At 40.5% G+C, this 144,179-nt stretch overlaps 1 protein-coding gene and 2 pseudogenes across 1 annotated transcript; 2 read left to right on the forward strand and 1 right to left on the reverse strand.

Annotated features, from left to right (window-relative positions):
* Nucleotides 1-10,169: 10,169 nt before the first annotated feature.
* Trim44 (tripartite motif containing 44) lies at nt 10,170-117,250 on the reverse strand. Its single transcript, XM_041678806.1, has 5 exons — nt 116,063-117,250; nt 98,613-98,690; nt 79,405-79,644; nt 69,699-69,718; nt 10,170-14,626 (listed from the first exon to the last, which is right to left on the reverse strand). The coding sequence occupies exons 1-5, from the start codon at nt 116,732-116,734 to the stop codon at nt 14,599-14,601; spliced, it is 1,038 nt and encodes a 345-aa protein (XP_041534740.1). The 5' UTR covers nt 116,735-117,250; the 3' UTR covers nt 10,170-14,598.
* Nucleotides 100,231-100,351, forward strand: LOC121465892 (annotated as a pseudogene).
* A 22,447-nt stretch (nt 117,251-139,697) lies between the features above and the next one.
* Nucleotides 139,698-140,582, forward strand: LOC121465817 (annotated as a pseudogene).
* Nucleotides 140,583-144,179: the final 3,597 nt, after the last annotated feature.

Genomic DNA, 144,179 nt, shown 5'->3' on the forward strand with positions numbered 1-144,179 from the left:
ATAAATATAAAAACTAGATTAAAACAAGCACTTCATTGTGGATAAAAAAACCAATCCAATGTCCTGTGAGCTGGACAGAGCTATTCATAATCTGACAAATATGGATTCATTATTTATATCTAGGAGTTTGGCTCTCTCGAGCTATGCCCATTAGCTCCCCATTCAAATTCATTTTTGGCTAAAAGCAAACAATGGCAGACCCCTGCTGGCCTAGACTGGTACTGTACATCAAATCCCATTAATGCTGGAGATATAGGCTAGAGACAGAAGCTCAGAGGTGCCAGATGTTTAGTTTTGTCTCTGCTTGTATGTGCACCTGTAGAAAACATTGGGCATCTTCCCCAATTGTTCTTTATTTTAAAGAAAATATTTATTTTATGTGTATGTGTGTGTATGCACGTGCACTGGATGCACGTACGAGCCTGTGTTCAGAAGAGGGAGTTGGATCCCCGAAGTTACAGGCAGTTATGCGGTGCTGGGAACTGAACCTGGGTCCTCCCATAGGAGGTGTAAGTGCTCTTACCTACACGTAGCCATTTCTCCAGACGTCCATCTTCCTTTCTGATGCTGAGTCTTTGTAATGAACCTGAAGCTTGCTGTATTAGCCAGACTGATGGGTCAAAGAGCTCTAGGTCCCCTCCTCTGCTCTCTCCCAGTGCTGGGGTGACAGGTGAGTGGGCTCCTTGACATTTATGTGGGTGCTAGGGATGCCCACGTAGGAACTCAGCCTTGAATGACAAGCACTTTATCCACTGGGCCGTCTCCCCAGTCCTACCCCCCTTGATTTCCAACTGCCAAGATTTGTCAAAAGTGTACTAATGCAGGGGTAAGATGAAGGCTTTTTTTGTTTTCCTACAATGGGGGATCACTCTTGAAGGAGATTCCTAGATCACAATCTCCCTTTAGGGTAGTTTGGGCTTAGATCTCTGTCCTCACAGCTAACCTCTGTTGCTAAGCACAGCTTGTAGGACACTCGGGTTTCCAATGTGTTCATACTCATTGCTCAGCGCACGTTCCAAGTCTATCAAGCAAGTGTCATCTCTTAAAGGCAAGGAAGAGGACTATGGAGGGTCAGGGGCCAAAGGAGTGTTCAAGGACACATGTGGAGGGATCACGATAGGAAGGAGTCTGCAGCACGAGGGAAACCCCAAGACTACAATTCTTTCTCTTCTTGTGATCACTATTTCCTCTTCTTTAATGAAACGGGCATAAATTGAGGTCCGCTCCTACAAGATAAAATAGGATCCCAGGAAAGGAAGCACAGGACAGGCCAAGGACAAGAAGAAGAACCCAAGCACTCCTGCAGAAGAGCACAGCTCTTGTTTGGGGACAGGGGTGTTGGATGGCTGGAGGTGACAGTCATGAGGTTAGACAGAACAGGCAGAGTGCCTGTTTCCGTGTCTCACCTCGGTGTTGGCGGCAGTAGACAGCACACAAACCCGAAGAGCAGAGCAAAGGATGAGGAGAGCTGGAGGGAAGGGGCAGCTCATTCCACATCCGTTTGAGGCCTCACAGATGACCTTTTCTTCTTCCCCTCACAGGAGAACAGGCTAAGGTTTGCCAATGGCCAGAACTCAGGGTTTCCACCCACTTGGCCCATTCAAACCCATGTGTGACATGAGCCGGGGTATCTTTTGCTTAAGCCCCTCACTCTTTTCTTCTGCAGGGCTCAGATCTCTTCAGTTTGGCTTGAGTGACACAAATCCACTCTTCAGAGTAAACAAAATCATCGCTTCATTAGAACCCCAGAGAGGCTGTCACTGCAAGGAGAGCTGCGACTGCCAACCCAGACGGGAGATTCCAGAATACTACTGGCTAGGCCAGTGGGCAGAGAGAGGGCCACTCGTGGCTTTCTGCTCTGCTTCTCCGAGAGTCACAGCCGGTCCCTTCCGCATAGATATTTTGGTCATTACGGTATTTTTTGTCATTAGAAACATATTACATAAATATTACTATGTAAAAGCGCCTGCATGTGTCAAAGTTTTTTAAAGAGGTGTCTTTTAAATATTTGTTTTTAAAATTATTTTTAATTATGTTTGTTTTTCTATGGGTTCCCCTCAGAGTCCTCAGTGTTGGTGTCCTGGCCCTGGTATTGCACACAGCTCACAGTTGTCTGGCAGTACAGGAATAAACTCTGCAGGAGCAGAATGTGCTCCTAACCACTGAGCCATTGCTCTAGGCCAGGTAAAGAGATTTTGGGAAATACAATTGGCTATCACCGAGTTTCTCTTCCAAAATACCCGCTTGACACGTCACTAATGAATTTCTATAATAAGGTTATTATCCATAACTATCCGATCAACCTACTAGTTCATTTAACCTCTGCAGCACTGTGCTTGAAGTGTCGTCTCCCTCCTCTCACAGCCTTGAAGCACCAGGAAACGAAATGGTGAGCTCATTCAATTTCAGGTCACACGTGGTGCTGTCTATTCCTAAAATCAAATCCCCATATGCACAGGCACAAACATTAATACAAAGATAAACACATACATTCACACATGTGCACACATACACACAAGTGACAACCCCAAGTCCCTTGAGAAGTGTGCAGCAGCGCAGCTGAACTCCACACTATCAACAGCTCTGCCCATGTATACTACGATGGGTAAACTTCCCTTGTCCCTGGTGAAAAGGGAGGAGGAGGCCAAGGATAAGGGTGAGAGAGAGGGAATCAGCAAAGACAGCTGTCCTTGCAGGCCGGGCTATTTATTCCTCACCATTGCTAAATCTCCTGTGACATTCCACAGGGTCTGACAATCTCTAAAGAAAATACCACCCATGTGTCTCCTTTTACACGGAAGGACATGAACTCTGCACCAGACAGCCTACGGCTGCATGCGGGGGAGTTGTGATCTGGGGCCACGGACGTTTCTGTGAGAGGAATGGCGTCCTGACTGAATTACCATACCAGCCACACACACACACACACACACACACACACACACTGTATATATATAGTCTCTTGGGGTAAGGGAATGGTGGCACGAAACTTCACATAAAAACGAGGTGGCAAAAATGACTCCCAAGAACACCTCTTAGGGAAACAACCGTATGCGGTTGCAAGATAGACTTTGAAAGCCATTTGGAAGTGGGTGGGGCGAGACCCCAGGATAAGCTGGACTGACAACAGATGGTGGCTAAAAGGTCTTCTAAAAAGGGGTTAGAGCTTTTGATTCTGGGTGTGGTGTGCAGGTGGGGCATAGCTCCAGTGACAAACTCCTCACGCTGCCTCCATCCTTTCCTTTAAATAAATGTTGATCTAATATGGCAAGAACAGCAGTTTGGAGGGGCGCACAGTCACTTGTCTTCCCGATGTGCACATATTTCCTCTGGACTTGAACACACACTCTCCAGCGCCTCCCACCCACATGCTGCTGCCTGTCACACCGAAACTGTGTCTGAAGGTTCTCCCACGGCTTTAAGGATAACAATGCTAATGAAGACATGGGAAGAGTTAATGGCCAGTGTTGTTAGAAGCCAGATGACAACACCCCTTCCTCTTTTTTTTTTTTCCTTCTTCTTTGTGGTGTTGAGCACATGCTGGGCAAATACTCTACCATGCAGCCCCAAACTCTCATCTTTATAACTGTGCAATCAGGCTCCTGGTCCAGAAAACAGATGTAAACTCAAACTGGGGTAAAGGGGCCTGCCACCACCCTCAGCTTGCTTGGGATATTGGTAGAACCCTTAAACAGACCAGTGCTGTACTTTCTTGATACAAAATAAAACCCTAGACTGAAGCCTGAGAAAGAGTTTACCTGGGAGAGAATGGAAGATCCTCATCTTAGAAGACTCTACCTTATTTTAGGGGTATGGAGAAAGGCAAGGCTGCTGGAGACCACACAGTCCCTTGGAGGGAGAGTAAGGATGGGAGTTAGTTTTCTCAACTCTCTTCCTTGGTTTGCTAGGAGAAACAGGTGTCTGCTGGGGGTAGCACCTGATTCAGACATTCAGCATCATGAGATAGTATCTGGAGAAAGAGTGCATTTGAATGCTAGTCAGTCTATCCACAAAATGTCTGAATAGCTATTTGTGTGAGGCAATTTTGTTAGCCCTGGTAACACAGCAGCCAACAATCCAACCTTCACAGGCCTCAAAAGAATAAACGAATATATGATAATCTGAAGTACTTACAATAGATGTAACTGGATCCATGAAAGAGCCTGGAGGATCTCACGGCTGGACTGAGAAGTTGTGTGTGAGCTAACGTTAACGATCCGTTCCACCTATGTTTGTAAAGGGACTCCAGCGATAAGTGACTGTCAGTCCCGTGAGTAGTTATCAAAAGCTACCACTTCTAAAGGCTCACTGTGTGTTCCAGCACTGTACTAGTCCCTGTGCATCAACTACTTGTTTACTCCCTAAGTGAGGAAAGAACAAAGTCAGTACTAGACCCAAGACTGCATCGGAAACCCAGGCTCAGGAGCAAGCTTCACTTATTTCACGTTCCAAAGGCAAAAGACACACTTTGTTTTGTTTTTCTTAGCAATGCCACAGTAGTGTTATAAACAGCACTTCGTGTTAACAGGCCTCCCCCCACCATCCCCAAAACTCCAGGTCTAAATTTTGTTTTTCCTGTCACTCCATCACTCTTCATTCCACTCCCTGGAGACTCTTCCCCACTCACACACAAAGCCAATTACGCCACATTAGCCAAGGCTAGCTGTGTTTACAGAGAAGGGGAAGAGCATGTTTTTATGAGTAGAGATTCTGTTTTGCTATTGTTACCTCCGAGGGGAAATAGAAATACCTTTTCTGGGGCTAGGCAGTGTGTGTGGTTTGGGAGCCGAATTGACAAAGGGTGGGTCCACACCACACCTTATTTTCTCTTCTGTGAAAGGATCTTACCTAGTTTTTTTCTTCCAAACCAAATCCTCTTACTCTTGAACAATGACTCAAGCTGAAAAATTTCCCAAACATTTGAAACCTGAGAATTTGTGCCTGGAATCCTTGAAGTTCATGGCTTCCAGATGGAGAGACTGGAAGAAGGGGCAGAGCAGCGGAAGGAGGTGGGTGGATGACTGAACTCTGGATCACTTCTGACTTCCTTCTGCCATCTGACAGTGTGCCAGGCCTGAGGAGAGGCAGCCGTTGTCCCTCTGAGACTGTGCCAGGGATCATTAGGAAGTAAGTCATCGTGAAACTGTCTTCCGAGGGCAGTGATGGGCTTCGGCAGCACAGTATGAAAGAATGCCTATGGCTGGACCATCACTAAACACTCCACATGGATTTTTGTCATCAGCCCACAGGTGGTGTATCTGTAGCCACAAGTGGTAGACCCAAGGGCCTTCATTCTTTCCCCAGGTCTTGTCCTCTTGCCAGAGCTGGGGGAGGGCTTAGCAGACAGCGTTGAATAAATAACAGGCAAGTATAGCTTCAACAACCGTGGCTAGGTATGATTTTAATGGGAAGTTTTTCTTGGATCAGACAGGCCCTATCTTCCAGGGTAAATGGGTTCTAATTTACCTGTTAACACATAGAATTGGTTTAAGTGTTGAGAAAGTAACGTTTTTCTTTCATTTTTCCTCTTTTCTTGTTGATATTTTGTTTTTTGGAGGTGGGGTTCAGCTTATGTGAGCCCAGCCTGGACATGATCTCCTCTCTCCTCCTGTCATGAGTGGAACTGAGAGACAAGATGTGAAGTGACACAGAAAGACAAATACTGCCTTCTCATTCATAGGCAGGAACTAAAGAAATGACTCTCAGAGAAAGAGTGGAGCAGAGGAACTAGAGGCTGAAAGGACAGGGGATACAGACAGCTTGGGCACTGGGGACCAAAACACAGTTATTTAGGAGCAGTAAGTTTTGGTCTTTTGCATCACATAGGGGACGGTAGGTTAAACAATCTGCTGCCTATGTAACAGGAGAGAATGTCCACTTCTGTTGCTGTCAGGCTCATCTCTACCCCAAACCACTCTCCTCACGCTCCCACCACGACCACTTCTTAGGTGCACGCTTCTACTCTGGTTCTGGCCTCTTGGAACAGGCTGATTTTAATTCAAGGATATAGTCTTTACCTGGGTCCAAAAGGTCATTTAATGGTGGTTTGGGGGAAAATAGTAAGAAAAGTTACTTTCAGTTAACACTCCTCACCTCCAGATGTTGTAATAAAGTAGCAAGTAGCCAATAGGTTTATTTTTGGACTCAACATTGTCAAGACCAAGCAGAACAGTTGGCCCCTTCTGAACCTGATCTCTGTGTGGGGCACAGAAGTGCTTTAAGCGTCCATCCAGGCTTAGAGAATCAAGCAAGCAGAGAATTTTCTGCAGTGGCATGGCTGCAGACCTGTCTTACCCTGAGGTCTGAAGATATCACCTCTACAAGTTGAATGGTGCCCAGAATTTGCAGGCTTTTTTGGAGTATGATATGAATCTGGGACCTGGGCCAGATATTTTCATTGGGAAAATGTGGACAATTCCCACCTCCGTCCTTTTCTATTGCTGGCTATATGCTTCTAAAGTGAACTGGTATTTAATTTTTTCTGCTAAAAGTATACAAAATGCTGGTTGCAAAGAAATAATGAAAACCATTTATGTAAAAGGAAGATGGTGGATTAATATTACAGTGAAAGATAAAATTCTGATCACAAACACAGCAAAAATCTATAGAAAAATCCTTGCCTGTGTGCCAAATGCAATGAAACCGATTAACACACCACTTCTATACACAATCAGTACAGTGTGTGCCTTTATAGTCATGTGGGATTCACTGGACAGAAAGACAGTTCCACCTGAACGCTCCTGGAAGTTTTAAGAAAATCTTTGGGTCACCAGATCAGGAACAGGTTACCCCAAAGTCCTTAATGAGCCACGAGAAATGAATTGAATTTTCATTCCAGGTCTTAGTATATGTACTCCATCAGAATTAGAAGTCAAATACCCTTTGGCTCATGGCTCCAACATAGATAAAGTTCTCTAGGGAGGCAATGGCATCCAACTCCATGATCACTTTGCTTCTCAATTCTTTCTTCTCCTAGAACAACTAACCAACAGCATTCTAGGCTGGGATTGTGTTGACATTCGGGTTTATTCTTCTTGCAGCACAGATTGGAGAAGAATTGAAACTCTGCTATTACAGGTTAAATTGTGTTACACTCAATTTGCAGAGTGTCTAGTTCCTTTTTTTTTTTCTGGTACTTCTGATTTTGTTGTAATGACTATTGCCTAAAATAAATGGGCAATCGACAGAGGCTTAGGGATGCCTAAGTGATTTTTATAATAGCAATATTTGTTGTTGCAGAATTTGACCTGTATTCTGGTTATTGGTTTTATTCTTCACATTGAAAACTTGGCACTACTATTGTTCATGCCATTCTATGCAAAGCACTGCAGCGTGAAAGTCACTTACAAAGCTTGGGGAGAGCTCACGGCACAATGAAGCCTCAGCTAAGTGAATGCACATTTTGTTTAGTTAAATGTTCTGGATTGTCAATGGTTTATTCCTTTTAATCCCAAGGAGGTTTCTCTCCACCCCCATCTGTCATAAGCATTTAAAAACAGCTACTGTATAAATACTGACCATCTTTGGCATCTTTTGTGTACATGTGATGCTTAGTTATTATTTTGAATATGATACAATGAGATTCTTTTGATACTAAGTGTCCTCTATACAGTGAGTTTTGGAGTCCACTTGACATTTTATCTTCTCTATTGCTGTCACTCTCTTCCTTCCTTGAATTTGATTCCTCTGGAAGTCTGTTTCCCTTCCTTAAATTCAATCTTCTGCAGGCAGACTTGGAAACTAATCAAATATTTAGGATTGTGTGCCGAGTGAGAACAGAAGCTCTGGGCAGGTGCCTGATGTTTGGATGTATGGCCTCCCTTGCACATTTGCTTTCTGGTATTTATTTCCACTGGTAGAAGGCTTGGCTGCCTATTTCTTAGTTTTTAGTCATTTTTCAGTGGGTCGCACTTCTGCTAGGGTTTTCCCAGTTGTCTCAATTACTCATTCTCAAGTCATTTGTTTGGATTTTATGTTCAGGAACCACAAATAAATGAAGTTATCAGATGGCTGAAACTAGATGAATGAGCAGCAACTGAAACCTCAAATGGCATGAAGATTGTGGTCCTTTTTTATATGGCATATGCAGCCATCTCAGACACAGAACAGTAAAACAGCTTCTCTTGCCACCCTTTTCCAAGAACAGAAAGCAGGACTTCATCAAGCTGCTGGAGACATCCTCATGATGCTTCATTAGACTACAGGCTTTGTGTCAGAGCTGGCTGACACTGGAGAATCTAAGGTCGCAGTCAAAGCAGCCCTGATGCTGTCTTCTGGTGATTCCATTATTTATGGCCTTGAAATGAAGGAGGTAAGGCTAGTCTAATAGTATCCCTCCTTCCTAAAGCACAGCTCTTGGTCTGAAGAGGACTGCAGTATCTTTAGTCTTTTTCTCACTTGTTCTGTTTCTTAGCTGTATAAAGAAAGAGCTAAAAAAGGCTCAAGTTATTTGTCCAAGACTGACCTGCATGGAAGGTGTGCCAGGGGCAACATGATGTCTTTATCAATACCAGGTGGAGTCAGCAGAGCTAGGAGTGAAGAGTGGACACCATAGTCCGACAGCCTGGTTACTTAAATCCTGGCTCTCTGTTTATTAAAATAAACTTTGGTTATAGTACTTAAATCTCTAAATATGATCTCTGAGCAATAAAATGAGACCATAGTGTTAGTGCTTTGAGCATTAAATAAGGCAATGTGAAAAGCAACGAGGAGAGTCCCTGGCCCAGACAAAGAGATCACTAAATGGTAGCTATTACTGTTAACAAAATAAATGTTTAAACACTGGAAATTGCAATATTTAACAGACACTCAGTGTAGCCACTGAATGACTTCAGTCTTGTTTCTCATGGATTTGCTGCATCGTTGTTCTCTCTTGCTGAAAGGCTGGTAGCCTGACTTTCTGTTGAGCATATCTCACTCTGGCGCCTTGTGAAGAGCAGGAGAAAGTCCAGACAAGGTGCAATTTCACTTTTTTATGAGCCTAAAGGAAATGAGGCTACATGTAAGTGGAATCAAGAAACGATCAATTAAGAAAAAGGAGCGGTGTAAAGGAAAGATAATAAAATAAAGAAGGACCAGGGCAACGGGATGCGGTATTGAGGAGAAAGATAAAGTGAGCAGCAGGGCAGCGGGATGCGGTATTGAGGTACTGGCACCAGGATGCAAGGGTGAAGACCTTCCAATACACTGTGGTTTGAAATGCTGGAGACTACCAAGTGCTCTGGCGCCTGGCAATGCTACCCACTCAACCCCCAGCAGAGGAGGTGCCCTCAGCAACTGGGGAGGAAGTGGGACATAATGATTGCTCCAGGAGACAATCTTCTGCTCTGGGGCTTTAATCCAGCTCGGCTTATTGGGTGACCTTGTGAAGACCAGGAGATATTACAGACAAGATGCAGTTTCACTTTTTTTATGAATCTAAAGGAAATGAGACTACACATATGCAGAATCAAGAAATGATCAATTAATCAAAGTTCTCATAGTACCAGGTAGAATGACTTAATGAAGACACACTTGAGAAAAGGAAATTAGAGCAGGATTCACAAGTATCAGGTGGCTTTCAGGATTTTGAAACTTTAAGTTTTATGCTTTTGGGAAGGCTTGCATTTTCAGATCCGCATAGTTCTAGCATCTCTGATCTTCACATTTGGCTACTGAAGGCCTGAGCGCACGACTCCAGATTTCAGTACATCAGTTGGCCCAATGTGCAAAGCCAGCCTGAAATGAGTTTACTTACAATTTAATTCTCTCATCAATTATATTCAAATAGGTACCTTCAACGTTCCACGGGATGGCTCTGCTAGCTTAGCTATAATTTGCTCAAGGGTGCTGCTTAGTTTTTATTTCTAAAGAACATTTGTCACAGACTAAATTTTGATCTTACTTCTAGTTAATCAAAGTTGTAAAGTTGTAAGTGGTGTTTGAAAAGATCACAGGAGTAAATACCTTATAATCTATCCACATATCTAATTTAATCCAATCTAGGCACTGTTATAAATAATAAAATGCTCTGCCACCTTCCAGAAGTCTCCTAAGGAAGGCACTTTAGGAAGTCAGGAGTAAATTAGGTCCCCAAATCTAATAACACAAACACTATAGCTAAGCATGCATATCGTCATGAATATTTACACCTAGCAAGGGCCTTTGTGCACCACTCTGAGAGACAAATGGTATTTCCAGTAATAGTTTATTGATTTCCAAATGCACAGGGGCGCCAAGTCCGAACATCCTGGGATAGCAGTAAATCTCTCTTACAAAATAATTTACAGTATGAAAATGATATACTGAAACATTAACTGAGATATGTGATTCCCTTGAAAGATTGAGTGTTCCCTTGTTTAGTGTACAGGGAGGAAGGGGAAGATGACTAAGGAGGGAATGTGACTGTACACGAAAACAGGCAGAAGACAATGGATTCGTTGGTTCTACCCACTCACGCATTGTGGCCTGTCACTGTAAGAAGACTGGTCAGGTTTAACTTCCACAAAGTATAAATCACTGGTCCCCTCAAAGTCACATCAAGTCCAGTATGGACTCTGGCTGCTTCTCTGCACCTTCAAATGTCTTCATTTATTTTCACTTTCTTGTTCTGGCCCAAGTTCTGGTGTTTCTGATGAGTTCTCAGCCTCACATGGTAATGTGAGACCAAGTGATCCAAATGATCTGTTTTCTTGGCAAACAAACAGTTCCTATGGCTCTTGGAATTCCATAGGGTGAAGGCTTCAGAAACACTGCTACGTGAAGGCAGTGTCAGTAAGATCTGCAATCTCCCTTGTAGGCCTGTTCCCTTAGAGTAGGGCTGCACTTGATTTATAATGGGATTTCTGTCTTTAAAAACACAAACAAAAAAATCTAGATGACAGCCCACAGTAAACATGCAACCAATTATTTCCTGAAAAGCATGTACTGAACAGCTATTACACAAGAGTATTGTATCAGGAACAGCAGGACATTTTCTCTGTGGGGAGATAGGACTCCCTAGACCTCTGACTACTACAAGGTTATAAATTATACAGCTGTACACTCAGGCCCAAATGAAGTGACCAAAATGATCCAAGTCACCAAAATGACAGGGCATCTAAATTTTACATGTTATTAGACATGGTGGAAGGGGGCTGGGGTGCAATTTCCTTCCTGGCTGTCACCTTGGATCTGTTTTAAAAGTTGACACCTACCACTAAGGGCTCTTCTGGAAAGCCAGCACTCACTCCAATGATCTGGTATGGAGCTACAAGAAATCTTTGTGGTGGTATATAAGATCACCAGGGGCAGTTGTGAGTATCACTTAACCATTAAATAATAGTATGTGCATGTGTGTATAAATCTCTCTCTCATTTACACCCCCCCTCCACACACACACCAGGTAGGGAGTCCAAAGTCAGTGATTTGAATTGGCACCTTCTCACAGAGTACAGAATATGGTAGCTAAGTTTACTAAAATATGAGGATTTGCTTTTCTATAGCAATGAAGCAGGAGATATTGAAGACTATTGTCACCTTCACTATGTCTGAAAACTTTACCCTCTTGAAGGCCAAATCCCCTTTTGTTTCTTTTGTGGGGATGACACTGAAAGAAAATACTACTCAGCTTCTAGAAGGAAGCTCAAGTTAATAATGAGTACTTACAATGTCTCCTAACAAAGAGGAGTAAGGTTATCTTGATGTCTTTGAAAAATGGTTTATAATGTGAACGGGCATAACTGCACTGGGGAACTGAAATCTTTTCCTCTCTCTGGATTTGTAGGTGAGACATGGAATGGGGGCAGAGAGCTGATTGCAGAGAGGGGAGAGAATTCTGTGTTCAGAATGGTTCCAGCATTTCCTAGCAACTACAGACAAGAGACGAGTCCTCAGCACATTTACAGAGAGCCTGCCTCATAGCCTGTCCTCAGGTTACTTCCTTTTCCTGGCTGTCAGAGCTGAGAAGTCAAACATTTCTTGGAACTGTTCTCAAAAACTCAACATTCAGAAGGTTGCCAGGACTTGCTGTGGGTACCCAACTCATTTTTGGAGACATCCTTTACCTGAATCACTTAATGATTTCTCCTAGGGATCCGGGTCAACTCTGCTTTCCACAGTCAACCAGGACACACACAAATCTAACTCACACTGACCTGGAAGGCAAGAAGCTTCCTCATGAGGGGCACAAGGCCAAGCAGCAGGTCCTAGCTCTGAGGATGAAGCTGGCACCACTGCAGAAAGTATCCTAGTTCTTACACTGATAAATGCTGCCACGGAAACTTAGGGATCTGGGCAGGCAGAAGCTGCTGTGCTGTGTTTAATTTCCTGGTTAAAATCTTACCAGATGCTGGAGACAGCAGGAGCCCATAAGCAAATCTGAAACCCTTTCTAAAGAAACGGGAAAGCTTTCCTTGAGGATTCCAGACAGACGATAATTCATAGGAACAGGTTGGCAAATATTTTTATAGTTCTGTTTATAACCACTACATAAATGCTTGGATTTCCCAAATACTGATATAATAATAGCATGATTAGGTGTGAAAAGCCAATGATCTGTCCATTGGCAATACAAGGTCAACATGTAAAGATCAAACAATGATTACTGGGGAAAGACAACACAAGCTTCCAAAATCTGAAGTATTTTCAATCTTATGATTTTCTACATTTTTTCTAGAGTAGTTTTGGTCCTTTGTAAAGAATTTTTAAAACAGGATATCAATGGAGGTTGTTAACTCAGGGTGTATTAAATTCTTCAGTCTTTGCAGACAGATGGTAAAGGATCAAAATTGTCTAAGTTATTATCTACTAGCCACCAGTTTGTGAATGAATATATATACTAATTTTAAACTCCTCCCTCCCGACACCCTTATATGTGTAGTAAGCTAGGGTAATCCTAACCTAGAGCATACAGGCCTAGCAGTTTCCTGGCCTCAAAGGAATAAATCATTTTACAGCATGCACAGGATTGAACAATGATATAAATAGGACCCTACAGTAAGCATGTGCTGATTCTGCCTCAGAACTATCCTGTACACACATTAGCTGCCCCTTAAGCTTTGTGATAAGTATACAGGTTATAGGCAGGCAAGCAGGCAGGCAAGAAAAGGGGGATATCCCCCAAGGCAGACTCCTTGGATCTACCTCAGAGACACTGAAAGTCTAGAGCTTGATCAACAGCAACCGCAAGGTTGCTTGAATACAATTCAAACAGAATCTCAGTGTTCACATGGAAATACCACACAAGCAGAGGGAGGGAACACACTGTCCACCTGTAAACGAGCATTACCTTCCAAGTCTCCTACCTTGTATCTCTACAGTGTAAGTGTATGAACAGTCTCTTCTCTAACAACTGTTTGTTCTATTACAACACAATGTCATCCCCTGGCTTTAAATCATTTGGTAAGAAAAACTCATGTCTCGAGAAGATGTGTGTGTGTGTGTGTGTGTGTGTGTGTGTGAGCTTGCAGTTGGGTATCTCTCAATACACCACTGCTTCCTTGACCCTGAAAAGTGTGGTTGTAAGAACTGTGACCTGGAAATTGGAGAAGGCCAAGAAATGCAGCTCTGGGGCATGCCTGCTCATGCTACATGGGAGGGGAGAGCTGGGGTGCGGGAGGTGAACTGAAGGCCTGCTGCAGGGAGAAGGAGGATTCCAATTGTAGGAAAGAGAGGGAATGTTTGCTGGCAGATGGATCTGAATCCAAGCCAGCCAGCAAGTGGCATGGATTCTCATCACAGTGCACTGAAGCCACCTTAGGCTAACCTGGGGGTGGAACTGGTAAATTTTACAGTGACAATTCCCACCTGGCGATATACATGCTAGTCTTCTATTTTGTGACAGACATAGTAGTCCATACAGCTAGCCCAAGAATTCAGGTTCTATCAGACACTTTAGTGACAATTTGGAAAATTTGGGCAATCTGAATTCTGAAACACTGATTTCAACTTTTAATCAGATTTCTTTGTTCTTTTCCCATCACACTCCTTAAAGTCATTTTCTTACTACCTCTTCAATCACTTTTCCCATTTCCTCAGCACTGAATTATGAATCTGAAGTCCTAGATAATACCATATACTAAAAATATCTTCTTTCTAGCTCTGGACTCTTTTTTCAACCCCATGTTCCACCCAGTTGCTCTAATGCCTTTCACAAAGGCAGGACTGCACTATGAGAAACTGTCTAAGGAGCCAGTGCGGCCCTGCTTGGCCACATTTGCTGTAAGCTTCAGTACAAACCAAGTGGGTTTTCTGTTTGCAGGTACGGAAAAAACTTATTTCCTTTCAAGATATTCTAGAACCTTCCTTAGAAAGTGATACTGTTGACTTGCACAATATTCCAGGGGCTGGCTTTCCTGAGTAAGTAAGTTCAAAAGCAGCCTTTGGGGAGTTGCCTGAAGAGCCTCCAAGTTGATCAAAGGGGCTCTTCCCATGACCTACCACAAGAGAACAAGAAGCCCACAGTCAGTACTCATAAAACTTGTTGTCTCTTGGCGACGTGTGTGCCTGCTGTGGATCTGGGGACATATCCAGTGGAAGAAGTTTGTTGCCAGGCAGCTTTCACAGATATCAGAAGCCATTACATACACGCTGTCACATACACACGGGGAAGGGGTGTTTTCCACGAGGAATGGTTCGTCTTCATGTGTCCTCTTCTTCACTGGCACCACTAAGAAAGAAAGGGAGAGGCAGGTGAGTTCAGACATCAACCACAGGAAGGGAGGCAAGACAATATACAGGCTGATGATCTCGTGCTACTGGTCAGTAGAGCAATAGGAAGTGCCTTAGTTTTTTTGATTTCTGATTTCTAAATTTAACTATAGTGATCATGAAAATTAAAAACTTACTATCTTAGGTTGTGAAAGGATCAAATTAGAACATGTGTAAAATATACAGTACCCAGTATACTGTGATTAAGTAAAGAAGAGGCATCACGAGACTTAGAATTTTAATGAGCAAAATAAACTGCTGGCAGAAATCAGGAGTTTGATTTCCTTTAGGTGTTAGGCCACCTATTATTAGGTCAGAAAAATAAGAAGCAGCAATTAATGGCATTCTGCCCTGGTGGAGCCAATGTCTTGCCCATGCCACAAAGTTAAGTCTCCAGAAAGTACTCTACCTCATCAGGACACCGGATCATTCTCTGTGTACCCTCTCTCCTTCCCTCCTATCACATTCTATAGTTTGGTATTTATTCTCATCCCCCTTCTACTTAAGTAAATAAGGGCAGCATTAATACTATTTTACCAATGACTACACATCTAGAAGTTGTACAATGAACACAAAAAAGTGCTCAATAAAATGACTTTGGAAGTCACAACAGAAAGGGTGGGAGGAACTGATGCAACCAGAAGATTCCAGGGTCAGTGTTTCAGTGCCAAAACCAAGTGCACAGTTCCAAAGGTACAGCTACTACTTCAGTTGCTCGGATGTAAGCACTACTGGTTCTGGGAAAAGGCAGCAGGGGTGAGCACCTTTACAGAAAGGCAAAAGCAGCAGACCTGCCTTGGCACTCTTCATTCACTTCTAGAGGTCACTGATTCAAACACGGACAAGAGACAACTTGATCTTCTGCTACTGAACCTGAACACAGAAATATCATGACCCAGAACTTGGCTGTTCACCCAGTCTTTCTATTATTCCTCACTACAATCCCAGGATATTGGAATTATTATTTTCTATATTGCCCAGAAAGTGAAGCTTGGTGAGATTAAGAACCTAGAGTTCTTTGAGATCAAGGTTTAATTTTGGCTGGAAGTCCAAAGTTTCAAGCTGGTAGAGACAGAAATGGTTTATAATGTATTAGCTTCCAGCTATGACCTAGAAAGTTCTCAGAAAGGATTACCTTTGTCTACATAAATCTGTGCTCTTTGTTTCCATCTGGAGAAAGAGTTGAGAGAAAATATTCTAGCAGTGGGGTTCTAGTACTTCCAAGGTACAAACATTTAAGACATGGGCCTACATATTAAGGGGAGTGTGCTCTAGAAGCCGGAAGAGTCAAGGCAGTAACACGCCACACCAGAATTCTGTCCTACTTGTTTCCTATTGGCTGTCCAGTCATGAGATAAAGGGTGCGTGTAGGCAGGGCTGACCAGAGGACTGCCATTAGAGCAGTATTTGGTGGCATCTGTCCCAAAGGGAACAAAGGGTCTTTTATGAAAAGACTGTAGCCAGAATCAAAGCACAGATAAAACTGGCCCCATATTTTCCCCCTTGTATTGAGAGCAAGCTCTTTTTGTTTCTCTGCCAGCCTTCCTTCTAATATGAGAGGACTGATGGTGACTGTGCCCTTTCCTTAAGCTGCAGTTCACTTTCCAGCATTCTTGAGATAAAGCACTCATGAACCTACTGAAATTCATTCAAGAGTTTTGTCTATGTGTCCCTTTGTCTGAGAAAGGCCATAATTTTCATCATAGTTTCAAAGACGTCAACAACCCCAACCTCAAACTAAGAATATCAAATCATACGCAATTTCTTTTCAGTTTGATACAGGGTTTCTCTGTGTAGCCCTGGCTATCCTGAAACATCTAGACCAGGCTGGCCTTGAACTCCGAGATCCACCTGCCTCTGCCTCTCAAGTGCCGGGATAAAAGGTGTGCACCACCGCCTAGATCAGTGTTCAGGTTTTTACTATAAAACTGTATAAAACTTGGAGTAGTTCAGGGAAAAGGTCTTTGCTGACAAAATCTATTCTCATTACCCCAAGAGAGATCTGTTCCTGGGCCTGAAAGATAAGATTCTCTCACTGTTTAGAGCAGGAGACCCTGTGATTCTGATATACCATTTATTGATTTCTTCAACTGCTAAATATTTACTGATTGTCTACTGTGTGTTAGGCTGGATGTCACAGTAGTCCCCCACACAGATGCCACAGCTCTGGTGTGATGGGGGCTCAGGAGATATTTTGTTTTTAAAGAAAAAAAAAGCATATTTTCATAAAACAACCTGTTTCTCATGATAATAATAAAAAGAAATGTGTAGCACAGGTACCCAGTTGGTATATGAGGTCTCTTCTGGTGGGTTACTCATCGTGAGAGGCATCTCCTTTCTTTTCCATTCTGCTTTCACTTATTACATGAGCATATGTTCAAACGACCTTATCTGAAATGCCTTAAAATCTCCATGGTTCCTCTCCAGGTACCCATCTGCTTCCACAGAAACACCTACTTGTCATACAGAGATCTACAACTGGACTGGGGATTGCAGGTTACAGAGATCTTTTAAGGGGTCTGTTTAATGTATCAATTTCTAATGAATGAGGGGCATCAGGCAGACAGCCATTCTCTTCATTCTACTGAGGTCTTTAAGAAGTGGGTACCATTAAACAATGTCCCAAGGTCATGGAACTGTTGAGGGTTAAATTCTTAGTGAATCTCACTTTCACAGGCTAGTGCTACATATCTTGCAGTGTTTACAGACATACTTTTTATATACACATGATTAAAGGAGTTGTACCCTTCTTTTAAAAATGAAAATTCAAAATTTGTCTTCTAACGTTCCCTCAATACCTTTGTTTTGGCACCTGAAAACAATTATATTTTAGATTAAACATGTTATTTCTAAATTTCCTTCAGATAGTTGAGATGAAAACAGTTTTTAAAAATGTGTATGTGGGGTGTGTGTATGCCTCTGTGTGTGTTTCTGTGTAATCATGGAGGCCAGAGGTTGATGTCGGGTGTCTACCTCTATAAATCTCCACTTTATTTTTGAGACAGTTTTACACGGAACCCAAAGCTTACCATTTCAACTAGAATAAATGTCAGCAAGCCTATGACATCTGCCTGTCACCACTCATCCCCCAATACTTGGGCGATAGACATGAAATGTCAACACAGTTTTTATGTGAGCTCTGAGTGTCCGAATTTAGGTCCCCCTGCATTTGCTGGTCCTCATGCATTGAACTATCTTCCTGGATAGGTTTACATATCTTTTTACTGAATGACAACTTCAAAGCTAAGGAAATACAGGGATTGAACATAAAGTTTCATGGCTCTGACCATTCTAAGCAGGTTTCTAGAAAAATTGTTCCTTGTCAATGCTGGTAATAGTAGGGCACTGAGTACCGTGGATTAGTTAGGAGGCTTCTGCTCATTGACTGGTCTGGATTGAAGGTAGCTGATTTAGAAATAGTAGTCTTAAAGCTGTAGTGAACATTCCCTGGTGTATATAACGACTTTCCAGGGATGACTTGCGTATGGATAAGCATTAGAACAATTTGCAAGTCTTTAATTTCTATGTATCTTCTTTCCTAAAAGTGATAATCTCAAGAACATGGGGTACAGGTTTTCTTTGTAGCCAGGTCCATTTTCAAAATCTCACTCCCACTTGAGGAAAGATATACACACCTGTCTACACACTGCATTGCAGAGGTTTTAAAGAGATCCCATGAAAGCAGGGTAAGAAATAGTAAGACATTATTCTCTATTACATCTATATAAGGCAATAGCTTATCTCTATGTTTTACTAAGATTTAAACTCAGAAGACCGCTGTCACAAAGTACTAGTATGTTTATTTGAATTGGATATAAATGAAATCAAATCTAACAGAAAGTGAGTGTGATTTGGCTGGCTAATTTGAGTGTAAGAAATGGATCTGTCAATTAGATTATACAGTGAATATTGTCTGTAAATTTAATAAGTTTGTGATGCCAGTTTTGGCAAAAGCATACATAAAATGAGATGGACACTACATGATAACGAGCAGTCATATCCTTTCTAATTAGCTATACTTGACCCAAAACTTAAGGAATTAACTTAAAGGAGGGCAAGGAGGCACACATTTTTTCCTATATTTAAGGGATGCAAAACCAGAACATTTAACTACAGGAACTAGGAGCACCTAAATTCCAAATGGGATGGTGGTGTGAGATTTAGCAGCTCTCTGTCTAGGGTCAGGGTCTGTGGGAACAGAATGGGGCCAAGGAGTCCCAGGTAGTGTAATGAATGCTGTGTCCTCTTCTAAGACTTGGGCATACTGAGATAGCCCTGCTATTTGCTGTGGCACCTATAGATGTAAGCTGGGAGAAGATACAAGGCCCAGTCACACTCAACCCCAACCACCTACTGAAAGAAGATTGCCATGCAGGAGATAATCCTGACAAATCCATACAGACAGGTGGCTCAGCTTTGCAGCTTGTCCTCAGAGTTGAAGGGGTTTGAGAGGAAGTTAGTATGTGTATGGTAGGCACTCTGAGATCACAAACGTCATAGTTTCTGTCCCTATGCAGATAATGCACTTATTGTGATTGGTACTGCTTGTTCATCACCACTGAGTTCACGGCCACTTACTAATTAACCATTGCTCTAAAAGAATTATTCAACTCAAGAGAATAGAGAAATTAAGAGATATTAACACTGAGGAGGGAAAAGGAAGGAAGAAGGCTAGATTTAGTATTTTTTTTTTTAAATTAGACCACATAGGCACTGCACAAAAATCTAACTGGGAAGCCCTGAGCTTTCAGTATTTCAGTAGTTCTAGTAAGTATGTCAGCTGTGTGTGGGGGCAGGCGTGGGGCGGGATGGACCACACACTCTGATCCAGGAGCTTTCCTCCATGCCTCACTTGCCCCTACAGCCTGGGCAGAAAGGAACCGGAGCTGTTGTGCTGTTAAGTATGGGAACTTACTAGTCTTAACCTGGGGAGCAGGTTAGGTATAAATATAAAAGAAAGCAAAATGTTCTTAGATGTCATGGGTCTAAAAAGTGTACGAGAAGACTGACATTCAAGTTCAGGTTCTGCTATGTGATTCTGGAACATTTTCTCATTTGAGAGAGTGGAATAGCCTGAGTGATAAATATAATTTAGGAAAACTCCAAAACAGATAAAGCTAAGCTCCTCTCCAAATTAAGCCCTTTTGAGTTAATTAACTGGCTCTTATTTGTAGGGCTTTTCTACTCTCATGCCCCTCCCCTTTCCACCTTTTCTATCCATCCTGAAGGCTGGTCAAGTTCTACCATCTGTTTTCCTAGCTGGGCCCAAACACTGGGTTAATCAGTACCTAGAACAGCCTGAAGAATAAGCTCTGATCTCAGCAAAAGCTTCATGATTTCTACTTCTCTGGTGGTTCTTTAGAAAGGAAGGCTTTTGACTGCCAACATCAAACTAAATGGAGAGAAACTGACAGTGATCCCACTGAAATCTGGAACAAGACAAGGTTGTCCACTCTCTCCGTATCTATTTAATATAGTTCTTGTGGTCCTAGCTAGAGCTATAAGACAACAAAAAGATATCAAAGGGATACAAATCGGAAAAGTAATCAAACTCTCACTATCTGCTGATACGATAGTTTACATAAGCAACCCAAAAAATTCTACCAAGGAACTTCTAACTCATAAATACTTTCAGTAATGTATCAGGATACAAGATTAACTAAAAAAAAAAAAATCAGTAGCCCTCCTGTACACAGATGATAAATGGGCTGAGAAAGAAATCAGAGAAACATCACCCTTCACAATAGCCACAAATAACATAAAATATCTTGGAGTAACTCTAACCAAACAAGTGGAAGACTTGTATGACAAGAACTTTAAATCTTTGAAGAAAGAAACTAAAGAAGACACCAGAAAGTGGAAAGATGTCCCATGCTCTTGGGTAGGTAGAATTAACATACTAAAAATGGCAATCTTACCAAAAGCAATCTACATATTCAATACAATGTCTATCAAAATCCCAGCAAAATTCTTCACAGACCTCAAAAGAACAGCACTCAAGTTCATATGGAAAAGCAAAAAAGTCCAATAAAGGAACTTCTGGAAGCATCACAATCCCTGACTTCAAACTCTACTACAGAGCTACTGTACTGAAAACAGCCTGGTATTGGCATAAAAACAGACAGGAGGACCAATGGAACCAAATAGAAGATCCAGATATTAATCCATACACTTTCAAACGCCTGATTTTTGACAAGCAACAAATATCAAATGGAAAAAAGAAAGCATATTTAACAAATGGTGCTGGCATAACTGGATGTCAACATGAAGAATGAAAATAGACCCATAACTATCACCATGCACAAAACTCAAGTCCAAATGGATCAAAGACCTCAACATAAAGCCAGCCACACTGAACCTCATAAAAGAGAATGTAGGAAATACACTTGAACACATTGGCACTAAAGACCACTTCCTAAATATAACCCCAGTAGCATAGACACTGAGAGAAACAATTAATAAATGGGGTCTCCTGAAACTGAAAAGCTTCTGTAAAGCCAAGGACACAGCCAGCAAGACAAAAAGACAGCCTACAGAATGGGAAAAGATCTTCACCAACCCCACCTCAGACAGAGGTCTGATCTCCAAAATATACAAAGAACTCAAGAAACCGGTCATCAAAAGAACACATAATCCAATAAAAAAAATAGAGTACAGACCTAAACAGAGAACTCTCAACAGAAAATCTAAAATGGCTGAAAGACACTTATGGAAATGTTCAACATCCTTAGTCATCAGAGAAATGCAAATCAAAACAACTCTGAGATTCCATCTTACACCTGTAAGAATGGCCAAGATCCAAAACACTGATGACAGCTTATTTTGGAGAGGATATGGGGTAAGAGGACCACTCCTGCATCGCTGGTGAGAGTGCGAGCTGGTACGCCCCTTTGGATATTAGTGTGGTGATTTCTTAGAAAATTAGGAAACAACCTTCCTCAAGACCCAGCAACCACTTTTGAGTATATATCCAAAGGATGCTCAACCGGGTCACAAGGACATGTGCTCAACTATGTTCATAGCAGCATTGTTTGTCATAGCCAGAACCTGGAAACAATCTAAATGCCCCTCAACCAAAAAATGGATAAGGAAAATGTGGTACATTTACACAAGGGAGTACTACTCAGCAGAAAAAATAATGGCATCTTGAAATTTGCAAGCAAATGAATGGAGCCAGAAAACATCATTTTGAGTGAGGTAACCCAGAAAGACATGTATGTACTCACTCATAAGTGGTTTTTAAACATAAAGCAAAGAAAACCAGCCCACAAATCACAATCCCAGAGAACCAAACAACAATGAGGACCCTAAGAGAGATATATATGGATGTAATCTACATTGGAAATAGAAAAAGACAAGATCTCCTGAGTAAATTGGGAACATGGGGACCTTGGGAGGGGGTTGAAGGGGAGGGGAAAGGCAGGGAGGGGAGCAGAGAAAAATGTAGAACTCAATAAAAAAATCAATAAAAAATACATATGTGTGTGTGTATATATATATATATGTATATATATATATATATATATATTAAAAAAGAAAGTAAGGCTTTGCTTCAGCCTCACTCACCTTCCTTTGCAAGTCATGGTAAAGACAAGGAAAAGGGCTCTTCTTTCTCTAGATTACATCATGATTTATATTTTAAGTCTTCTCTCCTTTGATAACTTTGATTTACAAAAGCCTGACTTAATGGCCCATAAGCAATTTATATTCATAGCATTTATAACAGTAACTTCTAGTACTGGATCTCCATTCTGCAGGTAAGAATTGATGTGCTGTGGCTGGAGAGATGGCTCAGTAGTTAAGAGCATTGGCTGCTCCTCCAGGACTCAATAATCCACATGGTGGCTCATAACAATTTATAATTTCAGTTCCAAGGGTCCAATACGCTTTCCTGGCCTCTGAAACTACCAGGCAGTACACAGAAAAACATGCAGGCAAAACATGCACACAAAGAAAATAAAAGGCAATAAATCTTTTTTTTTTTTTTTTTTTTTTTGGTTTTTCGAGACAGGGTTTCTCTGTGGTTTTGGAGCCTGTCCTGGAACTAGCTCTTGTAGACCAGGCTGGTCTCGAACTCACAGAGATCCACCTGACTCTGCCTCCCAAGTGCTGGGATTAAAGGCGTGTGCCACCACCGCCCGGCAAGGCAATAAATCTTTAAAAAAAAAGAATTGGTGCCAGGCAGTAGTAGTACAAGCTTTTAACCTTAGCACTCGGGAGGCAGAGACAAGTGGATCTCTTAAAGTTTGAGGCGAGCTTTGTCTGCGGAGCAAGTTCCAGGACCGGCTCCAAAAAGCTACAGAGAAACCCTGTCTCGAAAAACAAACCAAGCTAGCCAACCAACCAACCAACCAACCAACCAAAAGAATTGATATTCTATTATAGATTCTGGTAGGTATCGTCTCTATTTTACAGAAGAGAAAACTGAGGTTCAAGGATGTTACATAATTTATTTGTACAAGGTTCACAGCTTGTAAATGAGAGATCTAGGTGAAATAATCAACTTCAGGAATCACATCAAACTCAGTAAAGAGGCGAGTTTAACTCCTTGTTTCCCAGCCTTAAAACAAGTAGTGGTGATTTAAGATTTTTTAGATATTTTTAACATTTAAAAAATGGGACAATAATGCCCACCATCAAGTTTTGTGGTGGAATAAAAGTGTGCATTGCTTTTCTAATATATAAAAGAAAAGCCAGGTAAGGAGGCCTATAGAAATATAGACCCCCCCCCAAAAAAAAAAGAAAAAAAAGAAATATAGACCCAGTTTGTCTCGCAGCCCCACAGCTGCCATTTGGTCTCAGATCTATTTAGAGTCCGAGTGTAGCTTCTGAGCAAGTGTCAAGTTTGATCACTATGAACATAGAAGGTGATGTTCCTCACACTTACAAGTGTGCACAAAGTCCTGCTTCTCTGGAAGAATACAAGCCTTTCAGCCAGTGTCCTGCTACAGGGAGGTAAATGAATGGAAGTAACAGACAGGCTCCTTAGCCTGCCAATACCACATCTGCTTTAAAACTCCCTTCTTAAGAGCTGAATCCTTGGGGGGCTGGAGAGATGGCTCAGAGGTTAAGAGTACTGCCTGCTCTTCCAAAGGTCCTGAGTTCAATTCCCAGCAACCACATGGTGGCTCACAACCATCTGTAATGAGTTCTGGTGCCCTCTTCTGGTCTGCAGGCATACACACAGACAGAATAATATATACATAATAAATATATAAATAAATATTAAAAAAAAAAAGAACTGAATCCTTTGTTGTTGCCAGATTAAGAACTGGTTACTTCTAGCCACCCCCCCCAGAAAAAAAAAGAAAAAAGTAATAAGAAATAAAAATCAAAATATAATTTTTGAATATCTTTTACTTTCTATACTAAATGGGTACTACTTCTATGAAAAAGAAAACTTTCTATAGAACCATACACCAGGGATAATCCCCACGAATACACTGAAATGTATTTGCACCTATCTTTTCTATGCATGTACAAAATACATACCTAGCTTTCATAAAATTGGCTTATACTTTCTAAGCTCATTTGTAACCTACTTTTTCCATTCAAGTCAGTCACGAACATTTTTCCTCATCAAGAAATGTATTTCTTTAAGATTATGAGTCATGATTGAATCACATATAATTAGAATACCAAATATTGGATACTTGAAGGATTTCTACCTTTTCACTATTTCCCATATTTCTGTGACATACATCAATGCAGATGAATCATCCTTAATAATTTCCAAAGAAAAATGTCAGAAGGGAAACTCCTGGATCAAAAGGTATTATTTGTACTCTTAAAATAACTTTAAATTTTAGAAAACTCTAGATTAACAAAAGAAATTATGCTTGGTTCTCCCTATTGTCAACAAGAAATGATTCTTCACTTGTTGTCATTTACTGTGCTAGGGAACCACATTTAATGGTCTCCATTCCCGGGGTTTCTGGTTATTGCTATAGCTACTCTTGATGATATAGTACTGCTTAGATATTTTGTAAGACATTCTTAAGTTGGGATTTGTTAAATGTCTTGCTCATGGTTACAGGGTTTGGAAGGAAGATCACAGAGCTAAAGTGCAACCATGTGCTATCAAGGGTTTAAGTTCAATATAACTTCACACTGTTAATTGTCAAATTTTTCAGAGTACTTACTCTTTTCCCATTTCACATAGTGTACTGTTTCGAAGAAAGTTATGATAAATAGCCCAAACTTGCTTCCTTTCTCCTTGAAGAGTATATACATAAATCATCTGAAATATTTTTGAACATAAGATTTGTTTCTTCTTCCTTTACTCACCTATTCAGTCATTTAACCAGTATAGACTCCTGGGCATTAATTTTATACTTGGGGTTATAATCTAAAATTATTCTGCTGTTCAGCTTTGGCCTTTGGAGTACTTTTAGTTAGTTCCCTTGACATTTCTTCACCAATGTGAATTTTTTTGGCTTGCTTTTGAGCTCTTTCTCTCTTTAAGGTATTACAAGGTCCTCCAGGCTTGTCTTATGTTTTCCCCACATCTTAGAATCAGTCATTTCTTCAACAAGACAAGGATATATGTTTCTAAAGGCTCTTGATACCTTATTGTTAAAATGTATGGAAAAAATCGTTGTGTGCTGATTTATAATCATTACTTATACAGAGATGAGATGCCCATTTTCCCTACACCTCTGCCACAAACAGGATGGTTTCAAAGTGTATGCAGGAAACTGAACTAGCGCAGAAATAAGAGTGTCGCCTGTGTGTGCATGTGTCTCTAAGAGGCAAATGCCAGGAGAGCAGTTAGGTTTTCCTTTTTGCTGCCATTATATTGGCTGTTTGCAACCTTCCTTCCTTCCCAACACTTCCCATCTCACATCCCTACTGATCTCCTGCAGAGAGAACTGAAAGGAACCTTTCATACCCTGTATTAGGGCCCATGCAACTCTAGGGGGAGGAGAAGGAGAATGAGAAGGAGGAGAAGGAGAAGGAGAAAATAGCCTAAAGGTTTGCCTTCCCTGTTTCCCATACCTTCAGGAAATCACCTGACCTAGTTTCCTCATCTTCTCTTGGCATATGAATAATAGAAACCAAATCTCTCAAGCAGTTTCCTTAAAAAAAAAAACATCTTAGACATAAAATTAAATAATATCTGGGGCTTCAAATCTGTTGCCCCAAGCTGCAAGATCTTGCAAGTAACCAAGAGAGAGGGGAAAAGGATCAATAAATAAATGTACTTGACACTAATCTCATCTCTATATGAAAAGGTATATGTGTGTGTTCACATTATTTCAATAGCTAGAGTCTCATGATGACTGTGGGATAAGGTGTGAAATATGAAGACCATTATAAGTTAGAAGAACTACAACTCTTAAAAAACTAATGCTACTTCTCTTGTGGCTAAGAATTATGAATGCTGACTTAGGAGTTAAAATGAAGAACCATCCTGCCCCCATCTTAAACTTAAAGCCATCTTATAGTAAAGACAAACCATGCTCATCCCTATTTATGATTAAACGTCTGTTTTTCAAGGATTGGGCTATGTCTTACCTGTAACCTAACTACAAATGGTTCTGCACTGCATGCTCATGACAGTCATTGTTTCAAAGAATTGTTTATAACAACCTTGTAAACCTTTATTTCAAAGGATTATATGACCAACCAGTGACTACCTGTTATGCCCACCTTGTAATCATGTCTTTGTTTCAGGAGGTTGTTAGGACTAATTGTTATGCTTATGTTCCTGTAACCCTGCCTGTTTTGCCCACCAAATCATCCATTTGGAAACCCCGTATGTCTAAGCCTTGTCTTCCTCACATCCAATGCTGACCTCTTGAACCCTGCCTTAGAAAGAGGCAGCCCATGTACATGAATAAAAACCTTACTATAATTAATTGCTTTCTTTAATTAATTTGGCCATGATGATTTGGGTAAGTGGTCTTTCTCCTTCCATCTTTGTTTGGAATTAACAAAACATCTGGTTTTGAGTCACATTTCTACCATTTAGCACAAAAGGCTTTTGAATTCTGTGCTTTTAATTGAAAAAGGAGAACAAATTAGTAACTAGTTTCTTTAAAGAGTTGCTAAAAGGAGTTATATATGTGTGTGTGTATAGATATATATGTATATATCACATTAATATATATATTCTTTCTCTAGACTATATCACTATAGATACAGTACATGCACATACACAAAGAGTATACATTCACTCACATGGTATAATATATGGCACACACATATTTTGGAGTTACAAATGAATACATAATGATCAAAATGACCCTATAAAGTATGAATGTTCTGAGAAACTCCCTAGCAGACTATGGGTCACTTGTCGGTCCTAGAGACATTGTCCAAGAATCTCACATGTTGTTAATAGTTTGTCGCTACAGGTAAACAAAGAGCCCGTTTTCTTTTCTAATTGTCACTCGAATAATGAGGTGTATATAACCACTCCAACATCAAATGTGGATCAGAACGCTGTATGATAAACAATGATTGCTTTTATAAAACACAGTTTTGCTGGTAAAGGGCAGGTCTGGACAATGGATTGGTAAAACTGTTATCACTGAGGACTGTCTTAGTTACTTTTCTACTGCTGTGATAAAACAGCATGACCAAGGCAACTTACAGAAGAAAGCATTTAGGGGGCTTACAATTATGGAGGGTTAAAGTTTATGACCACCATGGTGAGAATCATGGCCAGCAGGCAGACAGGCAAGCATAGTACTGAAGCACTACCTATAAGCAGAACTAAACGGGAATGGCATGAACTTCTGAAACCTACATGCACTGGAACTGTGGCTGTGACTAAGTAGTAGAAAAAACACACGCTGATCTTCAAGATCCTCATCTCGCACACATTGGTTTAAGAAGACATATAAAAAGCACTCACTATAGGAATGATGTGATTATTTGTTAGATTCTGAAATAATCACTTTGCCAACATTTTGATGTTAGGTTTTCAAAATAACTGTGTAACAGCACTGACAATCCATTTTACAGATGAAGAAAATGAAGAGCAGAGTAAGAAAGTGTCATCCCAAGTCCCAGAGCTAGACAGAGCTGCAACTACAATCAAGGCCTGTCCCTTGTTTTTCACCCTGTGCAGGAAACTCAATGACGGCAAGGCAATCTACTAGGAGGCTTGTGAAGTCGATCTCCCAGCATCTACCCAACTAGTTTCCAGCTAAAGATTTTCCCAGGCTTTGGAAGACTAAAACTCCACTGTGATTACAATTGCTAGAAAAGTTCTTCATGTCATGGAGCATCTCCAATAGCCTTGTCAAAAGCAGGAGGGAGGGCAGCGAGATTTTTTTCCCCTTTTAGTTTTTACAACTATAGTTTGTCTCTCAGCTTTCTTGTTATAACCTTGCTGATAGACAGCCTTTCCTGTCAGCTTCCAGCAGTCATGCCAAATCCCCACCACCACCACAACCAAGACAGCTGAGCAGCAGAAACACACAGGATACTTAGAGCAGAGTCCCTCCAGGTCAATTTCAGTTCTGTCCGGCCAGGTCAGAAGCACCAGGCTTGCTTTTTATTCAGTTCCACAGTAGTACATTAAGGCTTTCAGCTCATTTCTTTTTCTTCCTCTCTGGAAAATGGAATCTAAATTAAGTTCAGACCAGCGTGTGCCCTGGCCTACCTCAAGGAACCAGTGAAGGTAGTCTGGAAAAAGTCCTGCTTTGTCCTGCAGCCTCTAGGGTGCTTACGGGTTCAACACGTCCTAACCACACTGTAAATGCTTCTCAGAGAATGTCTGTGGTCTCCATTCCCCAGTGTTCACTAGCACGGCTGGCACTTAGGACACATGATCCTTGTAGCACACCTGCATTAGCTGCTGAGGTGAAGGGTGGAGAAGGTGGACCTTCAAGGCAGAAAACTACATCCAATAGAAAGTAAGACTTTCTCCTATTGCTATAAACTATTTATCTGGAGAACCCTTAAGGAAGGTAGTACAAGATGCTAACATTACCTGTGTAAGAATATGACCAAGACTCCTGACCAGGATTGTCACCTGAACTGTGTGCCTTTAACAAAGCTATTTAATATTATTATCCATTGTTTTAGTGATCTGTAGGATAAAGCATCATCAAATAATTCACTCTATTTTTTATTTTTTCAAATCACGTACTCTTTCAGTAAAAATATTTATTGAACATTTGCAATATATTAAGCCCTTTAATAGGTGCTTGAACAGCATTAAGAAAGACAGACAAGGTTTTGGCTTTCTTGGGTATCATGTCCAATGAGGCGACAATAAGCAAACTAATTAAGCTGATAGAAAGTGCTATGAAGGAAATGAAGCAAGATTATAGGATAAATATGATGGGTGCTGTGTCAGGGCCATGCAGGAAAGTAAAAACATGAGGACACCCCTTAAAACTGAGTATTAAACAAAAAACAGATGAAAATGATTAACATACTTCCTAATTAGTACTCAGCCACAGCCAAATATTTTTAAATCACTACTACATTTGTCTTTTTCATCTTACAGTAGCTGAACCACTACTATGTGCAAATAAATGACCAAGAGAAGGAATATAGTTAAGGACCTCTGTGCAAAAATGTATGTAGTCTGCACACTGAGAGAAAACGAAGAACAAAGTTAGCTGACTCACATATAACAAATAAGAAATGGTTTTATCACTCATCATTGACAGATGGATTAGTATTTCCAGGAAGACAATGGGGTCAGCAGGAAGGCATGCCAGGTGGAGGCAACAGCTTGAATAAACTCTGGAAGATGTGAAGCAGCTTAGCGTGGTCAGAGGTCTGTGAACAGTCCAGAAAAGCCAGACTAAAGCATGGGAGAGCAGGCTGAAAGTGACTCATTAGCAGCTTCCAGTGCTTCTCTCCATTGGTCATGCCCGAAAAGTCTCCTAAGAAGACCGGGCGGGGGGGGGGGGGGGGGTTATAGATGGGAAAGAATAGAAGATGAGGAGGTGTCAGAGCTCCATATGGCGTCTACCACACTGCCAGCACTTCTAACTGTGAACAAGAGCAATGTTTAAAATATTCAGGCTGTATTCTGTGCAACATTCCCCCAAGAAAGCACAAAAAGCTGTTTCAGGGGAGAAAAACAAACAAACAATGGCAACTCAATATAGTCTGTGTGGAGGAAGTAGGCACGCATCATGCTGCTGAAATTCGACTATACAATCAGTACAGGTCTGAGCCTCACAATGAAAGAAGTGTCAGGAGCTACTGTTGGGGTCTCAAGTAAAGTGCACTGGCTTCTAAGTAGAGCCTGGGGTTCCCTTTTTGCCAATGCCAAACTAACTTGTCTGTTCTAAGGTACATTCCAGGGGCAACAAGAAAACTCTCTTTATGGGGAAAAGGAGAAACTGTGAAAACAAAAGTGTTTTCTGTCAGTAAGCCAGAGGTCTCTGTGGAATATCTTCCTCAGGATTCTGAGTAGATGTTTTTGTAAGATAAGAGAGGATCTCTATCCTACTGCCTGATCCCTACTTACCTACTTCTTGCATCTTGCATAGGCATGTTTATTATACATTTCCCAGGAAATGGAAAAGATGGTATGAAAGCGCTCCACCTGTATCCTACTCCACTATTCAAGAAGCTGAGGAGACAGACAATAGGCATAAACTCAGTAGGATCTGCCCCTACCAGAAGGCAGTTTCCTAAGAAGGGTTCCTGTAGTCATCTTAAAAGATAAATATAACATTTATTTTCAGTCCTTCTTACCAGAGGCCCTTTCCGGATTGTACTTCGGTGTCATCAGATGAGAGATAGCACTAGTCTGGTCATTACTAGAAGACCCTAACCCCATGACAACATCAAACAGGAGAGAGGGAGGAGTGCGTAGAGACAACACATATACACAGGACCTGAACACTGGTGCCGTCCATCTAGGTCATGTCATCTAGGTTAAACTAAACAAAGCCTATTACTCTGAACTCCAATTGTCCTGTATACTGGGGAAGTAACAGATACTAAAACCCTGCCAGATAGAACAATGCAAATACGTTAAAGAACACCAGGACGCCAACGCCCCAGTAAAGGCTAAGCACCCACAAAGATTGCTCAGTTGACGGCCATCTGTCAATAACCTGGATGACAGGCGTCCCTGCTGTCAAAACTTTCTTCTTTTTTTTTAGTACATTTTTTAAAAAATTATTTATTTATTAAAGATTTCTGTCTCTTCCCCGCCACCGCCTCCCATATCCTTCCCCCTCCCCCAATCAACTCCCCCTCTCTCATCAGCCCTGTGGGGAGTCCAAGGACCTCCCACCTCCTTCCAGGTCTAGTAAGGTGAGCATCCAAACAGCCTAGGCTCCCACAAAGCCAGTACGTGCAGTAGGATCAAAACCCAGTGCAATGGTTCTTGACTTATCAGCAGTCCTCATTGTCCGCTATGTTCAGAGAGTCCGGTTTTATCCCATGCTTTTTCAGACCCCGTCCAGCTGGCCTTGGTGAGTTCCCGAAAGAACATCCCCATTGTCTCAGTGTGGGGGTGCACCCCTCATGACCCTGAGTTCCTTGCTCGTGCTCTCTCTCCTACTCCTGATTTGGACCTTGGGGCTGTAGTCTGGTGCTCCAATGTGGGACTCTGTCTCTGTCTCCTTTCATTGCCTGCTGGAGGTTAATAACCAGGAGGATGCCTATATGCTTTTCTTTGGGTTCACCTTCTAATCCTGCCTTTCAAACCAAAGAGGACCAACAACCATGCCCAAAAGAAACAAAGGTCTAAAGTCAGTCCTCTCACTTAGTAACTCCTTGCAATACTGACTCCCGCTGGCCTCAGTTTTCTTGTAGTTAGTGAGTCCTAGGTTCTTCATGAACCATAGGAAACACTGGTAAATGATCAATGTTTTCATGAAATGTATGAGGAAAACGTCTGCCTACAGTAGACTTCTGCTATATACTGCTTTATTCCCTTCTTCATTAAAGAGTTTCAAGGTTCTTACATTCTGAGCCCAAATCTGACTTGTTAAATACAGAACAATGCTTTACAGATAGTTCCTATCTACACCAGTATGAGAAGTTAATATAAAGTACATAGATCAATCTACTTTCCCAACCATTCACTACTTAAATATTCCATGTAATCTTCACTTAGCCCAGGATAGGCATGGTTAACATGGATGTTAACAGGATGGTTAACAATGTAGGTATTTCATGCATTGCCTCAAGAAGAGAATTCTTCTGTGGATTATTTTTATATTTAAGATAATCTGCTGGGAGACAATGAAGACAGTTCAGATAAGTAAATAAATGTAACTAGGAAAAGTGATATCTTTCACATTTAAATAAAGCCAGTGGAAGTAATTTTTTGTTGTTCATTTGGAGAGAGAGCTATTTGCTCCACAAATTATTCAGGTATCTCAGCAGAGTCAAAGTCCTGATAGTACTTGGGGGTCTGGTGGACCTAACCCACTGGCAGTTAGTCACATGCCCAGTTAAGAAGATGGGCAGACCATGCTCTAAGAGAAAATGTAGTAGTGCAACAATGGAGGTTGGGAACCACTGGTCTATGTGAAAAGCAAGATGATGCCCTCCCACCCCCACCTCAAGCTTATCTCTTAACTGTTTTAATTGGCAAGGATGATTATGCTTTATAGATGTAGAAATTGAGGCTCAGAGAAGTCAGCCACATGGCCATATCTGGAATCCACATTTGGCCAATTAAAAAAACCCATGTTTTTCAGTAAAAAGAAAGTTGAGGCTGACTGTGGATTTTTATCAAGTCTGCACCACTCAGATCTCATTAATTAAGAGAAGGATAGGCGCTGTGCAATGCATGGTAGCTTCCATCCACCTGTCAAGTAGACTATAATGCAGTCTCTCTTGTGGATCTTTCATTGATCTTTGGTTATCAATTACCATCTGAAAGAAAAGGGTTGGGAACTGAGATAAATAAACAAAGGGAGGTCATTTTTCTCTCTGAATTCTAGTGTCCCCACCTATAAAGTAGATTATAGATAACCTATGTAATTGAGTATGTTTGAGCCTAAATAGGAAATCCTATTAAAGTTCTAGAACAGGGTAAGGCTTTTTATGAACAGCTACTAATAATAGCTACTGCTTTATTTCAGATTAATAGTTTTTTTTTTTTATTGAGAAAAGGAAAAAAAAAACAACAAGTTTCCGCCTCCTCCCAGCCTCCCATTTCCCTCTCCCTTCTCCCATCCTCCCACCCTTCTCCCCCTCCCTCTCCAGTCCAAAGAGCAGTCAGGGTTCCCTGCCCTGTGGTAAGTCCTAGGTCTTCCCCCCTCCGTCCATATCTAGGAAGGTGAACATCCAAACTGGCTAGGCTCCCACAAAGCCAGCACATTAAGTAGGATCAAAACCCCGTGCCATTGTCCTTGGCTTCTCATCAGCCCTCATTGTTCGCCATGTTCAGAGAGTCTGGCCCTATCCCAAGCTTTTTCAGTCACAGTCCAGCTGGCCTTGGTGAGCTCCCAATAGATCAGCTCCACTGTCTCAGTGGGTGGGTGCACCCCTCGCGGTCCCGACTTCTCTGCTCATGTTCTCTCTCCTTCTGCTCCTCATTGGGACCTTGGGAGCTCAGTCCAGTGCTCCAGTGTGGGTCTCTGCCTCTATCTCCATCCATCACCAGATGAAGGTTCTATGGTGATATGCAAGATATTCGTCAGTATTGCTATAGGATAGGTAAAAAACACCAATGATAGCCTTTGCTGGAGAGGCTGTGGAGGAAGGGGTACCCTCATCCATTGCTGGTGGGAATGCAATCTTGTGCAACCACTTTGGAAATCAGTGTTTCAGTTTCTCAGGAAATTCAGGATCAACCTACCCCTGGGGACCCAGCAATACCACTCCTGGGAATATACCCAAGAGATGCCCTATCATATGACAGATTAATAGTTTTTAAAAGCTCAGAAGTTTAGAACAACTTGTCTCATTCAATATAGTTGAAAAAAGTAAGATTATGAGTTTCTTTTGTAGCTAAAAACAAGACAAAAGAACTATAGTGGAAGCACAGAGGATTGGGTTCAAGAAATAGAGTCACATTTTCTGTGGGGCTAGCCTTCTCCCTTATGGTGCAGTCTCTCTAGAGCTGAAGTACAGCTTTGCAGAAACCAGAAAGTGTACCATATACATAAATGACCAGGAACACTAAACATTTAGAAGGCTAAGACCTGTAGGATGAATTGATGCAAAAGACTTTGCTCTAGTTTATAGCCCCTGAAAAGTAGATTTGTTATGAACTCTGTTAACACAGGCAGCTCAACAGAAGCAGGGTTCAGGCTGGTCTTCGGGCTTGCCTAACAGTTTATTTGCATAAAAAGCAGCGCGATGTTGGAGAATTAGGCTGGTAACAAAGCATCCCTGTTCTTACGCAGAGTAGCTGAGGTCTGAGCCTAGTAGGAGCACACATAAGTTCCCTTTGTTGGAGTTTTAGTCTTCCTGCAATTCTGACACAAGCTTGGTCTGGTGGTAAACTGCCCTTGCCTTCTGTGTTCTGTACACAGAAACCAGAAGCAAGTGCTGCAAAAGGCAACTTCCCTCAGCACCTTCCTCTCCATGTCCCTTTCACAAAGATTCTGAAGTCTGAAGAAAGACTGACCCTGCCCACGGCAAAAATAAAATGTGCTTCAAATCACTGCCCCAGATGAACAGTGAACACTGTGGCAGACTGCCCAAACCCACAGGTCTCAAAATGCTCTGCTCTCTTGCTGTTTCCTTCTAAAGATTTAACAGGCAGCATTACTATTTGAACTCACATATGGGCTCAGAGATACAATTTAGTTATTTATTTGCATTTTAAATGCCTTAAAAGTAGGCATTTGATTCTACAAATATAAACTTTTTAGCACAGGACAAGTAGTTTTCTAGCATGAAGGGGCTGAGAAGAACTTCTTTAAGGTTACTGGGTTTCATCTAGACGTGTATTTCTGGAAAGACACAGGCAAACTAGTTCTTCCAGTTATTGACAAGAGTCAGGTAATACACTGTGTAAAAATTAAACCTTCAGAGACTCAGAGAGGGAAAGCATTCCCCATGCAACAGAAAAGGCAACATCACAAGTTCCATAGTGCATTTTTAAAATAAATTTTCAGCTGTAAAATTCTGGTGAGATTTACTAGCACTTAAAAATACAGACAGCATTTTTACTTTTCCTAAGCCAATTTCTAGGAAAGGTCTTGGCCTTTTTCTTCTCTTCCCCACCTCCTCCCCTTTCTGGGACATGTGCTGTTAAAGGCATAGGAACATTTTCTGAACCCTTAACACATGTCTTTAGTATATACAGATAAACACACACACACACACACACACACACATATACATATAGGAACACATCCTAAGTTTAGTTTATAATCACTATTCTGGCTTGGATTTACCTCATAAATAGTAAATCAGTGATCTTAGACTAAGTATCCAAGTTTTATTAGGGGGATATTCCTAGATATTTACAAGATTTAGCTGGTCTAATATATAAACGTGTACTATTCTTGAGGATACTATTATAGTCTGTGAACTAGCTTTTGCACATTTTTTCCAGGTATTCCTTAACTCCTAAGCCTTAAAAACAGCATATATGATAAACTGATATATATGATATATGGGATTAAAAAAACAGTATATGCATATATAAATATCATGCAATGCCTTCCTATAGACAGGTTGAGTGTCTACAGCATCATGACTGTAGATACACCGTGCAAACAAGGGAGGTCACTGATGACAGAGGACTATATCGCCCCCTCCATAAAGGACCCAGAACTTTATTGTCCATACTCATTCTTGATAATATGTTCCCACTGTTACCAGAAAGATCAAGTCACACAACTACTCCTAATCCCAGCATATTATGCTTCCAAGTGAGTTTCTGTCTCACTTTACACCCTCCAAACTGAAGGTTTTATCATCATACGGCTGATCGATAGGAGATGGCAGGTCCTGAACAGCAACCTTTTCTGGCTATGTACATAAGGGGATGACCTTGGAAGACTCCCCTTTCCCTTCCTTACAAAAATCTGAGCACAGCTGTGCCGAGCAAGCAGGCCAAACATGTCCTCACAAAGAAAACTGCTTGCATAGGTTTGCCAATATGTACGGCAAATAATCTTCAATGTGCCCTTCTAGGAAAGACCTAGACTCTCATTTCAGGCACACAATTCATTCTGACCAAACCATTCTATCTACTGCATGAATGCAAGAACATATGCACACACACAGGGCGCCTCTCATTTCCTCTGGAGTAATGGGAGCCTGGGCAATACTTTAAGCATTCATTTCCTAACATAAATTAGAATGGAACATCAAAAAACACCAGTGACATCTGCATGGAAACATAATGTAGTCATTAGAGTTGGTGTCATTACAATGAAAGGAAATGTATTCATAATGGTAGAGCATTTAAAATAATGTGTTGTTGGATTCTGTGTTCATAAAAACAATAATGAAGAAACAGGATAGGCCACATAAATTAAAAGGAGTAACAGGGGCATAGAATGGATTCAAGGACTCTGGGCAATGTCAGCAATGTGGCACATTCCTGCATACACAGGGATGAAGTTTTGATAGTGAAAAGGGAAAAGAAGCCAGGAGAGCATCAGGCTAACACCGACAGAGTCAAAATTCTGCCTCTGTTCCATCCTGCAGTACTAAACAAATTACATCAAAACTTGTCTACATCTCTGTTACTCAGATATATAGAATAAGAAGAGCTGAATCCTCTCGCACCAGCTCCAGGAAGGAATGGAAGAATAGAACACACATATAAAGTGCTTAGAATCCAGTGCAAAGTAGGCACACACATAATCAGTAGTATATTCTGTTTTTGTTGCCACTAAGTGTATGACATTGTGATTTCAGCAAAATAAAGTGGAACTAATATAATATACCCTTCCTTTCCAACACAAGATTATTATGAGCAGCGAATGAAATGTTTGTCTGTTCCCAGCTCATTCCACTAAAGAATATTTGCATGTATGTTCTATGCTGCTGTTGGCATTGGTTTTATAATCTTGCTGCAATGTGTATTACAAAAGAAATAAATAAAAAAAGAAAGAAAGAAAAACCTGGTTTGGTGTTTGGGTTAGTGTGCACTTTCCAGATTAATAGAAACAGGGTCCTTTCATTCCAGGCTTGAGGGATACAGTACCTCAGGCTGCAGTCCTTGTCAGTCACAAGGGAATCCTAGGGTCTGCTGTTGACTCCGTGAGTAACAGTGCATGATGCCAACCCTGACCACCTGAGTATGATCTCCAGGACCAACGTGGCAGAAAAAATTAACTCTTGTAAACTGCCTCTGAGAAGACCCAAAGCAGTCTTGACATCATGAGTCACTAAACCAAAGCCAGAATTCATTTTCCTTTGTCTGTATTCTGTGAAACAAAGAGACCATTATTCTTAAACTACTCACACTGAGCTTTCTGTTGCTCAAAGCTAAAAACAATTCTAACTGATATAATGTGGAAGCTCTCAGGGGAATCAAAAAGGCAGATACTTGAAGATACCTTTCTTTCCCAACATTTTCCTTCCCTTGGTTCCAGATCATTAACATATTTTTTTTGGTATGTACGTACGTGCAGAGGCCAGAGACAAGTCTCAGGTTTTATTCCTCTGGTATCATTCACCTTCCTTTTTCTTTTTTTGAGACAGGGTCTCTCACTGGTCTGGAGCTCACCGAGATTAGGCTACGCTGGGTGGTCCATGTTCCCCAGAGTCTTCAGGTCTCTATTGCCCCAGACCTGGGGTTATAAATGAACCATTGCATCTGGCATTTTTACATGGGCTCTGGGTATCAAATTTTGGTCTTCATTAAGACAAATATTTTATTAACTGGGTCACCTTCCCCACTCCTATTTATACTGTATTTTTTTCTTTTTCTTTTTTTTAAAAATTTATTTATTTATTAAAATTTTCCACCTCCTCCCCTTCTCACATTTCCCTCCCACTTCCCCTCTCCCCCCTCCCTCTCCAGTCCTAAGAGAAGTCAGGGTGCCCTGCCCTGTGGGAAGTCCAAGGTCCTCCCCCCTCCATCCAGGTCTAGGAAGGTGAGCATCCAAACAGACTAGGCTCCCAAAAAGCCAGTACATGCAGTAGAATCAAAACCCAGTGCCATTATTATTGGCTTCTCAGTCAGTCAGCCCTCATTGTCAGCCACATTCAGAGAGTCTGGTCTGATCACATGCTCGTTCAGTCCCGGTCCAGCTGGCCTTAGTGAGCTCCCATTAGAACAGTCCCACTGTCTCAGTGGGTGGGTGCACCCCTCATGGTCCTGACTTCCTTGCTCATGTTCTCCCTCCTTCTGTTCTTCATCTGGACCTTGGGAGCTCAATCCAGTCCTCTAATGTGGGTCTCTGTCTCTATCTCCATCCACTGTCAGATGAAGGTTCTATGGTGATATGCAAGATATTTTAACTTATTCTTTAGAACTCCCATTTGATAACCACTGTGTTACAAAGTCACCTGAATTTTAAGAAAATTTAAAAGCAATGAAACAGCTTCCTTATCCTGCCTCTGAATTGAGAAAGGCAGGTAAAGGCTGCACTGTTGTTTTTCTCATTTTAATAGTGATTCCAATTTCTAGGCATGAGTTCATGGCATCCCTTATTCCTATTCCCAAAATTATTTTATACCAATATTCTCTTGTTTACACAAAATAGTTTTTTTATTTCCTTCTTTGCTTTTTAAAATTTTTGTTTCCCTTCTTCTTGGGAATAATCTTATTTGGCACCAAAACAGATGTTAACATCATTCAGCAGTTCCTCTCTGTGGTGTCTAAGTTCCGTATTGGTAACCAAGGTTCTGGAGGCTTCCTGTTGCATAGAGTCCTGATCATTCCTGCTGCAGAGCGCAGCAACTTAGGCTGCACCTAAAGTGTATAGTTCTCTGCTAGAAAACAACACAAATTCTGATGCCCGCACTCTTTCATAAACCAATTTGTCTCTGGGACTCGTATAGACTGCTTTCTTCTTAAAGAAAGATTATTAACTTTCCTTCCAAAATAATAATACCAAATAATGCAACACAGATTTGCATGCATAATAACACACTGGCCAATGATGAAACATTATGTATGGAGGTGGCCCCATTATACTGCTTAGTGATGTTTAAAAGTTCATTCTATATGTTTACATAAAAACTAACAACACATTTCTCAGAATGGCTCCCTGTTGCTGATGTATGACTGTATTGTAATGATTCTGATAATATCAGAAACATGTTCCATAGTTATTAAACAAACAGCATCAAAGAAATAAGAAGGGAAAGGGGAGGGAAGGGGAGGGGAGGGGAGGGAGAAACCTAAAGCATGTGGTTTGATGCAAGTCTGGCGTTTTGTGTCTTCTATCTGTAACTCCGCCTCCATTCCCCTATCCATTTTGGCTTGACTACCTCCTTCGTTCAGTCAGCTTTCTGCTCAAACACACCTCCTTCAATCCTTTGAGCATTTCCACACCTTATCTACAAGAGGAGGAGAAAGAGCAGCACTAGTGAATACTCGGTGTGTATTCACTTAGTATATCTACTCTGCTGATCTTTACCTCCTTTGAGGGAAGGCCCTGGCGTTGAAGAGGTTGGTGCATGCTACGGGCAGTGAGGTAGGCTTTGGGAGGCTATGTGGTGTTGAGGAAAAAGCAAACGTCCAGGGTCAGTCCTTACAAAGCACACGGTACTAGATCCCTTCGTCTCTCAGAGCTTTAGTTTCATAAATCCATATGAAAAACTGGCTCAGAGGATCAGTATACAGTGACATGAAACAAAGACGGCAGTTAGTTAATTCTCTGCTTATTTCCTAAGGCTGTAAAAAATAGGAAGCGTTATAGGAACTCCAGGAAAGCAGTCTAATATTTTTCCCATTTCAACAGTCCCCTTAGCAACTGTCCTGATCTTTAGAAGTGGTTTTCAACCTTCCTAGTGTTTTGACCTTTTAATACAGTTTCTCATGTTGTGGTGACCCCAACCTTAAAATTATTTCGTCGCTACTTCATAACTGTAATTTTGCTGCCGTTATGAATCATAATGTAAATATTTGATATGCAGGATATCTGATATGTGGGTTGGGACTCACAGGGTGAGAACTGCTACTTTAGGGCAACACTCTCAAGTTGTTAAGTCACAAAGTTGAGTACACAGGTCATTTTTTAAAAAGTTTTGAGTACATTCTCAAAACCCTGAGCATGAGTCTACCCTATAGAACAGGAGAGATTTAATCCTCACTTCTCACCTGATATTCCCCTACTTTAAATAGCTACTGCACCCCATGGAGATCAGGATACAAATACATTTTAAAGAACTTTGGGTGTTGATGCTTCCTGAATAACAAATCCTTAGATTTTATCAAACCGGTACATTCAAAGCCACAAAGGCTGGTTCACTTTGTTGATTCATTTGTTCATCAGTAAGCTCCACCTAAGTGCCAACTCTTTATGTAGTTCTAGTGACAAGAGTTACCAAATCCTGGGCAGTTATTGAATGGCAGTCATTATTACCTAGTGCTTCATAGTCTTCATCCCCAATTTATCCCATAATCACTAGAAACAACTCCAGTTTACAGACAAGAAATCTGAAGCCATGTTTACATAAACTATCTTCTTTTTTTTGCAATATATTGAATTGTCTGTTGCTTATTGCATGATTAAAATTTGTAAATATGGCAACACTGTCTTCTGTCTTCTACTTAACAAGTATTGAGCTAAATGGTTTTTCTCTTTCTCTCTAATTTCTGAGTCTTGAAGACTGGCTTCAAATTCGCATTTTTTTCTGCCTCACCCTTCTTACGTGCTGTGCTTATAGGCATGCTCCACCACACTCAGTTAATTAAGACTTTTTAATCTCAAACCCTATGCTGTTTATGACCACATTCTAGCAAGCAGGTTCTGAACACACATGCAGTACTTATCAGGGTGCTAGATACTTTCTTGAATTAAAATTAATCAAGGCTAGGCTATGATTTTCCTTAGGGTAGGAGACATATTTTTTGTTTTCAGTCTCCTACATATGCCAATAGTGTTTTTTGAGTTACTTGATGAGATTATGATTCCTTTCCTAAAAGACATAGCAGAATGAAAGAGACAAACTTATATGAATAATTTAACATTAAAAAAATAGGACAAAGGCACAAAACTACAGAGGGTTAAGTACAGAAGGCAGGAGTACAGACAGGGAAATGCACTTTTCTCTGCCATTACTCAGTAGCTAGAGGAGGTTGCACTAGCCTCAGCATCACAAACTCAAATGCTTTCAAGGCATGACAAGTAGAACAAGTAAATAAACTGGGCTAAAGAAAGGCTGAGGTATATTGAAAAAGTACATACCTATCTTAATAACAGCTCAGTTCTTGCTGCTCACTATCATGCAGAAATATTCACCCTTGGATTTTAAAGACTGACCTGAATTTTTAAAATTACTCAAAGCAGACAAAACATTGCTTTATGACAGATTTGAGTAATGACTTAACAGTTTGCAGTCTTAAAATCCAATTACTATTTCATAATCTTTAAAGAATATTTTAATGTATATTGTGTGCATGTGTATATACAAATATACATGGATGTGAGGATGTCAGATATCTTAAAGTTGGAAGTATGGCTTGTCAGCTGACCAATGTTAAGTGCTGGAGACAGAACTACGGTTCGCTGCAAGTGTGCCCTTAACTGCTGAGCCAACTCTTTGGCCCCTATTTCATGATCCTGTCATATCAAGGGCTCTCACTTACCCTCAATGGACTTCAGATTTTGAAACTCAAAGAAATTCTTTTTGGTTTTAGGTTTTGTTGTTTGTTTGTTTGTTTTAGAAGAAAAGTTTATTTAGCACATTGCAAAAGGAGTAACAGGTCCAACTATAAACAATTTTAATCTTCTAACAAAAGCATTTCAAATAAGTCATTAGTTCCTTATAAAAATTTAATGGGTGTGGTGGTGCACATCCTTAATCTCAGCACTTGGGAGGCAGAAGCAGAGGGATCTCTGAGTTTAAGGCCAGCCTGGTCTACAAAGAGTTCCAGGACAGCCAGGACTACAGAGGAAACCCTGTCTTGAAAAATCAATGCTCCCCCCCTCTATAAAAAGAAACAACAACAACAATAAAAAGAACCTAATATATTAATTGACAACAAATCAAGTCTTCACAGGAAAAAAATAATTAACATTTACTCCATCCTAAACAAAGAAAGCTGGCATTTTTTTAATGAGTATAAACTTGTTACAGATTAACATTAAGATTTTTCTACCAGAGCTTTAGATTACTGAAAATATACCACAAATTTTATTTCTATCTTGTAATCTGGAAATTAGAATTATTTAGTTAAACAAGTGGGCTCTACGACCTATCAGTAGACCAGCTACTGATAGCAGTGAGGTGTAGTAGGAAAATATGGGATTTGTACTCTAAGAGAACAGTTTCAATCACAGTCTTTACTAACTGGGTGGGTATTCTAGTTTGATTTCTGTTGCTGTGAATAAAAACCATGACCAAAAGCAACAGGCATATGGTTGTGTGTTTAGGAGCAGGGGAAGAGTTCCATCATACATTTTCTGGTCATAGCCCATTGTTGAGGGATGTCAGAGCAGGAACTCAAGGAGGATCCAAAGCAGAAATCACTGGAGGTTGCTACTGGCTCACAGCTTCTGGGTTTGGCTCAGCATTTTTTTTTTTTTTTTTTTTGGGAAAATATAGCCCAGGCTCACTTGCCTAGGGCCGTTAATTTATGATGTAAAAGCTAGCTAGAAATACACCTGAGCCACTGGCCAAACAGTGTTGTAATTGATATAGTTTCTGTCTGATTATTTAGGTCTAGGCAGCAAGGAGATGAAAGCGTAGTCTACATCTACAACCACGTACTGAATGTACTCTGCTAAGCCCTGCACAGGAAGAAAATCCAAAGTCCCACAGGCCAACTCACTTCTCAAGGCTGTGTCCATTAGAAAATATTAAGAGAAACATTGTACAAACATGGGAAAATCAAAGAAAGAGAACTGGCAGCACCTTGAACCTCCTTCCTGAATTCTCCCTCCTAGCTGACAGAGTAGCAGCACTGAGGATTATCAACAGCAAATGAAATCTTTGATTGACAGAGAGGCAGCCTCATACGATGACAAGTCTTTTCTCTGTTCCTATCCATATTCAAGTAAATATTATTCTCAGTTAAATCACATTTGTGATCCATGTTCTTTTCATCTCATCATAACTGAAAGAAGCACCTTGATAACATCCTGCTTAATATTATTATTGTTAAAATAGTTCTGGCTCATGAATAAAATGAAAACTCCTCTCTGATACATAGAACCATGATGATGGGGAGCATATGCTGCCTTCTTTTACATCTTTATCCAAAGTAGTCCAGGGATTGGTGACAGCCTGAGTCAGAGCTGGAGAACTAGAAGCTTGGTTATGAGTTTTCCAAACATGCCTTACTAGGCAAACAGATATCAGAGGGTTGTTTCTTAGCAGCTCATATTGACAGACAGACCCAAACAGCCAGAAACTGATGTTTCCACTTCTAACACAGTTTACTAATAGTTAAACTCATTATATGATGAGGCATTCCCCTCTGTATGCAGTAATTATCAGTAATGAATAAAGAAAACTGGCTTGGCCTGATAGGGTAGAACAGAGCTAAGCGGGGAAAACTAAACTAAATGCTGGGAGAAAAAAGGGCAGAGTCAGAGAGAAGCTATGGAGTCGCTGGAGACAGACCCTGGGAACCAGTAAGCCACAGCCACATGGCTAACATCGACAAGAATAATGGGCTAATTTAAGATGTAAGAATTAGTTAATAACATGCCTGGGCTAATAGGCCAACAAGTTTATAATTAATGTAGACCTCTGTGTGTTTCTTTGGGACTGAATGGCTGTGGGACCAGGAAGAACAGAAACTTTTAGCAAAAATTGGCGCCAACGTGGACAACTGCATCCACATAAAACTGAGAGAGGTTAGGAAGTAATTCTAGACCAAAAAGAGTAGAATGAAGCATGGCTTTTTGGTAGCAGCATTTTCTCAGGTGGGCTCTGTTTGCTAGAGGTAAGCACTCTCATTTAAAAGAGGCTTCCTGACTCAGCTTTAGCTGTAAAAACCTTGCAGATCTTTTAAGAGGCTCTGCCATAAAGTACTTAAATGGTGTTTATGAATAGCCGACAGCATGCTTCTTGGTGGTGGCAGGGACCTTGAAACTCCATAGAGTTGTAGCAATAAACATGGCTCTGGCCAGTAGGTCCGCCATGAGGCTAGACTCTCAGAAAGCTAAGGAGTGGGATAGATCCAGCTGTCAAAGCCAGGGCTTTAATTCTAGCCATTAAATTAAAGACTTAGCAAATTAAAACTTTATTATGTGATCAGAAAAAGAAAAATATACAGTAAAGATAGATTCAGATGAAGAAAACCTCTAAATGATTTACAGTGTGTTTAAAAATATGTGTAGGTTTGGGAGAGAAAAGAAAAAGAATAAAGTCCTTAAAATAAAATAAAAAAGAGAGTAGTCGGGTGTGGTAGCACACATTCTTAATCACAACACTTGGGAGGCAGAGGCAGGCGGATCTCTGTGAGTTCAAAGACAACCTGGTTTACAGAGTGAGTGCCAGGACAGCCAATGATACAGAAAAACCTAGTCTCAAAATAACAAAAATTAAAAAGAAAAATAAAAGAAATAGAGTTTAAAATAAAGCCACGTAAAAATGGAAAATACACAGAAAGTCTGGATACTGTATGCTATTGTGCTGTCTTTGAATTGTTTGAATGCTGAGGAAAAAGTAACAGCTGCTAAAAGACATTTGATTATAAATGTTGCTGGATTAACCCAACACATAATATTTTGAAAATGCCTTGACTTTAAAATATAAGTCAAAAGATACGTTACTTTGGAGAAGAGGTTTTGCTTTTGTTTCCATAGGAAATCAGAGACTGTGGATTCATTCGGACTAAGAAAAAGCAGGTTTCTCCAAGGAAGACCCCTGAGAAATCTCTGATAGGAGCAGAAGGCCCAGATGTCTGAGTTCTACATCTGAACAGTTTCAAGACTGCTGGCTGAGATGATCAAGTCTCACAGAATACTCCAGTAATGACTTGATCATAATTCTAAATTTTCTATAGGTCCCCATAAGATTACCAATGCCCCCTAATCAGCCTGGAAAACTAAGCCCGTATTCCCAAAAAAAAAAAAATGGATTATGGATGTTTTTCTTTTGTTTAGAGTATTGGCCACAAGTTGTATGGATGATGGTCAGAAAGAAAGCTACACAAAGGAGATTAGATTCAGAGTTCTTGTTTCGAAAAAAATGGGGTCAGGAGTGCTATGGGACAATTGTCTTATACCCTGTTTGTACATTGTATTGTTTTAATAAAATGCTGATTGGCCAGTAGCCAGGCAGGAAGTAGAGGCGGGATAAGGAGAACAGGACAATTTTTATAATTAATGTAGACCTCTGTGTGTTACTTTAGGACTGAACAGCTGTGGACCAGGGGGACAGAAACCTTTGTCAACACAGGTAACAACTAAGCTATGCAAATTACTTCCTATGATGTCAGGTTAAAACCAAGGAAAAAAAAGTCTTCCTCTTTGGAAAGGGCACTTTTCTATTCACTGTTGAGAAAGGGGAGAGGACACCATTAAAAACTGTGGTATAATGCTAAAGGGGTGAAGCTTACAGAGCTAAAAGTAATCAAGGTGCAGTCAATGGAAACCCAACTAATAAAATACAGTAATGACTCAGATAGTCTGAAGCTACAGTAAAAACTTTTCAAAACCTCTCAAACTAAATCAAAGTCACCTCTAAGTAACAGGCATGAAGAACTGATTTTTCACTGATATAGAAGCTAAAATAAATACTTAACTTGAGTCTAACTGAGGCAATTTCTTCCTAATCTTTTTTACTTCAAAGACAAAAGCAATGAAGGCCAACTATGCTTGATTTAAATGACTCAAGTGCTGGGATTGTTAACACATGAACACCATACAATGAGGAAGAGGAGCCAAGTGATTGCTGAACTCTCACAAATCAAAAAAGTTCCTTTTTAAGAGAAGCATGAAATAAAGGAGAAACAAAAGACAGAAGTATGACCTTCAAAAGGAGAAAGACTTGGCAGAAGTTTCTGATTATGTAGAGATGTGGCAGTAGGGAAATATAAGATTTCTCTCCAGACTTCCATGCTGACATTTATGAAAGTGTTATGATACTGTAAAATATACTGCTGGGAGCATATAATGACCCCAACATATCAAAAGATGCTGGAGAAATATTGCACAGAAGGCTACATTAATTCACGACTTCATGGCCTTGTATGTTTCCAAAGATCTGACCTTGAAAATGAAGAATCATCTGTCTCCTTTCTAGATTCATAACATATCCCAGGAGAAAGTGAGGAAGAAAGCTGAGCAAAGTTGAAAAGGGAGGCCAAACACCAGTGTACTGAGACAAACCCAAAGTGGAGCTGCCAGTAACATCTTCTGTTTACAAACTAACCTTCCTTCCCATTAGCACCACTCCTATTATAATGTCTGTGACCTCCAGAAACAGAGACCTTTAGAAATGTCTGTCTGTCTGTCTGTCTGTCTGTCTATCTATCTATCTATCTATCTATCTATCGCACTAGAAGGAATCTTGAGGGTCACATCAAATTCAGAATTCTCATTTCTAAATCTTTAAACTTAGGCCTGAGGAATTTCAAAGACTTTCCTGAATTTACTTAATTAAATAATGCCAGAGTCAGGCTTACTCCTCAGGCCCATGCTCTTCATTTGATGTCATTCTTCTTATTGTTGCTACAATGACCATGGTCACTATGTTCTAAGAAACAGCGATGCACTCAGAAGTCCTTACCAACCATTTTTCAATCAGGGTCACAGCAAGAACTGCTCACTTACATTTAGCACACTGCAGAAAGGAAAACCAAAGAGCTCCAGTGCTAGTTAGTACTCAAGAGCATGAATATCACACAGAGGGTATGACACACTGGATAAATAAACAATAGAGATAAAAGTGGGAAGTCAAAAAAAATGAACTAAAGAGGCAACAACATCCAACTTTGAAGGAAAGATATAGGATATATGGGTAAAAGAATGAAAGTCTAGTCTCCCAACATCAGAGCTCCAGAGTAAGAACCAGGCATCGTGGCCATTGGCCACTGATGTTGTACTAAGTCCAGAATGATCTTTTCTGATTCATGTAAGGAAGCCAAGACTATTCTTTTGGTCTTTACATACAAAAACTCCCCTTTAATTGAAATATTATCGTGCTTTTCTTTGACAGGACCACCAAAAATTAGTAAAAACCAATAAAAAGAAAAAATATCACTACTACATAGTCTTAAGACCCAATCCAGTCTTCAAAGGTAGTCTTCTTGGCACTCACTAGACATTCAGTAGATACCCAATGAATAGACCCGATATAATTTTACTAATTCCTGCTGTGGACAGAATCTAATGTTCTATTTCACTACTCATTATTTTGATAAAGAATTTGCTGTGGGAGCACATTCAGGTCCTTCAGCCAAGAGCATTTAAGATACCAGTCCACTTGGGTGGGGTCTCTTATACTGTGAATGCAGCTGTAAAGTGTACGCTCTCTCTTGCTTCTGGCTCTCATTCCCAACTAGACTCCGTTCCTGCTCCCCGTTCGAGCAGAGGACTGTTATCTAGGACAGTGATCTGTAAGTCTCCCCTAAATAAATAACCCTTTATTATTCATAATTCTGAACCAGTGTGGAATTATTTTGTGACTTCTGCCTTCAAGAATTAGTGCCTGTAATTTGTCTCAGTTCAGGAAAAAAATAAAATTCAGTACATATTTATGAAATATTTTTTGATTTTCACAAACATTTACTAGGATAAAATTTTGTGAGAAAATTATAACACAAATGCAGTCATAAGAAAAAAGAACAACACAAAATTTGAAGTTTACATTATCTAATGTTTTATGTACTTATCCTAAATGTTTTTTCTAGTTCTAATTCTGTCATGGATTTTTATTTGTTTAGGTTGTAGAAAATTAATTTCATGGGGGGGGGGAACACTAAAGAATGAAGATACAGACATACAGTCCTAGCTATTTCAGTCTGAAGCCTGAGTCACCATCTCTTTCATCGAGCCTCTTCTCCAACTGGGCCTCTGCTGCTTCATTATCAGGCTACTTCCAGAAGCAGGTCACAGCCCTTCCCCAACCTCTACCCAGCAACTTGAAATTAGAGGCAGCAGCAGGCAAGGTTCTTCTAACTGTCCAGTCCTTCTACTTTATGAAGAAATCAACCCTTTATCATTGTTTAGTGTAAACAACAGCACATTTATGATAAGGTTTTACTTACTTAGAGAACTTGATTGCTACAAAATCTATGTAACAGTATCACACAACTTACAGAAGCCAGAAATTGTATCAAATTATCCATCAGGTTCTACTGCAGAAGAAATGTTTCTAAACAAGTATGCACATCAGTCAAAAAATAAGCAGGTGGCTTCTTAGATAACATATGAGGAAAGGGGAGACTGAAACCTTTAAGCCACCACAGAAGATGGCAAAGGGCCTAAGGCTCTGAGGGGAGTCCTGCTAACATGGGGTACATGGTGCTTACAACAGGAGGGGCAGTTCCTTCAAGTCAGTTTGGTAGCTACATAAGCTCATATTTTCTTTTCAAACAATAATAGAATAAATCTGATTTGAATAATTTATGTAAGCACAATCTAGAATTTTCCTGAATAAAACAAAGAACATACTTTCCTATCATTATTGGCAGTACTGACTAAGTGAACAGCTCTAGATGCTTTAATATTTTTGAATCTTAGCAATAATTATGACACATAAGCATTTCTACCAACATTTGGATACTAACCATATGGTGGAGGCAGCTGTTCTTGAGGCCTGACCCTAAGGATGAATCTAGGCCCTAAGCTTTGATTCTGATACTGTCTGAGCAGAACCTCTGCCAGTTCCTGGAAGTACTGGGCAGAACAATGCTGATTTGTAAGGGTGATTTTCCCTTACAAAGTTTTCTAAAGAGAGTAAAGGCTGGGTCACATCAAGGTTTATCTTTCATATCTAGAACATCTTACTATTTCCCAAAACCTCATACAGTTATTCATGTAACTCCTCACCCCTAACTGCCAGCACCTTGCTACCCAGTTTGCAGACACTGGAAGCAGACTCATTAATAACAGCTGAGGGGATATATCCTACATATGGTGACAGATTATATGCAAGTGAACTTAATGTCTTCCTATCCCAAACCAAGGATCTTTCTTATACTAGCAAAGCTATTATTCATTCCAAACTTTAATAAGTGGCTATTTGTAATGTTAAGTTGGGAGAGTCACCCTGGCCCCTGGCAACCATCCCAGCCCCCTGGCCTGGGAGTTGCATTGGTTTGGACTCCAAATCCCAGCATACCAGGTCCTGACCTCTCCCTGGGTGAGGATTAGGATCACTTCCATGGGGTATTTAAGTGGGCGCCCAGAGGAGGAACATGTGGTCACAGGTTTTGCATGTGCTCCCCAGTTTTCTGTCTCCCCTGTCATGCTCTTGGCTACCCGAGAGTGTTGCATTTAATAAAACATGAGCATTTTAATTTGGTTTGATTTGACCTGATTGGATTTCTTTGCGCTGGCAGAGCAACTCATCATAGGATTTTTTTTCCTACCATATAGAGGTACTGGTGAAAAGGCCAATTAAAAAAACAAACATGACTTTATAGCAAGTCCTTCCTGATCAAAAATAAAACAATGAGTCAAATATAGAACACGTTTTCAGGTGCCAATATGTCTTTATAGAAAACCAAAGCAGGAGGACAGGCTCCAAAACCACAGAGAAACCCTGTCTCGAAAAACCAAAAAAAAAAAAAAAAAAAAAAAAAAAAAAGAAAACCAAAGCAGGGTAAGGAATAAAGTTCCTAAGTACCATCTCAGAAGCCCTGGATAAAGTAAGTGAACAAACCACAAGAACATCTAAGGATTACCACTCAGCAGACATAACCTGACATAGGACACAAGGGCACAAAGGTTATGATGCAAGAAAACTTTGCTCATCTGTTGAAGAAGAGTAAGAAATGAGTGTGGTTTAAACTGTTCAGTGGGCTAGTGGCCAACATGAGGGTGAAACAGTGGCAGAGTGTCAGTTTGTAACGTTACAATTCTCCTGGGTAATTCTAAAGCAAAGCTGGACATGATAAACTAATAATTCAAGACCTGCACACCCTTCTTAGCATCTGAAAAGTTTCCTCTACTTTCGATGTCAAGAATGGGATAAGAAGTGGAGAGGGAAGAGAGGGAAGTAAGAGTGGCAACAGCAGCAGACTTCTTGGGAGAAATGATGTAGCCCAGACCAGGATGGAAACCTGGAGGTGAGTGAGAAGTCTTTGGATTGGACGGACATATACTTGAAGATAAATGTGTCAGTTTGTCAATGAAGCAGACATGAGATGCGAAGAAAAGAGAGACAATGAAGATGACTCCCACCCTTGTGAGACCAAAGATTTGGTCTCATAATTCAGTCCTTTTTAGTACTAAGTGCCTCAAAGCCAAATCTGACCATGGCTTATTGGCTTTGCTATGATATGGCTTATCACGAGGGTGTCGCCATAATGGGAACCTTTAGTCAAACCTCAGACTCCACTCAATGCTGACAGAGATCCACAGCGTAGTTGACTCTCCAGCAGATGGCTGGTGCTAGAACCTGCATAGGAACCAGCCCGGCCAACTGACAGTGCCTAAGTAACTCTTCCCAGGCCATTCCCCCAGGGCCTTCCTACTTAATTCCTCACAATGATACTTGTTGGGCATGTTATACTGGCCTCCCACCCCCACCCCCAGTATTCATACCTTAACCCTCAGTAGCACCAAAGGATTCTATCTGCTGGTACATCTGATTCCTAGACTCATTTACCATGCAGAGAACAAATTTCTTGAAAAAATTGGAGAACTACACCCCTGGTCTCAAAGGAAACAACCACCTTGACCCTAAGCATCCTGCTGGGAGCCATCCTTTTTGGAATGGGGACTGGAACAGCATCACTGGTTACCCAGAGTCAGCATTATTCCAGCCTCTGAGCGGCCATCAACCTAGACATAGAAAGACTAAAAGCCTCCACTTCCCACTTATAGGAATCCCTAACTTTCCTGGCTGAAGTAGTCATGCAAAACAGAAGTTTAGACCTCATTTTCTTACAGCAAGGAGGATTATGTGCAGCTCTGGGAGAGGAATGCTGTTTTTATGTGGACCACTGTGGTGTTGTAAAAGAGTACATGGCTAAAGTTAGGGAAGGCCTGCCTGACGGAAAAGAGAACACAAGGCTGACCAACGATGGTTTGAGTCCTGGTTCAATTCATCACCCTGGCTTACAACTTTAATTTCCACCCTGTTGGATCCACTTCTTATCTTAATCATGTAGCTTACTTTTGGGCCCTGTGTTTAAAAAAAAAAAAAAACAACAAAAAAAACCTAGTATGGTTTATAAAAGAAAGATTAGGGGCCATCCAGCTAATGGTAATGCGGACCCAATATCAGTTGCTCCCATAGAAACCCAGAAAAACAATAAAACTTAAAAGAGTTCCATGATTGGAACTCTTAAATACCAATCAGAGAGGGGAAATGTGAGACCAAAGATTTAATTAAGTCTTAATTTTACAGAAATTCCGTTTTCCCTAAAGGCCACCTGGTAAATAACCAAGTCTTGACCCTGGCTCCAGAAATGTGCTGCCATAGCAGAAATTTAAACATATACCCTAAAACTGGCCAATTAAGAAGACAGGGAGCAGGGCCATAAAATTTAATGAGGTCCAGATGTTCCTAGGAGGTATCCTGTCTTTGAAGATACCTTGTCAGTTATTAATAGCCCTTTGTTAGGGTTTTTGCACTCAAAAACTGACCAATGGTTTTAGAAACTACTTTATCCTATATAATCCCAAGACAACAGGACTCAAACTCCCCTGATTATGGCATTTCCCCTTTAAAAGTTTGCCCCTTCCCTGGGTTCAGGGCTGTACTTCCTTCACCAACTGTGTTGGCATGATGGAGGTGTGTAGTCCAAACTTGAGTTTGAATATTATTAAAAAACCCTCATGAAATTTGCATCAGAAATCTGGCTCCATAAATTCATTTGGGGTACAGAAACTTGGGCATAACACCCTGAGGTAGGATGTTACCAGTTTCTAGGAAAACAGAGTCAAGGATAAAAGCATTTGGGAAAGGGAGAATAAAACAGGGTCATGTTTTGAACAATCCCAGTCTGAGAACAAAGACATGAAATATAGAACAAGAAGGTCTTCCTTTTAAGTCTTCTCAATACTTGTAGCTCCAGCAGAACCTTGGACAAGCTACTCTCATTCAGTTTAATCACCAACCTAACACATGGACAGCAAAACCACCTCTCACAACTGACATAATAAGGAAATGAGATGCTGTTATAGAATATTAGTTTAAGATGTGTTACATTTGTTTATGTTATAGAATATTTTTTTAATGATGCAAAGAAGTGTTGCATTCTTTTATGTTGTATTTGTTTAACTCTGTAAAGCTGTGTTACTTTGCCTGCCTAAAACACCTGATTGGTCTAATAAAGAACTGAACAGCCAATAGTTAGGCTTAGATGGGACTGCTAGGCAGAGATCTAAGAGAGGGGGAGAGAGAGAAGGAGGGAGGAAGGGAGAGAGAGAGGAGCTGAAAAAGGAGGAGAGAAGGACACCAAGGATCAGCTGCACAGCCAGCCACATTGTAGGAAGGAAAGAAAGACATATAGAATAAAGAAAGATAAAAAGCCCAGAGGCAAAACACAGTTAAAGAGAAAGGGGATAATTTAAGTTAGAAAAGCTGGCTAGAAATAAGACAAGCTAAGGCTGGGCATCATAAGTAAGTTAAGTCCCTGTGAATTTATTCAGGAGCTAGGTGGTGGGCCCCCAAAGAGTAAAACTCAAACCAACTACAAGATGTAATATAAACTGTATACGTGATCAAGGTCAGTTTCTTTGCTTCTTCTCTGCTAATTCTGGTAAGTGATTGTTTAAACGACTTACCTTTGAATCTGAAGTTGTCAATATAATTATATCTTCACAAATAACATGTCAAAAAGCTTTGACCTGTCATCATCCAATCTCATTTCATGTGTTTTGCACTTTACATTTTAAAAGGGCATAGAATATTGTTTCTGATGGTTTTTCTTATACACAGCCTTTCATGTATTATCTTGGTCCTTAATATGCAGAGTAATGACTAAAGCCTTTATACATTATAGATGAAGACATTGAAAGGCAGGCAAGTTCTACTGCAGGCCTCTCTGGTCACACTGTTCTGTCTGCTGACCTGTAAGTCAGAACACTGAGTTGTTAGTGTTCTATTTGTCAGTGAAGCCTGCTCAAATTAGAAAAATTTCTGATACTGGTGAGCATTTCCATGACCTCTAATGATAAACAAGCAAATAAACAAACACCATGACTATTCATCAGATGTAGCATTTGATAGTTGCAAAACACTTTTTTTTTTTGACTCTTGTCAATGTGAGAGACCCTCGATATTTTCTAGATGTGCAGGGCACTATCATGAGACCAAAGTCAATTTAAACACTGACTTTCAACTGAAAAAAAAATGAACATTGCTTTATGTTTAGCAGTGTGTTTGCCACTCTTGTGCATTCATTCATTTGACCAATATCTCAATTCCTTTGTACTAGTCAACATGCTAGATTTTGGGATTCAGTGGCACCACAGTGCGGTTACTGTCAAAATAGAGAGGAGACCGAGAATGGCTAGATACTCTTAAAACCAAAAACCAAAACAAATAAATAAGCAAGCAGAAGAAAAGGGATTACAGTGTTAATTACAATGAAGACAACACAAATTCTATTTATCACATTTTAGATGAAATTATAGAAATTAATTGTTCTTGTCTTTAATAAATTTTTTAAATGATTTTAAAAAACCTCAGCAGTCATATCTAGGTCTCCTTCCCCCAAGAATGTACAGTAACTTCATTATCTGTATATTTAATATTTACATTTTCAATCGTGGTGGAAAGAAACGATCTTAACAGTTGTGAAATGGTGTAGAAGTCTCAGTACTTTGAATCAAAATGCAGTAAGATTTCAAATTATGAAACGAGTCATTAAATTCTTTTTTCCCAAGATTGGGTTTCTCTGTGCAGCCTTGGTTGTACTAGAACTCATCTGTAGACCAAGCTGGCCTCGAACTTACAGAAATCCACCTGCCTTTGCCTCCTTCCAAGTGCTGGGATTAAAGGTGTGCACCATCAAGGCCCAGCTGGGTCAATACATCTTTACACCCTCTTCCTGGATGGTGTATAACATTAGCACCATGCAATGGAGAAGGAACAGCACACCCATAGCTCATCTAGAGGAATATTGCTTATAAACGGTATTTTGTGGGAAAGGTGCCTTCTGACAGGCAAGTATGGAAATGCTAGGTTAAATAAAGGAAACCTATCTTATTATCGCAGAACTACTCCGTTGTAAACCATACCGCGGGATCTGTGGAACTCCAAGAGCTAGAAAAATAGGCAGCATTTGCCAAACATAACACTGGCCCATGAAACCAAGTTTAGAAGGCCAAGTTAATAACCCAATTCACAGTCTTACATGCTTCGGAAACCATGTTTGAGGATTTCTACCTATGCAGGCATGTGACATAGGTCTTTTCAGGAGTCTGATGTTCTTTAGGCTTGCAGAGTTTTGAGTCAACAGAAGAAATGAAATACAGAGAAGATCACAGGCTAATAAGAAACACACAAAGATGGTGGTTTTATTTTCTACCAAGATCTAATACCTCACTAGCACTGTATGGCACATTTGGTGAAATCTGTTAAACAGCCTGATAGAGAAAAATATGATAGAAGGCTCACCGAGATTTTAGATGACACTCACAAATTTCTTCTGGCTTTAATTATTTCAGTTTCCATGTCTATACTTTCAGACAGTGCTTAAGTTATTTATTTTTTTAACAAAGGATTGAGAACTATTCCAAAGGCCTTTCAGACCATATCAATATCATACTGAAAGGCAAGGTTACACTGTTGATGATCAGCACATCAACGACATCTCTGACATAATTCCTTCTCTATGATAAAGAAAATTACATTTTCCAGCATAATTATTAAGTCAGCTGAACACCTAAATTCTGATATTGTTTTACATTAACTTATTAGGTTTTGAAAGTTCTGGAAAATTGTGGGTAAGTTGACATTTTTCAGTAATGGTTATCACTCCATGATCCATATTTTCTAGCCAGAAGGAAGGATTGAGAAAGCTTTGTTTTCTATAATAGATATTAAAAGAAAGACAAGAAGGTCTCCTAAAATGTCCTTTAAAAACTACACACCGTTTACACTCCTAAACTCATACTTGAAATTCCAGGATATACGAACTTAAATGTTACCGTTCTTTTCTCTGTGTCCCCTTCCATACCTCCTTCCTCCCTTGCCTTCTCTTATCTACATGAGACAAGGTCCCAGGGAGCCCATCTGGCTTGTAATTCCTTATGGAACAGAGGCTGAGGCGAACTTGGATTTCTGTTCTTGTTGTCTCTACCTTCCCAGTGCTGGATGATGCCCTATTTCTGTGGTGCTGGAGATTAAACCCAGGGCGAATTCATATACCTGAGGTTAAGACTTTATTGAGCTGCACCCCGAGCAGGACTTACATGTTTGAAAGTCCTAGCAACAAAGACAACATTAGAACAAAATAGGAACTCCATAAGTACTAAGTTAATGCTTTTTCTCTTCCTCTTAATACTCTGCTGTTTTTAAAATAAAATCTGTCTACCACAACACACACACATACATCCCATAGGAATATAAGGAAACTTCCTTGCTATATACTATAGCATCTTTCTTATGAAAAATACATTTACCATGGGTATTTTGAATAAACAGATTGTTAAGGATAGTTTTTAGACCAGCATGAGCTACAGAAACAAGTTAGAAAAAAAATCTCAACACTCATACTTACATGATCAGGAATACTGGACTAATATTGAGTTACAAAGGAGCCAGATTTTAACAACAGAACATTCACCAATATTGTTTAGGTAGTAAATTTTATTTTACAAGTTAAAAACTATTATATCCGGAGCTGGGTAAACGACTAAGTGGGTAAAATGCTCGCCACAAAAGCATGAAGATCTGACTTTGGCTCCCCAGCATTACTTTAAAAGAGGGGCACACTGTGTATCTGTAACCCCAGCAAGCAGAGTTAGTTGAGATAGGTAGATAACAGACTTGTTCGCCATCAAGCTTAACCCAAATGTGGAGCTCCGGGTACAGTGAGAGACCAATTCAAAAAGTTAGAAGGGCCAGAGAAATGATTCAAAGGTGCCCGCTGAACCTGAGTTTGAGCCCTGGAACCCACAATGTGGAAGAAAACCAACTCATGCAAGTCATCTACTCTCTACTTGTACACCAAGGTGCAGGTACACACACTAATTAATTAAATTAATATGCCCTTTCCCTGAAGACCAGCTCTTATAATATCAGAAGATGCTATGCAAGTTGCCATGAAAGAAAAGTAAATAACAGTCCTACTCAGCTGTAAAGTCTGAACCACAACAATCACCAGCCCACAAGATATTCTAAATGGCACATTTAGTGGCATTTTTATTTGGGGGCAAGGGGGAGCCAAAAGCTGTCTAGCTGGACTTCAAGCTAGCTCAGCAGTAGGGAACCCATGTCTGGTGCTCTACATCTAGCCAACTGCCGTGGCGTGAGAGAGAACTGCGAGGAGAACCTACTACTGTCACCTTCCTAAACCCATCCACTCTAGTGTCTGGGAAATGTGTATACCCATGGAAAATGCAGCTTAGCCCTCATCAGAGAAACTTCTCCCCACAGCAGATACAGACTCTTAACAGAGATCTACAACTGGGCAAAATGTAGAAAACAAGTGGCTGGGGCGTGCCTAACCCCAACTGGTAAATCTACAATGAAATCCTTACACCCAAGCCTAAAGGAATATTGTGGAAGAAGAACAGGAAGGTTCTACAAGCCAGGTGGCCACAATGCCTGTTGTGAGCTAGTATCTTTAGATATGACAGGAAAGCTGCACCCAGGAAATTTCGAAAACATGATTACCTAAACATGACCTTCATAATGACAATACCAGTGGACATGGCAACCTGAATGGCTCACTCCCTGATGAAGAGTTATAGGCAATGGCTGCTGAGAGAGAATCGGTTTTCTCCAGAGGTGAGCCCTTATAATAGGTTATCCAATACCAAGTGGTCCTTCCTAAACACATGCACATACATGTATGAGCATACACATATATACAACAACAGTAATGAAAGAAGAGGTGTGAACTTGAGAGGAGGCCGATGGACGGAGTAGGAAGGGTAGAAATGATGTCATCTAGTGATAGGGAACTTATAATTTCTTTGGAAAGACTTTCAACATCAGAATGCCTGTATCTGAGTGTTTGTTTTTTAATGGGGCTAATGTATATAATTGCAAAACACTATAAACATTATTATTCCTCTTAAAAGTAAAGTAATACAAAATTAGAATTTTGAAAAAAATGAGAATGACAGAGGAAGAAGCTTGATGTCAACTGCTGGAATCCACACATGTACACACAGATACACATATACAAAAGAAAATACTTTTCTTGTTTGTTTACTGTTTTTGTTATTATTGTTGTTTTAGATTGGAACCATGATCTCCCAACAGAATGGTATAAGTAAACATAATAGGACAACAGGATTCAGTACAAGGACCTACAAGTTCTGAGACTTGCTTTAAGTCCTGAACATTTATGTATCTCTATAAAGATAATAATATTGTCTTCTTTCTAGGTTGTACAGTTAACCAAGACAGAGATTGGTTCATGTGTGTGATGGGGTGCTTTCACTAATACAGCTTCTAAAGAATTGATAAAATAAAGCCGGAATCAAACATCTAAGAAGATCACTTCTACAAGTCTTTTACTTTCTAGAAAACCATTTCTCCTTCCTAACCAGAGAGGCTGGAATTCCTAAGAAGCATGCTTCAGAATAACAATATTTCTGAATTGCTTCTGACTGGGTGGTGTCGCTGAGGTATTCATTCATATGCTCCCCCAAGTCTCTTTTCACAGTCAGTGTGACATTCTTCTTTCCTTATGTTTCTTAAAGAGACCCAGTTGGCCGGGACCTCGACCCTTCATTTTAGTTATCAAATTCCCAAGCAGAGGAGATGAATGTTGAATGTCAGGGGCACACTGGGTTGCAGCATCTGTGCCTGGCCTTTACATATATGCAGCTTGCCAATAATTGCTGAGTTTTCTCTCTGACAATAATCATCACCCCAATTTGTTCCCCACCCCCACTCTACCCCCCTAGTTAATTATCAGTTCAGAAATTAAACTGCTTGCTTCTCCTGCAGTTGTCATGGCAACAGTTGGCCTGCACCTGCCACTGAGTGAACAGTGGCTCTTTCAGAAGAGGCAATAGCAGTTGCTGGCTCCACAAAAGCCAGGGGGTAAACTAATGTTTACCTGTCTGGGGACCGCAGTTCCTGTCTATTCTCCTTCAGGTACTTTCTTCTCAAGTTTTTCCCCCCCAAACTACCTGTTTGTATTTGACAAAGAAAGGGAAAAGTCCGATAAAGTGTTGTATCCTTGTTGACTTTTATAATCCTACCCATCAGCGTTACTTACTCCTAGGCAACAAGTTGAAGATTTAGATCTCCTCCTCCTGACAAATGCACTGCAGTATAAACACTGAACATAGGGAATTTTAAGCTTGCTAGCTCTGGGTTCTAGTCCTAGCGATATTGCTTGCTAACTGTATGGTTATAGGTCAATCACTCAACCTCTTACGGTAACAGTTTCATAATAAACATAAAGGTGATAACTATAACTATAAAAGCTGCTTTAAAAAAAAGCTGCTTTAAAAGTTCTAAGATTACATAGGTCTAGCTCCTATTCAATGTTCACTGTATCAGGAAGTCTCACTGTTGTTGCTACCAACCCTGGTTAATGCTTAAAGACAGGAATAAGCTGCCGTCTTGGTCACTTTATTCTTGTCTAAATGACAGTACCATAGGACAGATAAAATGCCACACTGCCCCACACCACCTAGATCAAGATGCATCTAACAGCCAGAGCAGAGAAACACTGAGAAGCACTGCTTTCCCTGCCTGGCTCCCTTGAAATTTGTCAGCTCCTCCCTCTCTGTACTGCTTTTCTCACGTTCAATCTCACTTTCCTTTAAATAGAATTGATAGAAGCAGAGAGCAAGGAGACATGTAGTCACCAAGGAAACAAAATGCTTTTCATTTTACAACCACATTGCAACCTACAGAGAACTGGTAGTGGTACTGAGGACTTTGGGGAGGGGGATGTTTATATAAGAAAGTGTTTTTCTTCCCTGAACTCTCTGCTTATGGATAAGAAAGCATTTCTTTCATGATCCTGTAACCACTAATGTTTAGGGTGTCTAAACAAGTACATTTTGATCCATGGTAGAAATCATTTGAGATCCCACACTATTATATCAGTATTGTCTTTCTTAAAACTTTGAAATCACTTCCTTATAGTTTTGATGTTAAGGAGACTCAGTGACTCTACAGTTCATACCAACTCAAAAAAGACTAGAATAAAGAAAGGAAGAAAAGAAAATAAAACCCACCCACTAGTATGTGTTCCTGGCATGTGAAAGTTTCCATTGCCTCCATCTTAAAAAAAAAAAAAAAAAAAAAAAAAAAAAAAAGAGGACCCTTAGAGGGCGGGAAAATACACTGTTACCTCTTGCCTGCTTCTCACTGGGAAGAAGCAAGAAGGCACTTGAGACTAACTAGCAGGTTTCTTGCACAACAAAAAAAAAAAAAAAAGGCACAATGATCAAATTTGATGTGGCTGCCCACCGGAGAGAGGGACGTTACAAGGCCATCAAATACAATTATTCTTTAAAGAGATGCTGGAATTCTGACTTCCTAAAACTTATTCTGCTAAGAACCAAGCCAAAAGGCTAGTAAGACAGTAAGAAAGAGGGTGAGGTCACAAACAGACTGCTTAGAATCAGCTCTAACTGAGAACCAACATGGCATCCTTTGACAGCAATTTCTTTGACTAGGTTTTAAGTAAAAGATCTACACCCTACATTTGTAAAATAAATGTTGGTACATTAAGATTGCTTTTCTCCATTAATTTGAAAGGAATTAGAGAACTATTTTCCAAATTTGGTTTTAAATTAAATTAAGAACTGTAAAAATAGGAATATAGATAAAATGCAAATCAATGAAGTCCTTCCACAAACGTTTTATCTCATATTTTGTGTGTATGTATGTGGGCACCTGTATACCAGAGCATGCATGTGCATATCAGGTGACAATTTGTGGGAACTGATTCTCTACTTCTACCATGTGAATCTTCAGAATTGAATTCAGGACTCATGCTTGGTGGCGAGCCCTTTTACTAGCTGAGCCAGTTCACTAGCCCAGACATCATATACTGATGGAGAAACAGGCATTGAAAACAAATAATTTAGGAGCTGGAGAGATGGCTCAGTGGTTGAAAGCACTGCTTGCTCTTCTAAAGGTCCTGAGTTCAATTCCCAGCAACAACATGGTGGCTCACAACCATCTGTAATGAGATCTGGTGCCTTCTTCTGGCCTGAGGGCATGCTTGCAGAAAGAATACTGTATACACAATAAATAAATCTTTAAAAAAATAATTTACAATTTGTAACAAATTTTGAGGCATGACTAGACGTGGAACAGGAATTCTGGGCATCAAGAAGTAATATGTAACAGGAAGCTTAGGTCTAACCCTTTTGCTGTCTCAGCACTTCTCTGCAGCCTAGCTATACAGTCACTCAGCAGTCCCCACACAGGACATGCGTACCTCAAAACCTTTATGTTTGCTGGTTTCTCTGCTTGGATGACCTCCTATTCCTTCCATCAGAAAATACCTCACTCTACCCATTTGCCGAGATCCAGAAGAATTCTTTAAGTTAGCAGTTCTTTGCACTCAATGGATTTACTTTACAGGATTATTATCATACAAGGATATAGCTTACACTTTGGAGTCAAACTTCTTGAGCTTGGAAGCCGATTGCCATTTTTTTGTTGTTGTTGTTGTGGGGCAGGCAGTATTTCTCCATTAACTGTCCTGGAACTTGCTTTGTAGTTCAGGCTGGCCTCGAATTCACTGAGATCTGCCTGCCTCTGCCTCCTAAGTGCTGGGATTACAGGTGTGTGCCACTGCCGTCCAGCTGACTGCCATTTTTTAAAAAACAACATGATCTCATTAATGTATAACTTTTCTGTGACTCATTTTTTTCCATCTCAGATGAAAAATATAAACCAGTTACTAGGGCTATTGTGAGCAATAAATGATTTAATATATCTAAATATTTAAAATATATCCTCACATAATTCATTAATATCCTCACATTAATTCATTAATGTTTCTTTAAATATCTTAATGATTATTATACTGCAATTAAATATGATAACAAAGTTGTTTATTAACTCTCCCAAATTAGAAGTTGAGATCTTTTTAAATACAGAACTAAAGTCTGATGTGGGAGTCCCCTCTGTGTGCTGTGATTACCATTAATAAATAAGAAACTGCCTTAACCTGTTCATAGGGCAGAACTGAGGTAGGCAGGGAGGACTAGACTGATTGCTGGGAGAAGGAAGGCAGAGAGAGAGAAGCCATGGGTCCGCCAGAGATGGATGCTAGGAACTTTAGCTGGTAAGCCACTGTCACGTGGCGATACACAGATTAATAGAAATGGGTTAAACTAAAATGTAAGAGTTAGCCAATAAGGAGCTAGAGCTAATGGGCCAAGTAGTGATTTAAGAATACAGTATCTGTATGGTTACTTTGGTTCTGGGCAGCCGGGACAAACAAGCAGCTAACCCAACAAGTTTGTGTCCTCATATCCTCACTAGCATAGACCTGGGCACAATTGAGGTAACCTAAGATCTGAATCTCTTTTGTTTGAGAAGTTAGAGAACAGAACTCCCAATGGAGAGCCTCGTTTGAATAAGCCTTGAAGTCTAGAATATAAACATGCACATCATCCTAACTACCCGTGCTGGATAGCAGGTAGAAATTGATCAAAGAAGAGCTGCAGCAGGAAAAGTGACAATAGAAGCCTGTTCGTATCCAGCCTTTCTTTAGCATTATGAAATCCTGAACAGTAGGCAAATGTAAAGAGAATATAATGCAATAACTATAGGGCATTTACATTTAGAGGCACAGTCATGTTAGAGGCATTTTTCCAGATGCAAATGGATTCTCTGGTTAATACATGTGCACAAAATAAAGTTGTGACTCTCAGGCAAGTTTCTGAAAACTTTAGCAAGGAGGCTAATTTGGTATAGGCAGGCAGTACAATGTACAGCAGCTTCATTGTCCACCTGGCTAGAGGAGGAGATAGGCAAAATAAGCCCATGCTCCATAACATAAAAATGTCAGTTAAGACACTCCCAGGCTGAATACCAAATTAAATGTTGGAACCTTGCTTTGCTTAATAAGCAGCCCAGCAGTTTCTACTCTATGCACAAATATCAGAGTCCCTTTCTTCAGCTTTTAAACAAGCCTCCTAAGTTGAAGAGAATGTAACAACCAAACCATCAATTTGTAATCTGAGGATAAAAGAAACATGTATATCAGTGACTTAATTATTTTATTTTGATAAGCTCTAGGAGGTCAGAAAAATATATGGTTACTCATTTTGGGAAAGTGGAATATGTAGCATGCACCTTCAGGGTAACTTCTTTATTTAAAATATAAGTAGATGATGTCCTCTCTCCTACCACTCCCATGCCTGCCCCACACCCCAACAAATTAATGGCCTCCTCTTCCTTAACCATTGTTGTTCTTAAGGAAACAAAACTGTGATTTACAATTTTAAAAATTACTAATTAAAATGAACACAACTAAAATGAATAAATACTTCCCAAAGATTATGTGCAAGATAGAGGCTTGCTCCCAACTCTGGCACTACTGGGAGGTAGCTCATCCTTAGAAAGTGAGATCTGCTGAAGAACCAGGGTTATAGGAGTATGCACTAAAGAGCTATTGAGATTCTGACTCTTGTATATTTTTGTCTCCCAGGAACCAAGAGAGGAAGTTTCTTTTACTATTCACTACCTACCAAGATGTACTGTCTTGTTACAGATCCAAGGACAAGACAGTCCATGACCATGGATTAAAGCCTCTGAAACTGTATGTGAGAAAAATGTAACTTTCTTCCCTTAACTTATCTCGGGTATTTTGTTGCAGCAATAGAAAAATGACTTAACACAAACCCCCAAACTTGGTAAAGGTGGGAAAGGGAGGTGAGTATTTACACAGAAATAACAGTGTACAAGGTTAAGTGACTTGACCAAGGTCACATCATTGGTCATAGGCACAAACAAAAAGATAGGTAGGTTAATGCCTTTTGTTCTTACTCCTTCCAAACATGCTTCCTATTTCATCAGACAATCAGCACGGGTCACATTCACAATGATCTCAACAGACACTTTATGCCTGAATAACAGCTAGCTTTGAAGATGAAAATTCTACAGAAGTTTTCTGTATAACTGATACTATTAAAAAGCCATTTTCCTCTTAGTTTAAAAAAAAAGTCACACAAAACCTCAACAACAAATCAAAATTTAATACTGATCTTGCTCCTTTTCCTCTGAACACAAGAGTTTAAGGGTCTTTCTCTCTGCCTCTGACTGCCTCCCACAAAACAATTGCTTTCACACCAGCCAATCATACTGCCACCCCCTCTCCTCAAATACATATTACTTCTCAGCAGGCTTCAGCAGGGTTGGAGAAGAAGCCAATCTGTGAGGCAGTGAACACAAGAGCTCCCATAATAGTACAGAGAAGACAGAAAATTGCGGCCAAAAGTGTAAATTGCTTTTCTTGCTTGAAGAAAAAAAATAATCATTCTGGGCTTCAAAGACACATCTACAAGATGACTCTATCGTAGTTAGTATTCGTGTTCTACATATTAAGTCTTTGGCTCTACCAAACCCTCTAAGGATCCTTGCCAGCCATATGACTGTCTATCATGATTTGAGTGGTAGATAACAGACAAAGAGCAACAGGAGACTATCCTGTGATGTCAAACAAAGGCTTGCTTGGCTCCCTAGAGAATCCTCTTGGTGTTGGTGCTCAGGAGATTAAGTAGATATCCCTGGATAAGCACAATAGCTAAGGAGAAGAAAAATCACTTTCAGAAAACAGGTCATAGCAATTACACATCAGTGAGTCACGATCCCCAGGTTAGAGAGGTAGAGCGAAGTGATTCTCTGAGGACTGTGTGTGAATTCTCTTGGCTTTCACATAAGGTCACAAAGAGCCTTGTGCTTGCCAACTGCAAACGGTTCAAACAAGCCCCCAAAACAGATCAGACGTACTTCATAGTTCTGCTACTTACTATCTAGCTTGTGCTCTGAGAATTTATTAATATGTCCTCATTTAACAAATGGGAAATTACATCATAAGAGTTGCATGAATCATATGAAAATATATAGTAAGCACTTTGGATATAATAAACCTTCATTACAGGGTAGCTACAATTATTGTTGTTAATTTGCTAGACAACTACACAGTAAAATCTGCTAAAGAATAGGCATAAACAAAAGCACAGTATCTGGCTATATCTTATCCAACAGCCTAGAAAGTCAACACTCAAGAGTAAAGAAGACAAGAAGACTCCAGCTGGTGAAAAGGAAGAAAAATCTATTCCACAGGATATAGGATTTTGTTGTTGCTCCTTCCTTAGTAGAGGATGACTGAATATAGAACCTAGTCCAAATATTCATTACTTAGCCATTCTTTATGCTGGGAGACCTGTATTTCCCTCCTTCCTTTATACATCAAACTATTTTAATCTCTCAGCAACTATGAAAACTATGGAAAAAAATTCCCTTTGGCTTGTTGAAATGGTAAAGTGTATATATCATAAATGAAAGAAATTTTAGATCAAAGGCAATCTTCCCTGAAGTGTTAATCGGAATAGATTGAGCCAAATGGTAGTTCAACACAAATAAGCTGAATGGAACCCAAAAGCACGGATTTAAAGCTTAAGAAGAAAATAAGAATCCTCTTTCCTCTTTTTGCCAATTTAGAACATGCTCTTAAGAGCACATAATACTGAAAAAGGGTTTGTCAATTCCCAGTCCAAGAGAATCCGGCTGACACATATGGCAGTGTGGCTGGAGGGAGACAGCTTGACATCTTAGTTACTAGTAGAGAAACTCTATGCCTTGTCACAATGGCACTGAGGTATCTGCAGTTAAACCTCAAAGCTAGTCTCTCACACTTCTCTACATGTGTCCCTGTACTCTTCTAATCAATGTGACTTGGAATGTTGTCATAACAAAATAAAACTGTTCAGCCTAATCAAGCTCTGTCAGGATAGAAAAGTCATTTCCTATCCCATGGAAATTACTTCTGCTAAGCTCTTGTCTCTTAGCATGGTCTTGTTTGAACTCTCTGGGGAAAACAAAGTCTAGAGCTGTGTCTGTCCTAGATTTCAAGAAGCTAGACAATAAAGGGGTAAAGGGCCATGGAAAATTCGGTGTCCCAACCAAATTCCTGTGCAAAACGGTGAAAATGTAGTTAATAACTAGAAAAAAAAAAACACTGATTCAGGATCATATTACAAGTCTAGTGCTGGAGCTTAGATATGATTTGTCCCAGTGTGGCCATAACCGGAAGTAATGTAATCTTTAAAGGGTGAGGCTTACTGAAATGTGACTTGGACACTGAGGCATGACACTGGGAAGGAATTAATTTAGGCCTATGGAGTTGGATTAGTTCCAAGAAAATGAGAGCCCAAAACCTCCCGCATTGAGCCCCTTTCTGTACATATTCAAGCTACTATGATGCCATTTACAATAAGGTCCTCACCAGAGCCAACAGAGAGTGGTGCCATGATCCCTAGAACCTTCAGAACTACAAGCAAATCAATGTCTTTATGTAGTACTCACCCTCACAAATTTTGTTGCAGAACACAAAACAAAAACACCTCATGTAAGTCAATTTACCTAGGCTTATTTTGTTTTCTTGTTTTGTGTTTGTTTGTTTTTGAGACAGGGTTTCTCTGTGTAGCTTTAGTACCTATCCTGGAACTAGCTCTTGTAGTCCAGGATGGCCTCAAACTCACAGAGATCTGCCTGCCTCTGACTCCCGAGTGCTGGGACTACAGACCTGTGCCACCACCGCCTGGCCTAATTTACCTAGGCTTATGGTTACCTCCAGTTCATTTTCCACTCTGAAGACAAAGCAGAGACATCTAAAATACAAACCTACTCAGGTCAATTTTTGTTCAAAGTGCTGTTTTTTACTCTTTTTGAGAAGTTTCATGTAGCCCAAGCTGGCCTCAAACCCTTAATCCTTCTGCCTCTACTTCCTGAATGCTGGGATTACAGGTCTGTGGTTTAAAATTCTTTAATGACTTTCCACTGACTGCAAGATAGTGCAAATACCCTAAGAAAGTTTCTAAAAGATCAAAATTACTATAGTGCTTTTTATCTTCTACTTTCTCTTGTCTAGGGTTTTTACATAAGAATTTGCCTCTGCCCACAGGAACTAAGTCATGCTCATCCTTTGCTGCCTTCTCTCCTTCCAGACTTTTATACATACACTCTTTTCTGTTAGGGCCTTCCTTCCTTCCTTCCTTCCTTCTATTCATTTACTCTTCTTTCCTTCTTTCCCCTCCTCCTCTACTTTTCTTCCTTCCTTTCTTTTTTTGATTAGACAATGGTTTAACTCTTTCCTCAAGCAGCCTGAACTTCCCTTATCACTTCCTCCATCCTGCTGCTTTAAAAGTTCACTCTTCTGTCTAGACTCTAAATGCACAAAGTAGGTACCATGTCCGTCTTAGTCACCATTATGTGCGTAATGGTGTGTAGCACATGCCTATGCTACAGGAAGAACATAAACTAATTTTAATGTTTATTTCTTTATGTAAGTGATTTCATGAATTTATGTGTAGTCCATGTGAACAGGAATCCACAAAGGCTAGAAGAGGGCATCAGATGCCCTGGAATTAGTTATAGATGGTTGGGAAGCAGGTACTTCTCTTAACTGCTCAGCCATTTCTTCAGCTCCCACAAACACATTTTATTTTATTTATTTTTTTAAAGATTTATTTATTTATTAACTATACAGTGGTTTGCCTCTCTGTGGGCCAGAAGAGGGAACCATATATCATTACAGCCACATGTGGTTGCTGGTAATTGAACTCAGGACCTTTGGAAAAGCAAGCAGTGCTCTTAACCTCTAAGCCATCTCTCCAGCCCCCCACAAACACATTTTAAAGGAATAAAAACATGGGAAGAACTAGGAGGGTAGAAACCATAATACAGAACAAGCTTGTTCCTGAAATGTTTTAAGGTAGACTCTGAAGGCATTCTCTGACGTGTCTGGCCCAAATCACTGCACACCAAAGTGGGTTATTTCTCTGGAGTTCTGAAGTGGAAGCTGAGAAATACAGCTCTTAAGAAAAGGAAGTACTAAAAGATGCAGATCCAAGACATCATTTAGAGCATTTTAAGGAAGGGGTTGAACAGTGCCAAGTCCTGTTGATCAGTGGAGTCCCATAGACTCTCCCAAAACATCACAGGCTATTGCCATCGTTCTTCATTATTCTCCAGAATTTGATGGCAAGACCCTATTGTTGAAGACCCCACATATTTGAGTCAGTAGACATGGGGCAATTGAGCTATACTGACCTAGAAGCTTCATCTCTAGCAGCTAGCTTTCACAGTAGTGGAAGATACCATGCAGGCTATTGGGGATGAGGTGGGTAGGTTGTATCCGATATTCAAACTCAGCTGTAAATCTGGCAAGATATGCCCATGGAGAAGAGTGGGACCAATGTTCTGGGAGTAGCTGAGCACTTTCCTGGTTGGATTTAATGCCAATCCACAAAAATGGGACACATGCCTGCTACCATTACCTGGCCCAAGAATCCACAGCTGGGTAGGTCAGGAGCCCCAGGGAAAAACCTACTATTATTCTGCTTAACAGACATCATTTTAGCTCCCTAAATATTTATCTTTATAGCCATATATTATTATTATGTTTTCAACCCTTATCAGAGAAGTTTCTTTTGCAGTAAATGATGATTAACACAGAGACTCACAATTGACCAATATGCAGACTAAGATATCATAGACTGCTCAGCCCTAAATGGGACATCAGTATCATATGCCCTCCTCTGCAAAGTCCTCAGAGGAGCACTTGAGGAGGAAAGACTGTAAGAGCCCGAGTTAGTGGAGGGTTACTGTGAAACAGCCTTTCAGGACAAGACAGATCACTACCCACATGAACTCACAGTGCCGGCAACTGCACTCACAGAGCCTGCATAAAACCGAGCCAGCCAAAATCCCAGACTGTGGATGAGGGAGAGGCTCACAAAGTCCCACTCTTAGGTGAGGATCTATTGGGAATTGATAGCTGCTGGGGGAAGAAAAATGCCAATTTTTTTCCAGGGTTGTGATAGTTGATAGGTTGCCCATATTCCATTGGATGCTCCTATACCCATGCACATAATGGCAGTACTAAATGGACTCAGTGGGTTTAAAAGGAATACATGGAGTTGGAAGGTAAAAAATCTCTGTGGGGATATGGAAAAAGTTAGGGAGGAGGAAGTAGGGGGTAGATTTATCATATCACATTATATTCATTTATGAAATTTGCAAACAATACATTTTTAAGTAGAGGAGGAATTCAAAATGTGGTAATCAGCTCTGTCAACTTGACAGAATCTAAAATTACTTATTAGACAAACCTCTACGTACACTTGGGAGGGGTCATCTAGGTTATATTGGCTTCTGAGCATGGCTGTAGGGAATTATCTTGATTAGGTTAAGTGGGGTGGGAAGCCTTTCCACTGTGAGTGGCACCATTCCCTAGGTGGGATCTTGGACAACATAAAAATTAGAAGGTGGGGTGAACACAGCCTTCACTGCTCTGCTCTTCTGCTGCAGAAGGAAGGTGACCAGCTGTTTCAAGTTCCTATTGCCTTAACTTCCCCACCATAAAGGATTGTACCTTGAATTGTGAGCCCAAATAGACCCTTTCTCTCTTAAACTGCTTTTGCAGGGTTTATTTCATCACAACGACAAAATAAAAACAAAAAACAAAACAAACAAACAAACAAAATCCAAAAAATAAAACCTGAGACAGGAGGAAAAGGAACTATATTCATTGGTCAGAAATAAAATCTGAGCCAAAAACTAGCTCTCTGGGCAATCTAGGACAGTTTGTTTAGATTCCTTTAAGAAGGAACTGAGCTACATTAGTGGCACTGAGTTCTGAGGAACTCTGGTCTCTGCAGAAACCATTCAGGCTCTACTAGGACAAAGACAGTGGATCACCTAGGGATATAGTCTTAACTGCACAGAAAGAAAAATGCTTGAGGTGAAGAAAAACCCACTGAGATTCTACTTAAAATTTACTAGGAAGGAAGGACTTGTGGTTAAAGTAAAGTTCAAACAGCAGAGACCCAGACACCCTTTTTGATATCTCCCTGTTAAGTCCTTTAGTCTCCATGACAGATGGGGCCTGTCTGGACCATTACAGTTTGCTTGATGGCACAGCTGCAGCATTTCCTAGATAGAGTCCTTTCTCACTGCTCAAGCAGATGGAGAGTGAAGAGAGGAAAGTCAAGCCCGAGTTCATTATAAGACTGAGGCAATAATAAATGCTCTGTTAAATTTCTACCAACTGTTGATACAGTAAAGTACAAAGGCCTCTCTCCCCTTAAATAATGTTTTTTATGCCTATGACCTAGTATTCATTTTGCTATTCATTCTGACAGAAATAATGCACAATCTAGAGCACATTCAGAAAACCCAATTTATATCAGAAAAGAACATGGTAAGTTTAGTATGTCCACCTGATATTCTAATTATCATTCAAATACAGAGCCCGCTCTTCTGAACAAGGACTCTGAATGTGCTAAAGAACAAAGCAAAGTCCCTGTCACTATGTACTTTCCAGTCCACCTTTATCTGAAATTTACAGGCAGAAAATGACACAGATGGGGAAGGAGATAGGAGTCCCACAGAACAAAGGCCTCACAGCCCTGGATTAAGACAGATATTCCTTTTCTCTGCACTCCCTTGCTTATCTCTATTTTAGGAGCATTAGAAGGTCACAAACATCATTCCACTCTGAGAACAGACAAGCAGCAAAAATGTAGTCATACCTGGGTCCTTCTTCGTCACCCTGAAAAACAAAGAAGAAAGATGGTTAGAAATCATTATTGGTAAAAACTGACTCAGAGTTCTTTAATTTCATGTCCAAACCAAAAGCATGGTTGTCTACTTATTTTAACAAAGACAAACCAAAAGATGTCTAAGAGCTAAGACAAAGACTAATATATCCCTATGTTCAAACTACTCAGCAGAGATGGACTGATAATTTGCCCTTGCAAGCATGGAATGTGAACACAGACCTAGGAGGTCTAAATAGTAGCCTTGCTTTTTTATTTCTATGGCTGGCAGTATTTAGTTCTCAGCAAACCAAGAACCCCAAAATAGCAGCAGGTCTTGGGCAAAGTTGACCAGCTACGAAAGCATCAAGCTGTTTTCTTCAAAAACTTATTTCTGTCTTGGTCTAGCACTTTTTCTTGAAATATGAACACAGTTGTTCTAATACACAGCATATTGAGGTGGGAAGAGTTCTAAATCAGGACTCAGGAAACAGAGGCTCTAGCTGAAGTTCTGAGACTTATGACAATGTGCCACTGGGACATGCTAATTTGTAAAACGATCCTTGGTTTTCCCATCTGTTAATGGGTAGTTTGAGCATCAGTAATTACCCAAATAATACTTTCCCTCTTTTTCTTATTCATTCTGCAAAAAAAGTGTGTATAATTTTTCTATGTGGTTCATTTTCTTGACCTAACTTCCTCAGTAACCATCACAGCAAATGATTTGGCATCTCCCTCTGTAACGAAAGGAGAGCTTTCAAATGGCTCTGAACCTTCCCATAGCAGTCATTTATCCTTTCACACTCCCTTCTTCAGTCAGTAGAGAACATACCTTCTGGTTATATTCCCAGAGAATCAATGAATAAATTATTCCACCTTGTGTAAGCTGGAACTAGACATCCTGGGATCAAATCTTGGCTCTATCACTTACTAGCCAAGTTATTCTGCCTCTTTCAACTTCAACCTCCTAGTTTATAAAGTGAGATAATAACTGTCTCTGTAGTAGTAAGATCAATAAGGATTAAATAATGCTCATAAATGCTAAGCATAGTACCTGAGTGGACACTGTTAATAAAGGTTACTGATTAATATTAGCAGTAATTCAGTGTGGATCACTAAAATTACACAAGTGTGTGTAAGTGCTAAGGATAATCTCCTATTAGTTCCCAACAAGGAGCTCATACTCAGAAGATAAACTACATATGCTATGGGCTCTACCGAAGTGATAAACAGAATGACTTCAGAGACAAAAGGAAGAGAAGGTGACATATACATTGATACTTGGATAAGCAGGATTCTCCCAGGCCGACAATAGTGAAAAGTGGAAGGAGCACTGTCCTAACAAGGGAAAAGACATAACAGTTTAATTAAAATAGACACAATAGTAGATAGACAGACAGACAGACGGATGACTGATAGGACAGTAGGAAGAAAATTCTAACAAGAGCAAAGACATGATAGTTTAATTAATAGAGAGATAGATGATAAGATAGGAAGGAATGGGGAGAGGGGCAGAATTTGGGTTCTGTGGAACTAGAAAATGAGGACGTGGCTATGTATTTGGGGCAGTATGAGAGAGTGGGGCTAAGGGCACTGTGGGTTAAGAGTGCAACTGGGATAAAGACTGATTACCAGAGATTAGGCCTGTAAAGGAAGCTCCAGCCAGGAAAGTGATTTAATCATTCTATGTACCGGAGACTGAAAAGAAGGGCATTTTAGCAGACTATCAAGGGGTAAATGGTCTAAGGGCACTAATCATTGTGCTTCAGTGAGAGAGAGGGCACAAAGTACTGAAAGGATGATATAGGGTAGTAGAGGATTTTCTTTGCATTTTGATCAACTTACACATCTCAAGAGTACTATAATACAGCAAGGAAAGTCCATATAATTTAAATTTTATGAGTTATACAACCATCAGTGACACAATTTCTCAATTATCTTTGGCTATTTAAACATAACGATTAAGAGAACCTTGTAGGAAAATACATCTAAGTGCTCTCCCATGACTTAAAGCAAGTTCTCCTCATAGCCACAGATCTTGGTACAATGGATATGAAATGGGATTTGTGTATGGTTTTCATTATACCCCCCCCCCCCGTTCTAGCAATTTATGAGGCTGAGGAAAAAGAGTGGTGAATTAGAATCCAACCTACATAGGAAAACTTGTATGAGATTGAGTAGGATTTCTGAGTTATAAAAACAATCTCACATTAATTCCGGCATAAAAGTTTGGTAATTAACTTTTCAAGATTCAGTTTTCTAAACAAGTATGTGACAGAGTGTTCAATAATGGGGACTATTACTGAGCTTCTTCTGAACTACTCATTGATACTGTTTATGAGGGAACAGAAGAAAGGAAAGGCAGTTTTGTTGTATTTCCACTTTTTTCAGAAACAACAGTCACTACTACAAAGTATGCAGAATGCCAGAATAAGTTTCACTATTGAAGGACTGAACACAGATGAAACAAGCACATTTACAAAGTATACGTCTATTTAGATGACGTCACCAAACATCCAGATGACTATAACTTGCTCGTAAAAAAATATGTACAAGCTGGTCCTGGTACCCCAAATGTTCACCTCTATCTAGAAAGCCTTGCTAATTCTAGGTCTCCTTTAAGATCAGGCCTGATTCAGAAACTTCCTTGCTGTGGGACAATGGTCTTTGATCCAGTCACTTGTATTATTTTTAATAAACGCTGATTGGCCAGTAGCCAGGCAGGAAGGCAAGAACAGGAGAATTCTGGGGAAAAAAAAAAAGCTCAGTCTGCAGTCATTGCCAGACGTAGAGGACACAGATGAGAATGCCTCGCTGATGAAAGGTACCAAGCCATGTGGCTAACACAGACAAGAATTATGGGTTAAGATGTAAGAATTAATTAATAAGAAGCCTGAGCTAATAGGCCAACCAGTTTATAATTAATGTAGTAGACCTCTGTGTACTTCTTTGGGACTGAATGGCTGCAGGACTCTGTGTACTTCTTTGGGACTGAATGGCTGCAGGACCAGGTGGGACAGAAACCTCTGTCAACACTTCCTCACTGAGAGCTTGGGAAAATGATGTTCTTTTCTAATCTCTGTGCCTGAGGAGTTCATCCTCCTCACCTAGCACCGAAAGGAAACTGATGGTGACAGTACCACATGGTATCTCCCTCACTGGATTTCAACTATTTGAAAAGAAACTGTATTGTTCATATCTAAGGTGCATAAGAATATAGTAAATAATTACTTAGGAGTTCAGGCAAAGATATGGCAGGATCTAATATTAATTTTTATTGCCATTATAAGTTAATTCTGGCTACAAATAATAGAACTGACTTCTTAGATTAAGCAATATTCCCAAATCCCTCCATCCAACATCGTGAGTGCTCTTAGTGACCTTTCCTTTATACTTTTGACCAGTGGAAATAAGGTTCACCAAGATTCAAGTTGAATCTAAAATTTGCTCATTCAGGTAAACCTGCAATAATCACGACAAGTTAAATAGTAAAAATGAGGGTAAGACAACCATTGTCCCTAAGAATTATTGTTTCTTAAGAATTTAAATGCTTTGCCGGGCGGTGGTGGCGCATGCCTTTAATCCCAGCACTCGGGAGGCAGAGGCAGGCGGATCTCTGTGAGTTCGAGGCCAGCCTGGTCTACAAGAGCTAGTTCCAGGACCGGAACCAAAAAAGCTACGGAGAAACCCTGTCTCAAAAATTTAAAAAAAAAAATGAGAAAAAAAAAGAATTTAAATGCTTCACAGCATTCATTAAAGATGGTAAAAATTAGTAATAATTTTGCATATGTTTAACATGCAAAATACCACAAAAATTAAATTACATCAATGCCTAAGATTCTACATTTAACTTGTTTGAATCATATCTTCTTCACTACAGAGTAACACTAGATATATTAGACAAGTAGTTTACTCTTGATTTCTCAGGGTGCCCAGATGCAAACCCAGAACCTTAGCATGCTATGTGAACATTTCCACTGTGCTATGTACTAGTCCCAACTAGGCATTTAAAATGATAGTGGATATAGCTCATATTGAGAATATGACATTCAATTTCAATTAGCAAACTCACATTTTTCTAACAATACCTCGACACAAAGTAAAAACTAGTGGGTTTTTTAATTCAAAAATAAACACTTAAGACATGTACACTTCATTTTTAACAATTTCTCCCCAGAAACAACCTTTCCTAGGATTATCTCATTGTAACTCAAAACTCTCCTTTCAAAAACTGTCAGAGTGTTGGGGGATATACTCAGTTGGCAGTGCATCTAGCATGCACAAGGACCTGGGTTTTGTCCACTGTATTACATAAATTGAGTGAGGTGGCATAGGTCTGAAATCTCAGCACTTGCGTAATAGAGGCAAGAGGTTATTCTCAGCCACATGGCAAGTTTGAAGCCAGCCAGGGTTACATAAGACCCCATCTCCAACAAAAACAAACAAAACAACAACAAAAACCATATACATGAGGCAGAAAACAGAAATGTTCATGAATTACAGATTAAAATAAGCATATCATTCTATTTTTACATTCGGGTCACTTTTCATACACATACCTGGAGGGGGGCCTAAAGTCTTTGGGCAATATTGTAAAAACAGAGTAAAAACTAGCAGGAGTGTTAGCAAGACACTTCACTGGCAAACGGGCTTCCCGAGTGAACACATGTTCTCTAGATGTGACCAAATAGCTCTATACTGTATCCTTCTATTTTATGAAGTCCTTGCTGAAATGGAAGGACACTGAGGCAGAGGTAAAGGTCAGACTACAGACTGCAAGGAGACACAGGAAGTACCCAGACACCCATTATTTCTTAAGCATATTATCCTGAATAATAAAAATTTGGATAAAATATTTTTAATATTTAATTCTGATAGAGTAGAAACTCAAGAAAACAGAAGGGGATACTTCTTAGCTTGAATTATGAAGCAAATGTATACCTAATTCCAAAAACTTACAAAAATATTAACATAAAAGTTACAGATCAATACCCCTCACGAAGTCATAAAACCTTAAATTAGCAAATACATCATGATTGAATAAAACTTTATCCCAAGAATATAAGGTTAGTTTAATATTGTAAAATTAACCAATGCAATTAATAATTATAATACAATACAGAAAATCCATATAGTCATTGATAGATACAGAAGACAAAAGATAAAATTCAGTATAATTTATGACTAAGAACATTTTAATTTGATGAAGAGTACTTGGAAACACCATGACCAATGGTAACACCCTGAGTACTGCCCTGTACAGCAGTGAAGAGAGCAAGACTAGATCTTCACCGTCATGCAGACACTGCGCAGGTGGGCCTAGGCTTTAGAGGGAGAAGCAAGACTACCGTCGATAGCATGACTGCTGATGCATAAAACCCCAAGGAATCGATAAAGCTACAGGTATCACTAATATGGGAATTCGACAAGGTTACAATACAAGGTGAGAGCTAGAGAGATGGCACAGAGGTTAAGAGCATTGACTGTTCTTCAAAGGTCCTGGGTTCAATTCCCAGCAACCACATGATGGCTCACAACCATCTGTAATGAGATCTGGTGCCCTTTTATGGCCTGTAGGCTTACATGCAGGCAGAAAACTGTACTTATATTAAACAAATAAAAAAACAAATACAAGGTGAAAGTTCATTTGTTGCTGGGGACAGTATAAGAAGTTACAACTGCTTGGAAGGCAAAGGAAGAAGGACCCCTTGAACCAGAAATCTGAGGTCAGTCTGGGTAACACAGTGAAACCTGTCTTAAAGGAAAAGTATTTTATGTATAACATAAAAAACCTGAAAAATAAAAATTAAAACAATTCTTTTTATACTACTGAAAATACTAAGGACACAAAAATATATTTAGCAAAAGCAGTTTAAATTAACTGAAAATTTTGAATCATTTTTGAGAACATATAAGATAAAACCTATAAATTAAGACATATATACCATGTTTCATGAAAGTGCTGTTTTCTGTAACTAATTTCTCTTCAGGAGTTCTATATTCAAGGCATATTCCCTTCTCATTCATTTTCAGATGTCTAATTTAGTATGTCCTAGTGTGGATTTCTTTTTTTTTTTAATTTATTTAATTATTAAAGATTTCTGTCTCTTCCCCACCACCGCCTCCCATTTCCTTCCCCCTCCCCCAATTAAGTCCCCCCCCCCTCAGACCGAAAAGCAATCAGGGTTCCCTGTCCTGTGGGAAGTCCAAGGAACCCCCACCTCCATCCAGGTCTAGTAAGTTGAGCATCCAAACTGCCTAGGCTCCCACAAAGCCAGTGCATGCAGTAGGATCAAAAAATCCATTGCCATTGTTCTTGAGTTCTCAGTAGTCCTCATTGTCCGCTATGTTCAGAGAGTCCGGTTTTATCCCAGGCTTTTCCAGACCCAGGCCAGCTGGTCTTGGTGAGTTCCCAGTCCACAAATAGCATAAAATATCTTGGGGTAACTCTGACCAAGGATGTGAAAGATCTATTTGACAAGAACTTTAAGTCTTTGAAGAAAGAAATTGAAGAGGACACCAGAAAATGGAAAGATCTTCCTTGCTCCTGGATTGGGAGGATCAACATAGTAAAAATGGCAATTCTACCAAAAGCAATCTATAGATTCAATGCAATCCCCATCAAAATCCCATCAAAATTCTTCACAGATCTGGAGAAGACAATAATCAACTTTATATGGAAAAACAAAAAACCCAGGATAGCCAAAACAATCTTATACAACAAAGGAGCGTCTGGAGGCATTACCATCCCTGACTTCAAACTCTACTACAGAGCTACAGTATTGAAAACAGCTTGGTATTGGCATAAAAACAGAGAAGTCGACCAATGGAATCGAATAGAAGACCCTGACATTAACCCACAAACCTAGTGTGGATTTCTTAAGAATTTATATTGTTTGGGTTTGCTCTACTTCTTAAATTTGAAGGTTTACATTTTCAACTGAAAGTTGAGAACTATTATTTTTCATATTTTTTTGAGCTTAACTTTTCTTTCTTGTCCCTTTATTATATTGATGTGGGATTCCCCTCTGTATGCTGTGAATACCACTGGTTAATAAACAAACTGTCTTGGCCTGTGATAGGGCAAAAGAGTAGAGCTAGGCAGGGGCAGGGGGTACTAAACTGAATGCTAGGAGAAGAAGGCAGAGTCAGGAAAAGTCATGTACTCCCACCAGAGACAGACTCCAGAACTTTACCTGGTAAGCCACAGCCTCATGTGATGCATAGATTAATGGAGATGAGTTAGCCAGAAATATGCTTAAGCTATAGGCCAAACAGTATTGTAAATAATATGGTTTCTGTGTAATTATTTCAGGAGTCTGAGCAGCCGGGACTCCCTACAACAAATTGGCACCAAAATGGCCAACTAAAATCCACTTAAAACCTGACAGAGTTTGGGAAGGAATTCTAGGCCAAAAAAAAAAAAAAAAAGTTCAGCGGTAGCAGAAAAAAGCCACAATGTTTTGAAAGGGCCGCTTTATGGGCAGTGCTGCCAGTGTGAACTCTGGCTCTTTCAGAATGCTGAGCATTTAAATGGGTGCTACAAGTTACTTGGTGGAAGCATGGGCCAACTGGTTATCAGAGTTGAGGGTAAGGACAGCTCCCACCTGGCAGTCTCAGAGGCAGTGAACAGACTGGGTAGAACAAGTAGACAGGGCTGTATTTCCCCTATATATGCTGCTACTAAGGTTTTTAAGAAGTGCTTAGCAGTTTAAAAAGTTGTCCTGGATTACACATATGCAATAAGGACAGACTCAGACATAAAAGACCTCTAAATGAGACACACTGTGTTAAAAAAAAATGTACGTAGGCTTGGGAAAGAAAAGAAAAGGAGTAAAGAGACAGTAAATGTAATATAAAAGAGTACAGTCAGTCACAGATTAAAGGATTAAAGATAATAAATACTAAACTTGTAGAAAAAGTAATAAATTAAGAAAAATAAGCCACATAAAGATGGAAAATACAGAGAGTCTGGATTGTGTATATTATTGTGTTTTCTTTGAATTTTTTGACTGTGAAGGAGCTAGGTAGAGAGAGACATTTCATTGTATGGGATGCTAAGCTAAACCAACCTATGTATTTTAAAGGTATCTTTATTCCAAAATTTGGGTCTAAGGATACCTTGCTTTGGAAAAGAGGTTCTTCTTTTGTTTCCAAAGAGGATGAGAACCTGTGGAATCATTCCACACTGGTGTGGTTTGGTGGACCAAGATCCCCCAAAAGGTTGCCATAAACACCCCCAAAAATTACTTTGCCCAACAAAAAGCAGGAAGCAGTTTGGAGAGAACTACGTCCAAATTCCCAAAAATTGTTTATAAATGTTTGTTTACATTTAAAGGGGGATATGTAATAAAGATTTGCATTGCATCTTAGTTTATTGATACAAATTTAAGGTCAATTTTGTTATATGTATATTTCTGCTCTTGATTAAGGTATTGTTTGTTAAGCTCATTTAAAAATGCAATGTATAATTAAGAAATATATGTTAATAGAGATTCATCTATAATAGTCAAGCTTGTAGTCATGTTAGTTAGGTTCTCTAGATGTCTCTCTCTTCCTTCCTTATGTGTATATGCCTAAGTGTATGTCTGTGCAAAATGTGTATGCAGAAACTTACAGAAGTCAGAGAAAACTTTATATCTCCTGGAACTGGAGTTACAGACAGTTGTGAGCCACTATGTAGATACTAAGAACCAAACCTAGGTCCCCAGAAAGAGCAGTAAGTGATCTTAACTGCTGAGACATCTTTCCAGATCTTCCCCCAATTTTTATACAGAGTCTGTATATCCCTGGCTGGCTTAGAATTATGTGTGCAGACCAAGGCTGGCCTCAAACTCACAGAGTTCTGCCTACCTCTGCCTCCTAAGTGTTGGAATTAAAGCTAGTTATCACCATGCCTAGCTTTTGCCTTGATATACAGTTGGAAATGTCCAAATATGCTGTTTGAAATAGACCCACTTTATTCTGTTATGAAATGCATACAGTTAAGTAATACTGACTCACATTTACCTTGTGTCTTTTGTATTAGTTTCTCTTTTTTTTTTTTTCTCACAATATGCTCCATTGTTTGTTTTGTTGTTTTCTTAAGAATTTTGGTTTTCTTGTTGAAACAGGGTCTCACTCTACAGGTAGAAGTGACCTTCCCTTCTCATTCTCTTAAGTAGCTGTGCCACAATGCAGTCCCGGGTGATGCTCTTAATCCAGCAAATATGCCTTCAATGTATACAGACGGATCCACTAGACACTGAATGGGAAGGAAGCATCCTTTTGCTAGTCAGAAAATTAGATCCGTAATTTTTTTCTCTGTACTATTTTAGGCTTTACCTGACTCATTTTAACCCAGCCCTGTTCTCATCTCTAAAATAACTTTAATCATTTCTATGTTCATTTCATGGCTTGAGATGGAATGTGTCTGTCACTTGTCCTCTACTTTAGATTTCTGGTTTATCTTCTTAACTATGATTAGCATCTGCCCCACTGACTACATTCCTTTAAATTACGTTGGATAATACTTTGCCAGGCCGAAAAGCCAGGTATAGACCCTAGTACTGCACTCTAGTGTCTATACTAGTTAAACTCCTCTCCAAGTTTTTAGTTTATTATGTTTAGAGATCACACGCGGGCATTTCCATAATTAACAAACATGGCAGTCAGGCTCCCCATAGTTCTCCTGCTAAAAATCACCAGCATTTTCATTTACCTCTGCCTTTGGCTCAGCTGATTCATTAGAGGTATCAAGTTGTTCCTTGGCCTGGGCCATCTGAGTCATCAGCCTATCCATGTGAGATTGGATGTCCGCCAGTATCTCAGTCACATGAGCTGTGGCCATTGCTTCTTGGATGTCCACTAAATGAAGGGCCTTCTGCTCCTCATCAGCAATCACTTTCTGAACTTTCTTAAATTCCTGCTGTATAAATACCTTCATCTGGTCTCGAGTTACCTGTAGAACACAGATATGAAAGAAGTGTAGATTTAACATAAAGAAATAGAAAAGGTAGAGTTTTTTTAATAGTGCTACATAGTCCTGCTCAAAATACAAATTATGGTTGCTGTCTCATTTTGAAGTCTTAGAAATACGCTCTCAACAATATTCTTCCAAACCTTTGACAAATTTCCTGGTAACTTTTTATTATTCAGGAACTAATTCCTTTTTTTTTTTTTGCTTTGAGTTTTACTGATTTATAAACCAGTAATATATAACTACTTTAAAAATTATAATAGAAGAATATATAAGATAAAAAAGTATAATTTCTAGCCAGATACGGCAGCTCATGTCTATAATCCCAGCATGCCAGAGACTGAGGTAGAATCAAGAGATCAAAGCTAGCACAAACTACCAGTGACTTCCAGGAGAGCTGAGCTATAGAGGGCTCTGTCTCAAAAACAAACAAAAAGGGAAGAGGAGAAAGTTTGAACCAGGAATAGTAGTACTTGCCTGAAACCTTAGTATCTAGAAGGCAGAGGTAGGAGAATCAAAGTTTTGAGATCTATTGGTCAGTATGGTAAGATTGTCTTGCAAAGTCAAAACACAGTAACAATAATAAAACCCAAAGAAACTACCAGTTCAGTATGTGTTCTAATTTTTATTGGTTACTCACATACACATAAAACTGGATAATGTTTCTATAAATAGATTACCATGAATATATGCTTCTATGTCTTGCTTTTCCATTTAAAATGTTGGTGAATACAAAAAGCACCTTCATCTTTTGTATTACTTTTTATCACTTGCAAAATATAAAGATATATTCCATTCATTCTTCTCATAACAGAAATGTGCAATTTCTAAATTTTTACAACAATGAATATATGAGGAATAACTCTTAATATTGACATGAATGTCTTCAGAGATCTCTTAAGTCAGTAAGCCATTTCACACATATGCTAAACTTACTGTGCTGCTGATTACATACATATGCTAAAGTTATTGTGATGCTGCCAAACTGCTCTCTGAAGAGGATGGAACAATTATACAACATTGTGCAAAAGGAAGCACTGCTCTACAACCTTATCAATACTGCATAATATCAAACTGTTACATTTTTCAATGTAGTAGGAAAAAATGCTACTGTTTTATTTTACTACAACTATAAACCAAACACACACACACACATGCAAACGCATGCACACATTCACATACGCACACACACGTGTGTGCAGTGTTTGGCTAAGAAATAAGAAAGGCAAACAAAATAAAAACCTAAGAGAATAAAATAAGTTATTTTAAAAACTGTATTTTCTCATTTTGCTTTGCTGTTTCTGTGGTACTTGGGATCAAACCAAGAGCCTTACAAGTACAAGGCAAATGTTCTACCACTGAGCTACATCCCCAGTTTCATATGTGTTTTAAAACAACCATCCATACTCTGTGTGCCTGAGAAAAGGAACAGGAAAGGGACTAGGAGGTGGTTCATTTGTTAAAGTACTTGCTGTGTACACATGAGGGCCTACATTCATATTTCCAGCACTCACATAAAAATGGGTACAGTAGTGTACACTGGTAACCCCAGTGCTGGGGCAGGAGCAGACAGACAGATTCTGGAGCTCATTAGCTAGTCAGACTAAGAGAAAGAATGAGCTCCAGATTCAGTGAGAACTCTTGTCTTAAAAATAAGGTAGGACTGGAGAGATGGCTCAGAGATTAAAGTGCTTGCCCTGCAGGTGTGAGGAGCAGAGTTCAGATCCCCAGAACCCATGTAAATGTCAGGTAGGCATTGCAGCCCACCTGTAATCACAAAGATCAGGAGACTAACTGTACTGAAAGCTTTGAGTTCCACATGCATACAGACATACATCTACCCACATGCAAACGTGCACATACACAAGTATGCCAATCATACACAATACACATGAAAAATTAAGTTTGAAAGATGAAGAGCAATTATTAGAGACACTGCACATCAATTTCTGCACTTACATACAGACTATACATGTGTATGTGCACCACACACACACTGAAGAAGTAGATCTATAGGTAACAAGAAAAAGGACCTATGAAGACCATCACCACACCTGGTGATAAAGTTCATTTCTACTAAGTTATTTCCATATTTAATACATCAGTTCTCATAAGGTCCCCACCAGTATAAATGATTTATATCTTAAAGAGTTAAATCTTATCCCATGATATATTCTATATACTCTTGTATTTAATATTTCCTAGCTAGGCTAGGCCCAAGAAACATGTAGACATATATATAATTGTCTACACTTCACACATGCATAATTGGACACATCAACCTTGGATTAAAAAACTTGTACTAAAAACAATATCTATGCAAAGCATTTGACATGAACTAAAAGCTATTAACTCTTTGCTAGCTGAACTATGGGAAACCAAATTTTATTTCTTTTTACTAATCAGAGGTAGCTTTAAAAGAACAAGAAGAATGAAAAGCTTCATGGAAAGCTGGAAAGCATCATGACTTAATAAAAACTGTATTCCAGAAAAGTAGGTCTTTTTCAATGACAAGATCTCCCAAGTTCATGTCTCATATATGACTGGAAAAGCTAGTTGATTAATAAAACAACAGTGCATTTCTCAGGCTATGAAAATTATCAAGCAGTTTAGAAACACAGCAGATGTGAACTCTGAACTACATTACATCACCAACATTCTCAGTAAAGTCATTCTCATAACCTAGTTAGAAACCCAACTTCCTCAGGTTTGACACTGAGAATGTTCAAGAAGACATTAAGTAAAGTGATATTTCAAGTCTTCCTGTTGGGCTACCAACCCAGTAGTGGAGTGCTTGCCTCCGGTATGCAGTGTCCTTGGCTTAGAGCCCCAGCAGCACAAAAATCAAAAAACAAACAAATAAGCACCCCAATCTTTCTTAAACCAGCATTCCCATCTTCCCTGCATGCCTCCAGAGAAAAGTGGCCATGTGTGGTGTCTGCTCTACACTTCCCTTCATGAGCCCTGTGTTGATAACAAGCACTAGGCCTGCAGTCTAAATTCTCTCTCACAGTTGTTGCACTTCCTAGTTCCCTCATTACCAGCTTCTTTTTGGAAATTCTATACACTCTTCGAAGGTCACTATGATTCAGAGTTTTCATTCCTGCACCACTGTCACTTGAAGCTAGCAATTCCTTGCTGTGAAAAGCTAAGGCATTGTATGATAGTCAGCAGCATCTTCCCTACCTCAGCTGTGACAACCGAAGTCTCTGGACATTGCGGGAAGCAAGGAGAAACATTAGACTTTGCTTTCCTAATGCTATCCCATTTTTGGGATAAAATTTACTACTCCCTTGAGAGAAGGCCTGTGATGTCTGGATTGTCTCTCCATGTAACTCACTTCAGTATTTCTCTGCTGTGCTGGACATGCTCCTATTTCCTAAGCCAACACACTTCAAACGGAATCACCACCCACTCCTCTGTACCACTGCTGCTTTTGTTTACCAGTGTCTCTCACGTTAGGGACTACAGGAAGCACTACGTGTGGATTACTTCAGTGAGCCATTACAGTGGTACTGTGAGGTAGCTAGCTATCATTATACTTATTTTACAGATGAAGAAACTAAGGTGAGGAAAGAAATCTAACTCTGCCCAAAGTGGCAAACTGGAGTCCAAATTTGTATACTATGAATACATAACCTGACTTCTAACTCTATGATTTTGTTTTTTTCATCAAACGCTGATGTGCCCTCCTACCTCCCATTCAAAGTAAGGGCATTTAGGTAGGTATCTATGATACCAACTCAGGTCAGTTTCATCTTCCTCTTCCCAGGGCTTGCTCATAGCAGTAGGCAGCTGGTTCTGAGGGAAACCACACTTCCTCTGCCCTTCTACAGTATGGCTGGAGGTCTCTCCACCTCGCACTGATCTTCACTAAACACCCAGACACCTGCTTCAGCTCTCCTGTTCAGCCCTCCTTTGCCCAGTCTATTGTCGCCCTAATGCAGTCCATTCTCCCCACACCAACTTTCTGAAACAAAATTCTAAGTGACAAGACATTTGATGTGAACCTATGCCTCGAATCCAGCTACAACTTCCAACTATATCTCAGTTTTTGTTCCCTTCTCATCTCTCCTTGGCTCTGAATTCTTAGGTTTTTGACCTTGACTTCAAACACCGCCTTTGATCCTTTCAATATTAGAGACTATTTATATTCCTCATTCTCACCACATTGGAAGGGAGACCTTAGCTTTGATTTTGTGACCTGGTTTATACCTCTAACTTTCCAAACCACATTCTCTCAGACAATAATCCAAAATTTCAATCAAAATACTCCATGCTTCCTCTATTTTCCTCTGGTATTTATTCCCTAAACTGTGAAATTTGGCTTTTGAGCCTAAGCTTCTGAGCTCCCTACATATGGTATTATGCTAGTTCCTCACTTTCCCCCACCGTTCTCTTTCCATAACATAAACATGCATGCCTTAAGCATGTATATCAGAGGACAATGTGTTTCGGAGGTTTCTGTTGTAGTATATTAGTTTAAAATGTGTTACATTCATTTATACTGTGGAACATTTGCTTAATGATGCAAAGAAGTGTTGCATTCCTTTATGCTGCACTTGTTATCTCTGTAAAGCTGTTTTACTTTGCCTACCTAAAACACCTGATTGGTCTAATAAAGCTCTGAACAGTTAATAGCTAGGCAGGAGAGAAAGTAAATCAAAGAGAAGAGAGGATTGAGAAAAAGAGGAGAGGAGGGCACCAGAGGCCAACCACCCAGCCACACAATCAACCATGGACTAAGGAAAGAAAGATATATAGAGAAAGGTAAAATCCCAGAGGGAAAAGGTAGATGGAATAATTTAAGTTAGGAAAAGCTGGCTAGAAACAAGCCAAGCTAAGGCCAGGCATTCATAAGTAAGAATAAGTCTCCATGTATTTATTTGGTAGCTGGGTGGCGGGCCCCCAAAGAGTGAAGAAAAAAAAAAAAACCAAAACCAAAACAAAACAAACAAAACAAAGCACACACACAAAAAAAAAACCAATATAGGTTTTGGTACTTTAAAGGGCCCAATAAGCCTAAGACTCTGCTAATCAAATCGAGAAATGAACAGCAACTGTACACTCCAAGTACCTAAGAGTGACATAGTCCAATTAAGATGAACAGCCTTTACCAAGAGACATGAACATCTATCCACTATGGGGGCAGCACCACTGTGAAGCATCTTCTCCTCATGGGTCTGCTTGTCCTGTTGTCAGCTGCTGTGCCTTTACTATATTGACAACTTGATGTATAACCCAGTGACACGCACTGAAATGGAAGCAGCACAAAGCAGTTCACCAGGGATGGCATGCTCGTGTTGACTTGACATTACTGCTTGCTCTTAAGATGCTTCTGTCTTTGCCTGACCTCAGAGTAGAAACTGAGATCACAGTCACAAAATTCTAGTATCACTTCTGAGAAAAAAGAACTCTGGATGACCTGCACTCCAGGACTACAAAGTAGGAGTCTCCAGGGACCTCCAGGACCTATAAAAACTGACAAGAATGCCTCTAGTCTGTCTTGTTTTCCTGTGTCCTCTCCATCTGAACCCAGCATAAACTAGAAAGACAGCTACTGTAATGAAGGGGGAGGTAGAAAGTGACACTAAAAGTTTGTGGGGGCAACCACATATAATTTATAATATTTTTGAGCCTATTACATTTGCATATACAAAGAAGACCTATTTTACCTACTGAAGACTAAAGCAATTTTAAAAATGACTCACCTCTTAACCCAAGTCCAGAAAGAAGAACACCAAGTATTCTTCCTCATACGTGTATCCTAGCTTTGAATTTTCAGAGTTTTGTGTGTAACTTAGAGATCTATGAGCTCAGGAAACTAAAAAGATCTGATGAGAGGGAGAGGGGGCAGTCGGTTAGGAGAGAATAGAACACATATATGAAAGTACATATGGAAATATTAGAAGCTTAAACAGGGGTGAGAGGGTGAGGAAATAGGGTACAGGATAAAGTGGTGGTTTGGTTAACCCAAACTAACGATGTATGAAAAACCTATGTGGTGTAGGAGGGTCATCTGTCTATGTGTTACTTTCATTGGTTAATAAAGAAACTGCCTTGGCTTTCTGATAGGGCAGAATTTAGATAGGTGGAGTAGACCGGACAGAATGCTGGGAAGAAGGGAAGTGAGTCAGTCTCCACGATTCTTTGACCCGAGACAGATGTAGGCAAGAATCTTTCCCGGTAAGCCACCACCTCATGGTGCTACACACATTATTAGAAATGGGTTAATCAGGATGTGAGAATTAGCCAATAAGAGGCTGAAACTAATGGGCCAAACAGTGTTTAAATGAATACAATTTGTGTGTTGTTATTTCGGGTGTAAAGCTAACCATGCGGGAGCCGGACAGGACGAAAAGCAGGCCTTCTCGCCCCATCACTTACACCTATGGAAACCCACTACTTTATAAGCTAATTAAAAATATATAATTAAAAGAGGAGGAAGAAGAGGAAGAGGAGGAGGAGAAGGAAGAGAAAAAGGAAGAAGGAGAAGAAGACGGAGAAGGAGAAAAAGAGATGATGCAGACACTGAAGAAATACAAAGAATCATTAGGTCATACTTTAAAGACCTCTACTACACAAAATTGGAAAATCTAAAAGAAATAGATAATTTTCTCAATTGATACCACTTACTAAAGTTAAATCAAAAGCAGATAAACTATTTAAATAGACCCATAACTCCCCCCTCAAGGAAATAGAAGCAGTCATTAAGTCTCTCAACCAAAAAAAAAAAAAAAAAAAAAAAAAAAAAAAAGCCCAGGGTCAGACTGTTTTAGTGCAGAATTCTACCAGACTTTCAAAGAAGAGCTATTGCCAATGCTCCTCAAATTATCCTACAAAATAAAAACAGAAGAAACATTGTCCAATTCATTTCATGAGGTTACAGTTACCTGGATACCCAAATCACACAAAGATTCAAGAAAGAGAATTATAGACCAATTTCCCTCGTGAACATTGATGCAAAAATACTCAATAAAATACTTGCAAACTGAATCTAAGAACACATTAAAAAGATCATCCACCATGACCAAGTAGGCTTCATCTCAGAGATGTAGGAATGGTTCAGAATATGAAAATCAGACAATGTAATCCACCATATAAAACCAACTGAAAGAAAAAAACAAAAACACATGGTCATCTCATTGGATGCCAAAAAAGCCTTTGGCAAAATGCAACACCCCTTGATGATAAAAGTCTTAAAAAGAGTAGGAATACACGGAATATACTTCATCATAATAAAGGCAATTTACAGCAAGCCAAAAGCCAACATCAAATTAAATGGAGAGAAACTCAAAGTGATTCTGCTAAAATCAGGGGGAAAAAAACTCACCTCTCAACCTCCATTCTACTTGTCTTTCTACCCAAATACCTTCCCTACAAAGTCAATTACTTGTATATCTGGGAAACTCTACCTCCAAAAGAACTGCATACCACCAGGAACCAGAAGGACACCTGATATGGAACTTTCTTTTCAAGGTCCTCTTTCCTGCAGGGAATCACAATGATACAGCCCAGGGTACCTGATGTACTAGAAAAATGATTTTCAGGACCGGCTCTGCTAAGCCACTTCTTGAGGCTTAGGCAAAGAAAAGTTTATTTGTAAGTAGGATAACAACATTCTCATAGATATTTTATGACTTTAGCATAAAATAACAAATGGGAAGAGTTGTGTGCACTCTCCAGGCACACAGGCCAGTGAGTAATCTGCTGCTGCTGAGAGATAGCAGTATCTGAACAGTCACTGTGGGCGTCTGTGTGATACTCACTGGGCTCTCATAAGGAGCTCCTTGCAAGCTTTCTTAAAGAGAGACTCTACACTTGGGGATTGAGATTCTAGTTTCCTGAGAGCACACAGGGAAAACATTCTTAGAAGTGGGTATTGTCATATAGAATCTCTTTGCCTTAGGAGCCCCGGGTTGTTAGGAAGCAATGTATACCTTCTCTGGTTTGACAAGACCTCTCCGAGCATCGTTTCAGATAGCCTAGACTACAATAGCAGCAAAGCAGAATGTGTAGGAAGGATAAGTCACATTCTGCTCTTTAGCACCTATACAAAGTCTGTGACACAGTAGTTTCCTCGGTCTCACAGATTGCCTCATACCCTGTTCCTTTTCTGTGCAGATAAAACCTTTCTTCCCTGTGGGAAATTGGTAGCCTGTGTTGTATAAGACATCTTCATAACCAAACTACTACTATCTTCAGGATTCCAGCTGGACCTGCTCACCAAAGACCATCACAGTTGGGCTTGCTGTCTGTTGGTGTTTCTTCTTAGAAAGGGGATGGAAAGGATCATGAAACCCTTAATTGAATATGCAGTCAACCCTTCCAACCAGTTGCAGGTAATTCTGCCCTAAGTACACATGGCCTTTTGGTCTCTGGGAAAGGCTAGAGGTCACAAATATAGTTGGGGAATGATGTGGGGCAGAGATTCTGTCTACACAGCTATAGGGAAGCTACTATCCTTCCTGGGTGATACTGTAAGTCACCCGTCCTACTGCCCATAATCCCTCACCACTGCTCTGTAAGGAAGTTTAATAAACTCATTGGTTCTCTTGGGTGAACCTTAGTGGAATTGTAACTTGGTATGTCATTAAGACCTTAGGAGGAAGAGTAGTCACTGTTTACCTCGCTTTTCAAGGGAAGGAATTTTAGCAACATCTATATATCCAAGAACCAAGAACCATGAGCCACAGTGCTCATTAACTAACAAGCTTTTCAGGTCCCTAAAGGCTCACTCCTTGTTTCATATATCCTCAAAAGTCTCCATTTCAAGGCCTAGGTTTGTAATTCAGTGATAAGATGCTTGGCCTGGCATATACCTGGTCCTCAGTTCACTCTCCAGTACCACAAAATAAAAATTTCCATTTTCAGATTATTAATTACAACACAACATGATTAATCCTACTCTAAGAGATAAAATTGAATGAAGGCTCCAGCACTCTGACAGGTAATAGGTACTGTGCTATGTGGGCCAGGTCATCTGATTTTTTTCATCTTCAGAGGAAAGGAAAGCATGTCATACTTGATATAAATACTTTGCTCTGAAAGTCTAAATAAACTCTACATAGAAAAAAAAACTTATCAGCATCATAAAATCTGTGAACTTCCAAAATTTATTTCAATTTTTGTTTATTTTAGTGCACGATCTAAATGCTGAGACAATTAGAGGAGAGGCATTATCCTCAAATTTTATACACACATAGCCTTAAAAGCATCTACATATAGACTACAGTAGACTGAGAGTTGCACTTTGAAGACTTAGTTTTATGTTACCAAAGAAAGCATCTTTTTCTTGAGTATACTGTAATTTTATTTCTTGAAAGGTTTAACAACAGGAAAAGGGAGGGAAAGCAGGGGAGATGCAGGCTCTTAAATAAATGTCTAGCTGGTTTTATCACTGTTATCATAGTAGAGTTTTATATCTAGGTTCCCAGGCTCCTAAATTAAATGTCAAATACAATCTACACTTAAAACATGAAGCAGCGTGGCTGCCGTGGAGGAGTATGGACAGCTCCACTGCCCTCTGAAAGCACCCAGTAGAATAAATCATCAAGTCTCCCGTCAGTGTGAAAAGGAGCAAGGGTGAATATAGCAATGAATTGGTTTTATTAAGCCACTTAATGCTCAGTCCCTTTGCTTTCTAATAATGCTATCTGCTGACTCAAAATCATTGCCGCCTTATTTTTTGTTTTGTTTTTGCTGTTTTTCGTTTTATTTTGTTTTTCGAGACAGGGTTTCTCTGTAGCTTAGGAGCCTGTCCTAGAACTAGCTCTTGTGGACCAGGTTGGCCTCGAACTCACATAGATTTGCTTGCCTCTGACTCCCGAGTGCTGGGATTAAAGGTGTGCGCCACCACCACCCAGCTGCCACCTTACTTTTAAAAACCATTTTAAAAAGACAATGTATGTAGAAGATCCTTATGCTTTGAGGGCCCCAATAAGAAAGAGTTATAGTCAAAGGATAAAGTTGCAGGAGAAACAAGAGGGAGCAAGGGGGAAAAATAAAGAATCTTACTGGTATTTACTTTAAAGCAGGGATACACCACCTGGCGTGGTCTTAAAGGAAACATAACTGCTTTTTCTTTTAATTTGACACCAGGCAGTTCTGCTAGGGAATTTGGTCCAGAACAGCACAATAGATGTTATGCAGTGCATTGTTTCTATCAGGAATACTGACATACAGCTGCACACACCCAAGGCAGCTATATCTGTCTTGACTTGCATTACCAGAGAGCTAGGCTGAACAAGGTCACAAACTTGACAGGCAGACCCAGGCCTGCAGAATGAGCCAGCCAGCCACACCAAGATATCCCAAATGTGAGAATTTAACTCAATTTATCTTCATATCATTATCACTCAAAGAGATATCAATGGCCCTTAAAACCTACAATCTGTAAGTATTACTAAGTCTGAGAAGTGCTAATTGATCCAAATATAGAAACTAGTTATTTATAAGTGGGTAGCTCTTTTTTTTTCCTCAGGAAAGATTGGAAAAATCTCAATTCTGTAGGAAAGTAGCTTTCCCCAGATCCACCTGTCCCCTTTTTAAAGGGATTCCTTAGGACTAGAAGGGCAAGTAGTAGCCACCACTAACAGGATGTCATACTAAGCACTTTATCTCCTATAGCCTTCCTCTCAACCTCTGAAGTATATACTATTATTCCCTATTTTACAAACAAACAAACAAAAAACCCAATAATCAAAAAGTTAAGCAAAGGAGTTGCCCAAGCTTGTGCAGCTACCCATGTTAGAGCTACTCTTGGGGTAGGAGCTGTCCAGAAGCCTGAGCTCTGAATAACTATAGAACATACACTGCTTCTCCCTGTCAGAGGTGAACAGCAGGTTCCTGACCCTTATCCCTGTCTAAAGCAAAAGAAAACACTATTCATGGCTAACACTTAAAGGGAAGGATGGAGCAAATTATCAGGCAGTAATTTGTCTCCCCAAGGACTTTCTTGAGGTAAGACCCACAGGTCTCATAATTCATTCATTGAAGTGTACACTTCAGAGCTGGGCATCATGAAACACGCCTTTAATGCCAGTGCTCAGAGGTAGTGGCAAGTAGACCCCTGTGAGTTCAAGGTCAGCCTAATCTACAGAGCAAGTTCCAGGACAGTCAAGGATATGCATGCAGACCTAGTCTTCAAAAAAGAAAAGGGGGTACAGTAGTACAGTTCAGCTTTTTTCATATTCAGGTTATTGGTATATCCAGAGTTGTGGAACTATTACCACCATCCATCTCTGAGTCTTTCATTACTCCTCAAAGAAAACCCATGCTTGCAAGTTGTCACCGCTGCCCCTCCCCTTGGTCCTAGACAACACTAAGTTTACTTTGTATTCCTATTAATTTATCCAATATGAGCTTTTATAATATCAGTAGAATTATATGTTATTTCATCATTTGTGAATAACTTTTTAAAAACTTATTTAAGAGATATGATATCCCCTATCTTTGTTATACCTTACCTACTTGGTAAGTCTTGAACATGGTTTTGTTTCTTCATCTATGAAGTGGGAGGAGTGGAGCAAGTGGTCATGACGCTTTACAACGGGGCACTATTCTGTCACCGTAAGACATATCAGCCAGTAAGGATATTGATGCAATGAATTAGGTGGTTATATGACTAGGAACCCAACTATGCATTACATTTTCCCTGTTCCAAAAAACATTAGACTACAACTGTCATATTTACCAAAATCAAACAAAAAATACTGCACAGAATCTGTTCATGCCACCAAAACCTAGGGCCTCATTAAGTGAAATTTCTATTCAACAGTAAAAGCAAATTGGCTTTCATGATTCTAGTACCCCAAACTGGGGTTCAAGGATCAAAGTTTATTCAAATGATAAAAATATATGCATTTATAAAAGTTGTTAGCAGTAAAGGTCAGAAAACAAAACTTACATATATAGTGTATATGTGTTTGTACATGTATACACACACACAGCCTGAAAGGCAAAGTATAGTAGTATCCTAAGTTTTAGCATCTCTCATTTAATGTCACTAACCCTGCACCTTGGATTGGTTTAACCAAATCTTAGAACACTGAATTATGTGAAATAGCTGAGGTTCAAGAACCAGCATTAACAAAACTCCCAAACTTTATAACCCACTACAGGCAATGGAAGAATAAGTGATATTGTTTTTCTTTATTCTTTATACTTTTCTGTTCTTTTCTAAATGTTTACAGAGAACTAATATTACTTTTAGAAAAGAGGGGAAAGGGAAAAGCAAGAAGAGGTCCCCTTTCACAAGGATAAAGGGAAGGGTATAAGGAAGAAGTGAAAGAGACTTGTTTTCCCCTTTGTGCTCTCTGAATGTCTACAGAGACTAAAGGAGCCACAGCTGTTCCTGAGTGGCTCCTATGCCAGAAGCTAGAGCTGGCCTGAGAAACAAGGAGTGTTTTTCTCCACTGTTGTCCTTGACCAACCAAAGTAGCTGGAGTTATGCCGCAGTCAGAGCCAGATGCTCGGGATGCTATGGCTCTTTGTTGTCTCTCCACATCATCTTTTAGAAAAGGTCATCTACCAATTCCGGTGCTCTGGGACGATGGCCATTTTGGTTGAAGGATCCCAATAAGGGAAAGAAAGATGTGAGGGAAAACTCATTGGAGAAGGGTCCTACCAAAAGTGGTGACAGTCTACATGCATGTGTAGCCTATATCTGCTTGTATTCAATCCAGTGTAGGGGTCAAGAACATGGAATAAGGCAAGCCAAAAGTTAGCTAGGTTTAGGGGCACATGCCATCAGTCCAAGCACTTGGGAGACAGAGGTGGGAGAATCTCTGTGAGTTTGAAGCCACCTTGGTCTACCTAGCTGAGTTCCAGGACAGCTACGAGAGAACCAGTCTCAAAAAGTTAAATTTTGGTCCATCATTTACTAGCAAGCCACTTTATTACTTTAAGTCTCACCTGCTCATTTATAAAATGGAACAAATTCTTTATTTCATAGGTGTTGTAATAAATGATATATACCAATTATTATGTGTCAAGATCCATGCTAGTAAATGTTGACATTATGAAAACAAAATAAAAATGACTTATACCCTCCAAGATTCCTATCTACAGCTTTTTAAATTAAAAACACAGAAACGGGTCACTAATTTTCAAAGGAGCATGTTCATATGCTCCTTTGACAGCTGAGCTATCTTGAGTGTTTAATTCAGCTGGTGGAATGAACCCTGTCCAATGAGTGTTTCTGTCTTGGTGCAAGACAAGCAATACTCTTGTGAATAACAGAATATTAACAAGAATTCAAGTTAGGTTTTGATTAACTATTATCGTTCTTAAATGAAAACCCTACAATTCTGCACAGAAGGGCAAACTAGGTTGTGTTCCACGACAATGATATCGGTTATTTAAAAAAAAAGACCATAAAGGTCTTGTAATTACAAAATACAAGAAATTCATCCTTAGATCTATCTAACAAACTTCATGCTGCTAGACATCTTTTGGCTTCATTCTTTAGTAGAGTATCTTTAGAGGCTTGCAACAAGGAAAAAGAATTGGCTATGCCTTAGACCTGACTGCTAGAACCAGGTTCTACATTTACTCCCACTTTAGTGAGACAGAAGAGTGCAGCCTACTCTGATAGAGTTTCAAGGTGCTTCTATCTTTAAAACTACTTGGAAAACTTAGTATGAGGGCTGGAGGGATGGTTCAGCAGCTAAAGGCACTGGCTGATCTTCTAGAGGATGTAGATTCAATTCCCAGTACCTACCGGGTGGTATATGACTACCCAGTCCGATTGACACCCTCTTCTGGTCTCCATGAGTACCAGATACATAAGTGGTAAACATACATACACACAGGCAAAACACACATAAAAGTAATTTTAAATATTAGAAAAAGATTATTATGAATTATAGAACCACACTATTTTTACATGTTTAAGTATACTAGTGAAAGAAAAGAAGGAAAAGCACATTCTGAGGGGAAGAAAGTAAATAACACAAAATAGAGAAAGTATCTGTTACTAATGGCATAAAGGTTAGTTTGATTAAGACTAGTATGTTATGCTTTTGGTTCAGTGCTTTCTTAGATAAACTCAGTTTTAATTTTTTTAGAAGTCCAGCATTCCCCCATTCTGCCACAGGTATGCACCTAAATGACTATACCCTTTTATTTGCTTTATTTTATTCACATAAACAGAGTCTCACTGTATAATCCACTAGAACTCATGATGGTCCTGCTTCAGCTCTTAAGTACTGAGATAACAGGCTAAGGCATTGCTCACAGATTAAAAATCTCCTATTTCACTAAGCTGAACAGATATATAAGGAATACACATGCAAACAAACAAAACAAAAACAAAAAAAAAAAACAAACAATCCATGCTTTGTCTAACATGTTCCTGAAAGTTTGGCTAGCAAAGAAATTTTTACAATTTGAATATCAAACACATCTAGTCAGTTTATTATGTAAACAACAGCTTCCAGCAATAATTTTTCACAAAGTCAAGGCTGTTATAAAAGCAGTCTTTATCCACAGTATAGGAGCTATCTGGAGGCAGGTAACCTTTAAAACAAGCTCCACCAAAGCGACACACACATTCACAGCTTCCTCCAATCTTGTGGAACTTCTTATCCACTAATAGTTCTGATTCTTGTTTTCAAGGTCACTTCTAGTGGCTGGGATTTGATGTTTTCTATGGTTCTTCTAGCTTCAGAACTCAACCTATTCTTAGAACTATAGCACAGTCTTTAATTATTCTCCTGTCTTGACTCAACACCTCTGTTCACACTCCTTCTTGAAGCCTGTTCCTTCTTCCTGACTTTGCTATTTCTCTGTTAAAAATGAGACTTTGAAACCATCCCAGCCTCTTTTGCAGACAATACCCACTTTCCATCTCCCTTTTCCATCCCCATTTCTTTCTTACTTCAGTCCAACTCTCTTGTTTCCTAAGCCTGGATTTTTGTTTGTCTGTTTTGAGACAGGGTTTCTCTGTAGCTGTGGAGCCTGTCCTGGAACTCACTTGGTAGACCAGGCTGACCTCAAACTCACGGAGATTCACCTGTCTCTGCCTCCTGAGTGCTGGGATTAAAGGCGTGCATCCCCATTGCCTGCTAAGACCGGATTCTTATATATTTCATTTTCTTTTTCAAATTTGAAAATCATTTAGTCTTATTTTTAGATGCTTTTCTATTTGAAGAAAGCAGAAAAACAGAACGAACAAACAAAAAGCAAGGAAAATAGCCCAAAGATTAGCACAGTGGTTCTCAAAGTCTGGGACTATGTCAGCCCACATCAACCGAATCTCAAAACTCTGGGGGCAGGCCTGAAATTCTTTTTTTTTTTTTCCTTTGGTTTTTCAAGACAAGGTTTCTCTGCGTAGCTCTGGCTGTCCTGAAATTCACTCTGTAGACCAGGCTGGGCTGGAACTCTTATTAGAGATCCACCTGCCTCTTTCTTTCAAGTGCTGGGATTTTAAAAGCATGTGCCACCACCGCCCAGCTTAGAACTTTTAATAAATCCCCTGGGTGATTTTTATGAACAATAAAATTTAACAATAAAATAAAAGCTGCCTAGGTAAGGTGATACTAAGTGGACTGGGCCCTCTATAATCAATTACCAATTGAAACAATCACTCACAGACAGACTCACAGGCCAATTGATCCAGGCAATTCCCTAATGGAGACTTTCCTCCCAGAAAACACTAGGCTATATTATGTCAAATTAACATTTAAAGCTAACTAGTACCTGAATCTTATCAATAGAAGTAACTAACATTCTATTTGTCAACACAAAAGAGTATCTAGAATATTCTGTATAGTGAAAAAAGCAACATGAAACCATAGGCATCATATAATTTTTGCAAAATATTGAAATCCAAAAAATATCTAGAAGCTTATACACTAAACTGTTAAAATAGTTGTAATTAAAGGGGAATTCGCTCTAGCTTTCCTTTATGAATATCTGCATCTTTTATCTATAAGCACAAATGTTTCATAATTATAGAAAAGAGTTAATATAAGGCATCTTCCCTTGCTCTCTAGCACAGTTAAAAGTGAACTCAGAGGCTGAAGAAATAGCTCAGTTATTAGGAGCACTGGTTGCTCTTCTAGAAGCCCTAAGTTTGATTGTCAGCACCCAGATGGTCACAAGGTATCTGTAACCCCAGTCCCTTCATGAGCACAGCATGCATGGAGTGCTCAGACATTCATGATGACAGAGCCCCACATATAATTAATAATAAATACATAATCTTTTAGAGTGAAGTCAATTGGTAGCAGATTTTACTGTCTGGACAATCAAGCTTTGGGATGTTTTAGGGGTTCTAGAAGTAGGGCAGAGATCGTGAAATGACAGGTCAGAGAGCCTGAACTAGTCTACCCTTCTTACGCAGGCCAATCCAAAGAGGGAATGGTAGAGTACTGCAGGATGACAGGACAGACAGAAACTTAGGAGAACTTTTGGAAGGTAACTGACTACTGAGAACATTCTTTACGAAAAGTTTATATTAAAGGTGGCCTGTTTTGATGGAGGAAGGTCATTGGTTAAATAAAAAGAAACTGCTTGGCCCTCATTGGTTAGAAGATAGGTGGGAGGAGTAAACAGAACAGAACGCTGGGAGGAAGAGGAAGTGAGCTCAGACTCCACAGCTCTCCTCTCGGGAGCAGATGCCTCAGAGAGATGCCATACTTCGCTCTCCCGGGCGGACGCACACGATGAAGCAAGCCGCCAGGTTAGACATGCTGAACCTTTCCCGGTAAGACCGGTGCTCACAGATTATTAGAGATGGGTTGATCAGGATGTGAGAATTAGCCTGTAAGGGCTAGAGCTAAAGGGCCAAGCAGTGTTTAAATGAATACAGTTTGTGTGTTGTTATTTCAGAGCATAAGCTAGCCAGGCTGCCGGGGTTCTGGGGATGCAGCCCCGCCGCTCTTATTACTACACTGTTTTTCTCTCTTCTTCCTGGTAGGGCTGTCACTCCACACTTAAAACTCACTTCTTCTCAAGCCAGCTCCACGTACACTGAAGCAAATTCATGCAGGAGACTAAAAGGGGGCTTGCAGGTAAAAGGGTGGACAGTGTGGCACACACCTAACATCAAGTCAGACCCTTATCTTTTAGCTTACATTAAGGCAGCAGTTCTCAACCACCTAATGCTGTGACCCTTTAATACAGTTCCTCACGTTGTGGTGACCCCCCAACCATAAAATTATTTTCATTGCTACTTCATAACTGTAATTTTTCTACTATTATGAATCATAGTGTAAATATCTGATATGCAGGGTATCTGATATGTGACCCCTGTGAAAGAGTCACTTGACCCCCCCCACCAGGGTTGACTCACAGATTGAAAACTGCTACATCCACTTTAGCTGGACTCTTCTCTCTGGGAAGTTTCTAAAAGAAGCACTGACTGTATTCATAAAGGAGGCCAAAGCCTGTAACAGTAATCCTTTTTACTGCTTTGCCAGTCACAAACACACAGGTATGGCAGAGACAGTTACCCATAAAAATCAAAGAAACTCCTCAAGGTGTTTAGATGTTTTCAGTTACCTTTAGTATTTAGCTGGTTCAGCTTTATCAATGGGAAGAATTATTCAGAGCAGGAGTCCTCCTATTCTAGGTAGGAGAGCTGCTAAGGTTACACAATCTACTTTTCTATCTAGATGCTCACTACCGTAGAACCTTACCTATTTAAAAAAGAGGAGATACTACTAATGTCAATATTTTCAGTGTCATATGAAAATTACTGATGGCTGCAGTTATTAAAGAGCCCATTCTTGCAAATGGCTTTGCTTCATTGTGGTGCTTCAGTTTTAAAAACATGATTACAAAGCACAAAGATGAGACCTCAGGGTTTGCAGTGAGAAATGAAAACAAGAGTAAAGGCATTAGAGTCATTTGACTCTCATCTCCAAAATACACTAGATTTGGAGCAATAAATCTACTTCTTTAAGCCTCACTATCCTTAAAATAAAATAAATTAAGCTGGGAAAAGGAACTATTCCACAGGGTTTTGTGATCATCAAAAAACATAGAAAGGGAATGAGAATGAGATGCTATGTTTAATAGGGACAGAGTTTTAGTTTTTGACAATAAAAACATACCAGAGGTGGACAGTGATGATGGCTGCAGAGCACTCCAAATAAACTTAATGCCACTGAAGCACACATTTTAAATGGTTAAAATTTTGTTATATATTTCGTCATAACAATGTAAGATTCCTAGAGCAGAACCTGGCTGTCAGGTACCCCTATTAAAGGGAGAGACATAAAAATAAAAACATGTTCCTTTCCCTGTTACCTGTGAGAGCTCTAAGTTCCCAAAGAGTCATCTAGTCCCAATACTGAGTAGTGCTTCAGTAAGTGTCTCAGTAAGAAGCGATTTATTAGTCATAACTCCTCCTGCACACTCGGCTCCCAGCCTACCACCTCCACCCTCACCCCACTCCAGTTTTGTATCTCTTAGAATCTCAATCCTCCAGCTCCCCAAATCTTGCAAAGTAGCTGGGATGCTCAAATAATTTCCTAGACCAGACTCCAGATAACGAGGACAAAGGCATGCTTAGAGGCAGCTGCCTTCTGCAAGCCAGGAACTGACAAGGTATATTAGTACTATGCACCAACTAGCTGGGTGTCCCGGGAGCAGAATTACGCTGATCAGTATCTCACTCAGATGCCTCTGGGTAGATCTAAGGGACACAGAGGACAAAAGTCTCAAAGGTCTGATAAGGAAAGAGTAAAAATGCACTTCTCTGCAATTTAGAAAGGAAAAAAAAACAACAATTAAGGATTATGTTTTATAAGTCATAAAATAGAGAACGAGAAATAGATGATTATTCTCCAGGCATATAAGAACACTGTTTTTGATGGTGAGGCTTAATTGGATCTAAACAGAAAGTACAGATAGATAATCATTAACACTTCCTGTACTCAGATCAAGGAGAATAAATGTTTGAGCTACGAAGACCCAGTTAATTCCAAAACAATACTTACTTTAGGATCTGAGCTCTTGAACTTTAACCTTTCCACCAACTCTATCATAGCCGCCTTCAGTCCACCCGAATCTTTGCTCTAGGAGAAAAAACAGTCAAGAGTCAAGTAGCATATCATTGTTCTCTCGAACACAAACAGGAAAGATTTCAGGAGAGAATGGACAGTAAAACAGAAAACAAATTCATCATCTCATCAGATAAAAGAACTAAATAACTAAAGAGGGTGTGCTGCCCCTCCCTCCTCCATCCATGGACAATGAGGATGAAGTAATAGACTGGAATGAAAATTAACCTCAATGTGGCTGTGTATGGTAGCACTTCCCTTTAACCCCAGTACTCAGGAGTAAGACACAGAAGGATCTCTGTGAGTTTGAAACCAGTCAGGCTAAAAAAGAAGGAAGGAAGACGAGAGACAGGGGTAGAAAAGGAGGGGGAAAAAGAGAGAGAGAGAAAATTAAATAAACACAATTGGTAGAGGATGACTTCACTGCCTCATCTCAGACTCCAATGTGCCTGCCTTCAAGACCCTGCAAAAGAGAGTTCTATCTTGTGGACTACTGAGTCTTATTTTGAAGATTTATGTATTAGATACAGATGTATACAATATTATATGTACCTACAAAAACAAAACATCTCAGGCTTAAATTCAAACAAAATTACCATACGCTAGTTAAGAACACAAGTTTTTTGACAGACATGGTTTTTGAAGTTGTTTGGCACCAATTAGTTAACTAACCTAGAACAAATTATTGAATTTCTCAAAATCATCTGATGGAGGAGGGTCATCTGTCTATGTGTTACTCCCATTGGTTAATAAAGAAACTGCCTTGGCTTTTTGATAGGGCAGGATTTAGATAGGTGGAGTAGACAGAACAGAATGCTGGGAGAAAGAAAGCATAGTTGGTCAGACAGCATGGAGCCAGCCACCAGGTCAGACATGCTGAATCTTTCCCGGTAAGCTACCACTTCATGGTGCTACACAGATTATTAGAAATGGGTTAAGCAAGATGTGAGAATTAGCCAATAAGAGGCTGAAACTAATGGGCCAGGCAGTGTTTAAATGAATACAATTTGTGTGTTGTTATTTCCAGGGCTAAGCTAGCCGTGCGGGAGCTGGGTGGGATGAAAAGTAGGCCTGCCCACGGTTCATCACTATAATCATCTCTCTTGACTACAAAATGGGGATGTTTGGATGGAAGCATCACTCCAGGCCCTGGCTCCCATATATTCAAAGAATCTGGAATGTTCAGATGGAAGCTCTACCCTAAGTCCCCTCCCGTGGAGTGCCTGAGTCCAGACTCCTTGGCCAAAGACCCTGCCCCAGAGATGCATAAGACCTCTCCCACAGGGTATTTAAACTGTCCCCCAGAGAACACGTGGTTTTCTGGTCTTGCTTTCCCATCTCCTCTCTGGGGGGCTGGAAAGTCATCTTAGAGCATCTGTATCCATTAAACCTGAGCTTTTTCTAATTCGGTTTGATTTGATCTGATTTGGATTACTGCATCAGTGGAGAGGCTTATTTGGGTCAGAAACTTTTCAGTAATATAAAGGGTAATATGAAACTTAAGTATTAGCAGGGTGCACAGCACACAGTAAGTGTTCTAAAATCTAAAGTTTTAGTCTACGGCCATACCACCCTTGAACATGCCTCATCTCATCTGATCTTGGAAGCTCAGCAGGGTGGGGCCTGGTTAGTACTTGGATAGGAGACTGCCTTGGGAATACAGGGTGCTGTAGGCTTTTAAAAAAAAATCTTAAGTTTTAGAGTAGCTATAATAGAAAAGTAAGACCACTTTTAATACATTTTACTTAATTCGGTATGTCTAAAATATTAGCAACATATAATTTCGATATGAGGTTTTACCTATTAGTCTGGCCCTTTCTTCTCTTGGGAATCCTTTCTTTCACAATAAATTAACTTTTCTAACACACACACACACACACACACACACACACACAGAAAGAGAGAGAGACTGAAGGTGGGGGAAAAGAGACAGAGAAGACAGAGAGAGACAGAGAGAGACAGAGACAAAGAGAGAATCTTATAGTTCCCACCCACCCCCAATTAGGTCTTTGAAATCTAGTTCTTATTCATACAGCCCAATTCAACCCAGACTAGGCACATTTCATGTTATATGTGGCTAGTGACCACTGTAGAGATGAGCACAGAATGTCAACTCTTACTTCCTGGTTTCAAATGCCAACTCTATAACCAACTGTGTGGTAGTAGGCAAGTCATCTTACCTTCTGCATTTCTATTTCTGTCTATAAAGCTAGCCATTATAGTACATATTGCATACAGCTGAGAAAGATAATTGTGTTCATGTATGCCAGGATAGTTAGAAGAGGACCTAGCACTGAATTAAAAAAAAAAATGAAACGTGCATTTAATTATTATTTTTGTCAGTTTTCTTCAAGATGTTTTGAGTTCCTTAAAGGCTGGAACGATCTTTTAATGTCTGTATCTCCTACATCCTGCATCAAGAAGGTGGTGCTTTACCAGGGCCAGAATAATGGCTCAGCCGGTAAAGGCACTGTCACCCCAATGGTTTCGAGCCCGATTACTTGAGCTCACTTCCTTGAACCCACACAAAAGTGGAAGGAGAGAACTGATTCTACAAATTTCTTCTCTGACCTTCACACATGCACACACATGCATATCTACAAATATTCTCACCTTCTAAAAAATTGTAAGACATATAAGGTAGTGTTCAAAACAAACAAAGGTGTAAAATGTCCACTGAATAAGCGAATATAAAATCTTAAGAAACACTCATTATAATCCAGGCATAAAGCAAGATCTATAGTCACAAGAACTAATTTATTTCCTTATCTCAGAAACTCTATGAGATAGGACAGGACCACTTATTTTACCAGTAAGGAAATAAGCATAAATACAACAACTGTCATTTTATGGGAGAAAAGACACGTAAAAAGTACAAGAATAAACAAATACTGCAAAAGTCACTTACTCAAAATCAGCCTCAAGATTAATCATGACAGTCTCCAAATCTACAAAGCCAATTCAATCCCTCCCCAACAGGAAATACTTTGTAAAACACAGGTATCTTAGAAAGGATTTCTATCACTGTGAAGAGATGCCATGACCATGGCAATTCTTATAAAGGAAACCATTTAATTGAGGCAACAATTTACAGTTTCAGAAGTTTAGTCCATTATCATCATGGTGGGGAGCACGGCAGCTGGTAGTATGGTGACACACAGGCAGACATGGAGCTGGCTACATCTTGATCAGAAGGCAAAAGGAAGTGAACTGAAACTCTGGGCAGCATCTTGAGCATAAGAAACCTCAAAGTCCACTCCCAGTACACACTTCCTCCAACAAGGCCATACCCACTCCAACAAAGTCACACCTCCTAATAGTGCCTCTCCCTGTGAGCCTATAGAGGCCAATTACATTCAAACTACCAGACTCCATTCCATAAATAAATATACAAAGGCTGTCTTCTCCCACTAAGCTTCCTCCCTTCCTAAGACTACAAGAAAAAGGTATCATATAGCCATGCCCAGCATCTGCTTTAGATGTGCTCTCTGAACACAACTCAGATCACATTTTCATTCTAGCTGTGGCTCTAAAGTTTAGTCATTTCTTTTTTTTTAAGTGGTGGCTTATAATTCTCCAGTTTCTATAGTCCTTTAAGCCTTTAATGTCTATGGTCTCACACCTAACAGCTGGGAGCAGAAATTATACCAGAGAGGGTGAAACTTTAAATACCTAAAAAAGGGTTAAGTTGCCAAACACAATCCTGCTTTTTACAAGATGATCAGACAAAAAAAAACCTATCTGGTGACATCATTCCTCTAACCTATTCTCATTGGCCGAACAAACAGGTTTTGGCCCTAGAAATCTCTTCCCTACCCCCAAACACACTCTCTCTCCTCTCTCTCTCTCTCTCTCTCTCTCTCTCTCTCTCTCTCTCTCTCTCTCTCTCACACACACACACACACACACACACACACACACACACACACACCTCAGCTGTTAGCACCCATTCTAAGCTATTCCGCAAGAGCCCTGATGGATTATAACTTTCCCTCTGGCTGCAGAAAACAGAAAGGAATGCACTAAACTATGTCTTAAAAGCCTTCAGAAAAAAGACTGAAGAAGGAATCCCCAAGCAGCAGACAGACACTGCAGACAGCTGTACCTTGCTAGTATAAAGAGACGAGGAAACCCTTTGCCTTTTCCTAAAAATGCATTTCGCCAGTGGAATTCTTCCTCCTGTTCACAAAGCATCAAAAGCATCACCTACCCAGGGGGAAACACAGAACAGCACCTGAGAGTCTCCCTTCAGGAAATCAGTCTACCTCTCCAGCAACTCAGTTATCCTCAAACATTAATTGGGCTTTATATTGAGTCTGCTATGTTCAAAATATGTTCTGCTACTTCAAAATGAGTATGAAGAAAATCTTCCTTAATAGTACCACCACCACCACCAAAACTGAAAAAAGAAAGTTTCTTTAGATCTGTCTCTGACAAGTTTTAGAATTGGGGGGAAAAAAAAAAACAAACCCACAAAGGGAAGATCCTGGTGCAAGTTCACCCCACACAACCTCTGTATTCTCCACCCAAGTCCTTCCCTACACTATAGGAAGCCTTACTTCAATGGAGTAAGCAAGCGCTACAAACACCTTCTCAAACAGTCCCTCTAGCCGCACCTGCGACCTATGGGATCAGTACATAGCATGTGTAGAATTCATTGGCAAGATCTATCATACAGACAGGCTCTATAGGCCCTGGTAGCAGGCTCAAGACATTCTGACAGAGTTCTCGGAAAGCAGTGTGTAAGGGGACAGGTATGGTGAAAGGAAGGAACTTCAAAGACACAGGGCAGAAGATACGAGGATATGGGCCTAAGGGTGGTATCTGAGTATAAATACTCCCAATCTGTAGAGCTGTATGATGTTTCTGTTAATTGTTGAGTCTAGACAACCAAAACCGAATTTTACACACACACACACTGCTATATGTCCCCCAATGTTTCCTCTGTATCCCTTGTTCTGAGAACTGAACAAGGACACAAAGGCAAGTAATTCTAACCTTTCAAGTATCTCGTCCCGGGTTGGAGAGATGGCTCAGAAGTTAAGAGCACTGACTGCTCTTCCAGAGGTCCCAGGTTCAATCCCAGCAACCACATGGTGGCTCACAACCATCTGTAATGAGATCTGATGCCCACTTATGGCCTGCAGGCATACATGCAGGGAGAACACTGTATACATGATAAATAAATAAATCTTTAAAAAAAAAAGGTATCTCATCCCATAAATGAACAGATTCTACATATCATTCTGGAGCAAGTGACACAGCTGGGGGAGAAGAGGGCTTTTCCTTACATGGCACTTCCATCCCATAATGCATTCCAGGATGCCGATCAAAATGAGCACACCTTGCTTTATACACTTCTTCCCTCCACCAAGACAGTGCAAAATAAGCACGGGCTGTGCTGTGACACCTATAGCTCAGAATCTGATCAACTGTCACAAAAGTCAGTTCCTAGGGCAAGTCACAATAAAACTAAAAGACAAAATGACTTCCACCTCTCACGCAAAGCTCCAAAGCACTGCCATATGCTCTTTTGTTGGTATTCCTCAAAACCCTTAAAAATGCTGTATTCTCACGTTGCTGATAAGAAAAGTAACTGGTGGAAATCAAATGAGTAACTAAAGGGCTTAAACACCCCTTCACTAGCATTTCACAGTGAAACGGTGTCAGAGCTAATGTGTTCACACTTTACAGTGGATAAAAATGATGTTGTGCAAGTGAAATTATGCCTCCCAAATCACAAAATCAATCAATGGAAAACAAGGAATAGAAAGATGGAAGTGAGGAAGATTTATAATATATAAGACAGAAGAGACTAATATCAACAATATATGAAAAATGCTTAACAAATTTCTCAAAATCAGTAAGCCCAAAAGAAATGTGAACAAATGATATGAACGGAAAAAGTGAAACATGACAAATACATCAGAAGACACAAAAGATGCTTAAAGTTACTCATAATTAAGATATCAGTCTTCCCCACCAGGCTGGAAAGGATGCTTTAATCTGAAACAACCAGTACTAAGGGGCTTTGGGGAAATTCCATATGTCACTTGATTTAGAAGTATAAAGTGGGAATGCTACTTTGAAACCACATCAATCATGTACACGCCTATCTTCCTCTTGAGGAAGGATATGTCAAGGGGGCATGTATAAAAATATTTGTAATATTTCCAATCATTTAGGACTACATACCCTGAGTGTCTAATAATGAATGGATAAGCAAACTATGGAATTAAAGAACTATGGAATATGACATAATAAAAAAAATAAAGTAGATCTGTATATATCTTGATTTATAACAGATATACTATGGGATTTCTTAAAACCAGCAAAATAACTCATATAGTATATATTTTCTATGGGCAATATATGTAAAGAAAAGAAAAGTGATATATCTGGGTCTGGTATTAAGCATGATAATAGGAAAATTTTAGATTTAGTTCAATGTACTACTAGTGGCATGTTTAAGATTTAATTTTAAAAAACAACAGCAATAAGACAGAGGGAAAGGGGCAGGATAGCCCGGGGTGCCTACTTCTAACGCCTTTCCTATTAGTTTGCCTAAACTTAAATACTAGGGCCTATTTTTATATAGTAAATATATGAACCAGCAGGAATGAGAGGATTTTTACCCACTGTTCCCTGTATAGAGCTTGTGGCCTAAAATTCTCAAAACCACTGTACATGCACTTTTCTAGGAAAAGCGATAGTGACTTCTCTTAAGATTCCAAAAGAAAAGGTTTAATTCTCTTAGTGTAACATGCCTTGTACAAAGAAAGGAGGCCCAGGTACAACTAGACGCCACTAGTTGCTATGTGAGCTTAGGTAATTTAGCATCTGGGATTCCATACTTCTATTTTGATGAATAGATCAGACGCTACAAGTGTGAAGCATGTAGTCTACAGAGCTGCTCCTTTTGCATTTAGTGTTGTCCTACACATCACAGTAGCATTTAGAATTAGCTACAAATGTTTACAAATCACGAGAACCACCAGGTAAGATGGTGGTCTAGAAGCTAGCTCCCTATGGCACTAAAACCAGAGTTAGAATAAAAAAAAAAGAAATAAACAAAAAAACAAACACCCCACTCAGTGCCCCCGTACTCTATTTCAAAAAGAGAGGAAGAACCTCAAAATTACAAACTTAGTGATAGAACAGCTGGAAAGTGCTGAGAAAATAAGTGGAGCCAAACACAACCCCAACCTCAAAACAAAGTTCCCTGTGGGGTGAAGGGAAGCAGAGCCTCACTGAGGTGATTAGCCAGCAGGGCTGATAAAATGAGACCAGAAGACCCAGCCACAGACAAACCCACAGCTCTCACAATTGAGAGCTTTGGTGAGACAGTGACTCCTCCGGCAGCCAGTCAGCAATGGAGAGCAATCTCTGTAACACTGGGAAGTAATGTCAGGCACCATCTAGAGGGGTAAAGATACTGTTTTAAACTTAGCTACCCTGGCGGCCCGAGAAAAAGAAACAGTTCCAAATCAGAGAGTAAATTCAACTAGCAAAGCCTAGGGTGAGAGAATGCCCTGAAAGCTGTTGTGTAGAATGAAAGAACTTAAGCAGAGGCATTCAGGGGCAGGCCTCTCCCTGGGAAAAGAAGTCCTGCTTCCCAGCAGCCTTCAACTAAGTAATTCTGAGGTCTGGTATTCCTGAGACTGAGGTTAGCAGGCAGATCGAACCTCTACAGCCACCAACCTGCTATTTATTGGAGAGGCAAGAACTCTGAAGTACCAAGGGGCTACTTGGCATCTACAGTGGAGTGGTTAATGCTTTCTAGGTTTTCAAAGTACAGAGACAGGTCTTCATGTATAAATCTCAATGCTGCTTTTGCTTCCCCTCCCAAAACACTTGGGAGACATGCATCCCCCAAATCTATCCCAGATAGAACATTAGCCACCCTAGAGGACAGAGTCTGTGGAATCTCTAGAAAGAAGAAGATTCCAGTCTCACAGACTACAAAGCTAACTGTGGCTAGCAGAAGCCTTTGATATACAATAGGAAGCTACTAAAGCGAAGACAGACTCAACTCTCGTACTGTTCAGGCTCAGCACCAGCGTAAATCATTTAACAAACAAAAAGGTATCACAAATAATTAAAAACCCTGAGTCAGATGCTGGGGTTCAAGCTGAAGATCAGAAAAACAGGACTTGGTGGGTAGATAACTCCACTTCCAGAAGCCATAAAGGGATTAAATGAAAATTCCAGTCACGGGAGTGTGCCGTTTTCCTGAGTTATTGGCCAGGGAAGCCAATACGGGCTATTGGTCATCGCTGTTGGTTTCTCCCCACAACAATTAAGACCACATTACTGAAGATACCACAGACTTTGGTTGCAGGACATAGAGAAATCAAGTGGGAGCTGAGCTGAAAGTTTCCTCCATGCTGACTAGCTTTTAGTGCCAGAAGGTTCCATGCAGGATGTTATCAGTAAAAATGTTATTAACAGTGTAGATCCTCAGCTATGGGTCCTGTGAAGTTCCAGGCAGTTGTGTGCACACTGGTGCCACAGTGGCATAATTTTTATAGAGGTAACCAACTCCTCTCTGTTTGGACTTCATCCACAGGAGGAAATGCATGTCTGGTACTGTAGTGTGGCTAAAAAGCCATAGCCAAGGAGGTCATGGATCCAAATGGGGAAGCTATAGTAAGTATCAGCATCATCATTTTGCTAAATGGACACCATGTGCCCATCGACTTGCTTTATAAATATTTATGCTTTTGCTTGCTCATAGGCTAGTGCTACTGTCGGCTTTGGTCAGAGAAGTTTCTTTTTTCAGTGGGCAACAGTTTCCACAGGGATGCATAACTAGTCAAAATCCTAAGAATAAATGATTGTCAAATGCTCAGCTCTCATGAGATATCTCTATCATTTCCTCCAAGGTTCACAGAACATTCTGGAAGAGAAGACTAGAAGAATGTAAGCCTGGAAGAATTGGTGAAGTTTTGTGAAATGCAGTCTTCCAGGCATAGATGTGATTATCTGTGTAAGACTGGCCCATCAACATTCCATTGTGGAGAGGGAAAGGGTTTACTAAGCCTTACCTCTCCCTAAGGACCAACAGCAGTTAATGGTGAAAACAAGACATTTCCTTCAGAGAAGTGGCCTCTGAAGTTGCCCATGTTCTTATAAAAAAACTCTTTACCCATGTTCCTGTACATAAAAAGTAGTATGTATACCGATGGAATTTTATTCAGCCATAATGAAAAATGAAATCATGATATTTGCAAAAAAATTAATGGAACTGGAAATTATTATATTAATCATAACAACCTAGAGCCAAATAGAAAATGTATGTTTTCTTATAAGTGGGTCCTAGAATTTAATTTTTCTATAAGTTTATATAGGGGATGTATAGGTCATGAAACTAGAACCATGCGTGAAAAGGGAGATGTGAAGGGGAAACAGAGTAGATGTGGTATGAAAATGGAATGGAGGTTACTGGGAGAAGGGAAGAGACCAGTGGGAAAAAGAGGATAAAGAAGGGGAATTGAGGGAAAAAAAATCAACAAAAACAAAGTATATGGGAAAATGCCATAATGAAACCCATTGTTTTACACGCTATTTTAAAAATGAAACATTTTTGTTAAAAAGAAATGAAATGAAAAATTAACATTACCACCCCATACATAAAAATCTTTGCCGCCTTCTGCATTTTATTTAATTTCCAACTAGAAACCTAAACCATGCTGGGAGTTTAGTTCCTCAGATTAAAAATTATTCTTGGATCTGAAATCCATTACCATGTGTTTTTTATTGTTACTATTATTTTTAAAGATTTTATTTTTAATTTATGTGTCTCTGTGTACGTGTTTATGTATGCCACATGGGGGCAGGTGCCACAGAGGCTAGAAGGAGGTATTGGAGCCCCTAGACATGGAGTTATAGGTGGATGTGAGCCACTCAACACTGGGAACTGAACTCTGGTCCTCTAAAAGAGCAGAAAGCATTCATAACAGCCGAGCCATCTCTCTAGCCCCTCAGCTGTTTTAAAACTAACTCTAACATGTCTGTTAAACCTATACATTCTTCACCATCTTCTACCCCAACACCGGGCAAGGAGCAATACTAGTCCTCTTGTTATCTTATAGTCTGTTCTCCATGCAGAAATTGAGTTTTGTTTTCTTTTGTTAGACTGGGTTTTTGCTTGTTTGTTTTGATCTTGTTTTTGTTTTTAAGACAGGATGTCACCATGTTGTGAGTTGATTACCATCCTCCTGCCTCAACCTCCCATGTGTAGATTAAAGCTGTACACTAACATGCAAGCTGAGTAAAGTCTTAAGAATATAAAACAGATCATTCATTCCCTTGCTTAAACAGAACTAGGTCACTCAGAAGAAAATCCAAAATCTTTATAATGGCCTACTTGGTAACTTGACCTTTTTACTCCTCACCACCTCCCCAAGCCTGCCTGCCCTATTTCTTATACTCCAACCATTCACTTAACTACCTCAGCATGTCTGTTTCATCTTATGGCCATTCCCTCCACCTGAACTACTATGCCCCCAGACGCTCCCACAACTGGCTCTAGCTATAACTACGGAGTAGTATCAGAGCTACCCATTCCCAATACACCAATTTAAGAGACAAGTGAAAGTAAATAGCAGAGAAAGATTTATTCAATGTAGCCACACTAGAAACAGGAACAAAACTAAGGGTTTATTGGTCCCAAAACTGTCTTCTGTGTATTGACATGAATTTTAGATTGAACTAAGCAATCCCAGCTACGGTGTGGTCCTGCCCATTATTAATTTTCTCAGCTCAGGTCCAACATGTAGTCTGGTAAATTGTTAAACCAGCAATCTGGTAAGAGCGGAGGGTGCAGCCTAGCCCTTATGAACACTGGTCTTCATCTGCAAGATGCTCTGTCCAAGTTTTGCTCGTCTCAAAAGTCAAGCTGACTTAAGAGGAAAGGGTTCTCTCTCTCCTTCAACCACAGCACAGAACGAAGGCAGGCCCCAGATTTGCATCCTGCTTTTGGATGCCTGTGGGCCCCAGTGAGGACTCAATACTGTTTAGCAAAAGAAGTTTCTAGGCTTCTGTTTCAAGGCCACTATTCCAGGTCCTCTTCAGAGCCTTCTATAGCCTTCCTCTCCTCACATCCTACCTATTCTCTATCTCCCTTTCCAGTGTTTGTTCTTAAAATTGTGCATTTTTTAAAATAAATCCTATGACTTAACTTTGCTTAATATAATTTGTTCATAGAATGTAAGTTCAATGACATCAGAGACTTAGAATTATTTGTTAGGTTCCTTACAGCCAAAAATACTCCACATGGAAATTATTTTTTCTAGATTTTTTTTAAAGTATAAAAGTTACCATTCAATATAAATATTTCTATCAGTTGCCTGTTTTTCAAACATTGTTGAGATATAGTCCCAGTTCTGGTTTATTCATTTTCATGGCAATTTATATTTAATTATGATCATCCCATAATTTCTTTGTGCTATCCTCTGTAAAGGGATTTTAGTTTCAGCACCTAGTAGGAAGTAAACGACACACAGTGAAAATCTGACTTGCTCAGGTGCATCTCTAGAGCTCTCTAGAGCTGATGGCTTTAAACTCGGCTTAGGTACTCCCTAAAAAACCTGGAAAGCTGTCCTTCCTCCTACATTTTTAAATTGTCAGCTAAACTGGGTATGCATGGTGGCACATACTTATAATCTCAGCACTTGGAACCCCGAGTAAGGAGGATTGCTACAAGTTTGATGCCAGTTTGAGCTACATATCGAGTACCAGACCAGCAAGTACTACACAAAAGACCTTGTTTTAAAAAATCAAACATCAAAGAATGAAGAAATGAACATAAAATTGACAGCTAAAATATCTTGGCATAAATTTTCCACTGGAAAATTAAAGAATTTCAATAAATATTTGTTGAATGAAGAAGTGAAAAGAAAAAAACTAAGGCCATTAATTAAATTCGAATAACAAATACAGCTCACTAATTTACCTCATAAAATTGTGGGGAGAGATAAGTGGCAAGCATGTATGAAGTCTGCAGTACAGATGGCTGCACACAGGAAGTGCTCCACACATTCTGTTGCCATTGTGATTGTTACTAACTGAATGCACAGTGACAACTCGGGATCAGATAAACTAAAAAACTGCTGCACAGAAAGAACAACAAATTATTCCGCAGAATAGGAGGTCTTTCAGGATGAGAAAAGTAGTTTGTAAGTATTTTTTTATGCATGAAGTACATCCCAGCAGACAGCAGTCAACAAATGGTTCTGTGAAATGTAAAAAGCACAAGTAAGAGAAGAGTAACTGAGAATACACAGAGAACAAGAAGGAAGAATATGCATTCTGGTGGCAGAGCTGAAGTGAAATTCTTCTTTTCACTTACTACTGTGAACTGAAGTTCCCAGAAAAAAAAAACAAAACAAAACAAACAAAAGCAAGTAGCCAACAACAATGAAAACACCCAACTCCGTTAAATATTCTACAAGGCTGATGAACTCATTACAACTCCTGTGATTGTGGAAAGCTGGGATGTTGCTTGTTGAAAACCATATTAATTTGTGCTATCTTTAACCCCACCCCCCAAAAAAACAGCTATTTATTGCCCAATTCTGTATTACAACTAGCATCCTTGTAAGTATCAGGCAAGATCTTTTTAGGAAACAAACTTTAATTTCTACAAACTCAAAGGCTAAGAATATTATCAAATTGTATCTGCAGGAACCTCCCCCTTTGCTGTAACCTGTACACCTGATGCTCCCAATGGATTTTAAAGACACTTTTATCAATAGTTTTTTTTTTTTGTTCTGTTACTAGAAACACTTCATGAGCCTGTTACTATCTTGAAATAAAGTGTTTAAGTACCTTGAATTTGTGTTCCTGGGAAATGGTCACTCATACTTGGCTCTGGAATAAGCTCTTATTTTCTTTGTATTAAAATTGTAATTCTGCATTGACAGTGAGTGATCTGGCAAAATTCAACCTCTTTAAACATCTTTCCCCTCATTTATAAAATGAGTATCAGGGTAACACAGCTTGCTAGAGTGAGGATCAAGTGTAAAACCATGAAATGTATTCAAATTTCTCAATAAATGGCAGTTATTACTTTTTCCTTTATCTCTAGAAAAGTCTCAAAATTTAGCAAATGTTAGTCTCTTTTAATTTTACATCTCCAAAGGTCAGTATTTTTACTCTCTATGATTACTGAGCCAGAATCTACAATTCAACACAACTTATACCCTGCCAGTGTTCATAAAGACTCAAAGTCCTGGAAGAAGAATGGGAATATCTATAGAAGCTTCTCTCCATAACAATCTACTAGAGTAACTGAGGCTATTCTCTACCTAGAAAGTAAAGAATTGTTCCCATCACCCCTTGACTCCTGTAAAAACTTCCCACAGTTACAGAGTATAGAACAGAATCTGAAGAGGACAACAGCCAAACCTGTGAACCTAAAATAGACCTAGCAGATGTGTTTTGGGGGAGCTAATGCATAATCTAACAGCAGAACACTAAAATATATAGGAACCTCTTCTCTGAAGACAAGTTTTCAGACCTTATCAACTCAGCCAATTAGAGCAGGCAGAAAGAACAGAAGGAGAGGGGGCTGAACAGTTTCCACCAAAGAAAACTTGGGTGTCCAGAACAGCTCCGGCTGCCAGACTAACTTGCCTGGAATTGGACTCAGAGTAAAGACAGCCTCAGAGCTTTCTATGGTAATGAGAGCCATCAGTTTCTGAGAGCTTAGAAGATCATGCACACTGTCCTAGGCCCTATATATGAATTTACTTTTTCTCTTTACTACAGTCCCAAAGAGGGGGACAATTATGCCCATGTTAAGAAACCAAGACTCAGCCAGACATTGGTGGTGCACACCTTTAATCCCAGCACTCAGGGAGGCAGGCAGATCTCTGGAAGTTCAAGGCCAGAGATACACAGAGAAACCCTAGAAAGAAAGAAAGAAAGAAAGAAAGAAAGAAAGAAAGAAAGAAAGAGAGAGAGAAAGAAAGAGGGGGGAGGGAGGGAGGGAGGGGGAGAGAGAGAGAGAGAGAGAGAAAGAAAGAAAAGGAAAAAAAGAGAAAGATAAGAAACCAAGACTCAGAAGCTAACTGAATTTCCCACCATGACTGCTAGGACTGTAAGGATAATGAGGCAGAGACTTCAACATTCTTCCTTGATAACAAAACCTTTTAGTTTGTCAGACTGTAGCCCGGAGACGTGATTATTTCCCAGTCTCCCTTGCAACTAGATAAACTATGGGATTGAGTTCTGCCCCATGAAACCTAAGCAGGAATTCATGCTTCTGGAAAGAAACATTAAAATAGAGGGGTGTGTCTTTCATTTCTACCTGTTATCTTAGAAGTTAGGCGTGCTGGCTAGACTTCAATGGCCATCTCAGTTTGTAACAAAGATAGCAGAGAAGAGCTGGCAAGAGCCAAGATAAAACTTCATGCTTCCTCCAATCTTAGACTCCTACATCCAGATGTCACTTATAGAAATAGGCATCTATCTTATATGAACTGCTGCAAGCTTAGGATTCCAAGTTATTCCATCACAGGTATAATTGAACTTAGTTCCAATATAAACACTGATATACACTACAGTACAATGTCTTTATCACTTCTTTAGTGCTATTAGATAAAATTATTATACTTCGTATCATACATTTATCAAGTATTTCATGTGTGTTAATTATCCAATAGGCCCTGTAGTAGGTGCTGGGAACATAGTGAAGACTAACATACTACTAGACTTATGAGAGGTAATAACACAAAGGGAATAGTCTAACACTGACATAATAACCAATATTTTGGGTTAGAATAAATGAATACCGATTGTTGCTATGGTAACATAGAGAGCATTTATCTAACACCATACCTACCTATTAATTCCTTCCCATCTTTCAAAGCATGCCTCAACTACCATTTTCTCCAATAAACCATTGTGGTGCCATGCCTCTGGCTAAAATCACTCTCTTTCACTAAACTCACACAGCAGATCACACTGTTTGTAACTCTCCTCTACTTTGTAAGTCTCTTGGCCAAAAGGCCAAGAAGCAACTGTTCACACCTCTCTTCTAAATATTCAAACCCACAAAAAAAAAAAAAGCAAATCCATATTTTTTTTATTAAAAAAAAAGTCAGTTTTATTTTCCCCTGATACTATGTTGTCTTGCCCTCTATTATAATGACTGTCTGTCTGTCTGTCTCTCTCTGTGGACCTGCCTCCCCTGGGCCAGGCTTTTCTATTTCTCATCTCCACTCCACATACCACAACTAAAGCTTTGTTCTTGTCTGTCCTCTGCCTTCTCCTCAGGTCCCTGAGTACCTGAGCTCATTGCCACCACCCAACAGTTCAGCCCCAGATTATAGATACCGAAGTAGCCAACAGGAAGAAGTGCACAAAAGGAAGCTGCCATCTCAGACTGAACAAGAAAGTAATTCTGAAGTTGAGACTGAAGTGGAACTTACGGGTGAGTCTGTCTAGATATCAAGCCACCCTCTTTCCCTTCAGCTTTCTTATGTCCTAATACTTGCAGGGCTCCTGGGTACTCAGTGCTTCATACTATTATTACTATATTAGAAAAGGAAGGAAAAACCATGAGACAGAAGATATCTGAAATAAATAGAGACAATAAAAAACAATGTGTATAGACACGTGTATATGTGTACATACATAAGTTAGTGAGAAAAAAGATAGATAACCAAATACTGAGTTTGCTCTTTTGATCTGATTACACATCACAAAAGAGGAAATGCAAAAGATACACAGAAACCAAAAGGACTGCAATTAAAACCACAATATGACATCATTCATTACATAGTCACCACTCTGGGAAAAATGAAAGGTACTGTTAATATCAAGTGGCGGTGAAGACTCAGGGCAACAGGAAAAGTCTTCATGATTATGCCAACTACAACCACCACCTGGAAAACAGATGGTAACACTGGGTACTATTTCCATTTAAATACAGGAAAATGGGAATCAGGAGGCATGACCGGGAATGCTTACACCTGCAGTACTTTTTGAGAAGATGTGTCATTTTGTTTTTGAGACAGGTTTTCCAAACTCACTATGGACTTGAGATTAATACTGAACTCTGGTCCTCTTGCATTCACCTCTGGAATGCTAGAATTACAGACATATGCCACCACGTTACACTTGCATCAGTTGTAACAGCAAGAAATTGGAGAACCTGGAAACAAGTCAAATGTTCATTTATACAGTAACTTGTGGCATATCCATAAAATGGAGTTCAATACAACAATGAAAAATAAACCGCAGCCAGTCAATGGATGAATCTCACAAATACTGCACTACAATTACATAAAAACCATAATGTCAAGTTCAAGTTCGGAAATGCACACAGATGCTGTAGGATAAAGATAAGTAAGAAAAGCATTGGCCCACGTCAGGAAAACGGTTAGCAAAAGAAGACTCAGGAAAGAGGTATGAAGAGTGTCAACATTCGTAATCATGTTCTATTTCTGATCTGGGTGATGGTCTCTCAAGTATCTGCTTTGTAGTTATTAATAGACTACATATTTTGTACACTTTGTACGTGTATTTTACATTAAAAACAGGCATAAGGGAAACATCAATATGGAGTATTTTCACTATCAAAATATTAGTTATTCTGAGACCGGTGGTTGTAAGACTGCTTAGGGAAACCAAAGTCCTAATATGACATTTACCAACTCTTAATGAACACGACACACAGAAAGACGGTTCTTACTGGTTATAGTCATCCACTGTATCCAGAAAGTCAACCCAAATGCAATCAACAAATAGTTACTAAAAGTCTACCGCTGACCAAAAATAAGTCGAAGATAACACATCAAAGTCTAGACAGTGGACATGAAAGCCTCCTTCCCTGGACCAATACAACCTTCCAGCTACACACCTTCCTACTAAGGCTGAAAAAACGAAGAGCCTACGGCAACTAAAGGCACACACCAAATCATCGTCTAGTTCACCACTTTCAGAGGCTTCTCACAAGAACCAGCTACTTGGTTTTGCCAAAAAACATAGCAAGAGCACTAAGTCAAAACATTGACCCTAACAATGGTGATGATGTGAAAAATGGCCTAAGTGGCGTCAAAATTCGCACGGAACCAAGGAACGCTCAATCTGGGATCCAGGGAGCAGAGATTTGCAAACTTTCAGAAATTATACCCAAGATTTTCTATGTACTTGTATTTTCTCAGATGAGAATCGACACCTTGACAATTTCAACCAAAATGGTAGGATTGGCACTGCTCCCAACAAGGTGACTCGTTTTTTTTTTTTTTTTTTTTGGTTTGTTTGTTTGTTTTTGTTTTGGAGAGACAGGAAAATGAATGTGGTCACAGCTAGCTATCTGAGTTGGAACTGGGGGTCCTGGTCCCCTTAGACCTATGTTGTGAATGCCCGATACTCACTCTCAGTTCTTCGAAGGCCTCATCGAGTGTGGCCAGCTGGTGGCCCCGGTGAGCCCCAATGACGGGACACAGGACACAGATGAGCTGCCTGTCTTCCTGGCAATAGGTGCTCAAATCCAGCCCATGGTCAGGACACTTCCTCTTGGCCACTCTCTCCGCTTCCATCTCTATTTCGGGGTCAAATTCGCTTTCTGCCTCAGTTTCTCCCTCTGCCTCGGACTCTCCTTCTTGGTTGTCTTCCTCCGCCTCGCTTTCCTGCTCATCCTCCATCTCTTCCTCGCTGTCTTCTTCTTCACTCTCCTCCTCGCTCTCATCCTCACTGTCTTCCTCCGTCTCGCTCTCCTCTTCCGACTCACTGTCCTCCTCCGACTCGCTCTCTTCTTCCCCCACCTCGCTCTCTACCTCTCCCTCGGGCTCCCCTTGGGCCTCGACGTCTTCGGGGACCTCGTCGTCCTCGCGGGCAGGCGGGGTACACGCCTGGGCGCCATGGACGTACTCGGCCAGGCGGTGGCTGAGGAACTTCTGGCGGTGCGCGTCGGCGTGGCGGCGGCAGTAGCAGAAGCCGCAATCGCGGCACACCTCCTCGGCCCCGGGCGCCTCGTCGGGCTCGCACTCGTCACACGTGCCGTCGGGAGGCAGCTCCTCGCAGGCCGCGCCCACTCCGGAGGCCATGTGGCTGCAGGGCCGCGGCCGAGGCCTAGCGGCTGACGTGCTCTCCGCCTGCACCGCGCGGGCCTCCGCACGCACGCCCGCCTGCTCCCCGGGGACCGACCGCCCGCCCCGCTGGGCCGCGCCGCGTCTGCACCGCTGAGGCCTTGGGCCCGACCAGCCGACAGCGCTGGGCCTGCCGCCCACTCGGCCTCTCTCCGCTGCGCGCCGCGCTGCGCCTCGTCCCTCACGCGCCACTTCCGGCTCGGCTGCCCGCGCCCCGTCGGCCCCCGCGCCCGCCGCGCAGCTCAGCCTCCGTGGCCCGGCAAGATCGCGGCCGCCGCGGACCCGCGCCGCCCCGGTTCCACTTGCCCCTCGCCGTCAGCGGCCTCCTTTCACTTCCTGAGTCACTTAAAGCGGCAAGAGCCTTTTTCTGCGTTTTCCCGCGGGGCTGAGCATCCCTCCCGGAAGGAGAAGCTCCAGCGCAGGTTCTCCCTCACCGAGCAGAAGGCGGTGGGCCCCGCCTTCCCCACGCCCTCCCTGGAGGTGTCAACCTGTCCGAAAACCACTAGCCTGAGGTCCCTGAGGACTTATGTCACTGGAGTGTCAATCTGTCCCCGCCCCATTACAGTCCTAGGATTCTTCAAGGGACCAAGGCCTCTGTCCCCGCCTCATTACAGTCCTAGGATTCTTCAAGGGACCAAGGCCCGAGGCTCTTTATCAGCCTGACCCCGCCCTCCTGGGATTACCGTACGGCCCCCAAAAGGGCTGTGTTTGTTCTTCCAGACTCCAGGAGTCTCAGAGTCAGGCTGAGCAAACAGGCAGCGTTTTCGACCCAAATACTATGCGTCGCGTTGTTTGCAGAGTCTATTTGCATTCCAGCCTCTTAGGGACTCAGAACCTCTGGGAGGTAGCTGTGTCAGGTGCAGGGAGGTGCAGAGAGACCGTATTTATGAAATGAGATTTCAGCTCCCCCATTTACTAAGGGCCTCTAGATTCAGACCTGTCTCCAAGACAATGGAAAGGGACCGTTGCATGTTAAGCAAAATGCCCCAGACTGTGCTGGATCATTATGTGGTGTTTTCAAAACCTGTTTTAGACTTTTATTCACAAAGTCCCTGAATCCTAAGACCACCACTTAGTTTTGTATTCATGGACAAATTTATTGACCTTTCTGTTTTTCTACTTTAAAAACAAACAAAAATAAACTATGTAAAATAGAAATAATGATGATATTTACTTTGTAGGAAATTGTGGATTAAATGTAAAGGAGCCTACACTGTTGTGATCACTAAGTTTTATTATTTTAGCCCAAATTGTAGTTAGCGCTGACAATGACCCTTTGAAGATCGTACCATATCTTAAGCAAGTAACACGTTTTGGCGGGCTGCTGGCAAGGTAGGCTTTCCCATCTCTACCCTCTATGGTTGTCTCTCCAGTAAAAAGCAAACAAACAAACAAACAAACAAACTTGTAATTGCGAGAGGAAATGGCACATTTCGATCTAGTGGGGCAGAGGAGAAGTGCGTCAGAAGAAGAGAAAGTAGCTGCGCACTTAATGCTACCTTTAATCCCACACTTGGGAAGCAGTGAGCAGCACATGGGATGTCTGAGTTTGAGGCTAGCACTGGCTACAGAGGGAGTTCCGGGACAGCCAGGGCTACGTAGATCTTATCTTTGAAAGGAGTGGGGGCAGGGAAGGAAGGAGACAGAGACAGGTGGTCTCTGTTTTCTTTAGATAAGAGTGCTAGGATTTCCAGATCTCCACAAAAACATCAAGGGCTGTAGATTATGAACATTTTAAATAATGTTTGACGTCCCTTAAAATAATATATGTTTAGTCTCTGTGCAGCTGTTGTTAAATATATTTTTTGGAAAGTTTGGAGATTTTGTTTGTTTTTAACCTCAGAACAATTCTATGGAATGTTGGAAAAAATCGATTTGCTTTGTTCCAATTAAATTCTGTACACATTTCTAGTTTCCTTAAACTATTTTCTCTGGAAATTACTTCCATGTCTTCATTCAGAACAAAGGTTGATACACCATTCTGGAAAAAGGAATTGGTCAATGTCCTCTCAAGCTTCAGCATTAGTAGATCTGTGAGTAGTGCCTGTTGCTTGGTGATTTCCATTTCCTTCCTCTGGCTGAAAATAAAAGTATTTAGGCTTTAGGAGCACAATGGCATTGCATTTACAAAATCTTTGAAATGAAAATACATTTTTAAACGTATTTTTGACTGTGCATGGTGGCATACACTTTTGGTCACAGCTTCCTGGAAGGCTGAGGCTGGACAACTGCCTATTTGCAAATCTACCTGGAGAACTTAATAAGGCACTGTCTCAGGACAAAATTAAGAAACATTGTAGAGAGTGTAGCTCAGTGGTAGAGTACGTATCTAGCATGCAAGAAGCCCCCAAAAAGGACATTTATGGGTCCCAGAGTTTTTGGCAAGAGGAAGTAACATATTGTTATTATTATTATTGGTGCTTCTTAATTTCAACGTAATAAAACACAAGTCAGAGATTTAACATGTGCTACTTCGCAATTCGTTTTTGAACGTTATGTGGAGAAAGTCTTAGAGGCAGAAATAAATGAAGTGTTAGAAAGAGACTTCGTAAAGGTCTGGTGACCTAGTCAGTGAGATGAGCTTCTTCACTTGTCCCCAGTGAAAGTAGAACCATCTAGTTCTCCAAGCATAGTAGTCTTTGGGAACATCTAGAGATAGCCTTATTTTAATCTATTACTTCATGGAAAATTACCTGTAAAATGTAGAAGATAATAGCCATCTGCTGTCTCACTTAATTCCCAGGAACAAGGAATCCAGGAATCCAGGAGGGGCTTAACTGTGCGTGGCTCAGGCTTAGAAATGTAAGCAAGGACATTGACAGTCCTCTAGGCGTTTAAAGGCTAATCTGCAAATGCCATATTTGCTTACAACTGAGCTTGCTCGCAGTGCCATTGGGAGGAGCCTGCACTACTTTTTATTGGACTATTTGACTGTCCTATTAAGACAGCTGAATTTTCCCATGCCAAGAGAGAACATGGTAGAAGGCATAATATCTTTTATGACCTAAACCATATATTGTTATTTCCAACATAGACTATGGTCATAGATATAATATTGTTCTATCCAGTGTGGGAAGAACCTGACCCAGGGCATAATAACAAAAGATTTGAGTTTTGGGGAGCTTCTAGTAGGCTACCATAGTCTGCCTTTTGGTCTCCAGTGATCCATGTATCTCCTAGAGGTAAACTTGTCTCACCTTTTCTGATAGTAGACATATCTTCCCATGATACCATTACTCCAGAGTCATCTAAACTGACTGCAGATGTGAGTCTCCCGATATAATGTTTTAAATTAAGCTTCTCGAGTATAACTCCTGTTCATCTTAACACCAGTGTTTCCCAGACCCCCAGATATAATGGTGAGATAGGCTCAGAAGAACTGGGACAGACAGTCTGCTCCAGTAGAAGATAGGAAGCTCTGATGGCTACTGCTCCATCAGGATCCCTAAGCCCAGCTGCATACATGTAGGGTTAGTTCTTTGGTTAGGGTGTTCAGGTCTATTGCTGTGTGGGAAGGACTTCCCACGGTTCTTGAGTTCATCTGTTGGACTCTTAATTCTTTTTCTGTTTTAAGTAAGACATGTTTTAGGGTCTAGAGAGGTGACTCAGAGGTTAAGAGCACTAGCTGTTCTTCCAGAGGTCCTGAGTTCAATCCACAACAACCAGATGGTGGCCCACAACCATGTATATGGTCTACATGCAGATAGAGCACTCATATACATAAAGTAAATCAATTAATTTTTAAAAGTTTTTTACATGTTTGAAACTGTACAGTATTGTTGCTTTGATTTATAACAATAGATTCTAGGAGGTCTGAATTCCACTTTAAGTTTTGCTTTTTCCATCCTTGCTTGTAATACTTTTAACAGTAAGTTATAAATACAATTCATTTTATTCTGTTACACAAAATTCATAGCTACAGATCTTTTCACAACGAGCCCGTCTCTACTGAGACTGTCCTTCTGCTCATGCTACTGAGGCATATGCCCAGGGGCATCTTTGAAGCCCTGTTTTCATCTGCTGATGCTCTGAACCCTGCCATGGGCAGTTTTGATTCTAAATAAAGGCTTGGACAGTCATACTCTCACGCCATCAGTGATGTTTGCCACATCCTGGATTTTGTCTTTGTCTGGAGGCTATCTCTTCATTTTAGCATTGTTTGCCACCTTTAGCTGGAGATTTTAAAACTAGATACTGTTTTTTTGAAGAGTTCTTCCCTCGGATTAGCTTCTCTTTGACGCTGCAAAGATATCAGGCCATACCTTCAACACTTTACCAGGAAATGACTTGGGCTACAATAGCCAATTGATTAGGCACACTTTCTATTTTCCACATCACTGTAGGTGACAGTGTCACTAAACTTTTGTCTCTATATAACAAACACCACTTCGACTTTCCACTAACAGTTTCTCTTTAAACTCTCCCCTACAGTTATATCAAAGCCCATTTGGACCCAACTAGGAGCTTCTTCAAGGTTCCAGTGTTTCACTAATATTCACCTTAATGTCCTGCTAGCTTCTTCCTGGTGTCCAAGTCCGAAACCATTCAAATTTTAGAGTTTTATTATGGAAGAACATCCGTAAAATAAAATCCCTACCCATGATCTCTTGCTGCATAATAGTTACTTCAAAACTTTGAATCATCTTCATGCTACTCGGCACACTTGGCACTGGCATTGTCTTTTCACAAGGGTTAACAACAGCTGTGAGGTATCTATCGCAAGATGCTCAGCAGGCAGATGTGAAGGATAGGGCACGTTGCAGCTGTGGCTCTTGTGAATGCATGTGAGAGTCTCAGAAATAAACGATATGTTTCTAACTACCAATGTGTGTTGTCCTGCGGTCTTAAGCCTTTAAACATCTTCTCATGGAGATCTCCCTCTGACTCCCCATGGTTTTCTGGTCCTCGGGACCTCCATTACAGTAATTCAGACAATACACAGTAATACACAGAGCATAGGGTAGAAGAGAGGTGGGGTTTATTACAGAGGAAACTAGAACCCCCTCAAGGAGTGTGAGTGGACAGTGGCCAAAGAGGCCATTGCAGAGCAACACACTCTTAAGGGGTGACTGCTGGGCTACAGCCAAAGAGAGCATCATGCTGATCTACATTTTTGGCTGTTTTCAGCCTGTTTCTAAAGCCTCTTAGACAGACGGCTTCGCCCGTGGTGTGGGTTTCCTAGCCAGGTGACTGACAGGTCCACTTGGATTGATTCTTACAAGAGGAAACAGTGGCTACTCCAGAACCCTGCTGCTACCAAACAGGAACTTCACAGAGCTCCGTTACCTACTATTACCTCTGGGACAGTTTAGAATAACAGTGCCTCCAGTTAGGATGTAGGACTCAGATCTCATTCTTTTGACCTGTATTCAGGATCTATCAGTTTGGGCTCTTGGTTTTACCAAGCTGCTGATTTTGAGGTAGAGGTCCATCCATCTAAACCTGCTAATACCTCACTAGATACCTAACAATTTGAACTCCAAAATACAAAGTAAAAATGAGCCGGGTGGTGGTGGCACACGCCTTTAATCCCAGCACTCGGGAGGCAGAGGCAGGCGGATCTCTGTGAGTTCGAGGCCAGCCTGGTCTAGAAGAGCTAGTTCCAGGACAGGAACCAAAAAAAGCTACAGAGAAACCCTGTCTCGAAAATCAAAAAAAAAAAAAAAAGTAAAAATGAGGAAACCTAAATCCTAGGAAGAAAACAAGACAAAAGCGTTAAGTGCATTTTGGCAAGCAGCAGCTATAAGAACTTAGTAAAGGTTAGCCCACCAAAGGGCAGCTGAGCTGCCATCCTGGCTGCTCCTAGTAGTTTTACCCACTTCCATTCCCACCTGCAGCCGTGGGGTGATGTGTCTCCTCCTCCATCGTTCCAAGTAAGAAGAGTTAAGCTTAGTGTGATTCATTATGTAGCACAATTGATTCAAAACAGCCTCTAGAAGTTTAAAAAGACAAGGAGAGCGTCAAAGTCCACTACTACTGAGAAAGTAGACGGGCCCTCTTCAGCTGGTCCCATTTTTACGTAATTAGACGCTCATTTTAGCGCCTGATTTCATTTTCTCTAACAAGCCCCTGAGATTGCCTAAATCTCATCTCTTCCTGTTATCGTATTAGCTGCAATCTTATCCTATTATGTCAGGACGGTGAAACACCATCCCTCCCAGCTCATTCAGCACCACCAAAACATAGAGAATGAAGCACTGGGGCTGGGCCTGACCCTGCTCCTCAGAAGGCTGTTGGAGATGGGTATGCAGAATAATGAGGTGCTTGGCACAACGATCCTCTGAACATTTCATTTTGTTCAGTGCTTAAACATGAACGGTTGAACGGTTCGCTGCTGCTTCGTGTAATACTATGAACACTGTCACCTTAAAAGCGAATATCTGCAAAATTAATCCCAGATAAACCCTGATCAAGATTTCTCACAACATTCATTTACTATGTTATTCGCTAAAGATGCCTCGTTTTCCTAATCATCATTTCATTCACCTCAAGAATTCAAAACATTCCCCTGACGCTTGCTCCTTCATTGTTCTCAGATGCGTTCTATAAATTACTTCCTAGTGAATGCCTCCATTTTGCCAGTGTGGAAACTGCAGGCCGGGGGAATTATATGAAAGAAGATCCAGTCAATTGTGAGTTAATCTCTGACTTCCTCCCTGGTCTCAAGCCAGCTCCCTAAACCCAGGCTGATGCTAATTCTTTTTGTCAAAATGATGTTTTCAAGCTCCTCTCCTTGGAAATGCTTTCCTGGGGGGTGGTCTTGGCTTTTATCTGCATGGACTGCAAAGCAGGAAGACAGACACTTAATCATCTGCAAGATCGGCACTCTGGGAATGAGGGGGAAAAAATCCCTAAATTTGCCTTCCATTTCTCTACTTGGAAAAGCAGCCACCTTTGGACTGGAACTAATTAAAGACTTTGTATTTCAGAGGTTGGTGCACTGCCCTTGTAAATCAAGAATTATGAGAGCAAATCTCCCTGAGGCGTGTTCTCTCTGTTTATTTATTTATTTTGGAACACGAGTGCAGGTAGACCAGTTATTTATACTACTCAAATCTAATCTGCCCTCAGTTCATGAAAAGCATCTTTCTTATTTCTTTCAATTTTAATTTAGCTTTATTTCTTCTTTATCTCCAAACTCTATTTGTACCTCCCCAAATTTCCCCAAAAGTTTCCCACGAAACTCTCTTCAGTGCGTTTGATAAATGCCATTGTGTATGCATGTGCCTTTTAAACATATATTGCTTTCTTAAATGTATGCATTAAATTTTACATAAACCTAGAACAAAAGAATTGTTTTACACAGTGCTGTGTTGTTAAAAATCTCTAAAACTACAGTGAAACCCTGTCTCACAAAACAAAAAAAAAAAAAAAAAAAAAACCTTTAATCTATGGGCTGAAGAGATGACTTATCTGTTAAGAGCACCTGCTGCTCTTTCAGGGGGCCCCATTTCAGTTCCCAGTATCCACATTGGGCAACTCACAAGAACCTGTAACCCAGGTTCCAGTGGATCTGACTCCATTTCTCTTCTCCACAAAGATCTGTATACGTGGTGCTCCTACATACACTCAGGCCCACACACATACACATTAAATTATATATATATTTGACATTGTTGTTTTTGAGACTGGGTCTCTCTGTGTAGTCCTGACTGTCCTGGAGCTCACTGTGTGGACTAACCTGGCCTCTAACTCACAGATTCTCCTGCTTCTGACTCTTGCGTTCTGAGATGAAAGGTGTGTGCCACTATCCCCAGCGCTCTCTCTCTCTCTCTCTCTCTCTCTCTCTCTCTCTGAGTGTGTGTGTGTGTGTGTGTGTGTGTGTGTGTGTAGGTGTGTATCTTGAGCCTGGAGAGAAGTCTATGGGCTGAGAGTCATTGCTGCTCTTTCGGAGGACCAGAGTTTGGTTCTTAGCACCCTCATCAAGTGGTTGAAACTCCATCTCCTAGGAATCTGACACCTTCTTTTATCATCTGCATGCATTCACATATGTACATACACATGTGCATGCACATAAAAGTAAAATAAATTTTAATAAAGTCTATTCTTTAACGATATTTGACATTATAGCTAACTTTGTTATTTTTGTTAATATCATGAAAACTCATCATGATACTATTTTTTAAGTGTCTTAGTTTTTAAAAATCAATGGTTCTTTGTGTGAATAGACTGTTCATACTTTTAAATTTTTATTTTATTTTCTGCTTTTTACTAGTTTTTGGATGGCTTCCTTGTACTTTCTAGACAATAACTCTGGTCATTTTAAACACTGAAAGCATCTTCTTTCAGTCTGCCACCTGTCCATTAACATTGCTAATAAGAGTGTCCATTCTGAAAAGAGCTTAGGTATTAATATGGCCAAATCCATTTGTGTCTAAGAAGTCTATCTTTGTCTCAAGATCATAAATACATAGACTGTTGTAGTAAAACACAGCTTTTGCCTCAAGAGAAATAAAAGATAGTTCATTCTCAGTAAAACAAGTGACCCTAGTCCAGGGATGCAGATTCAGATTGCCACACAGAACATGTTCTAGCATGGAAGTGATTGCATGAATTTTTATAGTCATTTAAGTTAAAAGCGTCATAAATAAGACATTTTCTGAACCTACTGGTGGGAACATCAGAAGTCTAGTTACATCAAGACAGGAACTCTCTGCTCAGCCTCAGATGCTGCCTATTGGCTCCTTCTTAGCTTTGGAGTTATTGGAAGCTAGTGGTTTGATAACTTACTACATTCCAAATGTTCTATCTGACAGCCAAAAGGATGTTTATTTGGACATGCAGATGGGAAATGAATGACTTAGTTAAAAGAATTAAAGAGAGCCCAAGATAATTTTGATTCTGATTCTGCAACATCCCAGCTCGCCACGATTACTATTTTAAGCAGCCAATCTTTTTTTTTTTTTTTAAATTCATTCATTTATTTATTTATTATGTTTACAATATTCTGTCTATGTGTGCCTGCAGGCCAGAAGAGGGTACCAGACCTCATTACAGATGGTTGTGAGCCACCATATGGTTGCTGGGAATTGAACTCAGGACCTTTGGAAGAGCAGGCAATGCTTTAAGCAGCCAATCTTAAAAAGCTGTGTGGATCGTTAGCATAGAGCATGTTTTTTGTTTGTTTGTTTTTCTGGAAACTTACATTCACACCTCCAACATCTTTCATCTTTTTCCTTTACTAAAATCCATCTTCCAGTCCCTTTTGTGCATGGTTGCATGGTTTAGAGTAGGAATCTGTATTTTCCTTGTAGGATGAGACAGCTTTCCTAACAACTTGGTTCAATTTTTAATACTATGGAGAAACTTGTCTAGTACAAGGGACCACAACAACGTAACTAAGGGAAAAAGTAAGAGGTGGCTGTAGGTTAACTTATTCCTGTTATGCACAAATCCACGAAGCCCTTCAAAACCCAACAAGGAAACCAAGAGTCCTGTATGTAAAAGCAAAGAGCCTTTATTTAAATCAAGTTTGCAAACTCAGTATCTCCACATGTCCAATGTACTGGAATAACTGGAGAGCCCCAAGCTCAATTAGAATTGAGTTTTTATAGTAGTAAAGGTGGGGGTGAGAGGTTTCTGAGGTTCAGGACCTCTGTTTGGCTGACATTTGTCTATGGGTCACCTGGTGAATGTGTGCTGGCAGGTGATCCTATCGACAACGGTTGGAATGCCGGGCTTTTCTTTTGAATGGTCTGTTCTTGAATGGGGGTAGGGTAATCTCAGCTTGTGATTCCTCCTGCAGCCAGGCATTATCTCAGGTTAAACTACCGAGACTCTGACCTCTTATTAAATTTATCAATGGCCAAGTTCTACTCTGGTAGGTGATAATGGTTAGAAAAAAAGAACTTCCTTTGGGTGGCCTGTCCATATTTAGCTTATTATGGCTGGCCCCCATAATTCCCTCTCTCATGGTCCCTAAATGTGTTATGTCTTTAAAAACAAAACAAAGCCAGGAGTGTCGCTAGCACATTCTCATATCCAGCATCAAGCAGCATTCTTCTGTTTGGGATTGTCTCTCTGTGTTATCAGATGTAGTTTGGGTCTCATCTGCAGTTCTTACAGGCTCAGAAGTCTCCTCGCCCTGTTCTAGATAACTGAAACAAACAAGATTACAGTGTTCAGTCTCTGTTCTTAATTCCTAAAACTGCTCCCAAATGTCTTCAAGGCAGTAAAATATTTTCTTTTGCTATGGTGTTGAGGTTCCTTAGACTTCAAAGGCAGATCTCAGAGAACAAAATCAGCAATCTCTCTACTTGAGAGAGAGACAGATCTTGTGATCTTTTGTTTTCCTTTCACCGGCTTCATTTTCTTTTCTAGACAGACAACAGAAACTAGAAGTTTGCTTCTCCAAAACGGTTGTAGAAACTAAATACTTGCTCTTCTCTCTGCTTTTCTCTTGTCTCAAGGCCTACAAGGCTTAGGGATGGAATAAACGGGGGTGATGGGGAATGAAGAAAGGACAGAAACATACAAAAGCTGGTGTTGGCTGGGCCGTGCACTCCAATGGATATGTACTAACAGCAGCCAGAAAATTCAGATCGCTTATTTTATGAAGCATAAAGGAGGAGTGGGAGGTTTAGCTAACCTCAGGAAGCTTTGCAGGATTAGATTTCAGTCATCCAGGGACTGGGAAGTTGTGATTGACACTTCCTGTGCATACACACTCAGAGCAGGGAAGGCCTTTCCATTCCCATGGCTCTAAGGCATTGTGGTCTTTGACAAAACATGTTCGTGTCAGCAATGCATATTCGTTCAAGACTACATTGCCTCCCCACACAACTGCCAATATATGAGCTACCTTATCTAATAGAGCTTGTTAAACATCTTCCTCTTCTTCTTCTTCTTCTTCTTCTTCTTCTTCTTCTTCTTCTTCTTCTTCTTCTCTTCTTCTTCCTTCTCCTCCTTCTTTTTCTTCATTTTGTTACACAGAATCATTTCTCTGTTTAACACTGGCTGTCCTGAAACTCACTTCATAGACAGGGCTGTCCTTAAACTCAGAGATCCATCTGCCTCTTCCTCCAGAGTGGTGGAATTAAGGGCATGTGCCACAACCACCCAGCAGACAATCAGTTCTAAAGAGGCCCCCTCTTATGCCTGGGAGGAGGGAATGATGCACAAAGAGCCCAAAAAGCAACTGAATGGAGAGGACTCGTTGGGTTTCCTCCTCAGTCTACATGGATCACAGTAACAATGGCTGGCCTTACCTGTGCATAAAAGTCTCCATGAAGAAAAGGATAGGGTTCAGAGAGCATCTACAGAGTGTCACATGGATATTCCCTGGGGAGGAAAAGGACCCAGGAAGAACATGGAAACTTCTTTTACCTACCCATATTGTAAGGACCTAGACTGGCTCAAGATTGTCAGAGGCCTTAATGGAAGGACAAAAGAAGCTTTAGTTTTGTGTCTTTGTCCAAGAGTGGACTTGGCAAGGCAGGTCTGACTGAGGCTGGAGCCTGTGCCTTGAAGGACTCAAGGTTGCAGTTTCTGGAGACCCTATACTTCCCCCTGGGCTATGGGTATCAATCCTAAGGCAACTGTGTCTAAGCTATCTGCGGTGGTTTGAAAGAAAATGGCCCTCAAAGGGAGTGGCACTATTAGGAGGTGTAGCCTTGTTGGAGGAAGTGTTACTGTGAGGGCAGGCTTTGAGGTCTTTTTTTGCTCAAGTTTCCCTCAGTGTGACTTTCAGTTAACTTCCTGGAGCCTTCTGGTCAAGATGTAGCCAACACCATGTTGACTGCCTGCTGCCAAGCTCCCCATGATGATGATGATGGATTGAACCTCTGAAACCACAAGTGAGGCACCCCAGTTAGATGTTTTCTTTATAAGAGTTGCTGTGATTTTGGTGTCTCCTCACAGCAGTAACATCCCTAAGACAGCACTTTGTGTTCTCTTTGCCAACACTGTTTGACTTAGCTCTCTGCTGACCTTGGTGATTTCTCATGATAACAGTATATAGCAAGCTGTACCGTAAAATAAACTAGCCCGGCAAAGGACACAACTTGTATAAGAACTCATGGTCCCAGCTTTTATCTTCTACATCATCTCTGTTCTCTGTCTTTCCCATCCCCTGGCACCTCCCTCTCAGGACCCTATCCCTGAAGAATGACCCACTGCTCCAGGTCACCATATATGCCTCACCGCATTCATCATTTCATCTGCGTGGGTTGCTTTTTTGTTTCATTTTATTTCTTTTTCATACATGGTCATGCGATAGAACCCAAGCTAGCCTGGAAGTTGAGGAGCTCCTCCTGTATTCGCTTCCTGACTATAGCCTCCTGGGATTCTGGCCATGCTCCTCTATACTCAGAACCTTTGAATTAGTATCCTTTATCATAAAATTGTAAATGTGTCGGCCTGAGTTCTGTGAACAACCCTAGCACATTAATCAAACTGACAGGAAGGTTGTGAGAAGCAGGATTTATAGCCAGCAAGCCAGACGCACAGGCAAAACAACCTGCAGTGTGTCGTCTGCAGGCAGATGGCAGTCCTGGGGACCGAGCCCCTAGGCCTGTGGGATAGGATTCTGTCTTCAGCAAGGTATCAGAATTATATTGAAGGACTCACAGCTGGTACCCAGAGTAGAACTAAGTAAGCATTTTCTTGATGTATGAAGAAAGTGCCCCTGCTCTTCAGATATACATCCCTAGTGTCAGACATGATCTGGATTGTGAAACAAGCATGGGAAAAAACTGAGTAGGTTTCTGCCCTCCATACTGCAGTCTGAACAACTCTGCTGAAGCTCAGTTGCTGTAGCCTCGTCTGCTGAACACACAGATCGCACCACTGTCAATCCTAAACTGGGTGCGACATACAAGTCCTCTCTGATGTGACCACCTAACTTCCAGCTTCGTCTCTCTGTACTCCCTCAGCTCCAGGGACCAAGTCATAGCATGTGCTATATCAAATAATTGCCCAGAGAAGGTACTTCCTTCACTTTCTCATGAGAGCTCCCATGCCAAACTTAACAGTCAATTTGAATGTACAATAGTATTATAGGAGTAAAACTGAAATTTTGCAATATCTACTTTAATATATTTAATATATTTCATTAAATATATTAAATATTTTTGAAATATTGACTTTTGTCATTGTTATCTGGGTACTGTTCATTTATTTGTGCTCAGATTGAATCCAGGGCTTCGTATATGCTAATTTTGTCTTCTACGGTTGAACTATGCTCCCAGCCCCACATATTGATTCTTTTCTTCTATTTTGCCTACCAAATTTCGGGAAATGATTTTATTCTGCTTTTTATGTTTGTTTGTTTTTTCCTCTTTTTGAAAATTGATTTTATTGAGCTATACATTTTTCTCTGCTCCCCTCCCTGCTTCTCTCTTCCCCTTCTACCCTCTCCCATGGTCCCAATGCTCCCAATTAACTCAGGAGATCTTGCCTTTTTCTACTTCCCATGTAGATTAGATCTATGTGTGTCTCTCTTAGGGTCTTCATTGTTGTCTAGGTTCTCTGCGATTGTGATTTGTGGGCTGGTTTTCTTTGTTTTATGTTTAAAAACCACTTATGAGGTCTGGAGAAATGGCTCAGTGGTTAAGAGCACTGGCTGCTCTTCCGGAGGTCCTGAGTTCAATTCCCAGCAACCACATGGTGGCTCACAACCATCTGTAATGAGATCTGGCGCCCTCTTCATGCAGGCAGAATGTTGTATACATAATAAATAAATAAAATCTTAAAAAAAAAAACAAAAAAAAAACCACTTATGAGTGAGCACATATGATAATTGCCTTCCTGGGTCTGGGTTACCTCACACTCAGTATGATGTTTTCTAGATCTATCCATTTGCATGCAAATTTCAGGTTATCATTATTTTTTCTGCTGTGTAGTACTTCATTCTGTAAATGTACCACATTTTCTTTATCCATTATTAAGTCAAGGGGCATTTCGGTTGTTTCCAGGTTTTGGCTATGACAAACAATGCTGCTATGAACATAGTTGAGCTAGTTGAGCACATGTCCTTGTGGTATACTTGAGCAACCTTAGGATATATACTCAAAAGTGATATTACTGGGTCTTAAGGAAGGTTGTTTCCTAATTTTCTGAGAAATCACCATACTGATATCCAAAGGGCCTTTACAAGCTTGCACTCCCACCAGCAATGCAGGAGTGTTCCCTTTACCAAACAACCTCTCCAGCATAAGTTGTTATCAGTGTTTTTGATCTTGGCCATTTTTACAAATATAAGACAGAATCTCAGAGTTGTTTTGATTTGCATTTCTCTGATGGCTAAGGATTTTGAACATTTCTTTAAGTGTCTTTCAGCCATTTTAGATTCCTCTGCTGAGAGTTCTTTGTTTTGTCTGTACTCCATTTTTTTTTATTGGATTATTTGTTCTTTTGATGACCAATTTCTTGAGTTCTTTTTATATTTTGAAGATCAGACCTCTGTCCGATGTGGGGTTGGTGAAGATCTTTTCCCATTCCTTAGGCTGCTGCTTTGTCTTGTTGACCGTGTCCTTTGCTTTACAGAAACTTTTCAGTTTCAGGAGGTTCCATTTATTAATTGTTTCTCTCAGTGTCTGTGGTCTCCTGTGCCAATGTGTTCAGTGTACTTCCCAATTTCTCTTCTATGAGGTTCAGTGTGGCTGGCTTTATGTTGAGGTCTTTGATCCATTTGGACTTGAGTTTTGTGCATGGTGATAGATACGGAACTATTTTCATTCTTCTACATGCTGATATTTAGTTATGCCAGCACCATTTGTTGAACATGCTTTCTCTATTTTATATTTTTTGCTTCTTGTAAAAAATCAGGTGCTTGTAGGTGTGTGGAATAATATCTGGGTCTTTGATTCAGTTCCATTGGTCCTCCTGATTGTTTTTATGCCAATACCAGGTTGTTTTCAATACTGTAGCTCTGTAGTAGAGTTTGAAGTCAGGGATTGTGATGCCTCTAGAAGTTCCTTTATTGTATAGGATTGTTTTGGCTATCCTAGGTTTTTTGCTTTTCCATATGAAGTTGAGTATAGTTCTTTCAAGGTCTGCGAAGAATTTTGCTGGGATTTTGATGGGCATTGCATTGAATCTATAGATTGCTTTTGGTAAGATTGTCATTTTTACTGTGTTAATTCTGCTAACCCAAGAGCACGGGAGATCTTTTCAGTTTTTGGTGTCTTCTTCAATTTTTTTCTTCAAAGATTTAAAGTTCTTGTCATACAAGTCTTCCGCTTGTTTGGTTAGAGTTACTCTAAAATATTTTATGCTATTTGTGGCTATGGTGAAGGGTGATGTTTCTTTGATTTCTTTCTCAGCCCATTTATCATCTATGTACAGGAGGGGTACTAATTTTTTTTGAGATAATAGTATATCCTGCTACATTACTGAAAGTGTTTATGAGTTGTAGACGTTCCTTGGTAGAATTTTTGGGGTCGCTTATGTAATCTATCATATCATCAGCAAATAGTAAGAGTTTGATTTCTTTTCCGATTTGTAGCCCTTTGATCTCCTTTTGTTGTCTTATTGCTCTAACTAGGACCTCGAGAACTATATTGAATAGATATAGAGAGGGTGGACAGCTTTGTCTTGTTCCTGATTTCAGTGGGATCACTGTGAGTTTCTCTTCATTTAGTTTGATGTTGGCTGTTGGCTTGTTGTATATTGTCTTTATTGTGTTTAGGTATTTTCCTTCTGTCCCTTCTCTCTCCAAGACCTTTATCATGAAGGGATGTTGAATTTTGTTGAAAGCTTTTTCAGCATCTAATGAGATGGTCATGTGTGATCCTGACTCTTAAATATCACTACAGCCATTTTTCCCCCCTTGCAAAGAGGCTTAAGTTGACCTAAAGCCTCAAAACTCTCGACTTAGCCTCCCTAGTCCTGGGAATTTCAGGTGGAGCCCACCACACCTGGCTAAGGCAGAGCCCACTACCCCTGGCTCAGGGCAGCTTTTTGAATCACCAAATGTAATTTATTCAGAGTATGGCCATCACAGCTTTCTATAGTGTTTATAATAGCAAGCTTTTTGAGGGTTGAATGATAAAGCCACGGCAAAGAACATTAAGTCTCTCTCTCTCTGTTCCTCTTTACTATCTGCCTACCTCCCCCCCATATTTCCTTCATCCCCAAATGAAATTTTTCCATTTAAAGTAAACTAGCAAACCATCTCATAAAACAAGGTCACATGGAAGCTGAGTTTGTCAACTCAGGCTTATGATTCCAGCACTTGGGAGAATGAGAGAGACGAGATTGCTCCAAGGCCAACCTAGGCTACATTGTGAATAGTTCCAAGACAGCCTGGGCTACAGAATCCTGTTTGTTTTTGAGAATCCTATCTCAAAAACAATCCCCAAAATAAGAGCTTTGTTATTTTTGTTTGCTTGTTTTCTTTTCAATGAGATGCTTGAGAAAATTCCAACATAAGAAGAGTCTTCCTTTCTTCTCCAGGGAAGAATCTTGCTTTATACATGGCTATTGGGAGCAGTTGAATGAAGGCTTCCTAGGTGTGCCACACCTCTCTGCTTCTGCCTTTCTGCCCTTGTGTTTGCAGTTCTCTCTCCTGACACATCTGCCTCATCTGCTCCCCAGATGCTGCCCGGCCCTGTGCTCCATGGTGCCTGCTATTGCGCTCAGTTCTCGGAAAGCTGCTAATGTGTTTTCACTTTTGTTCCATGACCTCCTCCAGGTCAAAGGATGGAGAGAGGTTAACCCAGTACCCTCAGCACCAATGATCATTCTTCTATCTACCTCTTTCTACAACTCTGGAGTCTGCAGCATGCCTGATAGTGGTCAGGATACCCTGAGATAACAATGGAGCCTGTTGACACTTCTGTCAGGACACCGGGTATAGACCGGAAAAGTCCCAGGCAAGCTATCATGCAGTCATTGTACAGAGTGACAAGCGGAGGTGGCTTAGGTTGCTCATCTCTAAATACTCCTAGACCACATTTTGCCTTCACTGATCTAGTGTGAAGGCAACTCCTGCTTATCCCTTCTTTCCTATCCCCATCCCCCAATCTTACTCAACAAGACTGTGCAAAGTTTCTAAACCAGAATTCAAGTCTCATCCTTTACCTCACAAGCAGTTTAAGGATGACAAGAGCCCAGGAATCCTAATGCAGAGTAGGAAAACAGTGTGGGGGAGGGACGAGAAGTGGCACTAATAGAACTCCTCTGAGGGATGAAGACTCAAAGGCATCTTATATTTCACTCTGTAGAAAGAGTCCTAGTGACTCACAGCAACTGTTCAGGAATGAAAAGCTCTTTGAAGATTCCAAACAGATCTACTCTGACTTAATCCTGAAATCTATATCCACCCTAAGGCACCGTTAAGACATGATGAGGTAGGGCTGAATGGAGTCGGTGCATCACACGAGAAAGAAAAACCGCATCTGTTGGGAAGATGCCCATGAGAGTCAGTGAGGCTGTTCATCGTGGTGGTTAATGCGCAAACAGAGCAGAGTCCGGCGTGTTGGGATGTGAGTCCAGGTCCACTCCTGCTTAGCCAGCAGTCTCTAAGCTCATTATTTGACTCATTATGTAGACCTGAACGCCTAGTCCTCCTACAACGGCCTCCCAAATGCTGGAGCAATAAGCATGTATTTCCCTTTGTCCCAATTCCATTATTTGAAAATTTAAATTTCTGTTATCTGTAAAACTTAGAAGCATATCAAACCCGAGCTAATATATTTAGGATTGTGCCAAGTACATACTAAACAATCATATAGTGGAAGGTATTAACTTTATGCATATTAACAGAAGTTAAAAGAGCAACCATTTGTATCCAATAAAACAATAATGCCAGAGGACAGAGAAGGAAAAAATATGAGTTTTCATTATTGTTTTTTGTTTGTTTGTTTGTTTGTTTATTTTGGAGCGGGGTCTCATGTAACCCATGATGGTTGTGACCTGACTATGCTGTCAAGAATGTCCTTAAACATTGGATCTTTTTTGACTCCTAAGTGTTTAGTTTATCTGGCACTGTGAATAAAGCCCAGGGTTTCACACATGCTTGTAAATACTACATTGACTGAGCAGATACCACATTGACCTAGCTACATGCTCCATCCCACTTTTGATTTTTGGAATATGGTTCCATATAGTTCAGACTGGTCTCAAACTCATTATTTAGCTCATGGCCACTGATCCTCCTACCTCCAACAATCAAGACCTGTGCCACCACATTTTCTTTTTAAGTTGTTTTTTCCTTTCGTTCTTTGGTTTGGGTTTTATTTATTTATTTAGAGACAGAGTTAACAGTGCCGACTTTCCTGGAGCTCGCTTGCTTTATAGAATAGGCTAACTTTAAACTCACAGATCTGCCTTGCCTTCTAAGTGCTAGGATTAAAGGCTTGGGCCACCACTCCCTGGCTGGGGTTTTGTTTTTTAATTTATTTTTTTTTATTTTAAGGTACTGGAGTTCTTGAGCTAGGCATGATGACACATATCCTTTAAGTTCAGCATTTGGGAAGTGAATGTGAATGACCCATTAAGTTCAGGACCAGTACGAGCCACACGGCAGCCTATCTCAAGAACAAAATAAGTAACTCTCTCAGAACAGCAAGTGAAAGCCTAAGAAACCAGAGCTCCCACCAACCTTTTACCTCTATTAAAGTGGACGTTCTGAGCAAGTCTTTGATTTCACCGGCTCCACTGGAAATGCATGGAGCCGGGGGCTTCCATTTCACCCATTTCTACGCCACACATGCCTCCAAAGTCTCATGCTTTAAAACAATAACGAGCAAGGGTTTCTCGGGGTCTTGTGAACCAACAGGACTCAGTTGAGCAGTCCTGCTCCCTGTGGTGTTGTCTGAGGCCACTCATGCAGCTACACGCAGCCGGATGCTCAGCTGGGAACACCCAAGATGCCGTCCCTCATGTGCTTGGTAGCTGTTCTGCAGCCTCGGCTCTCTACTGCGTTTGTTCTCGTTTTCTGGGGCTATTTTCCCTCTGCGCATCCCCTCCGGTAAGATAACCTCTTAATGTGGAATCTGGAATCCCAGAAAGCAAAAATGGAAGCTTCAAAGCTCCTTAAAGCCTAGGCCAGATGTCACGCGTACTTCTCGCTATAGAAGTATGTCAAAGCGAGGGGAAGACAGCCAAGAATCAAGAAGAGAAGAAAGCCTCTTCCAGAATCTGTTCAAAGTTACTCTGCGGAAGGGCATGCATGATGGAGGGACTGGAACGAAGAGTTTTAGAAACAGTTACCACGTCCATATGTGGGAAGGTTCGTTTTCACTGTCAATTTGACTGGATTTAGCATCTTTAAACTTGAGGATGCAGACTTCTGGGTAATGTTATTTCCAGAGAAGATTGGCTGATGGAGAAAGATTCACCCTAAAGGTGGGTGGAACTATCCTGTGGAGTGGGCCCTCAGATGGAATGAAATTAGGACAGGTGGAAGCTAAATGTAGGAGGCTTCCCATTAATCTACTTCCTGGTCTGCTGCCATGTGCGCTGCCCTGTTCTGCCATGGCCTCGCTAGCATGAGGAACCGAACTTTCTGAATCTGGGCGCTAAAACAAATCCTTCCTCCACTGAGTCATGAATGCAGGTACCACGTTCCAATGACACAACAGTAACTCATGCAGCGTGGCCATGTGACTCTGGTGGTCCACATTGTACTTAAAACCCTGGGGTTTACTGTAAATTTTGCTATGCTTTTCCCATAGAGTGCCTAGGAGGTCCAGGCCTCATGCCCTTCCGTGTTTGGTTCTGCTCCAGTAGACATTCTTTGCATAATATTTATCCAGACCCTCTTGGCCCCTTTGTGGTATCCAAAGTACCCAACATCCCTCTGGATATTACTGGCTGTAATCCCTTTGTTGTCTTCCATTATTCCTTATAAACCAATAAAGTAAGTCTTCTGGGAAGCTTCTGGAAACTACTTTTTTTTCCTGGCAAAAGGAAGGAGCATATAAGGAGAAAGTCCTCCCTCTCTCCCTCTTTCCCTCTCTCCCTCCCTCCCTTTCTCACTCCTTCCATCTTTTCCTCTTTTGCATCTTACCAAGGGGAACAAGCTGTGGAAGACATCTTGGAATCTTGGAGGCAAAGCTAAGAGGTCACAGAAGAGCTTGTCAATCCCTGATATGACTAATCTTCAGATTTAAGCAACCCAGAACTTCCTGCCTCTGGATTTCTTGCTATGGGAGATAGTAAGTCCTTATACAGAGGCAAGTCTGTTCCCTGCTGCCTTAAGTACCCTTCCTGATCTCTGTGAGTCCTCATAGTTCTAGAGATGCTGCCTCACTGCTGAACCCCGAGCTAAGCAGAGAGCATGTGTGTTTGCCTGAACACAGTGGTAGCTTCACAGATGGACCAGAGTCTCTAGCAGAGCCAATGAGGGGGCACTGTGACTCTCCTTGGATTTTTGGAAAGAGGAATTCGCTTGTTTCTTTGCTGGTTCTAAAAGCTGAGGGAGATGCAGTTAGGACTGTTTTGGTGCTCTTTGCACCAGTGTGCTCGCATGAAGAGTTCATTCAGAGGAAGACAGGTCCAAGAGAGAAAAGAAAGCTGGGTATTGCCAAGTGTGGTGCTGGACCCTGCATTTGCACTACACTAGTGTGCTTGCCCTTGGGAAGTGAAGTTGGGAAAATCGGAGATTAGAGTTCTCTCTCAGTGATGTGGAAAATTCAAGGCCAACCTGGGCTACCTGAAACCCTGTTTCAATCCCTTCTATCCACAAAAAACTGGTAACTGATAAGATCGCTTAACTCCCAAATTCAGTGTGCCCTGGAGCCCTGCAGCCCTGGAGCCCTGCAGCCCTGCAGCCCTGGAGCCCTGCAGCCCTGGAGCCCTGCAGCCCTGGAGCCCTGCAGCCCTGCAGCCCTGGAGCCCTGGAGCCCTGCAGCCCTGCAGCCCTGCAGCCCTGGAGCCCTGCAGCCCAGCAGCCCTGCAGCCCTGCAGCCCTGGAGCCCTGGAGCCCTGGGGCCCTGCAGCCCTGCAGCCCTGGAGCACTGGGTTTGGAGCAGGTTGTTCTGACACCTTCTGTCACTTGCTAGGGCAGACTCCGAGCTGAGGAGATTTATACACACCAAGCATGCGCTAAGCTGCCACTTGGATTTTTAAGGTACTTTCTGAGATTTTATTCAGAATATCTATTACTCAAAAAAAAAATAAAATAAAAAAAGAATATCTATTACTCCTTTGAGCTCATCCAGACCAATAGTTATCTTTGACATTTATAATTAGACAATGTCTTGTTAAGAGGCTTTGCAAATGACTCTAGGTTCAAATCCTAACTCTGCTAATGATTACATTTGTGACCTTGAATTTTTAAGTTCTAGGATCTTTTGCTTTGATGTGCTTAAAATCAGGGCTATGACGTTTGTGATTCATTGAGTGGCATCCTGAAGAAGTGGGCTCTAAAGCCAGTAAAGGAATACACTTGCCAGCCAGACCAAGAGCAAGCAGACAAACAGCAAAGAGGTGCTTTCTTCCATGTCTTTTACATAGGCTCTCGCCATAAGGTATGGTCCAGATTAATCATAGATCATTCCACCTCAAAAGAATTAAAGTTGGGACTTTCTACATTAAATGATTTATTTAAGAAAAATCCCTCACAAGTGTACCCAGCCGCTTGGATTTTAGTTAATTCCATATGTTAACAGCAAGGATAGCCATCACAAGTCTACCCCTTGTCTCTCACCTTGGTACACAATCATATCTCCAATGTCATGTTTAATTTCCAAATGAAGGTAGTAACTAGGTCATGATTAAGCTTAATGTGATATAACTATCCCATGTACAATCACAAAAGCATTATATATTTAACCAAGTCACAATTATACCTAATATGACATAACTAGCCCTTGTACAAACACAAACCCACTACAAATTTTAGATAAGTGGTAATTCCCTTGAGGGATATTCTTTAAGTATCTTAAAACTTAAATATGATAACACTAATATTTTCTTGATGTTACATTATATGATGTAGTTTGAATAAAATGGACCCCATAAGCCAATTGTGGTGGTACATGCCTTTAATTCCAGCACTTGGGAGGCAGAGGTGGGCAGATCCCTGTGAGTTGGAGGTCAATATGGTCTACAGAATGAGTTCCAGGGCAGTCAGAGAAACCCTGTTTTGCAAAACAAAACAAAAAGGGAGAGAGAAAGAAAAGAAAGAAGGTAGGAAGGAAGGAAGGAAGGAAGGAAGGAAGAGAGAGACAAAAAGAGAAAGGAAGAAAAGAAAGGAAGGAAGGAAGGAAGGAAGGAAGGAAGGAAGAAAGAGGTGTTGCCTTGGAGGCAAGCTTTGAGATCTTTATGCTCAAGCTACACCCTGGGTGGTGCACATTTCTGCTGCCTGCAGATCCAGATGTAGAATTCTCAGATGCCTCACCAGTACCATGTCTACTTGCGTGCTGCCACGTTTCCGACAATGACGATGATGGAATAAACCTCTGAACTGTAAACCAACTCCAATTAATGCTTTCCTTTATAAGAGTTGCCCCTAAGTCAGGTAGTGGCGGCACATGCCTTTAATCCCATGGTAAGATCAATGAACTCCATGACCACAGGCCTGCTGCCACACGTGTCTGCCTGTGAAGCAATACTGTGTGGGGTGCCATGATGGTGGATAAGGCCTTCTGTAAGCCCACAGATATTGCTTTTGGCAGAAGTGTTGCATGCAAGGAAGGTAAATCCATATCCCAAGTAAGTATCTACTCTAGCAAGGACAAACAAAGCCTTGTCCTTTCCACAGAGGAAGTGGCCCAATATAGTCAACCTGCCACCAGGTTATTACCCCAGGGAGTGGTACCATAGCTGGGGTTCAGTGTTGGTCTCTGCTGTTGGCAGAGGGTGGATGTAATATGTTAAATGATAAAGAGAAATTAAGGTTGCAAATGGAAGGTTACTAATCAGCTGACCTACTAATAAAGGGAAGCTTATCCTGGATTACCCAGTGGATCCAATGTAACCACAAGGGCACTCAAAAATTGAAGAAGGAGCTTCTTCTTCTGGAAAACACCACATGGCAGATGATACCGGTGCAGTGGGAGGGCCCGGAGGACCCGGAGGACCTAGGTTGGGGTGGGGGGCCAGGATTAGGAGGTCATGGCGGCTTCTTCCGTGGAGGATTTGGCAGCCATTTTAGGTACCGGGGCCGTGGCCAAGGCCGTGGCCTAAGCAGAGGCCGCAGAGCAAAGCTGAAGACAAGGAATGGATTCCCGTCACCAAGCTGGGCCGCCTGGTTAAGGACATGAAAATCAAGTCCCTAGAGGAGATCTACCTGTTCTCCCTGCCCATTAAGGAGTCCGAGATTATTGACTTTTTCCTGAGAGCTTCCCTAAAGGATGAGGTTCTGAAGATCATGCCCGTGCAGAAGCAGATTAGGGTAGGCCAGCGGACTAGGTTTAAGGCTGTTGTTGCTCTTGGGGACTACAATGGTCACGTAGGTCTGGGTGTTAAGTGCTCCAAGCCACTGCCATCTAAGGGGCCATCATCTTGGCCAAGCTTTCCATTGTCCCTGTGTGAAGAGGCTACTGGGGGAACAAGATTGGCAAGCCCCACACTGTTCCTTGCAAAGTGACAGGCCGCTGTGGTTCTGTGCTAGTGCGTCTCATCCCTGCCCCCAGAGGCACTGGCATAGTCCGCTCCTGTGCCTAAGAAGCTACTGATGATGGCTGGCATTGATGACTGTTACACATCAGCCAGGGGCTATACTGCTACCCTGTGCAACTTTGCCAAGGCCACCTTTGATGCCATCTCTAAGACCTACAGCTACCTGACCCCCAACCCCTGGAAAGAGACTGTGTTCACCAAGTCTCCTTATCAGGAATTCACTGACCATCTTGTGAAAACCCACACTAGAGTCTCTGTTCAGAGGACCCAGGCTCCAGCTGTGGCCACCACATAGGGTTTTTATACAAGAAAAATAAAAGTGAATTGAGTCTGTTAAAAAATTGAAGAAGAAAATATAAAAGATAGAGTGATACAATGCAAGAAGGACTTAATGTATCTCTCTCACCTTGATGATGAGGAAAGAGGACCATGATGGGACCAGGAAATGTAAGTAGTCTCAAAAGATGGCACCTTTATCTTTGGGGTAACTAACAACTGCCCATTGGACTTAACGTGCACTCAATAGGAGGGAGTTTGTGCCCAGTACTATAAACACCTACAACTGGAGATGTCATAGACATACAAGAGAACCTAATACTACTACCGTGTTCCTAAACCAATACAATTTCTAGTTATATCCTAAGAATCTATCCTTGCACCCACAGCTAACTGTAGCTCTCATGCCTCATCAAAGAAGCATCTTTTTATGCAGCAGTTGGAGCCAATTACACAGTTTAATGACCAATCAAAATACAGCAAGTAAGTGATCATGGGGTGTTCCATCCTCAGTTGGTACATCTGCAGTCCAATCCCTACACCTAAGACTTAGGGGGAAATCCTGAAGGAATGGGTAGAAAGGTTGTAATAACCAGAAGACCAGGATACCTGTGATGTCTAAAGTTACAAAATAATCCCATCCTAGTTTAGAATTATGTATAATAAAGGGTTATTTATTTAGGGGTAGACTTACAGATCACAGTCCTAAATCACAGTAGTCTGTATGAACAGGGAACAGGAACCGAATCTAGCAGCTAGAAGCAAGAGAGTGAGCTTTACAGCTTCATTTACAGTATAAAAGATCATGCTCAAGAGGGCTGGTATCTTAAAGGCTATTGGCTGAAGAGCTCCCACAGCACCTCTCCCTTTTGTTTAAATAAGGGAGTTCCAAACCCAATACAAAACTATATACACTAGGAACAGATATCAAGTATAAGATTAGAATTATAACTAGCATAAACAATATTAAGCAAGGAACATATGCTAAATATTTTAATAAACATTTTATCCTAAGGAGTATAAGTCTTGCATTGGAAATGACTTGTCTAGATCATAAGAGGACAATGGTAACTATGACTATCTAATCTTCAACCCCATCAAAGGCCTGAGAAGGGACATAATATTACTTGAGTAGGCAGGAAGTGCAATCAAGCAGCTTCCAAAATGTACAATATATGATAGAGACAACTGGCTGCCTGAGCAAACACCCAAAGTATCATTTGCAATGTTGAAGCAACTAACTTTGGCTAAGGCCTAGAGTAACTGACAGACCATTTTTAGAGGCAGGAAAGTTTTCAAAACAGTCTTATCCTGTCTTGTCAAAGTTTGGCAGTCTTTTTTCTTTTTCTTTTTTTTTTAAATTTAATTTTATTTTTTTTTCCTCTTCTAATTCTTTTATTTTTTTAATTTATTTATTAAAGATTTCTACCTCCTCCCAGCCATTGCCTCCCATTTCCCTTCCCCTCCCCCAATCAAGTCCCCCTCCCTCGTCAACCCAAAGAGCAATCAGGGTTCCCTGCCCTGTGTGAAGTCCAAGATTTTTTCTTGTATCCTCCTTGTCTAGTATGGACATTGTGTACCTTGTCAGTGGTCAAGGCATGGGCAGTTCCTTGCCCAAAGGCCAGTTGTGCCAAGAAGAAAACAAACTCCAAGTGAAATGTCTTTGGTGCTCAACACTCTCTCAGGAATAGATTAGTGCTGCCAGGAGCAATCGTGTCTCATGTCAACAGAATCCTAAGTTATTTAAACACCATGGTCTACAGATTTTTGAAATGATTAAAGGTTACCTATCTATGCAGAATACAATTTCTATTATATCTAATTAGTCTGGCTAAAAGTATAACAAACATGAATGACTATTGGTAATACTTAATACCTATATAACTTAATGATTAAGACTTCATATCAGAATATCAAACAATCTTTAAACAATTGTGTAGTAAAGGAGGACAATGACCTCAAAATGCAAACTATGTATAAATATTTTGATCAGAGGTATGCTCCCACAACATACCTGCTATAGCATAATGTCATTTAGATAGGACAGGGAAACTGCACCCATGAAATCTCAACAATACAGTCCCTGAACAAGATCTGTATAGTGGCAATGCCAGTTGACATGCCAGTGTAGATGGAGGACATTTCACAAGACTCCGCCCATAGAGAAAGAACCAGGCAGTCAATGATGGCTTAGAAAGGGAAAAATCAGCCTTTTCAGGGACAAGCTCCTTGATAGACTATTCAATCCGAAGCACTCAGCCCTAAACACATAAACATATGAGCAGCACTTAAAGAACAACACTAATAAAGGAGAAGAGGTCATGAATTTGAGAGGGAGTGGGGAAAGACAAGAGAGAAATTAGGGTGGGAAGATGGAGAGGTGAAAATGATATAAATATAGTACTTATGTTTGAAATTCTCAAAAAAATTAAAATACAAAAAAAGAAGATAGAAAAGCCAAGAAAGCAAATTCTTACTTGGACCCTCAAGAAAGACAGATAGCTAAGTTGTTTGACATCCTGAGCTCAGCCAATGATGCCTAAGGCCAGACACCTTCATTGAGTCTCCCTGTGGCTTGATACCAGGGTCGTAGTCAAGAATGTAACAGACATGACCCTACCCCCACAGGGTTTATAAGGTGGCTGTTCTGTGGTAACTAGCTCTTTGTGAAAGCCTGTTGGTCAATGACCATGGTGCTACCAAGAGTTAGAAGGTGCAAGTCAGGACAGCAATCCAGCAGGAGTGTGCAGAGAACTATGAAGAGAGAAAATTGCACAGCATCACTCTGTCTGTTACAGACTGCATGTTTATGTGCCGGCTAAAACTGTCATACATCAAACTCTTAGCCATCAATGGGATAGTATTAGGAGATAGAAACTTTGGCAGTAAGTAGGTGGTGCAGATGGAAGCCTCATGAATGGGATTAGCCACCTTGTAAGAAGAGAGATTCATGAGCTTGCTATAATAAAACACTACATGAATATAGCCACCTGCCAAGCAGGAAGCAGACCCTTAACCAGTAAATGGATCTGTGAGTACCTTGCTCTTGGGATGCCCAGCCTCTAGCTGTGGAGCTATGGGAAACTTCATTAACAACCCGCTTGCTATCAGTTGGGCTTGCCTACAATTTTACTTTCTTCTGCTTTATCCCAAGCAGTTTTTAAAAGGCCTCAAGTATCTGTCCTTTGAAAAATTCCTTTGGACATTTAATATTGTTCAAAATATTATATTAGGAAATATCTCCATAAACTTAAATAATGAAACATTCATTTATTATGCATTGAATACTGTGCTAAGTCAGACTCCTGTCAACCATATGAATTATGTTTCTGTCTTGTCCATTTATAGGCAATGCAGTTGAGGCTCAGAGCAGTTTCATTACTTGGCTGAGAGACGACTTGTTGTTAAAGTGCTTGCCATACAAACACAAAGATCCCACCACCACTTAATATGCTTCATGTATGAGCTCTTGCCTATGATCACAGCTCCAGAGAGCAACGACAGGAGGATCCTTGGGTCTTGATGGCCAGCTGCTCTAGCCAACTCAGTGAACTAGCTCTATATTCAGTAAGGGGTCTGTCTTTTAAACTAAGATGGAAGAGTCTCGGGGTAAACA

Source organism: Microtus oregoni, unplaced genomic scaffold (genome assembly GCF_018167655.1).
Source record: "Microtus oregoni isolate MIOR12 unplaced genomic scaffold, Mior012 000031F_ref0000149, whole genome shotgun sequence".
Classification (NCBI taxonomy): domain Eukaryota; kingdom Metazoa; phylum Chordata; class Mammalia; order Rodentia; family Cricetidae; genus Microtus; species Microtus oregoni.

Excerpts from the sequence above, each read along its gene's own strand:
- Trim44 (XM_041678806.1), bottom strand. The coding sequence starts at position 116,734 with ATGGCCTCCGGAGTGGGCGCGGCCTGCGAGGAGCTGCCTCCCGACGGC. Across the intron at positions 69,719-79,404 it reads CAGCTGAGCCAAAGGCAGAG|GGTGACGAAGAAGGACCCAG; the intron begins GTAAATGAAAAT and ends TTTGTTTTTCAG. Across the intron at positions 14,627-69,698 it reads GGTGACGAAGAAGGACCCAG|TGGTGCCAGTGAAGAAGAGG; the intron begins GTATGACTACAT and ends TTTCTTTCTTAG.